General features: G+C 49.2%; 9 protein-coding genes and 2 non-coding genes across 27 annotated transcripts in view; 9 read left to right on the top strand and 2 right to left on the bottom strand.

Moving 5' to 3' along the window:
• The window catches only part of ERBB3 (erb-b2 receptor tyrosine kinase 3), a 17,910-nt gene extending 1,323 nt beyond the window's left edge, over positions 1-16,587 (top strand). Inside the window, exons 2-28 of the mRNA XM_025882956.2 lie at positions 2,402-2,553; positions 3,083-3,269; positions 3,948-4,073; positions 4,719-4,784; positions 4,958-5,076; positions 5,182-5,323; positions 5,677-5,790; positions 5,866-5,986; positions 8,040-8,113; positions 8,286-8,376; positions 8,643-8,848; positions 9,057-9,189; positions 9,589-9,679; positions 9,899-10,053; positions 10,451-10,504; positions 10,861-11,002; positions 11,615-11,734; positions 11,864-11,962; positions 12,152-12,337; positions 12,490-12,645; positions 12,894-12,969; positions 13,155-13,301; positions 13,676-13,773; positions 13,865-14,053; positions 14,216-14,287; positions 14,489-14,783; positions 14,965-16,587. Of these exons, the coding sequence (XP_025738741.1) occupies positions 2,402-2,553; positions 3,083-3,269; positions 3,948-4,073; positions 4,719-4,784; positions 4,958-5,076; positions 5,182-5,323; positions 5,677-5,790; positions 5,866-5,986; positions 8,040-8,113; positions 8,286-8,376; positions 8,643-8,848; positions 9,057-9,189; positions 9,589-9,679; positions 9,899-10,053; positions 10,451-10,504; positions 10,861-11,002; positions 11,615-11,734; positions 11,864-11,962; positions 12,152-12,337; positions 12,490-12,645; positions 12,894-12,969; positions 13,155-13,301; positions 13,676-13,773; positions 13,865-14,053; positions 14,216-14,287; positions 14,489-14,783; positions 14,965-15,491 (3,938 nt within the window). The 3' untranslated portion in view covers positions 15,492-16,587. The remainder of the gene's footprint in view (positions 1-2,401; positions 2,554-3,082; positions 3,270-3,947; positions 4,074-4,718; positions 4,785-4,957; positions 5,077-5,181; positions 5,324-5,676; positions 5,791-5,865; positions 5,987-8,039; positions 8,114-8,285; positions 8,377-8,642; positions 8,849-9,056; positions 9,190-9,588; positions 9,680-9,898; positions 10,054-10,450; positions 10,505-10,860; positions 11,003-11,614; positions 11,735-11,863; positions 11,963-12,151; positions 12,338-12,489; positions 12,646-12,893; positions 12,970-13,154; positions 13,302-13,675; positions 13,774-13,864; positions 14,054-14,215; positions 14,288-14,488; positions 14,784-14,964) is intronic.
• Positions 16,588-17,584: 997 nt separating this feature from the next.
• PA2G4 (proliferation-associated 2G4) lies at positions 17,585-25,592 on the top strand. The gene is made up of 13 exons (XM_025882957.2): positions 17,585-17,864; positions 19,779-19,907; positions 20,201-20,306; positions 20,398-20,467; positions 20,696-20,788; positions 22,557-22,620; positions 22,847-22,925; positions 23,075-23,153; positions 23,249-23,382; positions 23,689-23,783; positions 23,902-24,029; positions 24,178-24,231; positions 24,451-25,592. Exons 1-13 carry the CDS (start codon positions 17,777-17,779, stop codon positions 24,514-24,516), a joined length of 1,185 nt encoding a protein of 394 aa, XP_025738742.1. The 5' UTR covers positions 17,585-17,776; the 3' UTR covers positions 24,517-25,592.
• A 1,838-nt stretch (positions 25,593-27,430) lies between these two features.
• Positions 27,431-33,696, top strand: ZC3H10 (zinc finger CCCH-type containing 10). Of its 6 annotated transcripts, none has more exons than XM_025882955.2 (5): positions 27,596-27,806; positions 28,192-28,214; positions 28,489-29,381; positions 30,168-30,231; positions 31,696-33,696. In XM_025882955.2, the coding sequence occupies exon 5, from the start codon at positions 31,751-31,753 to the stop codon at positions 33,056-33,058; it is 1,308 nt and encodes a 435-aa protein (XP_025738740.1). In that variant the 5' UTR covers positions 27,596-27,806; positions 28,192-28,214; positions 28,489-29,381; positions 30,168-30,231; positions 31,696-31,750; the 3' UTR covers positions 33,059-33,696. The 6 variants fall into 6 exon arrangements, 4 of the variants coding, with proteins under 4 accessions (XP_073756946.1, XP_025738740.1, XP_073756948.1 ...); XM_073900847.1 differs by lacking the exon at positions 27,596-27,806 and having other exon boundaries at positions 27,813-28,214; positions 31,696-31,825; positions 32,000-33,696; XM_073900845.1 differs by lacking the exon at positions 28,192-28,214 and having other exon boundaries at positions 27,431-27,806.
• A 4,862-nt stretch (positions 33,697-38,558) lies between these two features.
• ESYT1 (extended synaptotagmin 1) lies at positions 38,559-52,042 on the top strand. 2 transcript variants are annotated; one of them, XM_025882954.2, is made up of 31 exons: positions 38,560-39,038; positions 40,662-40,703; positions 40,871-41,005; positions 41,121-41,194; positions 41,319-41,391; positions 41,548-41,637; positions 41,810-41,865; positions 42,292-42,415; positions 42,503-42,679; positions 42,804-42,886; positions 43,202-43,250; positions 43,381-43,467; positions 43,554-43,646; positions 43,875-43,946; positions 44,141-44,227; positions 45,596-45,745; positions 46,071-46,226; positions 46,353-46,529; positions 46,696-46,778; positions 46,905-46,953; positions 47,061-47,150; positions 47,233-47,328; positions 47,607-47,678; positions 47,771-47,857; positions 49,691-49,831; positions 49,944-50,086; positions 50,198-50,296; positions 50,390-50,521; positions 50,613-50,718; positions 50,937-50,986; positions 51,182-52,042. In XM_025882954.2, the coding sequence occupies exons 1-31, from the start codon at positions 38,649-38,651 to the stop codon at positions 51,219-51,221; spliced, it is 3,303 nt and encodes a 1,100-aa protein (XP_025738739.1). In that variant the 5' UTR covers positions 38,560-38,648; the 3' UTR covers positions 51,222-52,042. The 2 variants fall into 2 exon arrangements, with proteins under 2 accessions (XP_025738738.1, XP_025738739.1); XM_025882953.2 differs by lacking the exons at positions 50,937-50,986; positions 51,182-52,042 and having other exon boundaries at positions 38,559-39,038; positions 50,613-50,930.
• Positions 52,043-59,334: 7,292 nt separating this feature from the next.
• Positions 59,335-59,407, top strand: TRNAR-CCU (transfer RNA arginine (anticodon CCU)). The gene has a single exon. It is a non-coding gene; the product is annotated as a tRNA-Arg (tRNA).
• A 4,114-nt stretch (positions 59,408-63,521) lies between these two features.
• Positions 63,522-68,060, top strand: MYL6B (myosin light chain 6B). Its single transcript, XM_025883053.2, has 8 exons — positions 63,522-63,812; positions 65,256-65,478; positions 66,201-66,228; positions 66,465-66,608; positions 66,839-67,012; positions 67,548-67,625; positions 67,778-67,815; positions 67,954-68,060. Exons 2-7 carry the CDS (start codon positions 65,302-65,304, stop codon positions 67,804-67,806), a joined length of 630 nt encoding a protein of 209 aa, XP_025738838.1. The 5' UTR covers positions 63,522-63,812; positions 65,256-65,301; the 3' UTR covers positions 67,807-67,815; positions 67,954-68,060.
• Positions 68,061-68,350: 290 nt separating this feature from the next.
• Positions 68,351-71,521, top strand: MYL6 (myosin light chain 6). 3 transcript variants are annotated; one of them, XM_025883056.2, is made up of 6 exons: positions 68,351-68,435; positions 68,685-68,712; positions 69,576-69,719; positions 69,944-70,117; positions 70,213-70,290; positions 71,331-71,521. In XM_025883056.2, exons 1-6 carry the CDS (start codon positions 68,433-68,435, stop codon positions 71,357-71,359), a joined length of 456 nt encoding a protein of 151 aa, XP_025738841.1. In that variant the 5' UTR covers positions 68,351-68,432; the 3' UTR covers positions 71,360-71,521. The 3 variants fall into 3 exon arrangements, with proteins under 3 accessions (XP_025738841.1, XP_073756945.1, XP_073756944.1); XM_073900844.1 differs by lacking the exon at positions 68,351-68,435 and adding an exon at positions 70,575-70,619 and having other exon boundaries at positions 68,480-68,712; XM_073900843.1 differs by lacking the exon at positions 68,351-68,435 and having other exon boundaries at positions 68,485-68,712.
• Positions 71,522-72,889: 1,368 nt separating this feature from the next.
• On the bottom strand, positions 72,890-93,024 carry SMARCC2 (SWI/SNF related BAF chromatin remodeling complex subunit C2). 6 transcript variants are annotated; one of them, XM_025883049.2, is made up of 29 exons: positions 92,835-93,024; positions 90,644-90,763; positions 89,598-89,683; positions 89,064-89,145; positions 88,870-88,962; positions 88,200-88,269; positions 87,908-87,977; positions 87,112-87,187; positions 86,697-86,828; positions 86,481-86,596; positions 85,976-86,100; positions 84,693-84,752; positions 84,534-84,571; positions 84,114-84,244; positions 83,751-83,822; positions 81,011-81,124; positions 80,406-80,559; positions 79,627-79,719; positions 79,271-79,390; positions 79,116-79,178; positions 78,513-78,771; positions 78,109-78,270; positions 77,787-77,851; positions 77,479-77,614; positions 77,231-77,397; positions 76,715-76,849; positions 74,970-75,351; positions 74,247-74,672; positions 72,890-73,700 (listed from the first exon to the last, which is right to left on the bottom strand). In XM_025883049.2, exons 1-29 carry the CDS (start codon positions 92,943-92,945, stop codon positions 73,624-73,626), a joined length of 3,735 nt encoding a protein of 1,244 aa, XP_025738834.1. In that variant the 5' UTR covers positions 92,946-93,024; the 3' UTR covers positions 72,890-73,623. The 6 variants fall into 6 exon arrangements, with proteins under 6 accessions (XP_025738834.1, XP_025738835.1, XP_073756934.1 ...); XM_025883050.2 differs by having other exon boundaries at positions 79,271-79,387; XM_073900833.1 differs by having other exon boundaries at positions 74,589-74,672; positions 92,835-93,023.
• An 855-nt stretch (positions 93,025-93,879) lies between these two features.
• Positions 93,880-93,961, top strand: TRNAS-CGA (transfer RNA serine (anticodon CGA)). The gene has a single exon. It is a non-coding gene; the product is annotated as a tRNA-Ser (tRNA).
• Positions 93,962-103,003: 9,042 nt separating this feature from the next.
• The window catches only part of RNF41 (ring finger protein 41), a 32,993-nt gene continuing 202 nt past the window's right edge, over positions 103,004-135,794 (bottom strand). The window contains exons 1-7 of one of the 3 annotated variants that reach the window (XM_073900839.1): positions 135,656-135,782; positions 133,124-133,308; positions 110,906-111,018; positions 107,076-107,347; positions 106,220-106,355; positions 105,624-105,727; positions 103,004-104,365 (exon numbers count right to left, since the gene is read on the bottom strand). In XM_073900839.1, coding sequence (XP_073756940.1) covers positions 104,014-104,365; positions 105,624-105,727; positions 106,220-106,355; positions 107,076-107,347; positions 110,906-110,995 — 954 coding nt within the window. In that variant the 5' untranslated portion in view covers positions 110,996-111,018; positions 133,124-133,308; positions 135,656-135,782 and the 3' untranslated portion in view covers positions 103,004-104,013. Of the gene's footprint in view, positions 104,366-105,623; positions 105,728-106,219; positions 106,356-107,075; positions 107,348-109,808; positions 110,004-110,905; positions 111,019-133,123; positions 133,309-135,655; positions 135,783-135,794 lie in introns of those variants that run through there. The other 2 variants (XM_025882926.2, XM_025882927.2) reach the window with 2 other exon arrangements.
• The window catches only part of NABP2 (nucleic acid binding protein 2), an 8,570-nt gene continuing 6,199 nt past the window's right edge, over positions 133,424-135,794 (top strand). For both annotated transcript variants that reach the window (XM_025882933.2, XM_073900840.1), the window contains exons 1-2: positions 133,424-133,561; positions 133,822-133,979. The gene's annotated coding sequence lies outside the window, so the exon portion shown is untranslated. The remainder of the gene's footprint in view (positions 133,562-133,821; positions 133,980-135,794) is intronic.

Raw genomic sequence — 135,794 nt, 5'->3', positions numbered from 1 at the left:
TCAGCCTGGGGTTTGGCACAGCCAGGGCCTCTTCCCCGGAGTGGGATTGGGAGAAACACCTGTGCTTCCCCCACAGTTGCTGGGCCTAAATTTAGACCTGGGATCTTGAATGTGAAACTCCCAGCTGGTGGAAGGCGGGGGGTCTGGGGACTGGAGTGGGAGGGACCAAATAGAATGCATCACGGTCCCATCCAGACCCTCAGAATCTTCCACCAGGAACCCAGGAGTCCCAGACCCTGGCCACCTTCCCTGAAGGAGACAGGAGGCAGGCATGGTTGGGTTTCTTTACCCTTTATCTGGATCCTGCAGCCTCTGGGCATCCGGCCCTGTCTCAGTCCTTCTATAGTCCCTTTGTCCTGGCTGTGATGGGGGTGGGGGATATTGGAGAGGAGGCCTCTGGTTGAGGAGGGGCTGGAGATTCCTGGTCTGACCCACCCCAGTGCTCTCTACCAAAGGAGCGCCCAGGCCCCTCCCTAGGCCCCTGGTGCCTGGGTACAGCAGGGATTTTTATTATTCCTTCCCCCCTGCCCTCCTCCCCAAGCTCCCTGTTCTCCTTAGAGATGGTTTTCACGTTCTTTTCCTGAGCAGGCCCTTTGCTCCCTGTTTGTGTAATATGGACTTTACCCTCAGGGTGGCAGAGAACGGGGGCCTCTAACGCTGTAGCCTTCCGGACATAGACCCAGAGTCTGCACAAACACATAAAGGCAGGTGGGATGGATGGGGCCACCTGAAATACTTCCTTATAAGGAAACCCAAGGACAGAACCAGTATAGATTTCTGGGCCAGTGGGGGAGCTGGGTACACGCTTGTGTGTGTGTGTGTGTGTGCGCGCGCGCACATGCGCGCGCGTGCATGTCGCACATGAATGTACACAAACACATCACATACCCCACTTCTCTGTGCAGAAATCTTGGCTCCTCTCTTATCTGGGGAGAAGGATTGGCGCCTTGACTTGGAATAGGGGGTGTCCTGCCAGGAAGGGGTTTAGGGTGGGGCTGTTCCCTAAATGACTAACCTTCCTAGTTTCTTTCCTTTCAGCCCAAGGACCCTAGAGTTCCCAGTCTCCTCTGCGAGCTCCCAGCCTCCTCTGTGAGCTCCCAGCCTGTTTACCCCTCTGCTGAGTCTAGCCTACCCCCTTCCTTCCCATTGTGGGGAGCCATAGGGAATGGGAGCCCTCAAAGGTCAAGTGGTCAGCCTAGGGGTGTATCTAGGAGGAGGGGTTGGGGCCTCACTAATCTCCCTTCCTCCATTCCCACTCCCGCCTCCTACTAAACTGCCAGTGCCTCAGGGAAGGGTGGTTGGAACAGGTGGTATCTACCCCCCACCCTCCCCATAGTCTTTTCAGTGAGCTGAGGAAAGAGACGGGGGGGTAGGGCTTCAGGGATCAAGATTTCGCATAGCCTCTATATCCTCCATACTTACAAGGTCAAGTGAACCCCCAAGACTGGCATACCTCATGAGGATTGCCATGTTGGAAAGCTTTTTAATGAATCTTTTGACAGTGAAATTGGGTGGAAGGCTTAGAATGGGGGCAATCCTCTGCTGTTTCCCTCCAGGCTATGGTGTATTGGCTGGAAAATGTGAGGCTGAGGAGCTGGGGTGTGTTGGAATAGGGGAAGGGAAAAGGGAAGCCAGAGTTTAGGAAGGGGGGTGCGGGGTAGGCAACCAGCTCCTTATCTTTCAGCTTTAAAAACAAAGCTCACATTGACCCCCTCTCCCCACCGGAGCTCCCGCTCTAGTGAGGTCACTTGCCTGAGCCTAAGGCTTGTGGGTGGAGGGGGGCGGGTGCTACTGAGGACAGGGTGTCTCGGGACAGGGTGGAGCAGCCCCCTCCTCCCAGATAGAATTGCCTCATTGTGGGCTGAACTGTGGCCCTGGGCACTGCCCCCACCCTCTGCCCCCATCCCACCCTCAGTAGACACAATAGGGGCTGTGTGCTAGCCCCAAAGAGATATTTATTCCAGGACCTAGAGAGAGGCAGGATGGGGGTAGAGAAGTAAGTACCCTGGTCAGAGAGGGGAAAGGGAAGAGGAGGGAAACGAAGTTGTGGTCCTTTTCTAACCTCTCTGGGGAAGGAAAGAAAACCCTACATCCTCTTCGATTAACTCCTTAGTACCCAAAGTCGTACCTGAAAGAGGCACAGAGGAGGCCCTGGTGGAAAAGGGAAACCTTTTCACGTGCCTGTTCAGAGAGATGGTGAGGGGATTCTGCGAGAGGCGGGATTAAGGCTCTCAATCCAACATAGGCCTTCGTGTCTCTCTCCAGGGGTGACGGTTGGAGGCGGCTGCTTCCTAATCCCGTTGAATGTTACTGTAGGAGGGCAACCCAGGGGATGGTTTTGGGGGACCAGGCTGAAAACTTGTGTCCAGCTCTCTGTCATTCTTACCTCCCCTCTGAGCAGTGTGTCCTGGGACTCTGAATGGGCTGAGTGTGACGGGCGATGCTGAGAACCAATACCAGACGTTGTACAAGCTCTACGAGAGGTGCGAGGTGGTGATGGGGAACCTTGAGATTGTGCTCACAGGACACAATGCTGACCTCTCCTTCCTGCAGGTTAGAGGGCCTCACTCCCTACCTCAACCTCTTCCCCGTTAATCCTCCCCACAGAAGCCTCCTTCCCTTCCTCAGGGCTACCCTCTGCTGGAGTTCAGCATTCCTAAAACTCTGCAGTTCCGAAGATCCCAACCTGTGTGTTTATGGGGACGGTGACTGGAATCTGGAACCTCTGGTCTGGCCGCTGTCACCAGGAATGCACAGGGGCTGGCGATGAGAAGCGGGCCGGGGTGGGATAGTGTTCTGCATCAGGGGCCAAGGGAGAGAGGCACCTAGGAAGTGGAGGAAGAGACCAAGCAAGGACCCTCCTGGCATGAGGAGCTCTGAGAAGGAAAGGGTAGGAGATTAGAATTCCTCAGTCACTTCTGCCGCCTGTCTTCCTTGGCAGAAGGGACACAGCAGTGTGACACCAGCTACTCCCTACTCCACAGTAGGAATTAGAGTTAGAGGGGTTAGGGATTCCTTAATGAGGGGATTGAGGCTTTTTGCCCTATTTTTCCTCCCACTGACACAATCTGTTCCATCACAGTGGATCCGAGAAGTGACCGGCTATGTCCTCGTGGCCATGAATGAGTTCTCTACGCTGCCACTGCCCAACCTCCGGGTGGTGCGGGGGACGCAGGTGTACGATGGGAAGTTTGCCATCTTTGTCATGTTGAACTATAACACCAACTCCAGCCATGCTCTGCGCCAGCTCCGCTTTACTCAGCTCACCGGTCAGTTCCTGACGATTCCTTCTAGACTTGCCCCTCAACCAACCTGCAGGCAGGGGCCTCCTCGATGATAACCCAGGACTGCTCGCTAAGCGCCCCCTTCACGGGGCCCGTCACCTTGACCACTGTGGTCTAAAGGTCCACTACTCCCCAGGGGGAGGGTCCTCATGTCCTGTGGGACTGGGGTTGGAGCTAGATCTGTTACCCACTCCTCTGCCTTTAAAGTACAGTGTACTTTGATGTCCCTCCTTCCCTGGGAATGGGAATCCTATCTCCTCCCCCTCACAATTCCCCACAAGCTGGGGGGAATATGGGGTTAAACACCACATGGTTACCTTTTACTTCTCCCTCTCCCAGTCAGTTGGAAAACACACAGGTAGGGTGGAGGAAGGAGGTGATTGAGTCAGGGATCTTCTCTCTTTCTTTCCTTTCCCCTCCCCCACTGGCTAAACCGGATCTGGACAGGTGTCTGAGGAGGCCGGAGTTTCTTTTGGCCTGGCTCCTCCTCTATCTTACAAGGCAAGCCTTCTCTGCAGTTTGGATTTAATTAGACATCCTTGTCTGCCCCACTTCCCCTTCTCCTGAGTCTTGGGTGGCCTTTTGGGTTGGTGCAGGTGGAGGGGGAGGGAAGAGGAGGTCTGCTGTAGCCCTTAACCCTGTCACTTCTCTTCCCTACCTCAGAGATTCTGTCAGGGGGCGTTTATATTGAGAAGAATGATAAACTTTGTCACATGGACACAATCGACTGGAGGGACATCGTGAGGGACCGAGATGCCGAGATAGTGGTGAAGGACAATGGCAGGAGCTGTGAGTGACCATGATCAAGACTGCTCCCCTACCCCCACCAAACAGAGTGACCCCTTTCACCATCATCATTATATCCCTAATCTGAACTCACCTCTCCACCGAAAAACAACACCTCAGGCCCTAGACCTGCCAAGGAGAGAGCAGGTCAGTCTCCTAGAATCCAGACTCCCAAAGCAGTATGTGAAGAAAAGGAGCAAAAGATCTCTGTGTACTAAGTGGGGAAGCCAGATCTTTGGACTCCATATCCACATCTCTTTCCATTACAACATTCTCCCTTCTCCTTGGAACCTGCCTCCCCCTGATCACAGTCTGCTGCTCCCTGTCCACTCACACACACACATATTCCTACTGGGTTCAGTTTGCCAAGGAGGAACCAAGTTCCTGGGTTGGGACTGGGGCTGAGCTTGGCAATTGCCCCAGACTCTCCCGTTCAGCTGCCCTGTGGGTGGTGCGGAGGTGTGGCTCCACCCCTTGTTGACAGGTTCACTTGAGCCCAGCCCTGCTCTGCGAGGGCAAGGAGGGACACTGCCCTGGCTCTTTGCTTCTTGGGACTGGGGTGCTTGTGTGCTGACATCATACCCTGTTGATTCAAGCAAGCCTTTCTTAGCCCTGACGGCCCTTTGTGTTGCTTTTCTTCCCAACCAGGTCCCCCGTGTCATGAGGCCTGCAAGGGGCGATGCTGGGGTCCTAGATCAGAAGACTGCCAGACATGTGAGTTTACTCCCCTCCAAAAACTTCAAGCTCATACACTTTCACATCCCTTCCCCCCCAACCTATGTCAACGCTGTGGGTAGGGACAAGCCTAGAGGGCAAGAGGGTGAGCAGTGGCCTCAGTACAGTCTTAAGAGCCCTGACTGCCATGCTTTCTCTCTCTCTTTCTATAGTGACCAAGACCATCTGTGCCCCCCAATGTAATGGTCACTGCTTTGGGCCCAACCCCAACCAGTGCTGCCATGATGAGTGCGCAGGAGGCTGCTCAGGCCCTCAGGATACAGACTGCTTTGTAAGTACCACCATTTGCCCAGATTCCGAAATGGGGATGTGGGCTTTGGGGAGGAAGTAGGGATACACACATAACGTGAGTTTTATGAATCTCCTATGTCCCTAGGCCTGTCGACTCTTCAATGACAGTGGGGCTTGTGTACGCCAGTGTCCACAGCCTCTTGTCTACAACAAGCTAACTTTCCAGCTGGAACCCAATCCCCACACCAAGTATCAGTATGGTGGAGTTTGTGTAGCCAGCTGTCCTCGTAAGTGCCCAAGAAGAGGAACAATGGTAGTGGAACCAGAATTTTAGACAAAATTTTAGGAGGTAAAAGAGATCAAGTTGGGTGGTAAATAGAGAATGTAGGTTGTGATCGTCTAACCACCTCCAGTGAATGATCCCTATGTCCTGCTCGCCCATCTGCTTCCCCATGATTTTTAGCAGTTGCTCCTAGTTCTACAACAAAGAGCAAAGGGCCTTTCTCATCCATAGGGCAGTGCTTAAGGAAACTTGGGTGGTAGATTGGGACAATCCAGCACAGAGCAGGAGGGAGCAAGGTTCAGTCGGTCATTGGCAGTGTTTCTCCCTCGTCTCTAATGGTGCCCTCCTCTCTCCTAGATAACTTTGTGGTGGATCAAACGTCTTGTGTCCGGGCCTGTCCTCCCGACAAGATGGAAGTAGATAAAAATGGACTTAAGATGTGTGAACCTTGTGGGGGGCTGTGCCCCAAAGGTGAGTAGGAGATGGTGAGGAGGTGGTGAAGAGACCAGTCAGGCCCCACCCACTGAGCCTCTTTTGTGTTTACAGCCTGCGAGGGGACAGGCTCTGGGAGCCGCTTCCAGACCGTGGACTCTAGCAACATTGATGGATTTGTGAACTGCACCAAGATCCTGGGCAACCTGGACTTTCTTATCACTGGCCTCAATGGGTTAGAGATTCTGCTTTCTCTCTCTAATCCCCTACTCCATCCGTCCCCACACAGTTCATTGCATTTGTTTTATTTTATTTTATTTTTTTTTAAAGATTTTATTTATTTGTGAGAGAGAGAATGAGAGACAGAGAGCATGAGAGGGAAGAGGGTCAGAGGGAGAAGCAGACCCCCTGCTGAGCAGGGAGCCCGATGTGGGACTCGATCCCAGGACTCCAGGATCATGACCTGAGCCGAAGGCAGTCGCTTAACCAACTGAGCCACCCAGGCGCCCACAGTTCATTGCATTTGGCTCAGCCCTTCGTATGGGCAGCTGATTAGGAATATAAATCATATAATGAGTATAAATCGAGCCCTGCGTTCTGCTCTGTGCTGGAGATTCTCTCCCACCCCCTCTGCTCCTCCCCCTGCTTTCTCTCTCTCGCTCGCTCTCTCAACATACATACATACATATATATATACATAAATAAATGAAATCTTTTTAAAAAATTAAAGAAAAAATAAAAGGAATATAAATTATAAAATTTTAGAGGTCACATAGTACCTAACCATACCTAACTCTGTTTCCCACCCAGGACTTGAATCCCCTCAGAGACATCCCTAAGCAATCTGACACCATCTAGGTGAATGGCAGGGGACAAGGACATTGTGTCCTCCTACTTCTTTTTTTAAAGATTTTACTTATTCTATTTATTTATTTTACAGAGAGAGAGAGCAGGAGGTGGGGGAGTGAGGGGGAGAGAGAGAATCCCAAGCAGGTTCCATGCCAAGTGCACAGCCTCATGCAGAGCCTGATCTCATGACCCTGGGATCATGATCTGAGCCGAAGGCTCATCTGAGTCTGATGCCTAATGGACTGAGCCACCCAGGCACCCCTTAAGATTTTATCCTTATGTAATCTCTGCACCCAACATGGGACTTGAACTCACAACCCCGAGACCAAGAGTCACATGCTCCACCAATCAATTTTTTTAAGACTTTATTTATATATATATATTTATTAGAGAGAGAGAGAGAGAGAGCACGTGGGAGTGGGGGGAGAAGCAGATGGGGAAGGAGAAGGAGGTGAGCACAGAGCTGACCTGGGGCTCGATCCCATGACCCTGAGATCATGACCCCGAGATCGTGACCCCAGCTGAAACCAAGAGTTGGACGCTTAACCGACTAAGCCACCCAGGTGTCCCTGAATCAATATTCTTTTTTAAATTTTTTTTTTAATTTTTATTTATTTGACAGAGAGGGAGACAGCGAGAGAGGGAACACAAGCAGGGGGAGTGGGAGAGGGAGAAGCAGGCTTCCCGCAGAGCAGGGAGCCTGATGCGGGGCTTGATCCCAGGACCCTGGGATCATGACCTGAGCCGAAGGCAGACGCCTAACGACTGAGCCACCCAGGCACCCCTCCCTGAATCAGTTTTTTTTTTTTTTTTTAAGATTTTATTTATTTATTTGAGACAGAGAGCACAAGAGGGAAGAGGGTCAGAGGAAGAAGCAGACTCCCTGCTGAGCAGGGAGCCCGATATGGGACTCGATCCCGGGACTCCAGGATCATGACCTGAACCGAAGGCAGTCGCTTAACCAACTGAGCCACCCAGGCACCCCTCCCTGAATCAGTTTTTTAATGAGAGTTGCCACATGATGATTTTCTAATTCCATTATTCCTTATTCCTTCTGCATTTATTTGTTGGCATTTTAGTGTTAGGAAGAGTCTTCCCTTCCCATTGATTGATTGATTGATACCTATTTCGTTCAGTCCTTTAAAATCTTTTATAGTCATTGTTTAGGTGTTCAGTTGTCTCTGATCTGGCCATTGGGGGCTTCTTCAAACCGGATCCTGTGTTCTTTGGGCTTGTACCCTTCATTCTCTGAGCACTTCCTTACTTTTTTGCATCAGCTGCTATAAACTCGTTCTGTTTCTCCTACCCTAGCCATTTCTCCAAGGAGCCCTGTTTCCTTTTAGTGGAGAATGGTATTTAGAAATTTCTGAGGCTAGGCATGCTTCTTGCTACTGGGTTCTACTTCTGTGTTGTTGACTGGTTTTTACTGTTCTCTTCAGAGACCCCTGGCACAAGATCCCTGCCCTGGACCCTGAGAAGCTCAGTGTCTTCCGGACAGTACGAGAGATCACAGGTGAGTGGGAGGAGAGGGTGCCTTTTCTAGGAGGAAGAGGTGAGCCACCGGCACAGACTGTTGTATAACTACTTACAGAATCATGTCCCAAGCGAGAGGAGAGTGACCTATAGAACCTGAGAAAGCGAAGGGAGAAGACTCCCTGCTCACATGCCTCTCTCCAACCCCTCAGGTTACCTGAATATCCAGTCCTGGCCTCCCCACATGCACAACTTCAGTGTCTTTTCCAACCTGACAACCATTGGGGGCAGAAGCCTGTACAAGTGAGTAGTAAAGAGTGTGGCGGTGGTCGCATGAACCCAGGCAATGAAACCTGTTTCTTAGGCATCCTTGAGTGAAATACAGATGTTGTCTCATACAGCACGCCCAAAGGGTCTGACGGTTTGAAGGGGAAAAAAGGCAAAAGGAAGGGGAATTGCTCTTACTGGTCTGACTGGCCCAGAGCAAATGTGTGGAATGAAAATGAATCCACCGCACGGTCATTTTTCCTGGTGTAGTCTCCCTTCTTATCCTGTCTCCTTGTTCTCAGCCGGGGTTTCTCTTTGTTGATCATGAAGAACTTGAATATAACATCTTTGGGCCTCCGATCTTTGAGAGAAATTAGTGCCGGGCGTATCTACATAAGTGCCAACAGGCAGCTCTGCTACCACCATTCTCTGAACTGGACCAGGCTGCTTCGGGGCCCTCCGGAGGAGAGACTAGACATCAAGCATAATCGGCCCCGCAGGGACTGCGGTGAGGGAGATGGCCCATGGGGGGGTGGGGAAAAACGTCCAGGGGGAGAGGGTACAGGGTAGGGACTGTTCTGGCCTGCAAGCAGGAGTAGGGATGAGGGAGGGGTAGAGCCAAGGAGAGGGGCGTGTTAGGTTGGAGGCACTTAGGAGGAAGAGTTCAGAAGAGGGCCTGTGAGGAGCCCCCTCCTGACTCACCCCTTCCTTTCCAGTGGCAGAGGGCAAAGTGTGTGATCCTCTGTGCTCCCCTGGGGGGTGCTGGGGCCCAGGTCCTGGTCAGTGCCTGTCCTGTCGAAACTACAGCCGAGGAGCTGTCTGTGTGACCCACTGCAACTTTCTGAATGGGTAACTGAGGGGCGAGAGAGTCAAGCAAGGGTGGGGGCATGGGGCCGTGGGATGGAGCTATTCAGGTGGCACCTGAAAGCCTTTAGTCAGCTTTCTTTTTTATTCTTTTAAAGGTTTATTTATTTATTTTAGAGAGGGCTGGGGGAAGGGCAGAGGGAGAGGGAGAGAGAAACCCAAGCCGACTTGAGCCTGACATGGGGCCTGATCTCACGACCCTGAGATCACAGCCTGACCTGAAACCAAGAGTTGGACGCTTAGCGGACTGCGCCATCCAGGCGCCCCTAGACAACTTGCTGCATATGCCTTGGTGGGAATGAGTAAGGGGATGCTGTGGTTGGGGGATCAGAACATAAAGGTCAGGACTTAGAAGTGACCCCCTCCCTTTGCCCCCCACTGCAGGGAGCCTCGTGAGTTTGCCCATGAGGCTGAATGCTTCTCCTGCCACCCGGAGTGCCGACCCATGGAGGGTGCTGCCACATGCAATGGCTCGGTACAGTAGCAGCACCAGGATCTCTAAGGGGGCAGAGGGCAGGGGCAACACGAGAAGGTCTTGGGGATGATATGGCCAAATCACAACGCCAACACAGGGAGGCCAGATAACACTAGGGTCTGTGGATGGAGCATCCTAAATGGCTGGGTTGGTCCTGGCTGGGAAGTATGAAATTGACCTTGGGATCCCATTCTTCCCAACCTTCCCTCTTCCACCCAGGGCTCTGATGCTTGTGCTCAATGTGCCCATTTTCGAGATGGGCCCCACTGTGTGAGCAGCTGCCCCAATGGAGTCCTCGGTGCCAAGGGCCCCATCTACAAGTACCCAGATGCTCAGAATGAATGTCGGCCCTGCCATGAGAATTGCACCCAGGGGTCAGTGATGGGATGATAAGGGGGGAGGGGGAGAAACAAAACTAGGGGAAAGAAGAGGGTAAATGGGAGCTGAAAGAAGAAAGGAACTATGGTTTAAGAATCACTCCAAGCTATATTAGGAAGGATTGGAGAAAGGGGATCTTTCAATAACAGCACAAAATTATACCACAGTTTTGAGAACCTGGAATAACCTCAGCTCAGGGGACTTTCATTCAAGAGAGGGACTCGGGGAGAGTTGGCAAGCTAGAGATGGGGGCCGTGTCTTATGATATGATTTGGGCTCTAGGATGGAATAGCGTGGTAGGGGATCTGAAACAATGTATGTTGAGGCTGTTGGAATTGAGCTTCTATGGGAGTCTCCCAAGCTCCCATTTAAGGAGGTGACTTTCTTCTCCAGGTGTAAGGGACCAGAGCTACAAGACTGTTTAGGTCAAACACTGGCACTGATCAGGTATGGTGGGCTTGGAGATTTAGTTAGCTGGGGATATTTGGGAGAGAAGCTAGGGAGGGGGCAGTTAACTTGCTGGGAAGAGAGGAGTCTCTATTCATTCTGGCCTTCTATATACACCACTATCACTAGACTTGGATACACAAGAATCCACGCTTCTGGCCTTCCCTTCCTAAAATTAACCTGTAGTATCCTCAAGAGGTCCAGATTTAGGTTAACCCTTCCAGTGCTCAGGGATATGTGTATATGTGAATGTTAATTTCTTGCACCAGATCTGTACTATACCTTTAATGTAGGCATAGATGACATTGTAAGGAAGGTGTAGACCCAGGATAATGCTGGACTTCTCTATCGCACAGCAAAACCCATCTGGCGGTGGGTTTAACAGTGGTAGTAGGATTGGCGGTAACTTTCCTGATCCTCGGAGGCACTTTTCTCTATTGGCGTGGGCGCCGGATTCAGAATAAGAGGGCTATGAGGCGCTACTTGGAACGGGGTGAGGTGAGTGTCTAGCTTACTCTTGAAAGGTACCCTATACCATCAGTCTTTAGGAGCCTCCTCCTTTCCCAGAGATTTGATTTCCTTTCTTCAAGGAGGTAGTATGGTCCGTTAGAAAGAACTCTGGCCGGAGAAATGGGAGACACGCATTCCAGTCCTGATTTTGCCATTAATTTGCCAATATGACTTTGAAGAAGTTACTTTCCTTCTCTGTGCCTCATTTTATGCATGTACACAGAGGAAATAACATTCATCCTTATAGGATGGCTATAAGAGTGAAAGGGGATGACGTATGTGAAAGTGCTTTGGAAAGCATAGAGAATTGTATTAAAGTACTTAAAAAGTGATAGCATTACCAACTTGCCCCCTTCCTCCCATCAAAGGGGAAACCCGACCCTCTTGATTCTTGATTTCATGAATACAAACAACGTCCTCAGTCCTTAGGGTCTGTTACTCCCCAATATGCCTGCAGTGCTTTTTAAGGCCAAAGACAATTCCTCTTCTTGCTCCCCACCCGTTGGGGCTTTGTCGCTCTGGGCATCCACCCAAAGGAGGGGGTTGGAGTGGAACATGGGAATGGACTTCCCTGAGTATTTTCTTCCTTCTGCTTCTCAGAGCATAGAGCCTCTGGATCCCAGTGAGAAGGCTAACAAAGTCTTGGCCAGAATCTTCAAAGAAACAGAGTTGAGGAAGCTTAAAGTGCTTGGCTCAGGCGTCTTTGGAACCGTGCACAAAGTGAGTGGCCCACAAGAGGTCTGTGGAGGAGGAAGGGAAAGGATCTAGGGTGAAGGAGAGAAAGATTTTAGGGAAAGGGCTAGCTCGGGGAGAATGACCTAAGGCTGACTCCTGCCCAAAACTTCCCAGGGAGTATGGATTCCTGAGGGTGAATCAATCAAGATTCCAGTCTGCATCAAAGTCATTGAGGACAAGAGTGGACGACAAAGTTTTCAAGATGTGACAGATGTGAGTGAGGGAAGGGTACTGTGTATGCCACGGGGAGAGAGGTCGCTATTAGAATCAATTTTGTAGAAGTATGGTCCTGTGTTAGCAGATACTGTTAGCCATCCTGATGTCCTTGAATGTTGGGGTAGCCCTGGTCTGGGTGTATGTGGACCTTTTTGGTCCCTGGATAACCCTTCCTGTGCCTTGTAGCATATGCTGGCCATTGGCAGCCTAGACCACGCCCACATCGTACGGCTGCTGGGGCTGTGCCCAGGATCATCTCTGCAGCTCGTCACTCAGTACTTGCCTCTGGGTTCCCTGTTGGATCATGTGAGACAACACCGTGGAGCACTGGGGCCCCAGCTGCTGCTCAACTGGGGAGTCCAGATTGCCAAGGTGAGGGGAATCTGGTGGAAGAGTTCTATGAACTGCCTGGCTGGTGGCTGGCAGGGAGGTTGAAGTTCTGAGAGGTGCCTTCAGGGTTTGGGATGATTCTGGATCTCAAGGATCAATTCCCCCAACCTTGAGAATACCTCCTTCCTCTGTAGGGGATGTACTACCTCGAGGAGCATGGTATGGTGCATAGGAACCTGGCAGCCCGAAATGTGCTCCTGAAGTCACCCAGTCAGGTTCAGGTGGCAGATTTTGGGGTGGCTGACCTGCTGCCCCCTGATGATAAGCAACTGCTACACAGTGAGGCCAAGGTGAGGTGACATGAAGGGCTGGGTAAGGAGGTGGGGGTGGAGTGAAGCATGGGAATAGGGAGCAGTCAGTGGTCTCCTTCAGAGGCAGTCAGATGCTGCACAGTAAGTTCAAGGAGAGGAACCTGGAGGTGCCAGAAATTAAAGTTCAGAAAGCAAGAAGGAAAAGAATGATTGAGAACTTGGGGTTTAGAAGTGCTGAGAAACCTTGTGGAAGTCAGCTGGTGACACTTTTGCCTTTAATTCCCCAGACTCCAATTAAGTGGATGGCCCTGGAGAGTATCCACTTTGGGAAATACACACACCAGAGTGACGTCTGGAGTTATGGTCAGTCCATTTGGATACCCTCCATACCATCACTGGCCCAAATTCCATTGTTGCCTTTTGAGAGACCCCTTTTTAGAATTTCTAAGCCTTCCAGATCCTTGTGTTAGATCGAGTTCTGCTTTCCCTTCATCTTCACTCCCATGTCTACTATTTTGCCATCAACTAGTCATGTCTTCCTATACCAGGAGTGACAGTTTGGGAGCTGATGACCTTTGGGGCAGAGCCCTATGCTGGGCTACGACTGGCCGAAGTACCAGACCTGCTAGAGAAGGGGGAGCGATTGGCACAGCCCCAGATCTGTACCATTGATGTCTACATGGTCATGGTCAAGTGTGAGTTACCTGCCGATCCCAGCCATTTCCTTCCTTCCTCCTTCTTTCCTTCCTTCCTTCCTTCCTTCCTTCTTTCCTTCCTCCCTCCCTCCCTCCCTCTCTCCCTCCCTTTCTTTTTAGATTTATCTATTTATTTGAGAGAGAGAGAGAGAGAGCTCATGGGGGGGCGGCAGAGGGAGAGAGAGTGAGAGTCCCAAGCAGATTCCACACTGAGCAATGAGCCTGATTCTTGACTTGATCTCATGACCTGAGCTGAAACCAAGAATTGGGGCTTAACTGACTGCACCACCCAGGTGCCCCCCCAGCCATTTTCTAACTGACTTCCCTCCCTACTCCACTCCCTTCTTATGGCTCTATCTACATCTTACCCCCAGGTTGGATGATTGATGAGAACATTCGTCCAACCTTTAAAGAACTAGCCAACGAGTTCACCAGGATGGCCCGAGACCCACCACGGTATCTGGTCATAAAGGTGAGCAGTGATTAGGAGTTGTCAAGGAGATCTAGAGGCATGGGACTTGGCTGGAACTAGGATCCACCTTAACAATCACCTGTCCCTACAGAGAGAGAGTGGGCCTGGAATTCCCCCTGGAGCAGAGCCCCCTGCTCTGACAAACAAGGAACTGGAGGAGGTGGAGCTGGAGCCAGAACTGGAGCTAGACCTGGACTTGGAGGCAGAGGAGGATGGTCTGGCGGCCACACTAGGCTCTGCCCTCAGCCTGCCAGTTGGAACACTTAATCGGCCCCGTGGGGTAAGGCATTTCCCAGCGTTTTAAGGCTTTCTGCACCCTGAGCCGTCTACCTACCTGCACCCTCATGAACCCCACTGATGCCTAGATTAACTACTCAGAGACCCCCATGGTGAGTAGATTTCTCCCTTCATCTAAACCTCTTCCTCACCTTTTTCATCCTAGAGCCAGAGCCTCTTAAGCCCATCTTCTGGATATATGCCTATGAACCAGGGTAATCTTGGGGAGACTTGCCAGGTAAGGTCTGTCTCTTCAAGGGGCTGCTGAGAGGCTGGATGGCAGTGTCTTAGGATCCATAGGGGCAGTGTGGGAGACTTTAGAAATCCTTGAGGTTTCATCAGTGCCCCACAAAAAAGAAGGCATTGAACAACCCAGTCTTCTGAACAAATATCTCTTTCCTTGTCTCTGTAAATCTCCATGTATTATTCTCCTCCTTAGGAGTCTGCAGTTTGTGGGAGTGGTGAGCGGTGCCCCCGGCCAGCCTCTTTGCACCCAATGCCACGGGGACGCCTGGCATCAGAGTCCTCAGAGGGCCACGTGACAAGTTCTGAGGCTGAGTTCCAGGAGAAGGTGTCAATGTGTAGAAGCCAGAGCCGGAGCCCACGGCCACGTGGGGACAGTGCCTACCATTCCCAGCGCCACAGCCTGCTCACTCCTGTCACCCCACTCTCCCCACCAGGGTTAGAGGAAGAGGATGTCAATGGATATGTCATGCCGGATGCACACCTCAAAGGTGCCTGACTCCTCCGAGAGCTTTCCTCAAATCCTTCTCTGACCCCGTCCCCAGGCTCCTCTTAATCCTTCCATCTTCTCTGATCTTACCCCTTCCTTTTCAGTTTTTCCTAACCTTCCCCAACCCCCCAGCGCCTGCCCCCGTGTTCTCCACATACCTATCCTCTCTTCTCAATCCCCAGGTACTCCCTCCTCCCGGGAAGGCACCCTTTCTTCGGTGGGCCTCAGTTCTGTCCTGGGTACTGAAGAAGAAGATGAAGATGATGAGTATGAATACATGAACCGGAGAAGAAGGCGCAGTCCGACTCGTGCCCCTAGGCCCAGTTCTCTCGAGGAGCTGGGTTATGAGTACATGGATGTGGGATCAGACCTCAGTGCTTCCCTGGGCAGCACACAGAGTTGCCCACTCAACCCTGTGCCCCTCATGCCTGCTGCTGGTACAACCCCAGATGAGGACTATGAATATATGAATCGGCGACATGGTGGAGGAGCTCCTGGGGGAGATTACGCAGCCATGGGGGCCTGCCCAGCAGCTGAGCAAGGGTATGAAGAGATGAGAGCTTTCCAGGGGCCTGGACACCATGCCCCCCATGTCCATTGTGCCCGCCTCAAAACTCTCCGTAGTTTAGAAGCCACTGACTCCGCTTTTGATAACCCTGATTACTGGCATAGCAGGCTCTTCCCCAAGGCTAATGCTCAGAGAACATAACCCCTGCTCCCTGAAGTACTAAGGGAGCATTTCATGGCAGCTAGTGCCTCTAGAAGGTACCCCTCTTCTCCTTAGTCCCTCCCTCACAGGTCTCAGCCCTATTTCCCCAGTCGTAGACAATTCCATTCAACCTTTGGAGGCTTTTAAACACTTTTACACAAAATTCTTGTGAGATGTAGCCAGCTGTGCACTTTCTTCTCTTTCCCAATCCTGGGAAAGGAGATTTCCCCTATTTTGTGTGCTTTCCTAATCCCATTCCTCTGCTTCCTCAGGGGGACTCCCTGGAGATATGAAGGATTACGCCCATGTCCCTTTCTCTCAGACTCTGACTTGTTGAGATTAGGCTTTAAAGTGTGCTTTTGTTTCCCACCAGACTCCTAAGGAAGAGGAAAAGCGGGGTAACCTGGCAGGGAAAAGTAAAATTTTGGCTGATGACTCAACCCCCTGGGAAGAATGGAAAGCTTCAAATCTTGAGTGAAGAGGTTGGGCATAGATACTAAGGAGTACTATTAATTGAGCATTTACTATGCCACCTAATCCAGTTAGGTGGATTATCTCACCTAATCCATACAACAACTCTGTGGGCTAGGTATTATCCCATTTCACAAGTAAGGAAACTTAAGTAAATTAAGTGGTGGGTCCAGGATTCAGAATCTTCCAATGCAGGTTTGCTCACCACTGTAATGTATCAAGGCAAACTGATACAAGTCAAAGTTCTTGTAAGGGGCATTGTCTTTTTGCACTGAATCAAGTCTAACCCCAACAACCACAGCCTCCTCCTACACCCAGGCTTATCATCTCAGGAAGTGGGGGGGAAGGGGGTGGTGGGAAGGAAAAATAACTGGACATTTTTGTGTAAACCATAACCTATATGTGCTGTAAATGATCACTTCTTACCCAAGGGACAGATTCACAATTGTCCCAAGAGCCACTTTTAGGGTCTAGTCTCATCCAGTAGTGGGAAACTTACAGTTGGGATAGAAAGAGGACCCAGCTTCAGGCCTTTGTCCCTTTGGATGGGAAACGGGGTATCTTGTATCACTGAAGATTTTTGTTTTGTTTTTATACACACCTGAATAAAAATGCCGGTTTTTCAGCTTCCTGTCTGTCAAATGAAGAAAACCTTTAGTGTGTAAGATAAATCACCCCTTTGCTCCTCAGCAGTGGATAGCCACCACCGCATGCTGCTGTCTTGTGACACTCCTGTTCTGCACCTTGCACCTTTCTCCAGCCCTACTTCTCTTTGTATTCACTGAAGACAAGCATAGCGCACAGTCCTTTTCATTGAAGGCTTTTACTAGGAATCTCTACAGGACAACCAACTGGGAATAACAAAAACAAGAAAACCCACGTCTGGGAAAATAAGAAAAAGCCCTATAGATGTGGTGCCTCAGGAGGTGGAACACTGAAACTCCCATGTTTCAGAACTCTTATTCTCTTGAAAAAGTCTCTAAGAACACTTTCCTTAGGTGCCATCAAAGCCTATTGTTGGAACAATAGTGCCATCTTCAGTGGGAGTCTGGCCTCTAGATTGGGAGGCTGTAAATGAGTAATCCCGTCGGAGTCTAGCTGCCCACTTAGCCCCGGCTCGTTGCTCCCTTGGTCTCCTTCCACATCGCTCCTGCCGCTCTCCGTTCTCCCAACATCGGAGGATGATTGGACCGGCTGAGCCGGTCCTGCCAGCCGCTCTGGGGATCCGGGGAAGGGCGCACCCAACCTCGCCGCCCTTACCGTAGTCACTCTCCCACCGCCGAGACTCCACCCTGCCCAGCTGCCTCTACTCCCGTGGCCCCGCCGTAGCTCCGCCCCTTCTCCCTTTAGCCCGCCCCCCTCTATTACGGGTTCTCGCTCAGTGCTCCTGGTGGATGTGGTTTTTCCGGGAGAGACCACGCTTCCCCTCAGGCTCGCCAACGGCTCCGCCTTCCCGCCGGAGCCTAACCCTTCCCAGCGTGCTCGGCGATTCCGGCGTGCGAGGCCCTCGGAGGGCAAGGCCCCAGGGCCTGGCTTAGGGGCGCGAAAGGCGGGCTGGGAATTGTAGTTCAAGAGTCCGCAAGGTCGGCTAGAGGCGGTCGGTAGAAAGGACTCGTTCTCCCAGCGTGCCTTGCGCCTCAGCCCGCGCGCTCGAGCTTCTCGCTCTCGCTCGCCCGCCCGCTCCCTTGCTAGCTCGCGCTTTTGCTCGCGCTCTCCTCGCGGATCGAAGGGGCTCTAGCCACAGCCTGCGGCTGGGAAGGGAGACAGAGGCGGCGGCTCAGGGGAAACGAGGCTGCAGTGGTGGTGGTGGGAAGATGTCGGGCGAGGACGAGCAGCAGGAGCAAACTATCGCCGAGGACCTGGTCGTGACCAAGTATAAGATGGGGGGCGACATCGCCAACCGTGAGTGCGGGCCTCGGGGGTCCGGAGATCGAGGCTGAGAGGGGGAGGCAAAGGAGACGGTGCTGGGCTGGCTCTGGAGGGGCTGGAGCGGAGGGGTCATGCAGAGTGAGCTACTGAGGGCCCCGCTCCGGTCCGCTGGGGCTGGCGTGGTGGGAAGACTCCGTGTTGCGCCTGGGACCTGTGCCGCCAGGCCTGGGCTGGAGTCTGGGGAGGTGCGGGCCCGCGACCGGGAAGAGCGCAGAGCGGGGGTCCCCAGCCGGCTCGGACCTTAGGCCGTTAATCAGGAGGCAGGGCGCATCCTCAGCCCATCACCCTTCGGTCCGGATCCCTGCCTCCTCTGATTCTGGCAGCGGCGAGGCCACCTCGAAAAGGAAGCGCCCAGCTGTTGGCGACGGAAGCGCCCCTCTATTTTGTTTTGGCGTCCCGGCGTCTGGGGCCCAGCCGGCACGTGTCGCCGGGTTCCCATGCGGATAGCCGGCTCCCTCTTCCTCTGCTACCGTTCCTGACACCAGCTTCCCTACCACGTGCTTTGCTAGAGTCTTTCGTTTCTTACTTCAGCTCCTTCGCTGGTGGGGGCCCCCTTCTACTCTTGGGCCAGTTCAGGGACCGTTGGAGGGCACCCCTGGAGATCCTAACAGAACTCTCCGAGATATATCTGGCTTTCCTTGAAGTTACTCATTACTACCAGCAATCTGTGCAGATAGCCTTAGTTAGCCCATCAAAGTTGATTGTTCTCTGGGGCTTGACAACTCTAGAAGTGTTTTGAGGTTCTAACTAGGCAGTCTTGTGAATAGTACTGAAAAGGGCGGAAGTGGGGGCGCTGATTTTAGGATCTCAGAAGTCATCCTTATTACCACCGTGCTCTGACTTTCTCAGCAGCTGCCTGCCAATCTAGGCAGATGTCTCACTTTCTATTTTCTCTCTTTCCAGTTCACATTTTCACTTAAATACCCAGTTAGGGGGACAAAATGCTTGGGCTTGGGCTTTTAAATGGTTTTGACAGTAAAGATAGGTATTTAGGATCCCTTTAGTCCTATGGCCGAAAACCTGAGTTTTTCACATTTCCAAAGAATCACCAAAACCTAGATCACATAAATCAAACCTGTAGTTCAGGATAGGCCATGGAGAAGACATCCGGTGAACAGAACAATGCTTTATAACATAATGGGCATTTAGAGTAGTACCCCCATTTGGGGTACTTTTTAGTATTAGTGGCTTGAATCAGAAAAAAAAGTTTTCCCTTGCAACTTGTAACTTCTGAGGCACTTGTAAAATCCCAGATACCAGTTTGAAACTATTTCGGGTCTTACACCTCTTTGAGATGTGCTGAGAGCTGTACGCCATGAGCCTGTTGAATTGAAGCCCAGGAAAATTAGATTAAGTCCCTTTCGTGTATACACTGGTTGATGAGGAAATAGGTTTACACAGATTGAGATTACTAACATCTAATTGGGGTGTCTGAGAAGGGAAGAAGGTAGCATTTAACAATGCATCAGCTTCGAGTCAGCAGTTCTGTGTCTACCTTCCTGTTGTTCCTGACGCCTATAAATTTCTTCTAGTCTGCTTTGCATGTATGTTGGTTATCTTGGTGAGAACCCCCTTGAACTTCATAACTGTTTTACCATGCCACAGGTATCTTTGGAAAGTCTCCCTTCACTAGGGAGACAGATGGTGTTTATCCAGTTGTCACATTCTATAGGGAGGGAAGGGTGTGTTGACTTTCTTATTTTAGGAAAAGGAAGGTAGAAATTTAGTGATTATAGGTAGGTATATTCCAAGAGGCAAAACTTGTGCACTCTTTCAACCTTTGGGCAATGGCACCAGGGAATATTAGAAACTCTAACTTCTAGGTATTGTTTGGATGGTAACTTAGACAACACATGCAGAGCTGACATGGTGGGATTCTGTCCCCAGGGGTACTTCGGTCTTTGGTGGAAGCATCCTGCTCAGGTGTGTCGGTACTGAGCCTGTGTGAGAAAGGTGATGCCATGATTATGGAAGAGACAGGGAAAATTTTCAAGAAAGAAAAAGAAATGAAGAAAGGTAAAAAAAAAAAAAAAATTCCCCCACTAATTCCCCAAGTTTGACTCTTATTCAGTCCTGTTTGTTTTATTGTAATGATGTAACCCTCACCTGAGCTCTGGTTGAGATATTTGGAAATTTGGAATGGCAGGTGGGATGTAAGCCATTTCCTACCCAATCCAAACTGATTAAACAGGCAAGACCCTATAAAGAAAATCCTTCCATTTTTCTGAGGGGCAACAGGGCTCCGAGAGAGAGAGAGATTGGGCGAGAGAGGCAGCAAGGCAGTAAGGCTGATGATTGTCTCTTTACAGGTATTGCCTTTCCCACCAGCATTTCAGTAAATAATTGTGTATGTCACTTCTCCCCTTTGAAGAGCGACCAGGACTATATTCTCAAGGAAGGTGACTTGGTAAAAATGTAAGCGTAAGCCATTTTAGAGCACTTGTCTTTTTCCTAAGCATTTGCGTAGTGCTAGTTGCCAATGCTGTGCTCTGCTCTTGCCTTTTAGTGACCTTGGGGTCCATGTGGATGGCTTCATCGCTAATGTGGCTCACACTTTCGTGGTTGATGTAGCTCAGGTAGGTGGCCTGCTTTGAACTTGTTCCACCTGTGGGGAGTGGGGGAAGATATGCTGCTGCTTGCTTCTTATTCCCACTCCCTACCACCAAAAACGTTTTGAGAGAGTCCCTAGAGACATAAAAGGAGAAAAGTGTTTTCTCTCCTGCTCATTGGCTGGCCTTGCATAGTGACCAGTTGAGTTAAAAGTGCTTTCCAGAAAGGCACTTATTGCATTTCCTTATCTACAGGGGACCCAAGTAACAGGGCGGAAAGCAGATGTCATTAAGGCAGCTCACCTTTGTGCTGAAGCTGCCCTACGCCTGGTCAAACCTGGAAACCAGGTAAGCTGTTTAGTCCAGCTCCAGAGATGATAGAGCCAAAGATGCAGTACTCAGCTGTAGCTCTCAGCTCTGTTGAATTGCCAGCTTCTCCTGCAGCCCCCTTATAAAACAGCTTTTTTTTTTTTAAGTAAGCTCTGCACCCAAGGTGGGGCTTGAACTCATGTCCCTGAGATAGAGTCGCGTGCTCTACTGAGTGAGCCAGCCAGGTGCCCCTAATACAGCTCTTTAAAGTTAGCTTAATCTTAGAATGGGATTTTTGAAAGAGAAGAGGCAGTTGACTCTGAGTGCCTATCATAAGTAAGTTCCATGCTGGGTGGACGGGGATATATGGTCCTTTCTTCATGGAGCCTAGAGATCCTTCCTTATTCATGTTTTGGATGTGCATCTTTTCCTAAAATAATTTGAGGTATATCGCTTACAGTAAAACACATGTAAAAAACAAAAACAAACTTTTCTAACTTACTACTTAAGTAATCTCTACACCCAACATGGGGCTCAAACTCATATCCCCAGAATCAGGAGGCGCCTTGCCCTTCCAACTGAGCCAGCCAGGTACCCCCCAAAAATGCAACTTTGAAAGCTTATAAAACGGAAATCAGTGACCTGGTGGCAGAGAGAGGCCAAAGGTTCTGTGCCTTGCAAGACAATATTAGGACGCCCAGGGATCATGAACTGTCATGAATTAATAAATTTTACATCCTAGATTATGAGTGGAGACATTTTTTCTAACATTTCAGTCTCCAGGGTTCGGTTCAATACTTAAAGCTTCCCTCCCTTTTTTTCCCCCTGTGCTCTCTTGTTTTTTATCCTTTTAATCAGTTTGTACTTCATCCCCATTGTTATTCGGTTACATCATTTTTACTTAAACCTCTGTCTTGGTTTCCTTATTATGATACCTACTTCATACAGCTGTCATGAAACACTTTGAACAGTGCCTGGCACATAGTAAACAATTGTGTTGGCTATAATTACTTTGCACATTGATTATTTTTATTCTCTATATACTAACTACTGTGTATCTCCGCTGGAAGGTAGTGTTGTATAGTGGCTCTGGTAGAGATATGACATACATCAGAATTTCTGGGCTCTTGCCCTGTTGCCACCCCTTACTGTTTAAAAATAACTTTGAATTCAGATTTCCTCACCTGCAAAATAGGAAAAATAAAATTGTCACTTATTGTCACGGGGTTGTGACAATTGAGATGATCCTTGTAAAGTACCTAACACATAGGTTAGTAATATTAGTTGTGGTTACTTACTCTCTTTTTCATTTTGTTTAATGAAACAAATGAAATAGATGGGAATCAGATCATATTTGAAAGAGGTATAAGGGGGGAAAATCAGAGCTTGTTGTTCCCTCTCAACAGATACCGTGGAATAAACACTGGATTTATCACCAGGAAACCTGGGTTTATTCCAGTTTCTTTCAGTTAACTGGCTTAACTCTGGGCAAATCTAACCTTTCTGAGCCTCAGTTTCTGCATCTTCTAAATTGGGATATGGGATATAAATCTGCCCTATTCACCTTTAAGAATTGTTGTCTAGTTAGACCATCTTTGTGAAAGCACTTTGTAAAATGATACGCAAATGTAAGGTATTTTTAGGTTATAGGGATAATAAGGGCAATGAAATGAAAAACCAATGAGAATTGTTGCTCTTGATGGAGGATATGGAGATTCTCAGTTCTTTTATGCTTTTCATTCTCACGGTAGAGAACTTGTTGGCCCCTGTTACATATCTCACCTGTTATTTGATCTTGTACTTGCAGAACACACAAGTGACAGAAGCCTGGAACAAAGTTGCCCACTCGTTTAATTGCACACCAATAGAAGGTGAGACCTCAGATAACAGGGTTGAGGGTCTGACTGCTTTAGTAGAATTAAGGATTTTGTTTCTTTGAGGATCCATCCTGGCTCTAGCACAGTCTAAGCCAAAACCCTTACTACCCTGAGTTTTCATAGCCAGGCATTTTTCCCTCATTGCCTGCCCCATCAAATGACCTAGGTGGGTGGATTTGGAAACCTTTTGGGATTCTAGATGGCTTTGTCCTGTCTACAGGTATGTTGTCACATCAATTGAAGCAGCATGTCATCGATGGAGAGAAAACCATTATCCAGAATCCCACAGACCAGCAGAAGTAGGTGCCAATTACACCCTTCACCTTCCACCATCTGAGACTAGTCATGAATGTTTTCTTCCATACGCCCAGCCTAATCGTGTCTACCTTCTACTTCAAACTCCAGGAACTACTCATTGTTTTTATTATTCCCTTTTTATTTCTTTTAGGAAGGACCATGAAAAAGCTGAATTTGAGGTACATGAAGTATATGCTGTGGATGTTCTTGTCAGCTCAGGAGAGGGCAAGGTGAGGAGAGTTTGTCGTAGCTAGCAAAGAGGGATGCCTGAGGGTGTGTCCTAAGAGCTCCAGACAAAACGTGACCTAACTTACTACTCTTCTAGGCCAAGGATGCAGGGCAGAGAACCACCATTTACAAACGAGACCCTTCTAAACAGTATGGCCTGAAAATGAAAACTTCACGTGCCTTCTTCAGTGAGGTTGAAAGGCGTTTTGATGCCATGCCATTTACTTTAAGGTACTACGACCTCACTTAGCAAGAACGGGACTTGGAACCAATCTGATTCATAGACCACACACCCAAGAACACTGTTCCTTCTCCCGGCGCACCCCCCTCCCACCCCGCCCCTGCCTAGACTTGTAGCTCCAGCCTGCATGCATGCCTTCTCTCCTCCCCATTGCCCTCTCATTGAAGATAATATGAAAGAGCAGTCCTAAGCATGATTTCTGCCTGAGGGTAGGTACTATTTAAAACCAGGAGGAAAATGGTAAGACTTGATAGAGGGTTAAGGATACCTGAATTTGTCTTCCCCCACCCACCCAGAGCATTTGAAGATGAGAAGAAGGCCCGGATGGGTGTGGTGGAGTGCGCCAAACATGAACTGCTGCAGCCATTTAATGTTCTCTATGAGAAGGAGGGTGAGTTCTAAGAGAGAGCTTCACTTTGGAGCCCCTGATTAGGGTCCCCTCCCTCTAGCTTACAGAAAAGAGTATGACAAGGGAGGATTTTACCAAAAACACTTCCTTTCTCCTGTAGGTGAATTTGTTGCCCAGTTTAAATTTACAGTCCTGCTCATGCCCAATGGCCCCATGCGGATAACCAGTGGTCCCTTTGAACCTGACCTCTACAAGTCTGAGATGGAGGTCCAGGATGCAGAGCTAAAGGTCAGTGTGTGATGGAAAGTGTGAGCATATGGCACCTGTCCTGGGAATGAGAATGAGGTAGCAACAAAGAGTTAACGATACTGAGAGTGACACTTCGTGTTTTCTACATTGCTCAAAATTTGTTTTCCTTCTTCCTCCTATTTTCCAGGCCCTCCTCCAGAGTTCTGCAAGTCGGAAAACCCAGAAAAAGAAAAAAAAGAAGGTGTGTTATGATCTTTGCTCTCTGGCAGGGTGAACCTGATCCCTCTTTAGTCTATCTTCCCGGGTTGTGGTGGGCATACATATTTCTGTATACCCTTACTTCCCCCCCCTCACCTCAGCCCTGACCTAGAGCATTAGGATATTTTTGTCCTTGGTCTCCCAGATACTATTGCAAGTAGTTGGAAATTGAGAAGTCTTCCTCTCCTTTCCATGAATATAGGCCTCCAAGACTGCAGAGAATGCCACCAGTGGGGAAACATTAGAAGAGAATGAAGCTGGGGACTGAGGTGGGTCCCATCTCCCCAGCTTGCTGCTCCTGCCTCATCCCCCTCCCACCACACCCCAGGCTCTGTGAAGTGCAGTTCGTCTTCTCCACCCAGGACCGCCAACAGAGCAGGGTCTCCCTGCCCCCATCCCTGTCCCCACCCAACCCCTTCCAACAACAACCAGCTCCAACTGACTCTGGTCTTGGGAGGCCAGGCTTCCCAGCCACCGAAGACTACTTTAAATAGAAAAGAGAAATTGAATAATAAAATCAGGAGTCAAAATTCATCGTCTTCAAGCCCCTCTTTCTAGCCTTTTTCTACTACTGTCTGCTTGGTCAAGGTTTATGGCCCTAAAACAGAACAGGGAGAAGGCTAAAGTAGCCACCACCACTAAAAACTCAGCTGAAATTTTTTTATACCACTCTAGTGTCAGCATTTTCCCATCTGTTGGGGCTTGTTCCTCTCTTTTCCCACTCTCCCCAGGTATTTTACCAGGTCTCAAAATAGAGAGGAGCTATATTCTTCAGATTGTTTTTATTCACATGTGGCAGATTCCTTTTCTGATCCAGACTGTCTGGTTAGGCCCCTCTCATTTTTAGGAGCCGGAGCCTGCATTTACCAAGGGATTCTCATCTGTCAAATGGATCCTCATTTGTAAATCTCTTTAGTCATTTTTGTTCCACAGGACTTTTTTTTTGTCTTCACAAAGCTGTAAAGGAGTAATCCATCTCAACCTTGTCTATTTCTTTGGAGTCAGTCGGGGTGCGGGGGGGGGGTGCATTCCCTTGTTCCATCTTAGAAACCTGAGCTGGAAGCTCAACTGTGGTTTTGTTCCCTGTTTGAAATATTTTGACCTCCCTCCCTGAAAGAAAGACCAGGAACCAGAGGAGCAGACTGACTGAAGAGACAACTCCTGGCTTTTTGAAGCTGTGGACTTGGATTGGATGAATTGCTAGGGGTTTGGAGAGAAAGGTGATGAATTTCAGTACCTCTGGCATGCTGTCCCAGGGAACTAGGGCTCCCGCTAACTTATGAGGTTTTTAAACATGTTGAAAATGACATGGCGTTAAAATAAATTTGGATTTGCTCATAATCATGTGCCTTTGTATGCTGCTCTTATTTGATGGAGGTGGGGGAAATGTCAGTTGAAGTGATGGTCATTTGGAACTAGTTTTCTATATTGCCATATTCTGCCTTTTTAAAATGAGAAATACTGTGGGTTGGGAAGACCTAAATCCTGGATTCTCTGAATTAAAACAGTAAATTTTTTTTGAAAGTTTTTAAATTTTTCTAGAGTAAAATCTTACCCCTTATTGGTGACAGTTTGTTCAGGACGAGGTGTACTACAAAAAAATAAAGCACTGTATACAAGTGGTTATCTTGATTTAGGAAGCCATAAAGAATGTCTTTACTATTACACAATTTTTCAGGGCCAGTCTGAGATGGATGGATAATATGTTAGACTATCTTAGATGTGAGGCATTGCTGACCTGGAGATACTATAGTAAACAAAATGGCATAGGTCCCTTCGTAAGAGCTTATGAACTACAATTGACCCCTGAACAACATGAGGGTTAGGAGCACCAAGGTGCTGGCACAGTTGAAAATTCATACATAATTTTTGGCTCCTCAAAGCTTAATAGCCTACTGTTGACCAGAAGCTGTAGGATAACACTTGATTAACACATATTACATGTTAAACGCATTATATACTCTAGTACAGTAAGCTAGAGACAGTAAGAAAATCAGAGGGAGGGGCGCCTGGGTGGCTCAGTCCTTAAGCGTCTGCCTTTGGCTCAGGTCATGATCCCAGGGTCCTGGGATTGAGCTCCCTGCTCCCTGGGAAGCCTGCTTCTCCCTCTCCCACTCCCCCTGCTTGTGTTCCCTCTCTCGCTGTGTCTCTGTCAAATAAAATCTTAAGAAAAAAAATAAGAGGGAAAGAAAATACATTTACAATATTGTGTGTATATTAAAACTCCACAGGTACGTGTACCCATGGCAGTCAAACCTGTGTTCAGGTGTCAGCTGTAGTGGGCTATCAACAGGTGAAATCCTGGTGGACTTGATAGAATGTTGCTGGGGTTTTTTTATTCTCAAAATTTTTTTCATATTCTGATGGTGACAATACTAGAACTACTTAAAAGCTTGGAACGAGGGTCCTAAGTGTGAAAAAACAAAGTTTTTTTCCCCCAGAGTTAAAAAGGTGAAGTGTTACCGTATAAATTATAAAGGGAAACCACGAAAAAAGGATGATCACCAAAAGCCTTACAGTCTCTTATTATAAAAGTTAGGTGACGTCTGTATGGTAGAGGGTTCTTTTTCATCCTTCCTAAGTCAAGTTTCCTATACCCAAACCTATGGGTATATTTTCTGAGTGCTTCTGACCTGACCATACCGTGAAACTGGAAGTTCTTTATCCTAACACCAAATATTCTCACTCTAGAGAAGACAGCTGATCTTGCTGCTTCTATTGATTTGATCTTCACCCCTCGGTAGAGGGAGAGTCACTGAAGTATTTTCTGAACAAGATGCACTGTGGCCAGGAACCCTGTGACATTCATTCAGCCTCAGGTATTGTGGGGAAGGGCCGTGGTTGACAAGAAAAAAGCGTTGATCTAAATTACAAAGGTCTCTTTTTGTAGTATGACGGATTTCTCGACTCCCCACTTTACATCTTCCCACGTTCTGTAATCTTAGGACCTTCGTAAATTCCGAGATAGAATCTCCCCACAGCAATTTAGAAAATAAACCAGTAAAAGAAATTAGGAATTTTTGGAGAGTCCGCACTTATCCATAATAAAATGGAGGGTGTCCCCCGGAAACTGCAACTCCCATGAAGCGGTGAGAGGGGAAGGCGGAAGTCACTATCATCTGCTGTCGGCACCTCTCGGTCCCACATTGGAAATATGTGCTCACGTTGTAATAATACAATGGCCTCATAAGAAAACTGGGGAAGGGGAATTTTGTAACTCAAATTTAAAATGTTTCCAAGAGAGCTGCTAATTCAATCATTTAATCTGGCACCTGAGGGGCTGAAACCAATTGTTACTCCCCTTGGGTAGTCCCGCCCCTGGAGGAAGAGTGAAATAGCGGAAGTGACGACACAACTCCCTATTAAATAGTTGGAGGCGGGTCGCGGGCGCTCTCTCGGCCTTAGCGCCATCTTCTCGGGTGAGTGTAATTGCTGACTGTGTTCGGATTCCGTGCACAATCCATTAACATCTGATCTCTGCACTTGCCATCATTACAGCAAACTAACTGTGGCCTTTTTCTCTTTACCTGTAGAAACCTCTGCGCCATGAGAGCCAAGGTAAGCAGTCCCTGGCAGTAACCTGAGGCAGTCGCTACTGGTGATGGGTGGGGGGGGATAGCCAAGCACGGGAAGTCCGCCATGGTTCCCGAGCCGCTGGGTTCTCAAGGGTGCCCAAGAGCTCGTGGGGGAGGAAGGATAATTTGGGGAGCAGAGGAGGTGGCTATGTAGTGTGGGTAGAGAGGGCGGGAGTAGAAAAGCGCACGCGGGATTCATGTTTATGTCGGCGGGTAAGGGTGGGAGTCCACAAATTATTGATAGGGGTACTGCTTGGGCAGGAACCTGCCAGGTTTTAATAATGCCCTTCACATCCCTGCCTAAACCTGTAACTAAAGCTAATAATCTCTTGTTTTATTCACTGCCTCTCGTTATGATCGGTTGCCAGTGGAGGAAGAAGCGAATGCGCAGGTATGTTGAGACTTGACCGGCCAAAACAGGAAGAGGGAAATGTAGCGTGCCTTGGACAAAACGTGGGAGGAACATTTGGTTTAGAAATCTAAAAGAACTTGTGAAAAACAGTTCTAAGTATTGACTTTACTAGTCAGGGATTGAACACAAGAAAATAGGACCAAGTGCTTGTTTGTTTTGCCACCCCAGGTATCGGATGCACATTTCTTAAGATGGGAGGGAAAGACAACTTGGGTTTGTGGGCAGGAGATGATTCTCGTGTCTGCTTTTTCAGGCTGAAGCGTAAAAGAAGAAAGATGAGGCAGAGGTCCAAGTAAACCGCTAGCTTGTGCACCCATGGAGCCACAGGAGCAGAAATAAGGAAAGCCAGAGGCCAGGGACGCTGGTACCAATTGTTGGACTGCATGCCTACTTTCTAGAGCTTGATTCAAGGGCTCTAGATCATCGTCATCTGATCGCAACGACCACCTTTGAAGAGACCTGCCTTGTTCATACCAAAACAGTCCCTTTTGGTCCTTTGCCCTGGACCTGTGACTTTCGGGACTAATTCTGTTTTCATTTGTGGCTGGATGTAACACGTGTACAATAAATCATCTCTTCTGCTGTCTTAGCTGAAGAAAAAAAATGCTCTTGTCTGATACGTGGTTTTTATGGTTCCATTGGCTGGGGGGTTCTGGATCAGTGCAGCAGGCCCTCTTGAATACCCCGTGCTGTAGAGTGTCAAGCACGTACCATGGGCTACAGTGACTCCCGTCCTTGGCTAACATCTGGTCCTCGGGTCCTCGGAGCAGCTGGATAACTGGGGGGCCCCTCCCATACTGGGTGTAGTACAAGCACGGGGACAGTTTTCAAGGTGGTTTGCGGCCAAGTTGGGGGCAAACCGCGGTCCCGCCCCTACTCTTGGCTGGGCCTACCTTAACAGTTACTAAGTTCCCGTTTGGGTGCCCTACTGTGATGTTGGGTTGGGTTGCTATGGTGATACGCAAAGCTTGCCGGGAGCTTCCTGTGGCTAGCTGCACAAGTACTTTGCACACCATAGAGTAGTTCCGGGTCTGTGGCTAGAGTGCCATTTCTTCCGCAGGAAGCGGAAGGGCGATAGGGTAGGCGGCTCTTTGTCGAAGCTAGAGGACCGGCAGGCGGCAGCAGCAACTACGGCGGCGGCGGCAGGTGAGGGAGGCGGGAGACTTAGGTAGAGGCCGCGCCCGGAGGGGAGGAGTCGGGGCCGGCCCAGCAGCTGGGCTCGGCCGGGCTACACAAGGCCCCCCAGGACCGAGCTGTTTCTTTCTCACGCCCCAGGGCCGAGCCCTTTTTCTGACTGACCCTGCTTCGCGAGCAAACGCCAGCTCCGTGACGTCACAGCCCTGCCCATCCCCGCAGCTTGATGTCACCTGGAGTCTCCCCTTCCCGCTTCACTTGTGCTCCCTTAGTGTCTTCTTCGTCTGGTCCACGGCTGAGCGCCGGTCGCACTGCACAGAACCTGGCAAGCTAGAAGACTTGCTGTGGGAAACTCCTAGGACTTTTTCCCCAAACTCTGGGGTGTTGCGAAGCGTCATAATCACCGCCTCCAAGTCTAATCAGCCATGCCACTGCACTGTCAGTCGCTGCCCTTGCACGGCTCCCCATTCAGAGTTTACTAATCTCAACCCTAGACCGGGCTCTGATCCTCACATCTTTCTTCATCTTGAGGCAAGGCACCACTCACCCTTTGTTCACCCAGGGCTGGTTTTCCAACCCGTCCTCCTAGGCTCTCCAGATTAGTTCTATCTTCTTATTCTTCTTACTGACAACTTCTCCCCTTGACAGGTGAAATTCAGCTTGAACTCGAAGGAAATCTTGGAAGTGTTCAGAGCTCTTGCCATTTTGTCAAACTTCTTTATTGAACAAACATTTTATAGTCCTTTGTTCTTACCCCTTCTCCCACCCAGTCTCTGTTTGTTTTTTATTCCTGATCAGAACCCAGCAGTGATGTGGAGGTGGAGACCCACAGGAGCCCCGGACTTCACCTGAGCTACCTCAGGTATTGAACTATCCTGGGAGAGTTGGGTGGGGAGGAATATTATACCTGATTATCTGCTTCTGGTGGGACTTGCTACATAGTTCAGGCTTAGAGAGATGGTATTTATTTTTCACCAGATCATTTCACTTTTAGTAAAAGTTTGTATCTTCCTATCTACCATTCTTTTTTCCTTGATTGTTTCTATTCTGGGACTACATCCCTTTGGAGGAAGAGGATCCCTCTTCTTTTACAGATTCTTCTGTAACTCTGGGCTCTGATCTGGTTGGTTCATTTTAGGAAGCCCTGAAGGCAAAATCAAGGCAATGGGGAGGGTGGTTGGGGGGAGATGAAGACCAAAGAAACCAGGAAAGATTCCCTTATACTCAAGAGGAAACAATATGAAGTTTTTCCTATTTGAACAGCAGGGGGAGCCTGATCACTGCCTTAGAAAGGCTTATGAGGTCAGACACGTGGTGGCAGGGACTCCCAGTCTTCTTGGGGATGTGGAGAGGGGAGGGCTAGAACCAGGGCAGTGGACTGACATTCCAGAGCTCTCTTGGGAAAGAGGAGACTTAAAAAGCTTTTATAGAGTCTATAAATAAAGAGGATCTTTATGGGGTGAGGAATGGTGTGTTTTGATGTCAGTGGGATCTTCTAATGGGGAATAGGAGGAGGGTGTAGAATGGGGAAATAAAGGTCACTTGTTCCTGTGAAATTAACTCCTTCCTCCCACCTTGATCTTACCACAAATGGCTTGGTCCTTTGGGGGGGGGGGGGCTCTGTAAGTGGAGATTCCAGCTGTAGAACTCTTACCTGAAATGGAGTGGAGGGGGCTGACCACATGAGTTGAGAGCGGTGGTGAGCTGGGAGAGAATACTAAAAAATGATAGGTTTAGGGACTGCCCTCAAGCTGGTGACACCAATCTCTTTACTTAGGATTTCCTGAGGTCTTGAGATCTGATACTTCACAGTGCCCTCACCTGAGATCCCGTAGAAGAGGAGTTAAGGGAAATTTTGTCTGCAGTGTCCCAATATCCAGAGCCCTAGTAAGCTCACCAGCCCATCTTGGCCACTTCCCAGTCTCCTCCTAACCTACTGAGACACTGAGACAGCAGTTTTAATTTCACTTCCTCGACTTTAATAAGGTCAGCTCAGAAGGGGAAATAAAACCCAACACTATTTTCTCCTTGCCCGCTCCTTGGCCTAACATCATTAGTGAGATGAGGTAGCTTCACCCCAGCTCCCCCCCCCCCCCCCATTAGTCAGGCTAGTGTGAATCATTCTGGCCCAGACCCGGTTCACAAGGGCCTGGGCGGGACTTCTGACAGGCCAGCCAGTCCAGCCAGAATTCTCATCCCTTAGATTTTCCATCTCCAAAGCCATTGCCCCTCTGGCCTGCCTCTTGCTGGACTGCCTGCTGTATAGCTGGGAAGAATGTGGACTCTCTGGAAGATTCCTCTTTGACACAGTTCTCCTCTTTCCTAGTGGTCACCAAGGGTGGCAAGAAAAAGAAGAAAGCCCTGAGTTGGGGGGGACCAGGATGCCTGACCGGGACAGCTATGCCAACGGCACTGGGAGCAGCAGTGGAGGCCCTGGAGGCGGTGGCAGTGAGGAGGCCAGTGGGGCAGGGGCGGGCAGTGGCGGGGCCAGCTCAGATGCCATCTGTAGAGACTTCCTGAGGAATGTGTGCAAGCGAGGCAAGCGTTGCCGCTATCGCCATCCAGACATGAGTGAGGTATCCAACTTGGGGGTGAGCAAAAATGAGTTCATCTTCTGCCATGACTTCCAGAACAAGGAGTGTAGCCGCCCTAACTGCCGATTCATCCATGGCTCCAAGGAGGATGAGGATGGTTATAAGAAGACAGGAGAGCTTCCCCCTCGGCTGAGGCAGAAAGTGGCAGCCGGCCTAGGCCTTTCACCAGCTGACCTGCCCAATGGCAAAGAGGAGGTCCCTATCTGCCGCGACTTTCTCAAGGGTGACTGCCAGAGAGGAGCCAAGTGCAAGTTCCGCCACCTGCAACGGGATTTTGAGTTTGATGCTCGGGGTGGAGGTGGCAGTGGTGGTGGCGGGTCAACAGGCCCGGTCCCCCCAGGACGACGTCATGACCTCTATGATATCTACGACCTCCCTGACAGGGGCTTTGAGGACCATGAGCCAGGCCCCAAGCGCCGCCGAGGTGGATGCTGTCCCCCAGATGGCCCCCATTTTGAATCCTATGAATATAGCCTGGCTCCACCCCGAGGGGTGGAGTGCAGACTGCTGGAGGAGGAGAATGCCATGCTCAGGAAGCGGGTGGAGGAGCTAAAGAAGCAGGTCAGCAACCTGCTGGCCACCAATGAGGTACTGCTGGAACAAAATGCCCAGTTCCGCAATCAGGCCAAGGTCATGACCCTGAGCTCTACTGCACCAGCGACGGAGCAGACTCTGGCCCCCACCGTGGGCACTGTCGCCACTTTTAACCATGGCATTGCCCAGACTCACACTACTCTCAGCAGCCAGGCTCTACAGCCTCGCCCCGTATCCCAGCAAGAACTGGTGGCCCCCACTGGAGCTCCGGCTGCTCCCCCAACTAATGCTGCACCTCCTGCTGCTCCACCACCCCCACCCCCACACTTGAACCCAGAGATCACGCCATTGTCAGCGGCTCTGGCTCAAACAATTGCCCAGGGAATGGCACCCCCACCTGTCTCCATGGCTCCCGTGGCTGTATCTGTGGCTCCTGTGGCCCCTGTGGCTGTATCGATGGCCCAGCCCTTGGCAGGAATCACAATGAGCCACACCACCACTCCCATGGTGACTTACCCCATCGCTTCCCAGAGCATGCGTATCACAGCCATGCCACACTGAGGGGGCTAACGGACACTCCCCTGGTATAGCCTCCCAGGGCTGGGGTCAAGGGGCCCTTACCCGCTCGCCTAGCCCTCCCAGGCCCTGTCTAAAGGGCTCACTCAAGAACTAGGACGAGAGACTCCAAGGAGTTTGCTTCTGAGAAGGGGTTGGGCTGGTCTGTTTTCTCTCACCTCCCTTTTATGAGGGTCCTCTTGTCCATCTTCCTTCAAGCCTCACAGAGGGGGCTTGCATAGGAGTGCAGACTGAAGCCAGCAGAAAGGAAGGACTGACCGAGGGGCTGTATGTCCCCTGATGGGAAGACGGGGACATCCTGGTCTTGTCCTCTCTCCTTTATGGCACAGGTTCCAGCACTGGCTTTGTAAGAAAAAAAAAAATAGCCTGCCTAGAGGGAAAGCCAGGAAAAATTGGGAAGCAGGTGGCCAGGAGAGAAGGCCTGATAGGAGCCTTCAGACAATTGGGGGCCCTAGTGGAGTTGGACAATATAGGAACTGTTCCTGGGCCCATGGGAAGGTGGGGACCATAGTACTCCAGCCCAAAGACGAGGGGAGCGTTCATTACCTTGGCTTGGCCTGGAAATCCATAGGGCAGGGCCCACCACTTTCCAAAGAAATAAAAAAAGAATTATTTTTAACAAATGGAGGCAGTGAAAACTTGCTTAGATATTCTGTGTGGAAGATGGGAACAGTAAATAGATCTCATGCCAAAATGGGGTAAAGACCCACCCTCACATAGCTTGGATAAGGCTGGGCTGAGGTCAGGTGAAGGGTAGGGACCCAGAACAAGACCAAATGGGGCTTTGTGGGGTAAAAGCATTGGAGCCACCTAATCTAGTTTAAAAATAGTCCCATCTGTTTCTGGTTTCTATCTGCATGTACTATTCCCAGGATACCTTAGTAACCAGGGCTCCTGGGGTCATTTAGGGGGGCAGGTACTAAGGAGGGGTGGCTGTGCTGGGAAATGGGAATGGGATATGTATTGACAGATCCTTCCCTTATTCAAACAGTAGGGCAGGTGGCAGTTGCTCTCTGAGTTGTTGATGGCAGTTAATATCCCTGTTACCCCATCCCTTCCCCAGTTACTATGCTTTAAGCCTTCAAGGCTTGGGAGGTGCTGGGAAAAGAAAAGTTCTTCTGGGGACACGAGCCACAGTGTTCATCTCTTCCCTCTGCCTCCAAATAGAACCACAGAGGTTTTAAATCCATTTAAGAGTCAGTAAGGCCAGGGGCCCCCCTAGCCAAACCTCAGTTCCTCCTCAGCTCATGGTTGATGTAGGGGAAACAACTCAGGTGTATGGCGGGACAGTGGATTTGGGGTAGAGAAAGTGATCCTGAGTTGTGCTTCCCCCATCATACCTCCTGCTACCTCTTGCTTGCTTGTCTGGTTGATCACTCAGGTTACACCTGGAATTGGAGATGGTGGGCTAAGTCAAGGCTGGTCATAAAGAAAAAGAAATGGCCTATAGACTAAAAGTGGGCAAATACTGAAATACTGTTTGTGGACTTTAGAAACCACACATTGATAAGCTTAATGTTGACTTTTCTGGCACAATTCTGGATTATTAAAAGAGATGGTTTATAAGCATTTAGAGACAAATGTGATCATAGATACCAACATGAGTTCATCCCAGCCAAATCCTGTTTTCTTTTTGCTGAGTATCCCTAAAGGGGTAGATTTGGGAAACTGCAGACATTGTATGTTCCTTATTAACATACGCCAGCTAAAGGCCGCCAGGAATACACTCGTAGTCGAACAAGCTGGTTTTAATGGCTCACTGCAGTGGAGAAAACCCGACGCGTGGGATCCATGGTGTGCCCTAGCAAGGGGCCGTTAGAAAGGATGTCAGGACGTGGACTTTGGTTAAGTGGTTTGGGGGAAGGTTCAAGGAAGTGGGACTTGACTCTGGATTGGGTGCTGTCAGGGAAGCAGGGACACTTCTGTGACTGGGTGTCTTTTATCTAGGAAAAAGGCAGACTAGAGTGAAGCTGGAATTGGTGACAAAGCAGCAGTCATTCATTAGCTGGGAGAGGGGGATGGTTGCTATTTCATGATTTGCACACCGACCATATTTCGCGTTTAACAAAATTGTGAAGTGTGATCTTGTTTCCTGCCTCACTTCATCATAGTCACTGATGCCCTTGTGTGATGTTGTTTTGTGAGATCGTGTCCAGTAGGAGAATACCATTTCCCAGCCATGAGCCCAGCTCAGACCCTAGCAGACCCGAAGCCCCGCCGTGCCAGGCCAGTTCCCAGATGGCAGGGCTGCTGTCCTGCTTCTCACCTGCTCAGTCATTGCGGATAAGACAGTAATCACAGCTCAGTTAATAGTCGAGTTTGGTGGGTCAAAACTCAACGTCTGTGCCTAGTAAATGTTGATTAGTGCATTTTGTTAGAGAAACCTCTAGTCTCTAGTGATATACCCAAGGGCTACGTTCTGTTTAAAAAAAAAAAGAAAAACTTGCATAAAAATATGAAAAGCGCTATTGTCAACAGTAACACAAGGAAATACCAAGTAATGCTGAAGGTGCTGTAATATGGATTCACTGAATTAATCCAAGAGGATAGTTTGGATCAATTTGGATTGACCCTCTCCCTAAAAAATTGCTTGAGCCTGCCTGAGGAAGAAATGCAGAGATCTATATTAGCAGTAATTCACATGAAAACAACACAGCACTTCCAGTTGGTAGCAAAAACAAAATCTCAGGCCTCCTAGTAGGTCGATTCATAAATATTAAGAGCCTGCTATGTTTTAGGCACCTTCTGAGGAGCTCCATAAGGGTAACAGAACCGTAGTAATGCATTGTAAATAGAGTGGGTCTACCGTGTCTGAGTGGAACCACTCCTAACGTATTGTGTGTCCTAAATGTAATTTTTAAAGAGGCCCATCGATAAACCAGTGAGGTAGCAGGGAAAAAAAAAAAAGGACAAGACTAGAGGGAGACCTAATAGATATCTTCAGATACTTGAAGGGCTCCCCAAAAGTTCCTGTCTTGCTACATAGGAGATGAACAGTTCTAGAAGAATAGCTAAGCACTTAATAATATAAGCCAAGGCACTGTAACATGCACCATCTCACTGACACAATGGGTACTATTATCGAACCTGTTTTGTAGAGGAGAGAGCAGGTCTAACGAGAGTCAGCTGCCCAGGGTTCTGCAACTAGTAAGGAATGGAGCCAGGAGTTCATGCAGGCAGAAAGTTCTAATAAAACTACTTTGCAGTAACTTTTGAGGAATAATAGAGGAAATTTCCTCAAATCCCGTTGTCCCTTCCATCTTGAAGAGAGGGCAAGGACTAGATTACCACGTGTAACCCTCTGCCTCCCCTAGGACTTAAATGAAGTTTACATATAGATGCAGATGGCAAATCCAGGAAGTCTTGGTATTCTTCTCACTTCCTCTAACAAACGGCCATGCTTTCCCCCGTTACTGATTTACTGCTCATCACCACCAGGTGGCACTTGGGTAGCAGAATTGTCTCTGGGCAGGGACCCACCCTGTTGACTTGTTCTGGTGCCTGCATTGCAGCTGCTGATCCTGTGGCTCCTGGGCCCCAGCTGGGAAGAGACCTTCCGGAGGATGGGCTTTTGTCTTCCAGAGACCGTCTTTAGTAGAAGGGTCTGATGATCCAGATGGGGTGAGAAAGTGGAGAAGCTTGGAGAGGAAACCCCGTTGGTCGTGCTCTCCACCCCCTTGCCTAAGTGACCTGCTCCTCCTACTCCAGTGCTTGGCAAATTTCAGTTTACAGAGAGGTTTCCCTCTGAGGAGGCTCATCCATTTTCCTGCTTTAGTTCTGCTCTCTCAGTTGGTGAGCAGGTCACCCTTACTTCTTCCAAACTCCAGGAGCTCCTTCCTACCTGCTTAGCTCTGAGAACATGGAAGATGCACACAGGAGATAGAAAGCTGTTCCCTGTGCAGTTCTGCACACTGAAGGAAGCACTCTGGATACTGTTAGCCTCAGGGAAGTAGAGAAGGGGAAGTGGGAAAATTTAAGGGGGTAAGGCTGAGCAGGGATAAGTTTTATTTTTAAGATTTTATTTATTCATTCGAGACAGAGAGCATGAGCAGGGGGAGAGGGAGAAGCAGGCTCCCCGCTGAGCCAGGAGCCCGATGTGGGGCTCGATCCCAGGACCCTGGGATCATGACCTGAGCCAAAGGCATGAGCTTAACCATCTGAGCCACCCAGGCGCCCCCAGGGATAGGTTTTAAACAGCGAAACACGGTCTGATGAAATCTGTGCCCTGCAGAGGCAGATATTTATCAGCTGCAGATCTAGGCTCTCCCCACCAATCAACCCTACTTCCCCTGCTGCACTAAACAATAACACAACAAGCCCTACACATACTGCATTAAAAGATAATCATTTTATAACCAACTCTTCCCTCCTGGGCTTCCAGTTTAGTTTCTAAGTCCCTGGACAACACTCCTAAGTGCAGTTAAGTAGTAACAGTGGTCATCAACATACCCTGCACTTCTCCCTTCCTAAACTTACCCAGTACAACATGGAATTGCATTAGTTCTACATCTGACTGTATTCCGAACTTTCCTTCCAATTCAGGCAAATAAGAAACAGAATTGTCTCATTACTCTTGATTTCTCATTTTAGTGTCCTAGCAGTTCCACAGGCTCAGGAAATTCTTGGAAAATGTAATCAAATCCGCTGCAGCTGAGGCGTCTCCCCTCCCCCCCATCTTTTGGGAGCCAATTCACCTCGTCCTCTATGATAGAAATAACTAAGTTTTGGAGATTTCTAAAAAAAAAAAAAAATAAAGCCTCATTTCCTAGTCACGCCGTTCTCTCCCTCTCTCTCCCTCTCGTCCCTGAAGTCTGGATAATCTCAACTCTGTAATTCTCGTATTTTCCAGTTTCTAGCGGCTATCGTTGCACTGCACAAAGTACAGGAGGGGACAGGATAGACAGGGTCGGTCATCGAACATTTTCATTCCAGATGGGGTGTTTTCCTTTTCTTTTTAAGGACAGCCAGGGAAACATTGAAGGATAAGTAATGTACTTAGAGTATGAAGACTAGGGAAAACTGACAAACGAACATGTAGGAATCCCAGACAAATCCTCCCAAGCCGTCCGATTGGAGTGGAAGTAAATTATGATCCTCTACAACCCCTCAACTTGGCAACCCCAAGTGCCTGTAAAACAGAGTAATTGGCGGTGCGGCTCCGCCTGACGTCATACCGCAGCACTCCGATCCCACGTGGGGGAGCGCCTGGTCCGCCTCTCTTTAAATGGTACGCCGCGCCTCCTTCTCTTTCTGACCAATCAAGTGCCGCTCTGTAGCCTCTTTCCTCCTTTTCCCGCCGTCCCAGACCGCCCATCTTGGCACGCCGGTCTAATCAAGGAGGTCCTGCCTCTGCCGAACCCTACCGGCTCCCGGCGGAAGAGGGGCAGGGTTTCTATCTTTTGACTCCACCTTGGTCTGTGCAGCGCCGGCCAACCCGAGCCGTCAGATCGAGGGGGCGTGGCTTAGGTCCCCTCCCGCAGTGTGCGGTTTACTGTTTGCAGGGGGCTGCTGGGCGCTAGACTAAGCAACCTCCAGCTGGTCTGTGGGTCGGGCGGGTCCTCCTAGAGGTGGCACCATGGAGCGCTCTCCCGGAGACGGCTCCAGTCCCAGCCTCATGGACCAGCCCTCTGCTCCCTCCGACCCCCCTGACCAGCCTCCCGCTGCTCACACAAAGCCGGACCTCAGTTCTGGAAACCAACCTGCCGGCCCAGGGGCGGCGGGCGAGGCACTGGCGCTGCTGACTTCGTTCGGGCGGCGACTGCTGGTGCTGGTGCCGGTGTACCTGGCCGGCGCAGTAGGACTCAGCGTGGGTTTCGTGCTCTTCGGCCTCGCCCTCTACCTGGGCTGGCGCCGGGTCCGCGATGAGAAAGAACGGAGCCTTAGAGCAGCGCGGCAGCTGCTGGACGACGAGGAGCGGCTCACGGCGAAAACACTTTATATGAGCCATCGAGAGCTACCTGCCTGGGTGAGCGAGCACCCTCAGTGCTGCATAGCCCCCCTTCTTAGTTCCCCGGTTCTAGGGGTCTCCCTCCTGTCCCTAAAGGCAGCTCCCCACCCTGGGACCACGGGAGGGAGACTCCCCTCTCGCCCCGCTGGCCGCCTGCCTGCTGGGACGCGCCTCTTGGGACCGAGGAGCCACTCTTCCCCCTCCCCCCTCCTTTCCGCGCGCCCAGATCCCGATCCTTCTACAGAATCAGGATTTCTTCCTCTGCTCCTGGGCAAGCAGTAAGAACATCTGGGGAACCGGTCTCAGCCGTGGCCCGCCCTCCTAGCCATGCTGCTTGAGCGCTCCTCACTTCTGGTGCCGCTCGCGCCTTGCTGCTCCCGGACATCCCCGTTGCGGCTCAGAGGGTTTCCTCGTCTGTCCAGTCTTCCTTGAGACTTTTTTTTTTTTTTGCCTATATAAGGCCATAAGGTTCTCCCTTTTCCCGCTCTTATCCCCGGGGACCCGCCGGGACCCAGCCCCAGGAGCACTGCCCAGGAGAGCCGCCGCCCCCGATCGACCGCCTCGCCCTCGCCTTCCAGCCCCAGGCAGTTGGGCCGCAGCGCCTCACAGGCGGCTGCGGGACGCAGGGCGGGGGTGCGGGGGGGAGTGTAGTGCGGCTGCTGCAGTGCCCGCTGCCCACACTCCACCGGCCCTGGTCGGCCCCACCCTTTTCCGGACTGTGCGCTGCGCCTGCTGGGTCCGGGCACCCGGGCCCTAGGTCTGCGCCCCCTCGCCTCCTGCCTTCTCTCCGGCCCTGCTAGGGCAGCGCCCGTTACCCGGCCCCTCCCCGCCTCCGCTTTCCTGCCCTTCCCCCAGAGGCGCCAGTCTGGGGGGAGAATGGCCGAGGAGAGGAACGAAAGTTGACAATAGGCAGATAGGGCCATGCTGCGCAGGCCCCGGACTGGAGAGGGGGAAAGGGGGAGACCTCGTCCCAGGGGACGTGCAGCCCAGGCAGCAACTGTCTTCGTCCCTCCTGCTCCGCATCATGGAAAGCGGTCTCCTTCCTGAAGCGGCTATCCCTCTTCCTCCCCACCACAAAGCACAGGTGTCCTTCTTTTCCATAAAAGGAGTCACACTGATAAAGAAGAAGAAGAAAAACAACACGGCTAGGGCCTAAATAGCTCTTCTGGCCCCTCCCTAACTCTAGGAGCTGCTTCCCTCTTCACCTTCTCGGTGTGGAAGCAGCTCCAGTCCAAGGTGAGGTGGGAAGGCTGCAAAAAGGGACCAAGACTTCTCCAATCCCAGCATTTCCTCCTTAAACTCTGATTTGTCAGGACCTCCCCCTCCAGAAAGAATGTGCCCTTCTCCTCCCTCCCCCGCTGCTCCAGCAGCTGTCATCATTTCACATCCCCCAGCTGTCCACAAAGCAACTTTGCGTGGTCCACAGCCTGTCAGGGCCCCCCATCAGACTGCAGTACCCCCAAACCCTGAGGAGTGAATGCTCTGGACATCCCAGCACCCCCCCCCCACCATCGAACCCTGGGTGTGAGGAGGTCCTGTCACAGCTTCTCCTTTCCTCTGTGGGCATGCCACCCAGCATCTTAGTAGGAAACCCCAGGTGGAGGGTGTGCTTATCTCTCTCTCCCCCTTCCTCACCTCCAGGTCAGCTTTCCAGATGTGGAAAAGGCTGAGTGGCTAAATAAGGTGAGTGTTGGTTGTTTTTCATGAACAGGGAATGGGGTTCCTTTCTCTAGCCAGACCCTGCCATGCATCAGGTCTAGCCCTAGTGCCCTCTGTAGGCAGGACTCTGAAGGAACTTGTCTTTAGGGGGATGATTAGGCTCTCCTATGACAGGTTCCCTCTCCTTCCAGATTGTGGCCCAGGTGTGGCCCTTTCTGGGGCAGTACATGGAGAAGCTTCTGGCTGAAACTGTGGCCCCAGCTGTTCGAGGCTCTAACACCCATCTGCAGACTTTTACATTTACACGAGTGGAACTGGGCGAAAAGGTATGTGCGTAGGAAGGAAAGTAATGGGAGGAAGGAGACAGGTGGGTGGCCCAGAAGGGGCTGAGATACTCCTCCCTTTCCCTCTTCTCTCTCTCAAGAATTTATCTCTCCGCAGCCATTGCGTATCGTAGGCGTCAAGGTTCACCCTGGTCGGAGCAAAGAACAGATCCTGTTGGATTTGAACATCAGGTAATACCGCTCATTCTTCCAGCCTCCCGTTCAACAGGATCCTGGTCACTCTGACCACTTCACCCCCTCTCCCCCTAGTTCAGCCCAGTACCAACTCTTTGTTCTCTTCCTTATCAACCGCCAGTTATGTAGGTGATGTGCAAATTGATGTGGAAGTGAAGAAATATTTCTGCAAAGCAGGAATCAAAGGCATGCAGGTGGGGCAGATGTCAGGGGCCCCCGTGATAGGGAGCCTTTTCCCTAAATTTCATCAGATGTGGGGAAGTGGGAGGTTGGAAAGACCAAGGCTGGGGAAGTTTGGGGCAGAAAGAAGGCCTTTTGTGGAGAAATGCTCTGTTCTTCTCTTGCTCCAGCTACATGGTGTCTTACGGGTGATTCTCGAGCCACTCATGGGGGACCTTCCCATCGTGGGAGCTGTGTCAATGTTCTTCATCCGGCGCCCGGTAAGGGAAAACACTGAGGGGGGTGGGGGAGCAGGGAAAACAGGGTTGGGAGGGAGAGGGTGGCCAGCTCCGGGGCTTGGGGGAGGAAGGGCTGAGGGCTCTGACAACTGTTGGATGGGTGTGACCATGCCACCATGTCGTCTGTCCTGAGCCCACTGCTCTTTCCTTCCAGACCCTAGATATCAACTGGACGGGGGTGACCAACCTGCTGGATATCCCAGGACTCAGGTGTCAAGGATTTATTGAGCACCTAAATGGTCCAGCTCTGGGCTGCAGGTTTTTGGGATACAAAACAGTAAACGATGCAGCCAGTACTCTCCAGGAGCCTTGATCATCCTGGCTGGAGAGATGACAAGTACCCCTGAGAAGTTCCATACTGTGATTTCCCTCCTGCGGGGGAGCATGCGTTTGGGTAGAGAGTGAAGAGGGCTGCAGGCTGCTCTGTGGGGTAAACAGAAAACGAAGAGCTGGGATGGCAGTGAAGGTTCAGAGCAGTAGGTGGGGAATCGAGGTAGAAAAGTAGCAAAAAAGGATTCTCAAGAAAGGATGTCCCTCTAGCTTTGGGTCTCTCTTGGTTGTGGGAAGCAGAGCTGGGGTTGGGGGGATATTGGAAGTTGGGGCCACACTCACCTCCTTTTCTACTCCCCCGTTCAGCTCCCTCTCTGACACCATGATCATGGACTCCATTGCCACCTTCCTTGTGTTGCCCAACCGATTATTGGTGCCCCTTGTGCCTGACCTTCATGATGTGGCCCAGTTGCGTTCCCCTCTTCCCAGGGTATGGCCTCTCTCCCATCCAATAAATCCTCCTCTCAGGAACCTCTGCTGGGTCCTTAGTTTCTCATGATCTGATTCCTCTGCACAGGGCATTATTCGGATTCACCTGCTGGCTGCCCGAAGCCTGGGCTCCAAGGACAAATATGTGAAGGGCCTGATTGAGGGCAAGTCAGACCCCTATGCACTCGTGCGAGTGGGCACCCAGGCATTCTGCAGTCAAGTCATTGATGACGACCTCAACCCCCAGTGGGGAGAGACTTATGAGGTGGGAGAGCTGAGGAGTGGGACTGTCAAATGGGGGAGGCCCTGGGGACCAGCCGTGAGAGAAAATGCTGATTGGATGATCCTCATAAAGTAGCCCATGAGACCCGTCCCTGTGTGTCCTTCAGGTGATGGTGCACGAGGTCCCAGGGCAGGAGATTGAGGTGGAGGTGTTTGACAAGGATCCAGACAAAGATGACTTTCTGGGCAGGTGAGACTCTGCCTGTGTTAGGATTCTAAAGCCTCAGTGCTACCAGGGTCGCAGAGGTAATTACAATCCTTTTCCAGACCTGAGAATTGTGTATCATTTTCCTTCCCGACCTCCCCACCCCTCGCCTCCACCATGCATGCGTGTGCGTGTGCACGCGCGCACACACACACACACACACACACACCTGCTGAGTATAAGAAGGGAGTCTGAGATTCGCCACTTATTTCTAGGTGGGTGAGTGCAGAGGCAATGACATGCTCCTAATTACAGCTCTCTCCTTTTTCTGTCCTCATTGCCACCCCCCACCCCTTCCAGGATGAAGCTGGACGTGGGGAAGGTATTGCAGGCTGCAGTACTGGATGATGTAAGTTGAGAGAAGAGGAAGAGGAAGCGAGGTCTCACCCACTGGGCTGACAGTCTTGCTACATTGGTGGGGAGGAGGTGGTGTGAATATCTGATTTCTGTTATACCTCACTTTCTTCCTCTCCCGCCAGTGGTTTCCTCTGCAAGGTGGGCAAGGCCAAGTTCACTTAAAGCTAGAATGGCTGTCACTTTTACCAAATGCAGAAAAACTGGAGCAGGTAACCAACGTGGGAAATAGGAAGCTGGAAATATCGGGGACTAGAGGGCAAGGGTCTGACTACTCCCACCGCCCCCTTCCCTCCAGGTGCTGCAGTGGAACCGAGGAATCGCCTCCCGCCCAGAGCCCCCATCAGCCGCCATCTTAGTTATCTATCTGGATCGGGCCCAGGATCTTCCTGTGAGTGTGGCTTCTGAGGGCGGCTGAACAGGAAGCTCTGGATGCAGCATTCCCATACCCGCACTTGCCCCTCCCCCACTCGGCTTCAGAAGCAGCGGCATGTAACACAAGGGTTCCAAGGAGGGGATCAGAGCCACGTCAGGGAAAAGATTCTGAGAGCCCACGTTCCTTCACTGAGACAAAACCAAAAACACCCAAGATGGTGACTTCTGAATTCTACCCCTACAGCTGAAGAAGGGGAACAAGGAACCCAACCCCATGGTACAACTATCAATTCAGGATATGACCCAGGAGAGCAAGGTGAGGGCTAGGGCAGCATTGTGGGAGATTGCGTGTGTGTGCGTGTGCGCACACACGCACATGCACATCTGGGTGGGAGGACTGTTCTTGGGATGAAGTCTCCCCTTTGGGCTGCCTGTAAAGGCAAAGGTTTTCTGGAGAAACAGGAATGGTACTGCAGTACATACCCTTAATCCCATCCTGTGCACCTCCAGGCTGTCTACTGCACCAACAGCCCGGTGTGGGAAGAGGCTTTCCGGTTCTTCCTACAAGATCCTCGAAGCCAGGAGCTCGATGTGCAGGTGAGATAATCACCTATTGAGCCCCTCCTGAATGCCCTCTTCTGCCTTCCCAGGTCTGCATCACGTCCCTCTTTCTTCCCTTTGATCATACTCCAGTCCATCTACTTAGACTCTTCATCTCCTTCATGCTCCCCACTCTTCCCCCACGGTCTCTCTAGAATCATTATTTTTTTATTTTGGAGAACGCATGTGCATGTACGAATGGGGTGGAGGACAGAGGGAGAGAGAATCTCAAGCAGACTGCCCAGTGAGTGCAGAGCCTGATGCAGGGCTCGATCCCAGGACCCTGAGATCATGATATGAGCCAAAACCAAGAGTCAGTCAACCAGCTGAGCCACCCAGGCACCCCTTTAGAATCATTCTTTATAGGGGCACCTGGCTGGCTCCGTTGGAAGAGCATGCAACTCTTGATCTTGGGGATATGAGTTCAAGCCCTATGTTGGGTAGAGAGATTACTTAATAAACTTCTTTTTTAAATATTTACTTGAGAGCGAGTGCATGAGTGGAGGGGAGGGGCAGAGGGAGAGGGAGAAGCAGACTCCCCACTGAGCAGAGAGCCTGACGTGGGACTCGATCCCAGGACCTGGAGAGCATGACCTGAGCCAAAGGCAGATGCTCAACTGACTGAGTCACCCAGGTACCCCTAAACTTTTAGAATCATTTTTTAAAATTAATTTATTTATTTTTGAGAGAAAGTGCACGTGCACAAGCAGAGGAGATGGGCAGAGGGAGAAGCAGACTCCCTGCTGAGCGGGGGGCCTGATGCGGGGCTCCATCCCAGGACTCTGGGGTCATGACCTGAGCCGAAGGCAGATGCTTAACTGACTGGCGCCCCAGAGTAATTTTTTTTTTTTTTAAGATTTTATTTATTTGTCAGAGGAGAGACCGCACAAGCAGGGGGCAATGGCAGGCAGAGGGAGAAGCAGGCTCCCCATTGAGCAAGGAGCCCGATGTGGGACTCAATCCCAGGACCCTGGGATCATGACCTGAGCCAAAGGCAGATACTTAATCGACTGAGCCACCCAGGCATCCCTAGAATCATTCTTCATAACTGAGAGTTGTATACTTAAAATGAGTGATTTTGGGCACCTGGGTGGCTCAGTCGTTAAGTGTCTGCCTTCGGCTCAGGTCATGATCCCAGGGTCCTGGGATCGAGCCCCGCACTGGGCTCCCTGCTCAGCGAGAAGCCTGCTTTTCCCTCTCCCACTCCCCCTGCTTGTGTTCCCTCTCTCGCTGTGTCTCTCTCTGTCAAATAAAATCTTTAAAAATAAATAAATAAAATGAGTGATTTTATGGTCAATGATGCTTCGTTTAAATGATTATGTCTGTTTTCCTACTTCACTACGTCTCCTCTTCCTGTGCCTCTAGGTGAAGGATGACTCCAGGGCTCTGACGTTAGGGGCACTAACCTTGCCTCTGGCTCGCCTGCTGACTGCCCCTGAACTCACCTTGGACCAGTGGTTCCAGCTCAGCAGCTCTGGCCCAAACTCCAGGCTCTACATGAAACTGGTTATGAGGGTATGGAGACAGAGGAAGCGCTGAGGGTGGTGAGGGGCCTTGTAGATTCTTTGGTATTAAGAGTAAAGAAGAGGAATCCTCTAAGATCTAACGAGCTAGTGTATGTGGAAGCACCTAGCAGGCACACAAAAAAATGTTTGTTGACCAAATTGGGGAAGAAATGGTGTATGAGTAGGATGAGTGTGGACGGAACCCTCTAGAGATGAGCCCAGCCAAGGCAGGGACCTGTTCTCTGAGCCTCTGCTCTGCCCCCAACCCCCACATCCCTTGCCTGCCGGTGGCTCGCTGCACTTCTTTGATTGGACAATTACACCACCCTCCCCAGATCCTGTACTTGGATTCATCAGAAGTGCACTTTCCCACTGTGCCTGGAACTCCTGGGGCTTGGGACCTGGACAACGAGAGCCCCCAGACAGGCAGCAGCGTGGATGTCCCACCTCGACCTTCTCATACTACTCCTGAGAGTCACTTCGGGACAGAGGTGAGTCTAGATCTGGAAAGGACTAGCTGGGCTCTGTTGCCTAAGTGTGCAAAGCCTGGTTCAGGGCTGGTTTTGACAGGTTTCTCTCTGACTGCCATCTGGTGCCTCTCTCTGTCCCTTTTGCAGAATGTGCTTCGGATCCATGTATTAGAGGCCCAGGACCTGATTGCCAAAGACCGTTTCTTGGGGGGACTGGTGAAAGGCAAGTCAGACCCCTATGTCAAACTAAAGCTGGCAGGACGAAGCTTCCGGAGCCGTGTTGTTCGGGAAGATCTCAATCCCCGCTGGAATGAGGTTTTTGAGGTCAGAACTGAGCAGCCAGGACTTCTCCGAGTCCCTTCTCCTTCTTCCCTCTAGCTCTGAGAGTGGTCCGAAAGCCCTCTGGGGTTCGGGTGGTTGAGGGCAAGGTGCCCAGTCATTTGAAGAAGAAAAAGACAGAACCCGTCTTTGCCCTGTTTTCTCCCACTAGGTGATTGTCACATCAATTCCAGGCCAAGAGCTAGACATTGAGGTTTTTGACAAGGACCTGGACAAGGATGACTTTCTGGGCAGGTGAGAGGGTGAGGGTCCAGAGGGGACGGCAGGCGAGGCCTCCGCAGGCCACGGGCGTCTGGCTCTGGGGAGACGGAGACTTGGCTCTGACCGCTGGCCCCTTGTTCTCGTTGTTCTCCTCTACAGGTGCAGAGTGAGTCTCAGCGCCGTCCTCAACACTGGCTTCTTCGATGAGGTGAGCAAGGCCTTAGTCAGTAACCCCTCCTGACCTCGACCCACGTCTCGGTCTCCTAGCCCCTCTGTCGCCACCCCCTGAAGTCTTAAGCCCGCCTGCATCCGCAGTGGCTGACCCTGGAGGACGTGCCATCTGGCCGCCTGCACTTGCGTCTGGAGCGTCTGACACCCCGGCCCACGGCTGCCGAGTTAGAGGAGGTAGGGAAGGGGCTCCGGCTGGGTCACGGCGGGCGCCGGCGTGTCCGGCTCGGCTCCCCAAGCCCGCTGTGTCCTCCCGCAGGTGCTGCAGGTGAACAGTCTGATCCAGACGCAGAAGAGCGCCGAGCTGGCGGCGGCCCTGCTGTCGGTGTATCTGGAGCGGGCGGACGAGCTGCCGGTGAGAGCCGCTCCCCGCGCCCCATAGCCCCGGCCCTTCCTCCGCCTCCCTCAGGTTTGGATGCTCCTGGGCCATTTGGAGTAGTGAATTCCAAATTCCTCTCTCCCAGCGTGGTGGTGCTCGGGTGGGAAGAATGGTCTCTTCAAGGCCAGGAGGGTGGTGGGTGTCAAGTGACCCCGGGGACCTGCTCGCTGGCCGGGGATGTGATCTGTGTGGGGAGCGGAAAATCGGCCTCACCGTAAGACCGTATTTAATATTCAACGCGATACTCTGTCTAGCTCCGAAAAGGGACCAAGCCTCCCAGCCCTTACGCTACTCTCACTGTTGGAGATACTTCTCATAAGACGAAGGTATCAGGAAATGGCGCAGGGCTGTCTGGGAGGGATGAGAGCCGCAGAGGAGAGCGTTCCAAGCACTGACCATAACCCCTCATCTCCACCAGACAATTGCCCAAACTTCGGCCCCTGTCTGGGACGAGAGTGCCTCCTTTCTCATCAGGAAACCGAACACCGAGAGCCTGGAGCTGCAGGTACCATCAGTTCATTCTGGGAACATTTTGCCACCACAGGCTAGGCACTGAACCACACACCGGGCGTTCAGAGAGAAAAGATTTAGTCCTTACCTTGACAAGTGCCAAGGTGAAAGGCACTGTGGGGAAACGGCAGAGACAGTAGGAGTGCAGCCCCAGACGACCCCCGAGCTTAAGGGTAAACAGGCTCCGACCAAGAAGAGAAGGAAAAGTCTCAGGCTGAGAAGGGAATGAGGAGAAAGAAGGCAAACTAGACCCGAGAGGCAGACAGGAGCAGGATCAAAAGGGCTCCTGACTCTTATGGTACGAATGTGGATTTATCCTAAAGGCATAGGGAAACATTTGAAGGAGTGAGGGGCGACATACCCAGATTTGCCCTTTACAAAGATCCTGCTGACAGCAGGGCAAGGGGCGGACTGAAGGAAGATCAGGCTGTGAAGCAAGACATGGCGAAGGCCGATCGTATGTATTTTATTTATTTATTTACTTATTTATTTTTAGAGATTTTATTTATCTGACAGAGAGAGCACGCGCAAGAGCAGGAACACAAGCAGGGGGAGTGGGAGAGGGAGAAGCAGGCTTCCCGCCGAGCAGGGAGCCCGATGTGGGGCTCGATCCCAGGACCCCGGGATCATGACCTGAGCCAAAGGCAGACGCTTAACGACTGAGCCACCCAGGCGCCTGGCCGATGGTATTTCGTGGTGGTTATTTTGACGTGGGGGGAGAAAGAAGGAACAGCCTAGAAGTGGACTCCTGGGTTTTGAGCCTGGGGTAGCGGGACAGAGAAGGGTGCCATTGCCAACACAGGGAATGGCCAAAGCAGGAGTTTTTCAATTTGAGATCTCTGAGACCATCCAAGGGGAAACAGCCATCCAGAAGGTATGGTGTTCTTGCCTCTCCCTCTTGTTTGAGCATCATGAGCAAGCCCAAGTAGCACCTGTAGTCCCGGGTGTGAACGAGCGCCCTGAGGGCCTAGAGAGTGAGAAGACCAAGGAGGGACGGTTGAACAGTGACGCAGTGACGGAGCAGACGGAGGAAGAGGAGCCCTTCAAAGGGCCTGAGGTGTAGCCAGGGCAGGGGGGCGTTTGTCTGAAAAGATAGGAAGTGGCCAAATGTTTCGGAGAAACAAAATGAGATGACTGAGAATGACTGACTTGGAAACTGAGGTAGCCGATACTTGGAGCAACTTCAGTGGCACGAATGGAGTAGAAACTGGATTTCAGGGGGCTAAAGGGTGAACAAAAGTAAAGATGTATGGGAGCCGGGAGAGGGTGGTGGAGGTAATACAGGGATGCTTTTCCTCTTCTGGAGTGTGAGGAGTCAAAGACCTTCTGAAATTGGTAAAATAATAAGTAGAGAATTACGTCAACAGAAACCAAGAGACCTTAAAATAACATAACCGTTAACAGCACTAGTAGAGAAGAGATGTCAGTGTGGTCCGTTCCTGACCTTGCACAGCAGGGCACCAGGAGATACTCGAGCTGGCAGATCATGAGAGGTACAGGCGTATTAGCTAGAATTATGCTAGAACTCAGAAGACGGGAAGGGTCTGCAGGTCGTTCCATCCGGACTGTGGAAATGAGGGTTGGATGGGCAGGAACCACGTGATTCCATTTGTGCTCTTTCTCTCCAGCCTGTGCAGCTATTACAGCCCTCGGGTGTAATTTGTGAAAGCTTAGGAAGTAGAGCACAGTCCGGTCTGGTTAGGAAAGGAAGCGGGGCCAGCAACATGGCTGCCCTGTGGCCGTCACAAAGGGGAGTCTCTCTCCAAAACCACCCAAGTGTTTGGACCCAGAACACCAGGGTTAAATCATTTGCCTCTTGATCCCACAGGTTCGGGGTGAGGGGATGGGCACATTGGGCTCATTCTCCCTGCCCCTCTCGGAGCTCCTCGCGGCTGACCAGCTCTGCCTGGACCGCTGGTTTACACTTAACAACGGTCAAGGGCAGGTGCTACTGAGGGCGCAGCTTGGGGTGAGTGCCAGGACATGGCGGGCCGAGGGGGGACGGAGACCAGGGGCCGTGTTCTCAGAGCCAGGTTGCTGAGCAAGACCCGGGCCAGCTCACAGCTCTCTTGCCTGCCTAGATCCTGGTGTCCCAGCACTCGGGAGTGGAAGCACATAGCCACAGCTCCTCCTCTCTGGGTGAAGACCCGGAGCTCTGGGGGGGACCCCCTCACAGCGCCTCCTCAGCGCCAGAGCTGCGGCAGCGCCTGGCACACGGTGACAGGTGAGGGGCCAGGACGGCGAGACGGCGCGCAGCCAGGAAGACGAAGGATGAGCTGCGGGCTCCCTGGGCACTGCCCGCTCCCACACCTGTCTCCGTCTCCGTCTCCCGCAGTGCCCTGGACGCTCCAGCTGGGCCCCTGGGCCAGGTGAGACTGACCGTCTGGTACTACAGCGAAGAACGAAAGCTGGTCAGCATTGTTCACAGTTGCCGGTAAGACCCCGGCCGTGCCCCCATCCCGGTTCCCAGCCGCCCCGCGCCCCCCCCCCCCCCGGGCTGCCTTCTCACCTTCATCTTCCTGGGCAGGGCCCTTCGACAGAACGGACGGGACCCCCCTGACCCCTATGTGTCACTGTCGCTACTGCCAGACAAGAACCGGGGCACCAAGAGGAAGACCTCACAGAAGAAAAGGACCCTAAACCCTGACTTCAATGAGCGGTCAGCCAGTAGGCATTCAGGTGGAGATGGGCGGCTCGGGAAGGAACCCCTGCCTCTAATACCCAGTGCCCCCCGCACCCCCCTCCCCCAGATTTGAGTGGGAGCTGCTCCTGGATGAGGCCCTGAAGCGAAAGCTGGATGTCTCTGTGAAGTCTAATTCCTCCTTCATGTCAAGAGAGCGTGAGCTGCTGGGGAAGGTAAGGGGCGAGGATGAACAAGGCGAAGGTAAGGCTTGGGAGCCGCTGGGGGCAAGGCCATCATCCCTCAGGGACTCAGGGAGGAAGCACCGCAGGTGACACCCCTATACATGCGACCCAACCCCCTCGGCACCGGTCCGGAGCAGGGGTGTGTGACGATGGGACGTGGTCTTTGGAGATCTCAAAGTAACATCCGGGCCCCCCCCCCTCCAATGCAGGTGCAGCTGGACCTTGCTGAGATAGACCTCTCCCAGGGAGCGGCCCGATGGTGAGTATCCGATGGGCTGGGGGTGGACCTGGAGAGTGCAGCAGGAAAAATCCCAATCATGGCAAGGGAGAAAAGAATGCATTCTGAGGGGAGAACCAGTGACCGTCTGCAGTACAAGAGCCCTTGGGTCATGCTTCATTTCTAAGAGGACACAAGTCCCCTTTCTACCTGAGCCTTCTCTGCTTCTTCCCACAGGTATGACCTCGTGGATGACAAGGACAAGGGCAGCTCCTAGGAGCCAAAGATTCCCAGCCTGACCACCATCTCCTTGCCTTGCCCCTCGCTGCATCACCACCTCAATGTGATGAGCCTAAAGCTAGGGCCCGAGGGCAGAGCCTGTGCCCCTCAGCCCTCTCACCTCCCAGGCCCGCGCTGGGGCCTTTGCCTGACCAAAGAGGAGGACCACATGTCGCCCTTTACTGCATGGCCTTTATCCTTCTGGGCTCCTGGGGCAGAGACCCAAGCTGGCTGTTTCCCGCTCTGCCTGCACAGTCTGCTCCTTCCATCCCAAGTCCTCAGGGCCTTCTGTGCCTGTGCCAGCCACTGGCAGCACCAGCAGTGGCCTTCGCTCATGCCAAATACAGCTTCTGGAAAGACCTCTTCTCCTTAATCAGATGGCCACCTTCTTCCCTACCATGCACAGTCAGGGAGGGCAAACCCATGGGTGGGAAGGTGGACAGGCTAACCACTCAAGCCAAGAGCCTCTGGGACTACTGCGTGTCGTCAGTGTATGGTAACCCAGGCCCCTGTGTCCAGTTCTGCCCCCACTTCTCAAGTCTGTCCTGAAAATTACACCTGCTCTGATAACTAGGGCCAGTCTCTTGATTCACTCTGGGAACTAGAACGCTCAGCCACTACTTGAAGACTTAGAACCTCTGTCAGTCTTGGGGCCTCTGGCTGGTGCCTTGCGGCGGGCCTTGGGGGACTGGAGCCAGCAGGGCCAGTATCTGGTTCAGGTGTTTGGGCTGTTAACTCACTGACTAGAACTGAATCTCTTGGTTTTGCACCAACTCTGCCAAGCCACTGTATCTTATATTAAACATTATACTCAAACCAGCTGTGGCTGTTTTCCTTAGGACAGGAAATCCAGCCTACTGTCACTATTTGCAGAGGACATATTACATAGAGGAAATCCTCATGACTCCACCAAAAAACTGTTAGAACTAAAAATTCAGTGAAGTTGGATACAAAATCAACATACAAAAATCTGTCGCATTTCTATACACCAATAGCTATGAGGTAAAACAATCCCACTTACAGTTGCTTCAAAGAGAATAAAATACCTAGAAATAAATTTAACCAAGGAGGTGAAAGACCCATACACTGAAACCTTTGCGGCCTTAAGGAAAGGAATTGAAGACACAAATAAATGAAATGACATTCCATGCTCAGGGATACAAGTATTGTTAAAATGTCCATACTATCCAAAACAAGCTAGAGAGTCAATGCGATCCCTATCAAAAGTCCAATGACATCTTTCACAGAAATAATCCTAAAATTTGTATGGAACCACAAAAGTCCCCAAACAGCCATAGCAATCTTGAGAAAGAAGAACAAAGCTAGCGGCATCACACTATATTATAAAGCTATAGTAATCAAAACGGTATGGTGTTGGCATAAAAACACACATCAACAGAACAGAGCCCAGAAACAAACCCACACCATACAGGTTTCCCCTGCTATCTGAAAGTACAGCGTTCCTGTGAAACCTTTCGTAAGCCAAAATAATTGATAGAAAGTGAAAAATCAATTACCGTTAATTTAGATAGAGAAATTTTTGAGAATTCTCAGACCCCACAAATAATCTCTTTTAGGTGTCTCGGACACATCTTGCTAACAGATGCATAAAATAAATTCAAATAAGGCACAGATGCTCATAGTCCAAAGCTCTGGCATTCGGATGCTGCATGTATGCCCAGGAAGAAGCTTGGGGGGCCACTCTCCCAGTGTGGGGTGCTCACTGCCTCCATGATGGCTCACTGCAAAACAAAAACTGAATGACATTTTTGCTTTTTACCCTTCTTCGTAAAAGCAAAAATCCCCTTTGGATTTCTTTTGGTTAGTGAAAATGTCTTTTTTTTTTTTTAAGATTTTATTTGAGAGAGAGAGCACAAGAGGGGGGAGGGTCAGAGGGAGAAGTAGACTCCCTGCTGAGCAGGGAGCCCGATGCGGGACTCCAGGATCATGACCTGAGCTGAAGGCAGTCGCTTAACCAACTGAGCCACCCAGGCGCCCAGTGAAAACAAGTCTTAATGTAGGTCTTTCTTAAAAGCAAAGTGGCCTAACATGAACTTTCACAAAGCAGGGGTTATCTGCGTATGGCTAAGTACTTTATGACAAAGGAGCCAAGTATTCTAGAGAATGGGGAAAGGACAGTCTCTTTAATGAATGGCACTGGGAAAACTAGACAGCCACATGCTGTCAATGAGAGTGGACCACTATCTTACACCCTACACAAAAATTAGCTAAAAATGGGTTAAACACTTGAATGTAAGACCAGAAACCACAAAACTGGAAAAAATATGCAATAAGCTCTTTGACACAGGTCTTGGAAATGACATTTTTTTAATGTGATACCCAAAAGCAAAGGCAACAAAAGCAAAAATAATCATCTGCATCAAACTAAAAAGTTCCCGCACCGCATCTGAAACCAACAAAATGAAAAGGCAAACTACCGAATGGGAGAAAATATTTGCAAATCTGATAGGGCGTTAATATTTGAAATATATAAAGAACTCACACAACATGATAGCAAAAAAAAAAATCCAATTAAAAAATGGGCAGATCTGAATACATTTTTCCAAAGACGTACAGATGGCCAACAAGTACCTGAAAAGATATTCACCATCACAAATCAGCAGGGAAATGCAAATTTAAACCACAATCAGACATCACCTCATACCTGTTAGAATGGCTATCATCACAAAGACAAGAAATAACAAGTGTTGGTGAGAAAAGGAACTCTTTTTTTTTTTTAAAGATTTTATTTATTTATTTGAGAGAGAGAGAGAGAATGAGAGACAGCACGAGAGGGAAGAGGGTCAGAGGGAGAAGCAGACTCCCCGCTGAGCAGGGAGCCCGATGCGGGACTCGATCCCGGGACCCCAGGATCATGACCTGAGCCGAAGGCAGTCGCTTAACCAACTGAGCCACCCGGGCGCCCAGAAAAGGAACTCTTGTACACTGTTGGTGGAATATAAACTGGTGCAAGCACTAGGGAAAACAGCATGGAGGGCCCTAAAAAAATTAAAAATAGAACTGCCATGTGATCCAACAATTCCACTTCTGGTATACATTTAAAGGAAATCACTACCTCAAAAAGATACCTGCACCCCCATATTCGCTGCAGCATTATTTACAATATGCAAGACAGGGAAACAACCTAAGTGACCACTGAAGAATGAATGGATAAAGAAATGTGGGGGGCGCCTGGGTGGCTCAGTCATTAGGCGTCTGCCTTCGGCTCAGGTCATGATCCCGGGGTCCTGGGATCGAGTCCCGCATCGGGCTCCCTGCTCGGCGGGAAGCCTGCTTCTCCCTCTCCCACTCCCCCTGCTTGTGTTCCTGCTCTCGCTGTGTCTCTGTCAAATAAATAAATAAAATCTTGAAAAAAAAAAGAAATATGGGGTGTGCATGTGTGTACACACATGCACACACACTCATACACACACATCGGAATATTATTCAGTCATAAAAAGGAAATCTCACCACTTGCGACAACATGGATGGACCTCAAGAGCATTACGCTAAGTGAAACAAGTCAAATACTGTGTGATCTCACATGTGGAATCTAATAATAATACTAAAAAAAAAAGCTCATAGATACAGAGAACATACTGGTGATTCCAGAGGTGGAGGTTGGGGGATGGGAGAAATGGGTGAAGCTATAAAATAAGACCTGGGATGCAATGTACAGCATGGTGACTATGGCTAATAATACCATACTGTATATGTGAAAGTTGCTAAGGCAAGAGATCTGAAAAGTTCTCATCACAAGGAAAAAAATTTGTAACTATGTAAGGTGATAGATGTTAACTATAACTAGACTTACTGTTTATTATTTTGAGATGTATACAAATACTGAAATAATATGTTGTACACCTGAAACTAATGTTCTATGTCAACATTAATTTTTTTAAATAAAAAAAGGAAAAAATGCAAGCTAAAATTTTAAAAAAAGGCTTTCAATTTATGAATCATGTCAATTTAATTAGTGGTCACAACCTACTGTGGATGCAGCCACTGAAAATGTTGGTTCCATTGGGGATGGTCAAGGGACCTGTGTGAAGTAGCTCCTTTTGAGTTTCTCAGTAAGACTCATTCCCAGTCACAGTGACGAATGAAGGCAGTTGCCCATCTGCTGTCCACTGTCCATTATGATCTCGTGGGCTGTGCAGGGAAAGGACTCCTAAGCCATGAACCTGGAGGCTCTGAGCCCCAGCATGGGCCCACGGTGTGTCTTAGTGGCAAGTGTCACCATATCCACAAAGGCTTCAGGCCTACATGATGGGCTGCAAAATGAGAAATATTTTCTAACCATTCAGATATGCTCACTTTGAGCTCTGCTCCCTTTGGACCCTTCCTGGACTGGCAGCTAGAGAAGCCGCACTCCGTCGAACTACCACATTGAAAGAGAGTGGTGGGGGGGAGGAAGAGCAGATTACTGAAAACAGGCTCAGTGGACCAGGTGACTTCAGAACGGCTTTTGGCGGGGGGCTTGGAAGGAGAATGCTTTATCATCTTCTCTGGAAGAATATAAACCTTAGGATGCTGTACACTGGGAGGAGAGGAAAGGTTCAGGGGAAAAAAACTAAACTCAGTTCCACAAGGGGAAAAAAACTAAACTCAGTGTCACAATTCACCTTATTAGCAAAAGCTGAATTTAAACTTCATGCCACCCATAAACGAAGCTCCTATTTTTTTCAGTAACTCTTGTGTACTCACTGTTGGTCTTCTGCTGTCTCCGTTTCCTTCCCATCAACTTAAGAGGATTCTCAAGCCTTGACCATGAGCAAGAGGACACAGCTGCCCTCCCCCCAACCCAGAAAATTATTTAAGGAAGGAAAACCCAAAAAACACAGGGTAGAGGAACTTACATTTCTCACATGTCTTTTTTTTTAAGATTTTATTTATTTATTAGAGAGAGAGAGAATGAGAGATAGAGAGCACGAGAGGGAAGAGGGTCAGAGGGAGAAGCAGGCTCCCCGCTGAGCAGGGAGCCCGACGCAGGACACGATCCAGGGACTCCAGGATCATGACCTGAGCTGAAGGCAGTTGCCTAACCAACTGAGCCACCCAGGCGCCCCATTTCTCAAGTGTCTTATCGAGTTGTTCAATACTGGGCATGTGGCCCAACGCCTGCTGGTCTAGCTGGCTTCAGATAATACAAACAGGGGGATATCTGGGTGGCTCAGTCGTTAAGCGTCTGCCTTCGGCCCAGGCCCAGGTCATGATCCCAGTCGAGCCCCGCATCGGGCTCCCTGCTCAGCGGGAAGCCTGCTTCTCCCTCTCCCACTCCCCCTGCTTGTGTTCCCTCTCTCGCTGTGTCTCTCTGTCAAATAAATAAATAAAATCTTTAAAAAAAAAAGATAATACAGACAGGGATCTTGCAATGTGTGATTTTAAGAAGCACTCTTGATCTAGTTCATCACTTCAAGTAATTACATTTCCAGAAAACTAGAGGACATGGCACAAATTCTCCCATCCAGAAGGTCCCTACTCTTTCCCAACCTTTGCCAGTTCAGGATATATAAGGGAGGAGGTACTGATCTACATATTAAATGCAAGACGAGACATAATTCAGTACATTGTTGTACCTGTAGAGACAAAGATGGAACAAATTAAGGGTCATTAATCACAAGAATTAAACAAATGTATGTCTGTTACTTCTCAAACAGCTGGCCTCGGACACTAACACATACAAGAGGCTTGCCTCTTCCGGAGAAAGGCAGATACCACTGCATACGGGTACACTGTCACCGACGTCTGCAAATACGACCCTTTTTTTTTAAAGTTTCATTTATTTAAGTAATCTCTACTCCCCATGTGGGGCTCGAACTCACAAGCCAAGATCAAGAGTCATAGGTTCTGAGCTCCCCAGGTGCCCCACAAATACTACTCTCTTGAAATGCGGCTTTACTGGCCCAGCGTGCTGTGGTCCACTGGCTGCAGCAGTACAGTCGTCTGCCCGACAGCCATCTCCCCTCTTGCCGACATACAGAATCCCAGAGCATTCCTGGTGGCAGTGTGCTGGCCCCAGGGCGCTCATCACGATCCTCTCTGCTGGATACTCTTTCCCAGCCTCCCCTGTAACTTGGGGTGGCTCTGTGTAGCCCCAGCTTTAGTCAGTAAGATGTAAGAAGAAGTCAGTTGGGGACTGGAGTGTCAACAGAAGAAAGCCCTCACTGCCTCCTTCCTTTCTGGTTGGGTCACTGTAGGAAGGATGTGATGGCTGGAGCTGAAGCAGCCTTCTTTAAGGCCATGAGGTGACTAACATAAGGAGGAAAAGCTAACGTGATTAAGGAATACATATTTTAAAACTTAGGATCATGTGGCATATACATACAATGAAATATTATTTAGCCATTAAAAAAAAAAAGGAAAACTTGCCATTTGCAACAATATGGATGGACCTCTAGGGCATTATGCTAAATGAAGTAAGTCAGAGAAAGGCAAATAATGGGGAGCCTGGGTGGCTCAGTCGTTAAGTGTCTGACTTCATCTCGGGTCATGATCCCAGGGTCCTGGGATCGAGCCCCGCATCGGGCTCCCTGCTCCATGGGAAGCCTGCTTCTCCCTCTCCCACTCCCCCTGCTTGTGTTTCCTCTCTCGCTGTGTCTCTCTCTGTCAAATAAATAAAATCTTAAAAAAAAAAAAAGGCAAATACCGTACGACCTCACTTAACTGTAAAAACAAAACACTTTGGGCGCCTGGGTGGCTCAGTTGGTTAAGCGTCTGCCTTTGGCTCGGGTCATGATCCTGGAGTCCCGGGATCGAGTCCCGCATCGGGCTCCCTGCTCGGCGGGGAGTCTGCTTCTCCCTCTGATCCCCTTCCCTCTCATGCTATCTCTCATTCTCTCTCTCTCAAATAAATAAAATCTTTAAAAAAAATAAAAACAAAAAATAAAAACAAAACACTGAGCTCACAGATTCAGAAAACAGAATGGTTGTGGGGGGAGGGGAGGGACAGCTCCGACTGTAGGACAAATAGGCAAAGAGGGTCAAAAGGAACCAACTTCCAGGGGTAAAATGAGTAAGTCCTGGAGCTGCGACATACCTGTGCATGGGGACGATCGTTGATAATACTGTAGTGCATATCTGAAAGTTGCTAAGATTAGAGATAAGTTTTCATCTAAGAAAAAATTTTTTTCTAACTATGTGGGGTGATGGACGTTAATTAAACTCATTGTGGTGATTACCTCACAATGTATAAAAATACAGAACCATGTTACACACCTAAAACTAATGTTACATGCCCATTATACTGCAATAGAAAGAAGAAAAAGGATTAAAAATCTAGGATCAGGCAAATAGAGTGATTATATACACAAAACCGAACATAAGAAAGGTACAAAGAATAAAGGGGAGCTAAGAGAGCATCTGAGGGGCCTTATATCACCTCTGCAAACCTATGTCTACCTAACACTTCCAACCCACTCTACCCCTTAAAATGCTTCACCTTTATTTACACAAAGCTCACTCCGGCCTCCTCCGAAATCTGGCTCACCTCCCAAGAGACCTCACTCACCTGGAGCACCCTCAAGGGGAGCCTGCTCCTTTCCGTGAACCCCATATTCTTATACTGGGAGGTGGGGTCCACATTCTCCTTGCACCCCAATGCTGCTTCCCCACTGTTATTCTCAGAGCTGTAAAAATCTCAGCTCCTTTGGAGTTGATGCCAATCTGATACACTGTCTCTACCTTCTCTCATCTCGGTCATTCACTAAATACACGGGCACTCAATAGTTACTGAAGGGTATGGCACCCTGAATACTGCTGCCGTCCTGGCGTCTTCAGTGTATAATGTAGGTTATTCCATAATTGACATCATAGTTCCTCACTGTGGTGGACAATGTAGGTTCCCTCCCCATTGTCCTTTCTACTCCTCCCCATTTGGACTGACTCTAATAAACCTCCAATGGCCGACAAACCCTGACTGGCCTGTCAGAGTAACACCATCCTCCTTGTCACAGGGGCGGGCAAAACCCCATGCCTAAGCCAAACAGGGCACGTTATTTCCCTAGTCATGGTGATTAATTCAAGGGTTGATGGGCATTTTTCTAAGTCAGTCTAGTCAGAGTGAAGTTCAGGAACTGATTCCAATGGTGAAGAAAAGCTCACTCTGCTGTGCCTGGCTGGCTCAGTCAGTAGAGCATGAGACTCCTAATCTCAGGGTCATGAGTTCAAGCCCCATGTTGGACGTAAAGCCTATTTAAAAATACTAATAATAAATATTTCCAAATTAAAAAAGAAAAGCTCCCTCTCTTCCTCTTGTGGTATAAGGATGTGATACCTGTGCAGCTAAGCCAGATATGGGGAATCCAAGTAAGAAGCTAACAAACGGAGGACAGTGACAAGAAAATTAGAAAATCCCTTTGCGATGTCATGAAATTTCTGGATCAAAATGAACTTGAATCCCACCCTACCTCTTGACTTTTCAATTACATAAGCCAATAAATCCTCTTTATTGGTTAGCGAGTTTTAGTCAGATTTTTGCTATTTGCCATTGAAAAAGCCCTAAGGAACATTCTCCTCAGATCCAATAACCTTCACCTCCTTACCCTTTCAATCACTCACTCTCACGGCCACTCAGCCTAGTTCCTATATCCTTTGAAATTTTAATCTCAAATGCACTATTTTCTCCAACTATCTTACTTCTTCAACCTCGAGACCCAAGCCTGTTGGTGACTTTCTATAGTCTCTCAATCTAATAGGCCACTTTTTTTTTTTTTTTGAGGTAAGCTCTACGCCCAATGTAGGGCTTGAACTCACAACCTGAGATCAAGGGTCGCACGCTCTGTGCGTGGCAACAACCTGAGAAAAGGGAACATGACCTGAGCCAGCCAGATGCCCCAATAGGCCACTTTTATACTCATTTCTCTATGTGGCCCAGACCACAAACCCTCTTGGATTCAGACTCTCAATCACTTCCATGGTCATCCATCATCCCTACTCCACAACACTGCTCTAGCTCAGTCATCCAAGCAGCTGAGTACTGCTGGAGGGAGGAAATCACTCCCTCGTGGGTTGGTACCATTACAAGCTCGATCTCCCACAGCAACCACCCTCCATGCTGCTCAGCAAGTTCATGCAGGGAGCACAGAGCAGGCACTCGGGAAATGTCAAATGAATATCTGTAACGGGGTCCCCAGTAAGCCGTCTCCTGCTTTTCGTAACACCTGTTTCAAACCTTCACGACTTTCTCAAGCCACCTCCTCCTCTTTCTTCTTTTAGCAAATCAATCACCTCATGTTCTACTACAGGGTAAAAATACCTGGGAACTCTCTTGATCTCCTGAATCCCGAATCTATCTCCTCATAAGTAACTTACTAGTGTCAGTGTCCAACCTTGGCCCTTCCCTTTTATCCAGATAGCCATTCATTCTCCAGATATTTGACTGCCCAGTACATGCCAGGCACTGAACTCTGCTCGGCCCTAGAAAGAGTGTGTGTTGGCAGGGAGAGGGGGCAGAGACAGAAAAGACATGGCAACAACCTGAGAAAAGGGAACATGAAGATCTGAAAGCCAGCAGATGTGGCTAGTATAGAGGTGTGGCTGGGACAAGCAGTCAGTGTTTGAAGCTGCTGGGGTTTGTGGGCCAACTAAAGATTTAGTCTTTATCAAAACACATGGAAGGATTTTAGGTAGGGAGATGACATGATCAAATGCACATTTGGAAAGGATCACTCCTCTTATTAAAGCTGCAGTTACCTATGTTAGTTTCTCTGTCCTTTCTGTAGCTAAAAATATTTCAAATAGATTCCCAGGCCCTAACACAGACCTAGAGGCAGAATCTTTGAGGGCAGAGTCTGGAAGTTTGTCTGTTTACAAAGCTCCCAGGAGATTCTGAAGAACAGCTAAGTCTGAGAACCACTGTTTTAGAGCATTAAAAAAATGAAGCTAGCGTACTTACCATAAAATTTATTTTTCTGCTTGTATCTTGCGTCTAGTGTGAGCTTATAAAAATGTGACTTGGGGCACTTGGGTGGCTCAGTCAGTTAAGCGTCTGTCTTCTGCTCAGGCCAGGATCCCAGGGTTCTGGGATCAAGTCCCACATCCAGTTACCTGCTCAGCGGGGAGTCTGCTTCTCCCTCTGCCCCTCCCCGCCCCGCTTTTGCTCTCTTTCAAATAAATAAAATCTTTTTAAAAAATGGGACTTGGAAAAGACTTTATAAACTACCCATGTATCATAAAACATCCTTATTATCCTCCTTCTTTCTATTACGGGTTACCATGAATACCACTTCCTGGTCAAAATGCCAAAGGACTGAAGACATTTTTCCTAACAAATTCTCTACTTACTTAGGAAATAGTGTTCTCTCTTCCTAAACTATTATGCACCTTAACACATTAGCTAGTGTTTAAAGAGCTAGTTAAGCTCTATAGGGTGAACCCACAGTTATAGTTAAGCTCTATTGGGTGAACCCACAATTATTTAAGTAACCACAGATCTATAGTGCCGTGAAATTCCTAAAGTTGTTCTACTAGTTTTTTTGTTTGTTTTGTTTTATAAGAGAAAGAAAGTGCATGCACAGGCATGCAGGGGGGAGGGGCAGAGGGAGAGAGAGAACGTTAAGCAGGCCCCGAGCCCAGAGTGGAGCCCACATGAGATCATGACCTGAGTCAAAATCAAGAGTCAGATGCTCAACGGATGCTCAACCGACTGAGTTACCCAGGCGTCCCTGTTCCTAGGTTTTTTAATGTGTATTTTTCTTTTACTTTTAAAGACATGCCCTTTCTAATTATTTTATGTTGAGACTAATATTAGAATATGCAATCCCTAAAAACATACAACTCACATGCTATGCGGGGAGAGAAGAGAGAGGCATTTGTCACAGAAAATCCACATACATGTTGTAGAAATCACCTATGCCCGGTTAAGATCATGTTCAGTACAGTTTGCATTATTTACGATTAAAAGACAAGAACAGTACAAAAAATGAAGGCCATTCCTCCAATCTGTTTGCCAAGAGCCTTCATATTTTCTCTTTGCACTACTTCCTTATAAAGCAGACAAAAATGCTAGAAAGTCAGATGATGCCATAACCGCTTCTACTTGACAAAGTGCCAAAAGAGGGCTACAGCTAGACCAAGGGGAAGAGGAAAAAAAATTAGATAAACCACATTTTCCAAATCAACTACTGCTGACATGATGAAAGACGCAAAAAGGCATTTGTGATACAGCTCTTTCCCAGCCTTGTAACCAAACGCTTAGGAGAAACGTATTTCTTCTTGCTGCATTTCTTCAGGTCCAGTGATCCTTTATGGGTATAAAATGGGGAAATACCAACTACTTCATATATTGGGAAGAGTGAAGGAAATTTATTTCACAAACACTTACATACTACTTAACTCTGTGCCAGGCCCATTCTATTTTACAAATACTAACACATCTCTTTCTCCCAACAGCCTTATGAGCTAGGTACTATTATCCTTATTTTACAGATGCGGGAACTAAGGCACACAGAGGTAACTACATTTGCCAGAGGTTACCAGCAGATACCTGGTAGAACCTGGGTTCCAATCTAAACTGAGTGGTGTGAGCCCATTCTCTTAAGTTCCCTTTGCTGCCTGAGATAATTTAGCCCCTCAAGCGGTAAGGGCTCGGTGGAGGCCTCCGGGGATAGCTGCTAACATTTTTACTCTTCCGAGCAGCTTGCCCCAACCAGCAAACATCACTTACTGCCCATAAAGTTTATTTATACCTCACCCTCCCGACCTTGCGTGGGCTTTCTACTCTGAACCTCTCTGCCTCCACGCCCAGGTAGCCCCAGCCTCCAGCCCCAGGGGCATGGCCAGGGCGCTTACTGAACCAGGGCCTTCCCTCCCAGCACAGGGGGGGACCTCTGATAATGGTTTGGGGAATGAGGTGTCCAATGCTGGCAGAGATGTCACAGACTGAAAGGGCTGGACGGTCAAGCCTCCATTCCAGGCGGACCCGCGAGGTCCCGGCCGCAGTATGGAGAAACTTCAACTTGGGAGAAACTGGGGCAGGTGACCATGCTTAATTCCAAATCTTAACATTTACTTCAACTACCAGCTCATTGAAAAAAAGAAGATAAGAAAAAGAAAAACCTTGGAGTTACTGTTCCAAGTCACACAGCAACTCAGTGGCCTCTGCCCTTACTACCAAACCGCGAGGCTAAGCTAAGCCGACCGCACCGGGGCAGTGAGCGCTTGCCACGGCGCCTTCCATTCGGCCGGCGGCAGCTTTGCCCTTCCCCCTGGTTCGGCGTTCTCCCACCAGCCGATCCCGGAACATACCCCAGCCCACGCTAAACGGGGAACGCACGGCTGGGCAAGGGAGACATCCGGGGGGGACCCCCCGCACGGTTTTAGGGTCAGGGGAGGGGACTGTAAATTGCTCATTGCCTTTTAGTTCCGGGACAAGAGAAGCGCCAAAACAGCCTGAGTCACCAACTACCGCCACCTGCCGGAAGCCACTGCTTGGGCGTCCTCTTCCAGCTAGAGAGCCGCGTTTCCCGTGAGCCCGCGGGCGCTCGAGGACTACGACTCCCGGCATGCCTCGAGGCCGCTGGAGTTAACCCTTCGGGGCCCGCAGCCTCCTCCCAGTGCCCCGCCTCCGCCTTTACCTGGACCCCGCAGGGTAAGTTTTTGGGAGCTGGGGAGGGACTCTTTCCTTTATTTAAGCTTGATTTAAGGTGTGCGTGCGTGCGTGCGTGTGCGCGCGCGCGTGTGTGTGTGATGTATTCTGGGAGGGTGGAATGATTCTGATTTTTCTAAAATGGGACAATGTTCAGTGATGAGATTCAGACGCATTTTTTGCAAGTGGGAGACAGATTCAGCTCTCTGAACTCCAGGGTCTAAGTGTAATCACTATTCTCTTCCTCAGAACGCTGCCTAAATCCTTTTCCTTCCTTATCCCTAGAACAAAATAGCCAGCAACCTCTATCCTCTCCCAACCCACCTCTGACTTAGACCCTACCCTGGTGTCCCCATCAAGGTTTGGGACCTGGCACCAGTGTCAGGGTTTTTATTATTCTCTGGTTAGGGGTTAAGTACCCGGAGAGCCCATAGGACCTCGCACATCCTTTTTATTAGAGACTTTAGAATTTAGGCCCTTTGCCTCTCAGGGCCTGCCCTTCCCCTCAGGTGCCACCACAGAGTGAGTCCCTGCAAGTTCAGCAGGCACCCTGCCTTTGTCGGACTTGAATGACCGTGGGCTTGTGGAAAAGGGTTCCTTCCTTGGGAGTATGGGTGGTGGGTGTTAAACTTGATCCTTGCCCCCACCCTCACCCTTAATACAATACTGGGAACAGGAGACAATGGGGGGTGTCACACTCCTCTTTCTGTTACTATTCTTTATCTGTATTGTGCACAATTCCAGCTCTGGGCTGGGAGGGAGGGAGGGCAACAGGGACTGTAAGATTTGGGGATTATTAGCCTGTGGGTCAACCACCCCTGCTTCTCAACCGTGGTCAGAGCGGAGTGGAGGACCTGCTTGTTTTTTTCACCTTTCACTGCTTCCAGACCCCACTGTTTTTTTAAGATTTTATTTTTGAGTAGTCTGCACACCCAATGTGGGGCCCGAACCCACAACCCGGAGAGATCAGGAGTTGCATGTTCTCCTGACTGAGCCAGCCAGGTGCCCCTCCCAGACCCCACTTTAACAATCCTACCTCACAAGGCCCCCCTCCCTGCCTCAGCCTTTAAGAATCTAAAGCTGCTAGGAAAGGGGCAACTCTGTGTCGGGGGTTGAGGCCTGAAGCACCTGGGTCCTCTTCTTTGCTTCACCCCCCTGTGTCAGTGTCTGTCACCAGCAAGCATCCTATCCTTACCCCGGACATTAACTCCCTCATTCTGGGCAGCCTCTGGCTTCCTTCCCCTGCCCCCAAAGGGGCCATTGTTCTGGCCAGCATTTGGGGCCGAGTGAACAGAAGAGAGAAGACCTTGGGGCAGGAGTCCTGAACCATAAGAGTCCAGGGCAGGCCAGCATATCTCTCCTCTACCTCACCCTCCCCACCGCCAACTGGCTCCCTGCCCCTGCCCCCGCCCCTTGACATCCCAGACTCCCTGGCTATTTAAACAGAGATGGGTGCCCCCATCGGCACACTGTCCTTTGGCCACCGGACATCATGCCTCCCAAGAAGGATGTTCCCATGAAGAAACCAGCAGGACCCTCTGTTGCCAAGCCTGCTGCCAAACCAGCAGCAGGGGCCCCTCCAGCCAAGACCAAGGCTGAGCCAGCTCCAGCTGCCCCCCCCCCCCCTCAGAAAACCCAGGAGCCCCCCATCGATCTCTCCAAAGTGGTGGTGAGTCCCGGGAGAGTGAGGAAAGAATTTGGAAGGGATGATACAGGGTGGGAAACAGCCTAGGGGGTTTGGGGGCATCTAGAAGACAGGGAATCAGGGAGCACTGGACAGATTTTAGAGATTTCTCTTAGTCCCCCCCTTTGGAAGCATCCAGGCTTATGACTCTGCTGTTCTTTTTTGTTCTCGCCCTCTGACCTATAACATGTGTGTGGGTACGTACACACATTCTCACTGACCCCCTGCTGGAGGCAGGGACCCGTGAGATGGGGAACATCTGGGTTCTGAGGACAGTTTCAAGGTGAAGAGAGGGCACTGGTGCCTGTTCCTGGCTGACAGTTCAATTCTAAAAGCCACAGCCCTGAACCCCAGGAGGGAAGGCTGAAGAGGACAGACTTGTTAGACAATCACAGCTGGGGGCCAGGGGTAAATTTAGCCTTTGTTCAGTCCCCAGTTATGTGAGGGATGCAGAGCTCAGGGCACTGGAGGGAGGGAAACAGGTGGCATGGGATTAACCCTGTTCCCAGGAAGCCCTCCCCCCCATAATTCCTCCTCTTGGGATTCTCCCAAGGTCCAGAGCTGGGAATGGGACTGAGGTAGCTGGGCTCCCCGCCTGGTCTTGTTGGGCCCCTCCCCAGAAGTGGCTGCCAGTTGGTTGGGAGGAGTGCTGGAGAGAGATTGAATGAGCCCTGTCATCCCTCCTCACCTGCTCTTTTCTTCCACAGATCGAGTTTAACAAGGACCAGCTGGAGGGTGAGGAGAAGCTGGTCCCTTAAGCTCCACCGTCTAGTCCCAAGCCCCTGGTCAGATCCTCTTTCTATTCCCCTGACCCCAGTCCCAACCTTGAAAACTTCCATGCTAGTGGTCTTTGTGTCCCCTATTCTGCCCAGCTCTAGCACATAGTTTCTGAACCTCCTTTCTGTCAGGGGTGGGGGAGGGGTGGTGATGGGAACCCCGAGTCCCAACCCTGACCTCTTCTTATACTTCAGAGTTCAAGGAGGCCTTTGAGCTGTTTGATCGAGTAGGGGATGGCAAGATCCTGTACGGTCAGTGTGGGGATGTGATGAGGGCCCTGGGCCAGAACCCCACCAACGCCGAGGTGCTCAGGGTCCTGGGGAACCCCAAGAGTGATGGTGAGGGGGACGCCTGGAACAGTGCGGGTTTTCGGGGTGGTGGTGGAACCGAGGAATGCTGGCAAGGTGACAAAGGATGCTGGGGTGGGTCTCAGGACTTCAAAAACTGTCAGACTCCGGGTAGAAAAACGAACTGAATGTTGAACAGGATGAAAGCCTTTGTGGTAGGGATGGGAGCTGGGAGCAAGGTGACTCTACAGTGACCTCTCCCTCTCCTTTCTAACCTCTAGAGCTGAAGTCCCGGCGTGTGGACTTTGAGACTTTCCTGCCCATGCTCCAGGCCGTAGCCAAAAACCGGGACCAAGGCACATATGAGGACTACCTGGAGGGGCTTCGGGTGTTTGACAAAGAGGGGAACGGCAAAGTCATGGGAGCAGAGCTCAGACATGTCCTCACCACCCTGGGTGAGGCAGGGACCAGACCTCCTGTGGGTTGGAGAGGAGGGAGTGGACCAAGAAGGTTAGCCAAGTAGGCAGAGCCAGGGAAGGATTATCGGCCCATAGGTCATGGGCAGGAGACTGAGAAAGTCAGAGCCATGGGGGGAGAATCTGAAGGGCTTCTTCCTGCAGGAGGTGAAGTGAGGGTACATGCAGATACCTCCCGAAGGACAGAGGAAAGGGGATGAGGTGGAAAACCTGATGTTCTGTGGTGGAAGAGATGCTTGTGCTCCGTGATCTGGTAGCCCCTTAACCCTCTGGAATTCACTTTCCCTCTGTCAAAGCTTTCACCAGGTGCTAATGCAGATGAAACGGGAAGCAAGATGCAGGGACACATTCGAACTGTTACCATTACAAGGAGAGGATCCCTTTGGGGTTCTGTTGCTATGAGCAAGTTTCCAAGGGTGGGAGAAGAGAAGGTACCACCCAGAAGAGAAAGGCCTGGTTGGGGAGGGAGGGAGGGAGGGAGGGCAGGGACTAAAATGCTATGTCTGGGGCTCAGGAGAGAAGATGACTGAAGAGGAGGTGGAGACTGTTCTGGCAGGACACGAGGACAGCAATGGCTGCATCAACTATGAAGGTGAGGGGCCGAGCGAGCAGAAGGGACAGGGGAGGAGGGGAGGCAGAAGGCTCGCGGTGTGTGGGTGGGGACACCCCGGGGCCTGGATTGTCTAAAATCAGATGGATTATCGAAGGGCCTGCTTCTGAACCTCTCTTGCCTCCTCTCTGCAGCCTTCCTGAAGCACATCCTAAGCGTCTGAGCTCTCCAGGTAGGGCTCCCCACACCCCACTTGGAGGGGCAAGTTTCCTTTCCTTCCCGCAGCCAGGGCAGAAAAGCAGGGAAGTGCGTTTTCGTGTCCTGCTGCGCGCGAGCGACAGGCCTTGGCAGCTTTCGTCTTTTTCCACAGATGCGGCGGGGTCGGACACTGCCCCCCTTCCCCGGCAGGCGGAAGCACGTTCCTGCCACTAGGAGGCCAACTATTGTTTTAAAATAAAGAGACGGTTCCTCCCTAGGCGTCCGACTGTTGCTTTCTTCTTCAGTCGTGGGACCGGGGGCGGCGGGAGGGCGGGCAGGGTGGGCTCTCCCCTCTCCCCAGTCCGATATCCTCTGATCTTCCCGCTGCACGGAGGAGCAGCTTCCCCGCGCCCCGCTCGACCCGCTTCTACAGTTTCCTACCCCCAAGGTAGGGCTATGCGGGAGGAAGCAGCAGCGGGCCCCGCCCACCTCATTACTAATGTAGCAATATTATCTGCATAAAGCCAGGCCTGGACTCCTATTGGCTGGATCAGCTGAGGGTGACGTCCTTGGGACGTACTAAGGCTAGGGTTGGGCCGGGAACCGGAGCCATTACTGCAGGAAAAGGTCCCGCGGAGCGGAGCCGTCAAGATGGTGGGGCCCGGGACCTGGAACGATGAGCGGGATTTGGGGCGAGAGGCGGGAAATCGGGGGTAGGGGTTTGCAAAGGGAACCTGAGGGCCTGGAAGGTCGGGGGTGGGGTTGGAAAGTTTAGGAGTCCTGTCCTGTCGGGAAACGAGTCCCCAGCACGGAACAGGAGTTTGTGGTTCAGTTTGTGGGACTGGGATAGAAGCTTGGGGCATTGGGGTTCAGATGCTGACTGCTCCCCTCTTCTCTGAGCAGTGTGACTTCACCGAGGACCAGACTGCAGGTAAGTAATCTCTGACCCCTACTGAGGTCATGTTTAGGGAGAGGGACCCCGCCTCTAGCACCCACCTCCTAACCCCAACCTGTCATCTCTTCAGCACCCCCAGGGAAGTACTTCCTGGATTCCCTTCTCCCTCTTTCTGGATCCTCCATTTTCTTTTCTCACTCTTTCTTCCTCCCTCCCCTTCCACTCTAGATCCGAGCCCCAAGCCCCGCGTGAGTTTTAGGTGGTGTGGGTATGTGAAACAACTTGGTCACCTAATGCCTGCTGTGTGTGTGGTGTGGGGAGGGTGTATTAAGTTGCCTGTGCTCCTGTCCTTTAATCAGCTTCTGCCTCTTTTCTCCTCCTGCGATAACAGCCCCCGCCCCAGCTTGGAATTGTTAAGATTGTAAAAAGCAGTGACCTGGAATTTTGAGGAAATGGGGACAGGGGGATTTGCTGAGGATACTTCATAGCTGTACCCTCTGAAGGTCTCTTTCTGTACAGGAGGGGTGGGAAGTGGCAGGCTGGGATGACCCCAGTCCCAGGCTGCTGCTCCCACTTCCTTATAAGGACAGGACCCAGACAGGGCGGTGGCAAATTCCTGCCCTGAGCCGAGTAGTGAGGAGGCTGGGCAGGCTTGCTGTAGGCAGAGGGGCCTGTGAATGGATGTGACCGTTCTGCCCAGGGGGGAGGAAGGCTGTGTCATTATGTGGGACACCTGTGTTGGGAGACAGGGACACTAGGCCCCTCTTAGTGGACTTGGGTGTACAGCAGTACAAATACCTGGTTGCCTCAGCATGATCAAAGTTGGGCAGAAGGGGTTGTGAGGGCGGGTATGGGTTAACCCCCAAATGCTCAGTACTGATGTGTATCTGAATCTTCAGAGTTCAAGGAGGCCTTTCAGCTGTTTGACCGGACAGGGGATGGCAAGATCCTGTACAGCCAGTGTGGGGACGTGATGAGGGCCCTGGGCCAGAACCCCACCAACGCCGAGGTGCTCAAGGTCCTGGGGAATCCCAAGAGCGATGGTGAGGGTCCTCACGAACAATTTCTCAGTGTGGTAATGGGCCTACAGTTGTTCAGCTGAGAGCTTCCCTTTGTCTTCATAGACCAGAACTCAAGCAGGTTTGTCTCAACTAGCAAATCCCACAGATCTCTCCTGCTTTGAGTGGGAGCCACCTGCTCACCTGTGGTCCCTGTAATCTCAGTCCTGAGAACCTGTGTGACTTTCCTTCCACCTCCTTTATGGCAGAGATGAATGTGAAGGTGCTGGACTTTGAACACTTCCTGCCCATGCTGCAGACTGTGGCCAAGAACAAGGACCAGGGCACCTACGAGGACTACGTCGAAGGCCTTCGGGTGTTTGACAAGGAAGGGAATGGCACGGTCATGGGTGCTGAAATCCGGCATGTTCTTGTCACCCTGGGTAAGGCTCTGCCCTTGCTCCTTGAGTGGAGGTGTCACCTGATACACACCTTCCACCCAGTTCCCAAAATGCTTTTTTTTTCTTTCCCTCTGTAGGTGAGAAGATGACGGAGGAAGAAGTAGAGATGCTGGTGGCAGGGCACGAGGACAGCAATGGTTGTATCAACTATGAAGGTGAGGGATGAACTGGGGCTCTCCTGAAGCAAGTTGTGCAGGCAGGTCATGCCCGGCATTTAGGCCTCTCCCTGTCCCTGGCTCCAAAAAGAGCCAGAAGGCAAGGAGCAGGGCCCAGCCCAGCCCAGGAGTGGGAGGCCATGGGAATAGGAAAGGAAGGGGTACTGTGTGTGGTGGGGGGGGGGGGGGAGTCAAATCAGGGAATGTCTGTTCCCCCACTACCTGACACCTTCACCCCATGTCTGTGTCTGGTCTTCACCATGAATGTCTCTTCCTTCCTGCAGCATTTGTGAGGCATATCCTGTCGGGGTGACGGGCCCATGGGGCGGGTACGGCTCCTCCCAGCCTCCCCTTCTCTGGTTGCCCCCTCCCCAGTGTTTTTCTGCCCAAGCTCTGCCCTCTAGCCCTTGCCCTTCCCCTACTACCATCTGACTTCCTCCTGGCATGTTTCTGCATGGAGCTGACTGGGGAGGGCAGGGGAGGGGTTCCTCAAAGAGGAAGACAGCCTGGGGGTGTGGTACCTCCTTTTCTCCTAGAATGGGCTCTGAGGTTTTGCTTATAGGGCCTGGGGTGCTAGCGTCTGGGAACTCGCACCGGCCTGTCCCCGTCTTGCTTCAGGGTGCTCCTTTGGCCCTGGGGATAGGTGGTTGGCATAGGGGGGTTGGTTGCCTGCCCCATCGTGCTGCTATAGCTGATTAGTCCTTTCTTCTTCCTTCTGCTGGGCAGCTTGGAGGTACCCTAACCCAAACCTCTGTCTTCTCCTGCCAATGGCTGACAGTAGCTGTAGGTGTAGTTGAGAACTTCTCTGCCTCCTGCTGTGTTCTTGCTGCTCAGGGTGGGGTGGAGGAGCTAACAGCAGGTGGGAGGGGAGCTGGGGGCCGAGAGAACTGGGCAGACTCAAGGTGGCTCCTCTGCAAAGCCAAGGTTGGTTTCTGCGGGCACGCTCCTGTGCTACCCTTGTGGTCCTATGGTCTCCTGGCCCCTGGTGGACCCCTCCCTGCAGCCCTACTCCCTGGCTCACCCCTCTCTCTCATCCACAGAGCTCGTCCGTATGGTGCTGAATGGCTGAGGACGTTCCTGGTGTGCCCGAGCCCTGTGCCTTCCCCTGTGTGAGACTGCATGTAGCCCTGAAGGCGTCCTAGGTCCTCTTGTCACAGCACCTTTGCCAGCTCGTCTCTCTTGGATGATATTGCTGTCAGCATTCACCAAATAAACTTGCTCTGTGCCCTAAGCATGGTTCTGCTTTCCTTCGTGAGCAGGGTGAAGGGGGGGAGGAGAGACCATCTAGGGTCAATAGACCAGGGGCTGGGAAAGCTGGGGGAAGGGCTTGTAGGATCCATCTTTGTGTCATTTAAGAAATGCTGGCCCCATTCATTGATGCTACTACAAAGGCTACCTCTTGGGGGATTAAGGAAGCCATACATCCCTGTAGGATCAGGGCTGACCGTCCTCGTTCTGTCTCTTACCCAGGAGGTCCTCCTAGCGCTCCGACTGGTTAAACCCAGCCCTCACCCTCCCAAGCACTGACACGGCCTTTGGTGGGGAAAGCCCAGGGAGTGTCTGATGGAGCGAAAGCCAGGCTGTATCAGCACTGCCCGAGCTTGTCAGTCACTTCGGCAGGGCTAGGGGCCAATAATAACACAAGTACATGAGATGCCTGCCTTCTTCCCGCCTAATAAGGGAAGGAATGAAGCCCTTACTTCTGCAAGGATAAATACACAAAATCTCCAGGTTGTGAGGATGTCCTTCCAAGTCTCAAACGGCTATTTCTGGAGCAGGTGAGAGCCTGTACCCGACTCTGTACCCGTGCACAGCCCGACATCTGTGCTGCTTGCAGCCCGTTGCGGAGAGAGGCCCAGTGTCTGCGTGCCCATGGCAGCGAATGCCCCTGGGAAGGACTCTGGGAAGGCTGCCCCCAGCCCGAATCCCCCTGCCTGACAGCCACGGATCAGAGAACACAGAAGGCATTCACAAGATGGAACTGAAAGCAAATTAATTTATAAAAAAAAAAAAAAAAAAGAAAAAGAAAGAAAGAAAGAAAGAAAAAAGGAAAAGAAAAGAAAAAAGAAAATTTACAGAAAACTTTTGAACGGAAGAAAGGTGCCAAGACGCAGAGGAAGAGAAACACGGGATGTGAGGAACAAAGGCCTGGTGGGAGGGGCCGGGAAGAACCGGTGGAGAGCCTGGAGTCCGGGCTGCCTTCACGTCAAGGACGAAGAAGGGAAAGGTGGTAGGGGAGGCAGTGGAATCCAGGAGCAGAGCCGAGCTGCAAGCTGGGGGTAGGCACTACCCTGGGTCTGGCACCCCTCCTCCACTGTCCCCAAATCCCAGGGAACCCCCAGCTACCAGTCAAGGTTCTGATGGTCTTAGTAGAAGAGGTTAGAGGGGTGACCCACCAAGTCATAAGAAGGAGGTGCTTAAGTGCTTTTTGAAAAATTCAGGTTTTTACAACTCCCCCTCCTCTCTAGCTCCCCTCTCCGTGTCTTCTAGGAGCCCAGGGACAGGGCCCAGGGAGGAGGGACAGGGCCCTTTTTTCCTCTATTACCTACCACAGGAATCCCCAAAATACGTTTCCCCACCAAATACACATACGCTGACATCAACTACGCAGGTGACTTTTAAAAACACAAAACTGACATTCAGGGGGAAAGGGGTCATTGGCTGAGCTGGGGTGGCCTAAAACAGCAACACTGAGGAGGCAGCAGGAGAGATTAGTAGGAATAAACTGGGGTTGGGGTGGCTGAGGGGGTTTGGGAGTTGATTCGGTCACTAACGAGGGACTGGAGGAGACAGATTTTGCACCCTATTCTATCCCCAGAGCTCTCCCAGAACCTTAATTCCCCTTTCCTGTCACCTCCCTCCTCCAAAAAATGTAAAAGTTGGATTTTTTTTTTTTTTTTTTTTTTTTTTTAGTGGGTGGAGGGAGCTCCAATGTGGCCTTCTTATATCTCTCTGCTTCCTTTAAAGGGCTTCGTTGTTTTTTTTTCCGTCCATAAAAAATGCAGTAGTTTTGAGGGGGTGCACCTTTAAAAGTGGTTAATTAGAACCTTGTATAAACACCTTTCCCCAGCCCTTTCTTTGAGGGCAGCATCCCCATCCTATCCTCTCTCCCAGACATTAGAAACATCTTTTAAACGGAAGTCCTTGAATAATCCGATATAAAAATGCATGCCTCTGACAGGCATGGTGGGGGCTTTGGAGGGGCAGGAGGAGCTTTCCTTACGTAGTGATGAACTCTCCAGGCTGGGGAAGGGTCCCAGTGGTGGGGAGAGGGCTGTTCCTGGAACCTTGATCTCCATAGGGGGTGAGGGAGAGAGATGTCTGGCTGGCTCCTCACTGTGGAGGTGGCACAGGGGTGACTGTGCCTGGGCTCGGGGCCGTGGGGTCTGGAGGCAGGGGGGTACCTGGGTCTGTGGAGAAAAGGAAGAGGAATCAGCCAGGGTGAGCAGGAGAGGGATCCAGACGCAGGCCACCTCAGACAAACAGAACTGGGCATGGCATGCAATGGGTGGGTAGGTGACCGAGGTAGCCTTTCCCCAACGCCCTCTCCCACCTCACACTGGGAAAACCGAAATACCCCAAATCTTCCTGCCCCCAAGGGAACTCTAAACGGGGCATTGGAACGTGATGGGAACAAGCAAAGGGGGTGCCGATCATCATGCAAACGGGTAGCTGTTTTTCAAGTTTACAACTGAGATGCTGTGCCTTAGGACTCCTCCGTGACCCACCAGTGAAAGGCCCCAACGTCATCCCAGAGCTGGCAGCTGCCGGGTGGGGAATGGCGGAGGACAGCCAGAGAGGCCCTTCCCCCTGTGTTCTCATTTACCAGAGCGTTCAAAAAGGGTTGTGCAAGTTCTATTAGCTAAGCCCTTCCCCTACCTGCCCCCGCCCCCCCGCCCGTCCCTCCGTGTGGACCCCTCTCCCTCCCCCTTCCTCCCCTCCAGGATGCTGCTCACCTGGCAGTGGGCTGGCACTGGGCAGGAGGTTGCCCTGAACAGCTGCCACAATGGCAGGGCTCTGGGCTGCGGCGGATCCGAGCCCCGGCCCGAGAGGCAAGGAAGATGGCATGGTGGTGGTCGCCGGCAGGTTAGGATGTAGAGGGTTCGCCATGGACACAGGCAGGTTAGGTGGGGGGAGAGTGCCCGGGGCAAACGGGAGATGGTGCTGATGCCCATGCAGGTTAGGAGGAGGGGGCAGGTTAATACTGATGGAGTCGGCTAGACTACCAAATGGGATGATGGATGGAGCGGGAGGAGGAGGAGGCGGCATGCCAAAAGGCAAACCCAAAGGAGCATTACCCGCCACGCCTGGGTGCCCGCTGCCTGGCACTGCCCCTGGCATCATTGCGGGAGGAGTTGGTTGGTTGGGGAACGGCGAGGGGCCTGGGAACAAAGAGCAGAGACCAAGAAGGTTAGAGGCAGAAAATCTCCCTGGCATAGTGAGGATGATGTGGCCACGCCTCAGCACCGCTTTTCCCGACCCGGGACTAAGTGGTACATCCTTGGAACAACACCTCAAAGATGTGGATGTGGGGAGGGAGCCCTGCTGACTCAGGGATGTCACAGAGGTGAGCCCATCTGTAGAAATCTCCAGTCCCGTCCTACATCCCTTTCGAGGGCAAATCGGAACGCTCACCCGGAGCCCCCTGGCCAGCAAGTGTTCCGGAAGCTATCACTTACCATGGGGTCCAGGGGGGGGTACCCCTGGTGGGACTGCCCCAGGCTGGGGGGCTCCAGCTGGTTGCTGCTGCTGTGGCCCCGCGGCTGACCCTGCCTGCCCAATCTGTTCAGAGGGGCCCAAGCTTCCGGGGGGAGCCCCACCGCCAGCGGGGGCAGGGGCGACGGAGGCTGGAGCCATAGCCAGGCTGTGAAGCGCGGGCGGCCCGGCAGTGCCCGCCGGTGGGACGGGCTGGGAGCCCGGCGGCAGGGCTGGCGGGGGCTGCTGCTGCTGCTGGTGCATCTGCTGGAAGTGCTGCTGCCGGGCCCTCATCTCCGCGTACTTCAGCTGCTCCATGTGGAAGGCTTGTCTGTCGGCCAGGAGCTGCTGCCTCTGATACTCCAGCTGCCGGAGCCAAGTGAGCATCGGTGCCCGTCAGCTGCAAGCACGGGCCGCGCCCTGCTCCGCCCTCTGACCCACCCCACCTCTCGGTAGGGCAGCTCCCCACACCAAATGCCAATCTTGGGCTTGGGCGTCCCGGGCTCTGCCCTGTTCTTCCTCTACTATTCCCACCACTGTGTCTTCTGGTGCCCGCATGGCTTCTCACTGCGATGGGACTCATCCTAGTGGGAGCCCTTATTCGTTTCAGCTCCAAAGCTCTGACTCTGGCATTCTTTTCTTTCTTTCTTTTTAAGATTTTATTTGAGAGAGAGAGAGAGAGAGCACAAGCAGGGGGAGCGGCAGGCAGAGGGAGAAGCAGCCCCCCCCACCCCCCAGCAGGGAGCCCGATGCGGGGCTCCATCCCAGGACCCTGGGACCACGACCTGAGCCGAAGGCAGATGCTCAACCCACTGAGCCACCCAGGTGCCCCTCTGTTATTATTTTCTTTTTTTTTTTTTTTAAAAAGACTTAATTTATTCATTTGTCAGAAAGAGAAAGAGAACAAGCAGGGGGAGCGGCATGCCAGCAGAGGGAGAGGGAGAAGCAGGCTCCCCACTGAGCAGGGAGCCCGATGTGGGTCTCCATCCCAGGACCCTGGGACCATGACCTGAGCCAAAGGCAGACGCTTAACCAGCTGAGCCACCCAGGCGCCCCTATCATTATTTTCATTTGGAAAATGCTTCCAGTTCCTCTCGTCAACTCGTGTTCTTTTCTTCCCTCAAAATTGACTGAACATTCACCATTCTTAGGAAGCCATCCCAGATCAACTCTTTAGCCTCTGAGCTTTGCCGTTATTTTGTTATCTCTCAGGACTTATAATCTGAATTTGTCAGATACTTTAAGCATTCACTGTTTTTGATGCCTCCGTATGAATATTGGACGTCTCCAATTAAACCGTAGGTTCTGTTAGGATCCCTGTCTTATATATACCTTGCCCATCCCATCCCCTTTCCAAGTTCACCTCCTGGATCTGAAGCCCCTTCCCTCTCATCCCTTAAACCTACTCGATGGCTCAACAGATACTTATTTACTGAGAGTCTACAATGTGTCAAACACTGTTCAAGGACCTGGACATGAGGCAATGAAAAAACCGACCAGACTCTCTGCCCCAGGATGCCAACATTCTGTGGGACCTCAGGCTCCAGGCTTCGCCTGTGGGCCACTGTGTCCCCAACCGCCCGGGGCAAGCTCCTACTGCCCCTCTATGCTGAAGCCGGGTCACTCTCAGGCTTCCTCCGCTGCTGCTGACCCCCATCCTAAACCCAGGCCTGGCTCGGTGTCAAAGTGTGGCCCCTGGCTCCACTGGCCCCCAGGGGGTGCTACTCACTGCCTCTCGCTCCCGGTCCATGATGGTCTCCAACTCTTCAAAGTGCCGGAGTTTGATCTCCAACTTTTTCATCTGGGTCTCCACCAGCAGGGCCACCAGCGATTTGATCTTCCTCTCCTCCACGGCGGCCAGGTGCTAGGGAAGGCGGGGAGGGCGGCACGTGAGCGGGAGGGCCCACCGGAGGCGGGCCAGGGACAGAGCACTAGAGAAGAGGCCAGCGGATTTCAAGAAAGAATTTGCTGTGGTCACAACCCACAGAGTAGCAAAGGCTTCATATTCTTAAAAGAACATGAAAAAAAAAAAAAGAGTGGCAAAAGGTAAGACAAGGTCAAATAATTAGTGGATAAAAACAGGCCTAATGGTAAAAAGCTTTGAAGAGCTTAGAGATGACCAACTCTCCCTCTCAGATCAAACTGAGAAGGAAACAGGCCAGCATCATGGACGTGAGCGTGGGAAGTGAGATCAGAGCAGGGGGCAGCGCCTTCCCTGGGGGTCTTCTGGGCCCTTGGCCCTCACCTTGGCCTTCACAGCGGCGGCGGCCAGGGCGGCAGCGGCGGCGGTGGACAGATTGCCCTCACCGATGTCCCGCTCCACCTTCGTCTTCCTCTCCCCCTCCGACTCCACCACGTCCTTCAGCACTTCCTCCTGCCCTTCCTTTGGCTCCTTCTCCTTGTCCGGGTCAACTGGGCCAGGAAGAAGGTGGGGTCAGGCCTGCCGACCACTTCTCTCCCCTAGACACCCAACCACCATGCTGGGAGGCTCACCTATGGGGTCCCCGTCGCTCTTCTCTGACTCCTTCTCGCTGTCACCTTGTTTCCCTCTCTCTTCGTCCTTCTTGGGGACCTCGCTGGTCTTCTCCTTTGTTTCTTCTTCGGCAGCCCCAACTCCTTCTCGGGGTTCCTGAGGTGCCCATGAAAGAAAAGTGGATAACATCAGGGCGGCTGGTCCTCACACAGAAGGCCAGGATGGGAGGTGAACCTCCACCTCCTCCGTCGGAGGTACTCTGACTCCCCTCCCCACGCTGCCACACCTGGCACCTCCACCCTCCCAGGCCAGCTCGGGCCCGCTATACCTTGGGCTCCTTCTTCTCCTCTGTGGCCTGGCCCTCTGTCCGTGCCTCATCCGTCCCGCTCTCCTCTGGGCCCGGGGGGTGGGGGGGGGTGGAGAAAATGGGAAATGTTTGATACAGAGTCTGTCTCTGTAAGGCTTTTTTCCAAAAGCCCGCTCTCCTAGCCAAAATCCTAGTGAGAGGGCTGGGAGGGGGCCTCGGTAGCAAAGGTAGAGTCCTGGGGACGATGAAAGCCCCACCCGTCCTCCCCGTGGGTCTCGTGCTGTGAAGACGAGGCGAGGCAGGGACTCCAAAGGGGAGGCCTCGGGGCAGCTGGCAGCCTCACCGATCCGCTCAGGCTCATCAGAGGTGGTTCCTGCGATACCGCTGCTCTCCAGACCGAAGGCCGGGTCTGCCTTGCCCGTCACTTTGGCTGCCTCCTCCACTTTCCGGACGTGGGCCTCCACCAAGGCCGTGGGCACTTCCTCCTTCATCTTGGAGAACTCCTCTGCAAGATCCAGAGAGGACAAGGCTGGGGGCAGGGGCGGGCAGGCCGTTGCGGCTGTCCCTGCGAAAGCTGCTTTGGAAGCCCATCTCTTCATCTAGACCCGCGTGGAGCTCGACAGGTGCCTAAGCCCTGAGCTGGCACCAGCAGCAGACAGGGCCAGCAGGGCGGCCAAACGTGAGGGCCTTGCTAGGTCTGAGCAATCAGCCTTTCAAACCAAAGAGGCCAGGACCCCTCCACATTACCTAGGGCCGACTTCGCAGCAGCAGAGGCGACTCGAGGATCGACGACAGAGGCCAGGAAGGCAACAGTGCTCATAACAGGGTTGCCTGACTGACTGAAGGGGATAGGCTGGTAGGCCAGGGGGCCCAGGGAGGCCTCTGAGTCCTCCAGGTACGGGTCTTCAATGGGAAGACGAAGAAAATGCAAGATGCACTCATCCTGCGTGCGGCTTCCCACGTGCTCTGACACTTTGTTCCAGTCATCTTTGTACATTTCCAGTGCCTGGTGGTAGTGGTGGAGACACAACTTCCTTACTTAGCCACTTTCCTTGAAGGTCAACTCCCCCCATCCTACTAAGGGCAGCGGGCTTCAAAGCTCTCTGTGTTGTGGTATTTGTGGATTCTGCTGGGTCCCAGGGGGATCTCCAAGTAGCACTACGAGAGGATACGGAGTTAATGAAATGGCCCAAATGCCTGGCCTGGAGCTGTTCCCTGGGGCAGGTGCGGTGGGCATCAGGGAAGAGAGAGACTGGGGACAAGATCACGCTCTGCCCACTCACGAGTGTGGCCGGCACCCTGGCCACTTCTGTTTTCATAGAAAATTCTCCTTTTCCTTGCCCCAATTACCTCCAGGAGGAGCAGCGTCTCCTGTTCCGTCCACTCTCGAGTGGCACTGGCCGCAGCTTTACTCTGCAGGAGAAACAGGCGGGTCAGAGAGAGGAGCCCGTGATTTCTGAAGGGTGAAGGCGCTCCCCACCTGCAGTCAGCCCACACCTCCATACCTTGGCGGGGACGTTCTTCTTTGTGTACATGTCTGTGCGCAGGCCAAAGTTCTGCATGTCTGTCGGCTTCTCTTTGCCTTTGTCAGGGAAGTTGAGCATTTGCTGGGAAGCAGAGGTCTGCTATTTGTGGAGGGGAAAGAAGAGGTGAGGACGAGTGACCACAGGAGCCAGGGGCAGACAGAGAGAGAAAACAGACAGAAGGAGCTTCCTTCCCGAAGCCAGGGACACCCCTGGGGGTGGGGGGGACTTCCTCCCTCACTGCTGTAGCTCCTTGCTCTCACGTCTCTTCTCCCCGCGCAGGGGCCCCCCAATAAAGGGGCAAATAAGAAGCCCAGCGGGGTCTACACCCCACCTACCAGCTCTGGCTTGCCCTTAGCCGTCTCTGGCACCAGGTCATCCAGCTCTTTGCCCTTTCGCCCAGCCTTGGTATCAGCATCAACCTGGCGGCCCTGGGGGACAGAGCTTGGCGTCATGGAGGCTGGGCAGAAAATGACCAGGCCAAGGCCCTGGAGGCCTCAAGACCAAGTGCTGGGCGGCCCACAAGCTCTGGAGGCACTCATGCCACTGTTCCGTGTTCCCTTAATGATTAATTAGATCTGTAGTTGGCATGATCCCCATTTGTATTCACATCGAACTTTATAGGTTCCCTCAGGAGCTGGACAATTGGGTTCTAATCCTAGATTTGGTACTCTGTGACCCTGGGCAAGCCACATAATCTGTCTCCACTTAATTTTAGTAATGTATGGAATGAAAGAGGGGAAAAAATGGAAGTGACAATAATTATGAGGCAAAAATGAAAAAAATGTTGGAAACATGACAAAGTTCAAAAATTTCATGCAACTTAATTTTCCGCCATTTTTCTCTATCTGCTCCACACCCTACACTGGCCTGTCTGCTCCTCGAGGACAAGGAGCATCTCTTCTCCCTCAGCAAGTCCTCACAGTCTTAGGTGCAGAGGCTGAGAGAGGGTGCTAAACACACGGGGCTGCCTCCTGTAGCCCTTTGCATCCCATGGAAAAGGAAGAAGCCTCAAAACACTCCTGAACCATTACCCTAAAAAACCAGGAAAAGAAAAGTCCAAAGAAGCCCAGTTTTTCCCAGTGCACCCCCCCACCCCCACAGCCCCTCACCCTACCTGCGGGGTCTTGGGCTGCAGAGGCACCAGCCCTGATGGCGTGTCTGCCAAGACATGGAAGTGAGAGGTGGGCGGAGGCCCCATCGGGGTTGGTCGACTCTCTGCATCCACCTGGTAGTTAATAAGACCCCACTGTTCTAGGAAGGCATGGACCCTGGCAGGAGAGAGGTGGACACAGGGTCACATGGGGCTGCCAGAAAGGGGCAGAGGTGGGGGTGTAAAACTCCCTTCCCCCAGCCCTCTTCCCTGCCCATTCTACTCCCTGGCAAATCCCTAAATCCCAGTGACACCCAGGCCTCCGTCTCCAGTCAGGACCTCTCTCCATATCCGCCCACCTAGTAATCATCTCTTCTGGGAGAGCCAGGAAAAGTGAACCAGGATCCTTCAACTACACGCGCACTCCTTTCTTCCACATGCCAGAGAACATCACTGCCATTCCCTCAAGTCTCACACATGCCCTGAACGTGAACTGTGCCTTTCTCTGGAAGTGTTTTTTTTTTTCCTGCTTGTTCCTCTATGCTCTTTGCTGGCAGCTCTCCTTCTGCCAAGAGACTTCTGTGGGCAGACATCCTTATGGACCGCCCTCCCCTCAGCTGCAAACCCACCTCATGATGGCACAGACATCACCAGCCAGGTTCCTGCGGCAGGCGGTGGAGGTGAGATACTCTTGGGGGTTCAGCCGGTACGTGTCAATCATGAAGTTTCGATAAGCCAGGTAGCTTAGGGGAGAGATGAATGAGAGGAAGAAAAATAAGTCCACTAAGGACTGAGGGGTAGGAAAGGTGATAAAAGAGGTGATGGTTCCTCCTGTGTGACAAAGAACAAAGTGGACTGTCTGCCTCGGTAAACACTGCAGGTCTACTACGTGCTAGATGCAACGGGTTCAACCGTTGCCACGTTTTCCTCGATGGCAGTTGTTCAGTTAAATGAATCATCTCAGGATGACTGGGTGGCTCAGTCGTTAAGCGTCTGCCTTTGGCTCAGGTCATGATCCCAGGGTCCTGGGATCGAGCCCCGCATCGGGCTCCCTGCTCCGCGGGAAGCCTGCTTCTCCCTCTCCCACTTCCCCTGCTTGTGTTCCCTCTCTCGCTGTGTCTCTCTCTGTCAAATAAATAAATAAAATCCTACAAATAACATAAAAAATAAAATAAAATAAAATAAAATAATCATCTCCTTGGCTGTACTTGGGGAAGTTTCATCAAACTTTTGAACAAGCAATCAAAAAGCAAGAAAAAGTGCCCTTACTTCCAAAGGCAGGTGTTAAGGGGAAGTCTATCCATGCATCCAACTAGTCAGCATGACGTGCTATATAAAGAATGTATGTTTTTGTTTTTTAAGTAAGCCCCACACTGGGTGTGGAGCTCACTGAAAAAAAATATACACACACACACACACACACATATATTTATATTTATATTTTTTATTAAAGAGAGCGTGCACAGGGAAGGGACAGAGAGAGAGAGAATATTATTTTTTTTAAAGATTTATTTGAGAGAGTGCGTGTGTGTGGGAGGAGGGGCAGAGGGAGAGAATCTCAAGCAGACTCCCCACTAAGCCCAGTGCAGGGCTTGATTCCAAGACCCATGAAGTCATGACCTGAGCCAAAATCACTAGTTGGATGCCTAACTGACTGAGCCACCTAGGTGCCCCAAGGGAGAGAGAGAATCTTAGGCAGCTCCATGCCCAGTGCAGAGCCTGATGCTGGGCTTGATCTCATGACCCGAAGATCATGACCTGAGCCAAAATCAAAAGTCGGACACTTAATTGACGGAGGCAACCAAGCGCCCCTAGAATATATATTTTGAAGGTGGAAAGCTCTAAGTTCAAATCCCAATTCTTCCATGATGGCCTCGGGCAAGTTACTTAAAGTTTTGGAACCACAGTCTCCTAATCTGTAAAGTGGGAGTGTCTGCGGAGGAATAGAAAGACCTGTAAAGATCTAGTACAGTGCCAGGTACATTTCAGCAGCTCAGCAAATGGTAGCTATTGGGTGGTATAGCATAAAGTTTGAGAACATGAGCCAGTCTAAAGGATTCAGATCCCGGTTTTTCTACTCACTGGCTGTGTGACCTTAATCAAGTGACTTAACCTCTCTGTATCTCAGTTTCCTAATCAGTAAACTGGAGAGGATAATAGGACCTACCTCTAAAGCCGATATGAAGATTAGTCCATACCTGTAAGACACTCAGGATAGTGCCTGGGAGATAGGAAGCTTTCAGTAAACACAGGCAAATTATCACTATTTACTATCTCACACCAAGAGAACAAAGTGTAGAACAATTCTAGATCCAGCCCTGCCTACAGACCAGGTTGAACTCCTGTCACCAGGTCATCACTCCCTTTTCCTCTGGAGACAGCAAGCTTCTTCATACATACAGCTTTCCCCAGGAAGAAGAGGAGAGAACCATCGCAGGCTACAGGGAAAGAAACATGGTGGGAAGGCAAGACAGCCCCCAGAGAGGGGAAGCTGAGGAACAGCTGGGAAGCAAGCCCATTCGGTTCTCAGGGAGGTCAACACTTTCTCACCCTTCTCATTATGACATTTATCCTGGAGCATCCCTAACCATAGAAGACTGCCAAGACTCATTCAAAGCCAAATAGGTTTGGCTTGAGGCAACACCTTGACGAAGATGAAGACTTCCAAGCCCCAAGCCTGCACTTTACACAATTCTCTCCAGAGGCTTCTCCATCCCTTAATTCAGAGTCTTGGATCTTCATAGTTCCTTCTATTGTCTTTTTTTTTTTTTAAGATTTTATTTATTTATTTGACAGAGAGAGACACAGCGAGAGAGGGAACACAAGCAGGGGGAGCGAGAGAGGGAGAAGCAGGCTTCCCGCCAAGCAGGGAGCCCGATGTGGGGCTCGATCCCAGGACCTGGGATCAGGACCTGAGCGGAAGGCAGACGCTTAATGACTGAGCCACCCAGGCGCCCCCCTCCTCTTGTTTTTCTATTAAAACCTACTCTCAGGGACCAGCATGGTCATATACATTTTAGTCAAAGCTATTATGTATGCTGGGGATATCTGCGTTTTAGATATCTTAGTAATGATGGATTGGAAGGCTCTGGACTCTGTTGAAAGAAATGGAGGCATCAGAGAGGGACCCGTTTTGTACAGAAGACCATGCTTAATCCTGCCCCCCAGGCAATCCTAGAGAGCAGCTACTGTGGCCATGGTGCTGGGCTGGGGCTGCCCGTGGGCAGAAATCATGTCTTCTAAGAGTAGAACAGTGCCTGGCTCTTGGAAGGAACTCAAGAAATATTTGCTAAACAGAATATTGCTGGGTCAGGAACGGGGATCAGGGACAGGAGGGAGAAAGAGAGTCGTGTGCTGAGGTTTCCTTACATTTCTGGAGTCTTGGACTTGTTCTTGCCGTTAAAGAACTCGGGGAGAGCCCTCCGCTCAATGGCATGAACACTGCAAGAAAAGACAGAATAGGTTCAGAAGGCACTGGTGGAAAGATGGGAGCCTCAGAAGGAAAAGCCTAGAAGGGAGGGAGGGAGAACAAAGCAGTTTTCCCTTCCTTGGGGAGAACTTCCCCCAGGGCACTAAGACTCAAAGAGACCAGGAACTCCCCTAAAACCGAAGTGTTCCCCAGTATACCCGGCTGATGAAGAAATAACTTATGTGGAGACAGGAAGAGGAACAGCTCGTTGGCCCCTGGAGGCAGGGAAATAGAGAAACAGTGAGAAGCTGGAGCAACAATACCTATTATAGTCAAACCAGGCGGCGTAGCTGGGAATGATGATGTGGTGGGTCTGTTCAGTCACGTTGTCCTCATGTAGGTCTGGATTCTTCGTCTGCTCCCCCTTGTTCCCCGTACTGTTTTCATCTTCATCCTACAAGTATGGAGGCTGCTGGACACTCAGCACTCCCATTTTGCCCCTGGCAACCCTCTGCTTCTCCCACACCCCAGGAAAGTGGGAGCACTAAAAATGGGTATGGGAATGAACAGTTATAGGCCCTGGAACTTGGAAAGGGTCAGAGTTTTGAGTTTTGAACAACAGCTAGAACTAGTCTAAGGTGGGAAAACTCCAGGCAGTGGAAAGCTCTGGGTAGAAGGAACTTAATAAGCACAACTCAGAATCCCATAGAGAGGCAGAGAGGGCCTCTCTAAACTGGCTCCACCTTGCCCGTGGTCTCCATGCTTTCATCTTCCTGTTCATCTGAAAGAGAGAGACAGCAAAAGAGAAGGTTGGAGCCTCCTGAGGGGCAGCAGGACCCTACTCTCTGAAAAGTCCCGGCAGGCTAGGGAAGGCTGGCAGCGGAGCCTCCCCTCCTCCTTACCCAGGTCAGTCATGGTGCCTCCTTTGACTGGCGCGGACTCTGAATCCTTCTTAGTGTTGACTGCCAGGAGAGAGAGTCATTTTATCAGACAGGTTCTGCCCAAACCAAGCCCTTACCTCTCCACCGTTAACAATTCTAGAGATCTCATCTAGAGATCCATCGGATCACAAAAGGTGGTAACTCCCTCCAGGCACAGTCATTCTAGGCCTTGAAACTCACTTGCCACGCTCCCTTCTTCCACCGCCAAAAATTCATTTAACTTTTTTCCTATAAAGAAGCATCTTCTACTCTATGGACACTCATAAAGCATTCCTGTCTCTGACAGGCCCCTCTTATCTCCACCTATGTGTCTGTGAGCTCTTAATGGACGGAGACAGAGTCTGACCAAATCGCTCTGTAGAGGAGTGGTTGGATCTTCAACTTTATTTTATTTTATTTTTAAGATTTTATTTATTTATTCACGAGAGACAGAGAGAGAGAGAGGCAGAGGGAGAAGCAGGCTCCCAAGGAGCAGGGAGCCCGATGCGGGACTCGATCCCAGGACCCCGGGATCACGACCTGAGCCGAAGGCAGACGCTTAACCATCTGAGCCACCCAGGCGCCCTTCAACTTTTTTTTTTTAAAGCAGAGGGCTTCCCTTAACTGAATCCGTACCCACCAGCTCAGGAGAAAACAGAAGAGAGCCGCTGTGCTCTCTGCTGTGGTTGCCAAGGGGCTGGAAGCTGGCCCTCCTCTCTCTCCGTGGCCCCCTCCCCGCCCCTGAAATACACTCTTGGATATTTGGAGCTCGTCTACGGAATACAGGCCACAGTCCACCTTTGCAGCTGCACCATTCTCTAACATTGCACAGCAATGGTCTCCAAAGTGGGGTTCTCACATGGGATACAAGAGATGGTCCACTGGAATTTAGGCAGAGAATTGCAGAACTTCTCTTTATATTGGTTTTTTTAATCTTATCCTTTACATCTCCCCCCTTTTAGGTAGTGTTTGCATGTGTTTTATAATGTTCCTAAAGTAACCGTATAGTAGCACATATACAGAACTCGTGCTTAAATACTTTACTGACACGGTACCTGATCAAAAGCTGTCCAGGGACAGCTACTGTCAGGCGCAAAGCCCAGGCCACGACTCTGATACGGATAAAGTCAGAAGACTGTCCGTGGTGATGAAAATAATTTTAATAACCAGCTAAATTGAAGGGAAAGATCCTCCAGACCTGAAGCGGGGTGAGGGAACTCAGCCCTGACAGACGGTAGGTCCCAGGAGCTTGGTGTGGCCCATACCTGTTTTAGGCAACGTCACCTCCTCTACATTGGGGACTGGTGAAGGCTCATCCATGTCCTTTGTCAGGTCCTCTTGCTCCTCCTCTCTGTGGCCACGCTTCGACTTGGTGTAAGGTGTCGAGGGACTGGGAAGGAAAGGGAGTGAAAGATAACCCAGTCATCCTCGGACAAGGAGTCCCTGGAAGTTGAGATTTCAAGGGGAGCAAGCAAGAGAGAATCCCAAAGGTGGAGCGGAGTACACACAGAAACCAGTCACTACAGAGTATTGGGAAAGGCAAAGGCTTTCACTTGAAGATTTAGCTCCCTCTGAGTTCACTGGGGGCTGCAGCTAGAACTAACAACCGAGCAACTAGATTCGACCCTCATCCTCCCTCTCAGGACACCTGCAGGGACCTGGCCTACCCTGCTCAGGGCCAGGTGGCTATGGGGAGGCGTTTGTCCTTCCTGCCTTCACCATGGGGTGGAGAGAATGGCGAAGGTGGGGGCAGGGCAGGGGCTGGTATACCCTTTCTTAGCGTTTTTCTTCTTGGCTTCCGGGGTTGGTGAAGGAGAGGGGGAGCGTTTCCTCTTCTTATAGTTCCCCCCTTTCTTGTCCCGTCGATCTGAATCTGGGCTGTTCACCTGCAGGTTGGAGAGTTGGAACAAATGTCAGCCAACAAGCCCCACTGAAGACCTATCCCGAGACTTAGGCTAAGGGATCAGGGAAGAAAGGACTTTTCACCTCATCCGTCAGCGTCTTTGCTGAAATCTTCTTTCGGCGGGAGACGGGGCTTTTGTCATCATTTACCTCATAGTCTTCCTCGTTCATCCATTCATTGAAAGTGTCTGTGTCCAGAATCCACTTTGCGTGAACCTGAAGTACAAAGGCAGGCTGTGCTGGAGAGAAGCCTGAAAGCCACAGTTGTCTGGGTGCCCTTGACCGAAAAGCCCAAGGACACGAGAGCCCGTGTTTCACCTCCAAAGAGTGGTCTGGTCCCGGTACTTGTCTTTTTCAAAAAAATTTTCTAAGGAATATCTACACATAATGTGGGGCTCAAACTTACAACCCCAAGATCAAGAGTCGCACGCTCTACCAACTGAGCCCCCCAGGCGCCCCCTGGCATACTTTCTGGGGTCAGGGGACAAGAAATGCTCACCTTCCTAGGTTTCTCAGGAGTTGGAGCATCTTCCACAGATGCTTCAATTTCACTGGCTGGGATCCACGTGTCGTAACTGCCACGGGAAATTGAGTGTGAAGTAGGACCAACAGGATGGAGTCACAGAAAAGTAAAGTGCATATCTGTCACCTTTTCCACTTATAAAAAGTATAGGGTTGTTGGGTTATTTTTTGGTACGACTATTTTTCCAATTAATATTGGGATTCCTTCCATTATAAAGTAATAAGAGCAACTCCAAAAAAAAAAAAAAGGAAAGAGAGAAAAGAATAACCCCAACACAACTACTTGGTATATGTATTTTTCCCAGTAAATTTTTCCTGTATGATTTTGATTTTACATAATGGCAATGTCACTAGCTGTTATCTTATAATCATACTTTTTGCATTTAATATTTTTCTACAAATTATCCATGTGATTTCTTTTTTTCCCCCATGTTATTTCTATCAGTTCAATGGCTGCCTAATAGTCCACTGAGTAGATATACAAATTGCTGAAACATTTTCCCACTGTTAGACATTTAGACTGTTTCTAACATTTATCACAGATTATACCAGAATAACCATTTCACACATAAAGCCCCAATCTTTTTAGCCTAACCCTCAACGAGTAAGTCCAAACCTCTCCCAAGACAGAAAATTCTCATAATAGAGAAGGGGAGAACAAATGAACAGACCTAAAAATAACCCCAAAAGAGTGTCTGCTTGCTTTGCTAGATGTCCTAAGGCTTCTCAGTCTGGCTCCTATACTTAAACCTGCCCCAGGACCCTGTCCTCACCTGTCAGGATAGTAGCCCCAGTGCAGAAGAACCTGCTTATCCCGCTTCATGACTGGTCGTACCCATTCCTCTGGGGACAGAGACAGAACAAGGAGAGATATAAGCTAAAGGGATACACGGAAAGTAACTGTACGCAACTCGTGTTGCAGCCAAGGACCTGAAAATAGGAACCTAAGGCAGGAGGAGGGCTCAGGGCAGAGAGGACGAGCCCAGGCACTACGCGGGGGCTGAACAGTCCCCCACCCCTAGTCTAAGCCATCCACTGCAGAGGCCAGGGAAAGCCAGGTCTCACCTTCTTCCAGGTTCCCTGGGACAGGGTACACAACATGGGAGGCATTGTTCTTATCTTCAGTGACTGTCCCCTGGATGGCATGAGGAAAAGCAGGTGAACAGTCCCCTCTGAAGTACTCACGGGTGTAAATAAGCCAAAGGAAGATTTAACCACAGATCCGCCTTCCTAATCATATTTTGCTCAGAATGGTATTAAAGTTAGTTTGCATTCTTTAAACACACACCAGCTGAGACGTAGAGGCAAAGCGCTGGGAGAGTGCTAAGATGAAGAAAAACTAAAGAACTAAAAGTTGCTACAGATAATCCTCTGAAGAGATAATCTGCACATGGGAAATGTGAAGTTGACTGTATGTCCCTAGCAAGGGCATCTGCTGGTTATTACAGAGCTCCAGGGTAAAGGTTTTATTTCTCTGAAATCAGGCAATCTCTGGCTTTCCTAATTCTCAGGACAATGCAGTCTCTAGGAACAGTGATTCAAACCTGTCAAGACTGGGAAATGGGAGGAGCGAACTGAGAAAGAGACGCTCAAGGCTTTAACTCTAGTCTTTTTCCAAGTAGGGAGAGCACCTTTGCAATAGAAAACACGTCACCCAAAGGCATGCTTATTGTACTGAAAACATCAGGAAAAGAGTCATGGAGTGTCCAAACCTTCTTCTGACCCACCCACTCACCTGGTGTCTCTTGATAATGTCCTTTAATTTCCCTAGCAGTTTGGGTTCAATTTCTGGGCACAGAAAAATGTTAGGTCGAGACAGGCAGTTATTCTGTGGGGAGAAGAAATAGATGGGATGAGATCATGGGGAAGGCGTGTTTTAGATTTTCACTGAGGGAAAGGAGATGGGCGGGGAAGGTTCTTGACTATTACCTGCACCAAGGACTTCTCAATGGTCATGAACATTTCCACATTGCGGTCCATGCGTGATGGATTCTGGAAATCGTAACGCCGCCTTGAGAAGAGGCAACAATCTAGTGAGTGGTTTAGATCAGGTCTGAAGATGAGGTTAGGGTATATGACTTTTTAGCATGGGAAATCAGGAAGCAATGTTGCTCACAACTGTTGCCAAAATGGCCTGGGATCTGGGGTTCACTAATCTCAACTCCATGAATCACTTTGTACTTCATCCGAAAGGACAAATAAAAGTTGAGAGGCCAACCAAAGAATCCCCTTTCCCCTATAATACACATCAATGCACACATACATGCTCATTCACTCTTGGAGACTATTTTGGCTCTGACTCTCAGCCACTTTTCTGACCCAGCAAGTCAGGTCTACCGACCTAGCAAAGTAAGAGACTAACAAGAATGTCTACCTATGCTCTCCCACCCCCAGAAAGACCCAGGAAATCATAAAGGGGGAGTCCCCCTAAATGTAAGAAGCATAGAGAAGAAGGCATCTCACCATCCCTGGTCACTCTTGAATTTGTAGGCAGCTGCAAGTATGTGGCACAGGGAGCCTCCTGCTTTGAAATCTAAGAAACATTTGATCTACAAAATTGAGACAGGAAAGAAGTTATGTGAGAGTTACATCCTAAATTCTCTTATTAACAATCCTTTCACAAAACCCCATACTGAACTAATCTCTCTCTCAAAGCTGGAATTCTTTTTTTTTTTTTTTTTTAAGATTTATCTATCTATTTGAGAGAGGGTGAGAGTGTGCAGGGGGAGAGGCAGAGGGAGACAGAGTCTTAAGCAGACTCCTCACTGAGCATGCAGCCTGACGCAGGGCTCAATCCCAGGACCCTGAGATCACAACCTGAGCCAAAATCAAGAGTTGGAGGCCCAATAGATTGAGCCCCCAAAGCTGGAATTCTTTAACCTCTATGCCACAGTATCACGTGGCCTGGAAGAAGCAGGGGAGAAAGAAACCAGTATTCACAAAGCCCCAATTTGTGCCACGTACTTACTGGGTTACCTCACTGACCATTACAGAAACCCTCTAAGGTAGAGATATTAATCCCATCTGGAGATGAAGGAACAGATACTCAAAAGGTTTAAATGGCTTGCCTAAGATCACAGAGATACCAAGTGGCAGGGCTAGGATTTGAACACAAGCCTACGTAAATTCAAATCTCGTACCCTTTTAACCGTGCCATGAGAATTTCGTATAGGAGCTTAGACACTCTCAGATAACCTGTTGAATGAAGTTTTTTTTTTTTTTTAAGATTTTAAGCAACCTCTCCACCCAACGTGGGGCTCGAATTTGCAACCCCCAGATCAAGAGTTGCATGCTCCACGGACTCGGTCAGCCAGGCGCCCCTTGTTGCACAAAGTATTACAAGACATAGAAAGGGAGTGGTAAATTGGGGACTAGGGCAAGCCAGTAATGCCCTGACCCGGGATGGGGATAATAGGCAATTACCCAAATCTCAAAAAGGATGAAATTTACAAAAACCCCACAACTCCCTCTCCAGTTTGGAGAATTCATCCCTTTGCTTTTGCACTCACCGGCAGTTTGGTGAGCGGTGCATTGCTGACATGTTTGCCAAAAACTTCTTCCTGAAACTGTAGCAACTGTACAACCAGGCTAGACAAGGACTTGTTGGTAGGTGGTTCAGCTTGGATATACTGGGGAAACAGAGGCAAAGGGAAGAAGAGTAGACCCCAGATAAATTGTCCACTATCTCCCTTACTTCTTCCGAGGGGACTCTGGAAGCATCTGGGGGAGAAAAAATACTGTCTTTTTCTCCCACATGTCTAGTTTCTATCAAGAAAGTGGCAGAAGGGAAGCCCTCTAAGCCCCTCACAGGCAGTTGAAATTCTGCTGACCCCCAACTGAGCCTGCCAGCATTGGGTGCTGGAGGCAAGTGGGGCTTCCTAGTCCTTCTCAGCTACACTCTGAAATCCGAGTTATAGGACCCCGATTTCTAGCCAACAGCACTGAGGGCAGTAAAATTCTGAAGGTTCATTAAGTTTAGGCAATGGAAGCAGTATCTTTGAGGCTCTAAGCAAGACAACAGTGTATTTCTTGGGGGTAACTTTGTGAAAGGTCAAGACTCTCCCTATAACGTAGCCTAATAAGAAAGGTGCAGGGAAGTGAGGTAAGGCAAAAAGACCGAGAGAGCAAGCCTGTGCACTCTGCTTCTGCTAGGGACTGGGCACAGTGTCTTTGTAGGCTCTCCTGGATGGCGAGGACCGGCTACTACCCAACCCGGTGAGAGACTAAGAAAACACCTCTCCTTTCTGAGGAAACTATCTGAGACAAGCAACCCTGGGCCTTCTTACACATTTCCACCTTATGCTACCTAGTATCCTAGGCTCCTGTTCTAATTTAAATCTGAGCCAGGAGGCTAACTTTCTCTTTACCTTTTGACCCCTGTTTCCTCAACCCTAATCACAGAGAAAAGTGCTCCTCTCAGTAGGAGATGTAAAGAGAGCCTTGAAGGAAAAGGTAAATGACAAAGAGCTAAGAACTTGAAAGCTGAATTTGAAAGCTCACAGGCTGTCAATCCCCCAGGGCCAGAGACTAAGCCCCTAGACTGATCTCGCTTCCAAAAGGTCAAAGGTGGAGGCCTGGGAACCAGAGCCTCACGCTGGGGTACAGGCAAACCACAGACCCAGCAGCTGTTTGTCAGGATTCTGACACTCAGAGAGACCTCCGAGATAGGGCCAGAACCAGGATCAGAGGGGTGCACTCCTAAACCACCCATCACACTTCTGACAGGCTGCAAAGCTGGGCAGGAAGAATTGGGGAGCTAAAGGAGAGCCAGAAAGAGAACCTCTAACTGGAGGTAGTGAAAAGGAAGAGGCACACCATCTCCATAGAAAACCCCCCATGTATAGATGTTCCTTTCAACCAGGCCTAAAGACAAAGACAACACCAGGAAGAGGTTTGATAGAAAAGTCAGGTAAGGCTTTTTGAACCCTTTGTTCACTACCTTATTATAGCTCCAGTTACGGGCTGGGGGGCTGGAGATATAAAGCGTGTCTTAGCCTCTGAACCCCAAACCAAAGGCAATGCAAGGCCAGGTGGCCGGGTGACTTCATTGTGAAGCTGAGGAATGGTTTAAAAGGTCGCTGCCCAGGAACTGCTACAACCTGACTCCTAAGGGGTTTGTTGCCCCTTGGATGGAGGTGGGGGACGAGCGGTAGAGACAGGTGCGGGGGGGCTTCTTCAGGCTGATGAGCAGCCAAGGGCCTGCTCTGTGGCTGTTTACCCTCCTGCTTTCATCATCTCTCTGAACATACACAAAGCACTAGGGAGGCCTCAGCCCTGCCGGTACCTGGCTCCGTGGGGAGCTCTGGCGGGCACCGTGGCGGGCACGCTGGGGAAGGGGGGGGCATCGGGCACCCCGTCCACCCTCAGCCGCCTCTCCCGGAAAAGCCCGGAAGGCTCTGGCCCAGGGGAGGGTGGGCGGCTGGCACCGGGACCCGCCGGGCAGTGGAGAAAAACAAGGGGCAGAGGGCGCAGGAGGGAGGGCGGGGGCTGGAATCCCAGGCTGCGGGGGGCGGGGGGGGGGCGGTAAAAGAGGCTGGGGGAGGGGCGCGGGGCCGCCGGCGGGCGCACAGGGGCTGCTCCCGAGGCCGCGGGGGAGGGGCCGCGGGCCGCCCGAGGGTGGGCAGGATCCGGGGGGGGGGGGCTGCGGGGCCGCGGTCCCTTTGTCCCGCCCCCGGCCCCCGCGCGGCCCTACCCGCTTACCTTCTTGTAGTTCTTGCCGAGCCAGAGCCTCACGTTGTCGAACTGGGTCACGGTGTCCGCGGCCTCGTAGTACTTCACGTTGGGGCCGCCGTCCTTCTTCCGCACCGCCATCTTCTCGGGCTCGGGCCCCGCCGCCGCCGCCCGCCCCGCTCAGCTCAGCTCCCGCCTCCTCCGCCTCCTCCTCCGCCCGCCTCCCGCCGCCTCCCGCCGCCGCGGCCGCCGCCTCCCGCCGCCTAGGCCGGCCCCGGCCCGCGCAGCGCCCCCTGCCGACCGGTCGGGCGCGGCGGCGGCCAAGCTCCCGGCGCGGGACCCACCCTGGCGGCCTCCCCGGCGGCGGCGGCGGCGGCGGCGGCGGCGGCGGCGGGAGCGTTGGGAAGGTGGCTGCTTCCTGGAGGGGGCGCCCACTCCCCTGAGATCGTTCTCTTCCAGACGCGAAGCCTTTCCTCCCTCTTTGCCTCTCAGCCCAGGGAGTGGGGTACCTCTCTAGCTTACCCCAAGCGGACGTCGGTATCTGGAAGAACCCCCAGCGCATAGCTCCGAGTGGTCCTTACCTTGCACATTCCCAACCCCACGGAGCCCTTAATCTCAAGGAACCCCAGACCCCTTTCCCCAGGAAGTTGCTTTCTTTCATCCATCCCCAGGGCTTCCCCGTTTCAATTCTTCCTGAGTCTCCCTCACTCCTAACACCTTGCGTCAGCACCCCCTCTCACTCCTTAACCCGAGGAGTCCTCAGCCGCCACCCTGGGGCCCAGCCCCTTCCCTCCAACTGATTGCTCTGCAGGCCCCGCCATCGCCTTCTAAATAGCTTTGCGCTCTTTGAGACCCCAATCGTGTCTGGGCGGGAGGACACTCCCTGCTCCCTCCCTGGGTCACCCGGCCCACCCGCCTGTTCCTTTGAGTGGCGTAGAGGCGAGGTAAGGGGCGGAGGGCGGGGGTCACAGGGTGTGTGTGTATGGGGTCGGGGCCGGCTTCCCATCGCTACACTCCCTCTGTGGTCGCAATGCGGACCCCTTCTGTAAGCGCGTGGCGAAACGTGGTTTTGGAAGTCACGGTGGCCGAGTGGTTAAGGCGTTGGACTCGAAATCCAATGGGGTTTCCCCGCACAGGTTCGAATCCTGTTCGTGACGGCTGCTTTTTTCCCCCCTCCTTCAGGGTACGTAAAGGCGACCCCCCGCGCACGTGTCTTTCGTGCACTTCCCTTTCTCAGAAATAGAAGCCGAGAGGTCTCACCTCTGGATTGGGAGGGATGGAGATGATCATGGGAAGCTTAATCGTGCACAGCTGTATTGGCTGCTAGGGTACAAGGCACTTTCCGAATTCTGTAACTTAGGTTTCTTAGAGCTTTGGCACACGTTTCATTCTTGGGGAAGGGAATGAATGGCAAAGGATTTGAAGAAGAGTTAGGTTTTGGGAAATTTGAATGCCTTTTGTGCCATAATAGTCAAAATTAGAGTTTCCAGGAAAAGAGGGCACCTCTGGATTTCATGACTGGAAGTGTGATTATAATTGAGACCCAGGAAAAGGCATTTCTCTCATCTGGATTTCTTTGAGGAGGCGCATCTAGGATATCACTGGGCTAGGAGGAAGTCGCCTGTTGAAACGTAAACACTACAGATCTAGCTGGAGCTTGAGTGTGGGGAGATAATACTTTTTACTGAATGCTCCTTATGTGCCAAGTACTGTTCTAAATTCTCCGTGTATTAATCAAGCTCGGGAATTAATTCTGTAACCTCTAACCCTCCTGTACTCACCTTATCTGGTTCTTCCTATCCCCCAATTTCTGATCATGGGGAATATGTAGGATACTTGTTGAAGGTGTTCTTTTTGTATTTCATTTCTTGCACAGCATCATCTTCTCCAAGAAGGATCTCCTTCCTGGAGGCAGGGAGTTCAAGACTAATTCACAGAGCTTTCTACACAATTCTATTTTGCAGTTTCCTGCCTTCGTACCCTTTCTCGTGCTCTTCTGAGATCATCCTCAAGAGTGTCTCCTTCCCACCCCGGCACCCCCATCATTTATAACTCCCATCCTGCACATCCTTTTATCCTTCCTCTTGGAGGCTCTTGATTACTCCAGGTGGAACCCGTCATTTTACCACCACCATCGACTTGGTTGCATGCAAGACATCTCCTTTGACACCCCTCTGCAAGAATGAATTAAAATAAAAGTTATATTTATTCTGCTTCCTAAATAGATCTTAAATCTGTTCACGTTTCTCGGGGTGAGTGCAGGCTAGGCCGGCCACGTGCTGGAGTGATAGGAAAGTAGGCTGGGAGGACCACATGAGTTAATATATGTGAAGCTGCACTAAAGCATCCTGTTGTAGCTGGAGAACTTAAGCCCTCCCATGGCTGCTTTCCGTGTTTCATGACCTGGTCCCTTTTCACTCACCGTTCTTTCCTATTCACTACTTTCCAATCACTGGCATTCTTTGGTATAGTATTTGTCTGTGTTCATGCTATTCCCATCCTCACCTTCTATTCAGCCTCCACATCAGTGTCGGTTCTCCTGGGAAGTCATCTCTAACCCCTTGCCACCCACCATACCCTAATCATGTTTTGTGAAGTCTTTCTTCCCCAGTAGAACATCAACTCTTAACACATATAAGCCACTCAATTAAAAAAAAAAAATCTTTGTTGAGTACATGGATTTTTTTTTACGGTAGTTTTGTATATGTTTTAATCTTCACTCACTCTGGACTACTGGCTTATTAAGAGTTAGGACTGCGTATTTTGTTTTTGTATGTATTTCCTTTACTAGGCCTTTAAACACAGATGTGATCAAGTATGTACTGAATGAACAGACTCTAACAAGGCTCAATACTCAGCTTCCTGCCAAGTGCCATTTTGCGCATGCTCTCAGATATGTGACTGGCGAGGCAAGACCAAAATTGACCAGCAGAGGGCAACCAACAACTGTTGCGAAGGGAAGAAGGCACCGTAGCTTACAAAATGGAGGACCTGGACGGAAAAGCTAGCAAGAGGTTGTTCGGGACTCGGAGGTCCTACCTTTGGCTCTCAGAATGCTTCCCTTGTAACTGTCATAGATGAGAGGCCAAGGCTTCAAACTTTAATGTACAATAGATAATTTCGAATTTCTACCATCCCCACAGCCCACCTGAACTCCCCAATTCCTTCACCTTTCCTCTTCCATCTCAACAAATCCTCTATCCTTATACATTTCCTTGGGTTATATGATCAGGTACCCCCAGGCATTCCTTAGTTTCTGGTTCGGTATTTGACTTTGCTCATCTGCCCTAAAGCTACCTTCTCCACCTAGGCTTGTGATTCCACTCATTTCAACCTCCTAAGGAAACTTCCATTCACATCCTTAAATAACATGTTCAAATTCTATCCCACTGGATCAATCCGTTAAATCAGAACTAAACTACACCCCCACTTGACAATTCCAAATGATCACATTGTTTTCTACTTCCATTTTTTTTTTTTTAAGATTTTATTTGACAGAGAGAGACACAGCGAGAGAGGGAACACAAGTGGGGGAGAGGGATAAGCAGGCTTCCCGCGGAGCAGGGAGCCCGACTCGGGCTCTGTCCCAGGACTCTGGGATCATAACCCCAGCCAAAGTCAGACGCTCAACGACTGAGCTCCCCAGGCGCCCCTACTTCCATTTTTTTTCTTTAGATTTTATTAAGTAATCTCTACACTCAACTTGGGACTCGAATTTACAACCCCAAGATCAAGAGTCCCACGCTCCACTGACCGAGCTAGCCAGGAGCCCATACTTCTCTTTTTCGAATAAAATGTATACTCTCTGCCTCCAGCTTCACACTATCTTAATACCCTGTTGTAAAACCTTTGCTATGCTTGGAACCATTGATTTCTTACTGGACTTGAGAGACACTGTACTTGCGTTTTTCTCTTAGAATATTGTTTCTTCATCTCGTTTGTTTTCTCTCTCCTGTAGAATTCTGCCAAAAGCTTCATTCTTTTCCCTCCTTGCAAGCCAAACTGTGGTCCTATACCTCCAGCTATCTATACATCACCTAAAATGCAAACAAAACTTCTCTGTTCCCAGAATGACATTCTTGACTTTTCCCATTTCTGTTAATACCATTCTTGCAATTCCATTGTTTCCAACCTTAAGAATTAATCTGGCATTTTTCTTTCTCCCATGCCTGACATTCATCAATCATTGCTTCTTCCACCACATCATCTTATTTGTTACAATGGCCTTCCAGGTGCCCCAGTTTCACCATACTTAGAGCTCTGCAACACTGCTTTCATCATATTCCCCTGCCCAGGGACTTCAACACCCCATCTGATCACACACATGCTCCTCTGGTCAACATACTCTGCCTAAATCACCCATTTTTAAAAATCCTTAATTCTTTCCAGCAAGATACCCCCAATCTATTCAGGCTGAGTATGTCCATGTGACAGCTTAATTCCTTCTCTCATGCAGCTCCTTCACCTTATAACCGAATAGCTAATGCCACCCTATACTGATCTTTTCAGCGACAAATTCTTAGATCTTAACCAAAATTGCTTTTATGTGACTAAAAAGCTAATGTGGGGACATCTGACACACAAGAACTTATTGTCCCCTTCCAAGTTGCTGACTTGTTCCAAATTAAGAGGTCTGGATCTCCATGGTTTATCCAGTAATCATTAGAGGACTTCAGCTGAAATTATCTCAACCTACACTTATCTCAGGAATGTGGTCATTGCGCAAAAACATTTCTGGGAACTCCTTCACGGCTAGTTTATGAGCCACATTTAAATGATTCATTACTTGTCAACTGTAAACTCAAAACACACACCATAATCCTACTATCATACAAAAAAAAAAAATCTTTCCTTCAAAATTACTTTAAAAAAAGCTGAGGCATTCGCCAACTTTATCATTCATCTATTTTTCAGATTTTGTTCCCCATTACTTCTGGAATTCCCCAAAGTCCCATTCTTAGCCTTCCTCCTATCCTTTTAGTGTTTGCATTCATTCTAGAATTTCTTGATCACCTTTGGGCAGATAACTCCCAAAGCCACATCTTTAACCCTAACTTCTTGCTCTTAAGCTCCATATTCACGTTTCCACTTGCTGGCTAACTACCTTTATGTGGAAGCATTTTAACCCCAAAGTTCCCCCACATGAGCTCATTACTTCACCCCTGAAACCTGCTCACCCTCTCCTCCTCCCTCTTCAGGTTAGTAATGACCCTATCTTTCATTCTCACAGACAAGAAATCTTAATCTGTGATTCATCTTTGGTTATGTGCCTCTTGTTGGGTGCAGTGGTTAGGAACTCAGGCTCTGAAATGACTTTCTGGGTTCAAATCCCAGTTCTAATCATTACCCATGTTAATTTTGTTGTCTATTTCCCCACATAGAAAATGGAGATGGCAATAGCGCCTTTTAATAAAGTTGTTGGGGGCGCCTGGGTGGCTCAGATGGTTAAGCGTCTGCCTTCGGCTCAGGTCATGATCCCAGGGTCCTGGGATCGAGTCCCGCATCGGGCTCCCTGCTCCTTGGGAGCCTGCTTCTCCCTCTGCCTCTCTCTCGCTCTCTCTCTCTGTGTCTCTCATGAATAAATAAATAAAATCTTAAAAAAAAATAAAGTTGTTGGGAAGTCGAAATGTTTGATACTTACAATAATGCCTGACTCAACAGTAAATACTCAACCCCTTTCCTCACTGCCAGTATCTGGACCTGTTCAGAACTCAGTTCAGTGATTCTTCTGAGAAGCATCTCACCATTGGTAGTAGGTAACTGACCTCTTTCCTCCGCATTGTCCCATTGTACTGAATCTTTATTAGCAATGTATTATTCTCTATTTCCCATTCCTTACTTAAGTGCATGTCACCTACTAAAAAACAAATTCCTTTAAGGACTTGTTTCTTAAGTATTTGTGTATGCTAAATGCCTAACACCACATGTGACACAGGACAGGTAAGCTATAAATGTTGGCTGAGTGAATCTAGTCAGTTACTAAGGCTGGTCAGTTTTCTTCCCTGATGTCTCTTGTTCTCTTTCCTACTCTTTCAAGCTCTAAACCTCTTGCATGAATTACAGCAAAGCTTATTTAATACTGCCACCAGAATCATGCTGGAAGTTACTCCTCTTGTCAAAAACTTACCTGTAAAATTAAAGTCAAAATACCCTGCCATGTAGTCAAAGCCTCCCAGAATTGGCCCCCAAATGATTTTCTAGTCTTATCTTTCATTATTTCCTTCGACAAACTCAAATGCTCCAGATGACACTAGTCTCTTCTTTCTTCCACATATCCTTCACCTCCACTTGTTTTTATTCATGCTATGATCTAAACCTAAAGCAGAGGTTGCAAACTGATGAACCCTAGATTTTTGGGGGGCCACAAGTGTTTTTTTCTAATTGAGCCAACACCTAAAATTTGTGATACTTGGCATAAACACTAGGATGGCCGATGGTTCTTGGAAAGTAAGATTTGGCAATGTGGGGCCCCCGTTCTTGTGTGACAGCAACCGAGCTGAGCTACACTGCCGGCTGTCCCCTTCTCCCAGGACACGCAGCCAGCTTTTAAAAACCCTCTCAGGCGCCTGGGTGGCTCAGTTGGTTAAGCGACTGCCTTCGGCTCGGGTCATGATCCCGGAGTCCCGGGATCGAGTCCCGCATTGGGCTCCCTGCTCAGCAGGGAGTCTGCTTCTTCCTCTGACCCTCTTCCCTCTCGTGCTTTCTATCTCTCATTCTCTCTCTCTCAAATAAAATCTTAAAAAAATAAAAAATAAAAATAAAAACCCTCTCAACAATCCCAAGCATAAATGAAGAAACCAGGCTAATGGTGGGACAACTGGACCTATCTCCTGATGTTACACAACATAAAGAACATCTCTCCTGTGATGTCTTCTATCCCCAGAACTGCTTAACGTGAATCTCTCAGACTCTAGATCTAATTGTTTAGTAAAAATAGGGGTAAAGGAAGTTAAGGGGCACTGTGAAGAAGCAATCAATCAAATCCAAAAGACCACTCTCCAGGACAACTGGCCCAATCTCTTCAACAGATCGCCGTTACAAAAAAAGTTGTTCCAGAAATCTAGATTAAGAGTATAAATGGGGCGCCTGGGTGGCTCAGTCAGTTAAGCATCGGAATATTGATTTCGGCTCAGGTCATGATCTCAGGGTCCTGAGATGGAGCCCCACATCAGGCTCCACGCTCAGCGCAGAGTCTGCTTGGGATTCTCCTCCCTCTGCCCCTCCCCCCCAACTTGCGCATACTCTCTCTCAATAAATAAAATCTTTTTTAAAAAATATAAAAGTAGGGCACCTGGGTGACTCAATTGGTTAAGTGTCTGCCTTTGGCTCAGGTCATGATCCCAGGGTCCTGGGATCGAGTCCCATATCAGGCTCTCTGCTCGATGGGGAGCCTGCTTCTCCCTCTCCTCCCCACTTGTGTGCTCTCTTGCTCTCTCTCTCTCAAATAAAATCTTTTTTAAAAAAGTATAAAAGATAGTTAAGACACATAACCTAGTGTAATGCATGCTTCCTGGACTGGATCCAGGACTGGACAAAAATTAACTCTAAAAGTACTTTTCTTGGGCACCTGGGTGGCTCAGTTGGTTCAGGGTCTGCCTTTGGCTCAGGTCATGATCTCAGGGTCCTGGGATCGAGCCCCATGTCGGGCTCCCTACTCAGCAGAGAGCCTGCTTCTCCTTCTCTCTCTGCCCCTCCCCCTGCTTGTGTGCTCTCTCTCTCAAATAAAGAAATTACTTTTCTTGAGACTACTGGACAAATGTGAATATAGATTAATTTTAAGCATTTGTTATGGTAGCAATGTAAAAAAATGTTCTGATTCTTCAAATTAGAATACTGAAGTAAAGAATCGAAACCAACCTTCATGCTTCCCCCACCCATTCTCCTGACCTTAAAAGTCTAGAATGGGTTGGCAAACTTTCAACAGAGCCAAGTAGCAAATATTTTAGGCTTTGTGGGTCATAGTTCTGTGGAACTACTCCACTCTGCTGCTGTAATCTAAAAGTAGCTACAGACAATACATAAGCAAACAGGCATGGCTGTGTTCCAGTAAAGCATTTTCACAAAAGCAGGCGGCAGGATGCCAACTCTAATCCAGAACAAATACCATGTCTCCGAAACAAGTCTTTCCTGGTACCCATCAGAGTCAGTGCCTTTATCTTCCCTCTGCTCAAGTATTGCTTGTAGATCTACTTACCATATTGATTACGTCTTATTCTAGTATATATTTATCTCCCTTACGGAGTAAGTTCTTTCAAAGTACGTGCTGCCGTGCTGCACGACACCCATCCCCACCTGAGTTCCTTGCAGAATACAGCCAATGAATATTGTTCCCCAAAACCAAATCTACCCCAAAAGAAAGATTTGGCACCCTTTGTGACATTCAAAAGAACAAGCAGCAGGTTCTGAGAGTAATTTTGAAGGAGCTTCAGGGAAAAAAAGAGCACTCCTGGTATCCCTAGATACTAGATACTAGATACTATACCTGTTACCTCTGCCGCTCTGCAGTGTCATGTGTTCACCAGTATCTTAGAATCAGAGCTTGTGTGCACACAAGGGTAACAGACTCAGTGGGCCCAGGGATGTCCTTATGCCCTTTTGCTTTTTAGCCCCACTAGAGTATCTAGAGTGCTAATGGGTTTACACTAAGTGCATCATAAACACTCAACAAATTTTAAAAAGACACTACTGGGGGAAAAGATTTCCTTTTTCTCATGACCGAAGAGCAGGTGGCAGCAAATGCCTAGGTAAGGCTTTATCGAGATTTGACAACCAGAGCAGTAAAGTCATCCCACGCTCCCTTCCCCGTGTTTACTTTCTTGGTTAGGACACACTGGGCGATGGAATCCCAGATTCCAAAATGAAGGTGCTTGTGGGACAAGGGAGAAGGGTGCATGCATACCTTCTGTAGAAACGGCCCTAAAACTCCAGGAGCACTTAGGGAAGACATGGAATTTGGGGCAAAGGCAAACTCTGGAAAGAACACAGTTCAGATCACTGACGAGAACATGTTGGCTGCTACAGACCAGGAGACAGGAGGGAAGGTGGTAGAAGGGCACAAAGGGCAAAAAAGTGAGGTGTACACTCCCAGACAGACATCTTGCTAAAACAGAGGTTAGTTCTAAGACAAGGGTAGGTTATAAAGCAAAATAAGGGGAATCAGGGTGAGAGAAAGGCCAAAGCAGAGGAGAAAGCTTCACAAGTAAGGGAGTGATGTTGGATTAAGAACTGAGAGTTGAGTAAAAGGTTTATTATTAGTGCAGTCAACACCATGGAACAGCACATATAACACAACCAGCAACCCGCAGAGACACTAGTGCAAAGGGGAGGGAAGACTTAACTGAGCCTCCTGGCTCCGTCTGAGGGTGACGACAGGAGGGTATAGGCCTTGGTAAGGCAGGCAGGGGCAGAGGGGAGTGGAAGAAATGTAGTAACCAGACTAAGTATAGCAGCGTTTTCAAATTCCTGAGCACAATGTCCTGGAGCTGGAACATAGGACTGTTCCCTACTCCCTTCAAGTTGTATCCTTCCACCCCATTCCCAGTGGAGCCATGACCCAACTCCCCAGACCCACAGCAAGCTGGCCTGGAATAAAACTCCAAAGAGAGAAGTAGCTGTTATATGGCCATATCTCTTCAACCCCATTCACACCTGCCTATTGAAATAATCACACCCTCTATCCCTCCCCTTCTCTTATTCTACCAGCCACCCTAAAGATCAAGGAATGCCCGGGTAGCCGAAAATGGAGCTGAAGTCCTTAGAGGGCATGCGTGAGACCAGAACACAGCCTGTACTCAGAGACACAGAGACATCATGTCTCTCCCATCTTGCCTGGTGAAGCTTAGAATCCAAGTCTGGCTCTCCAAGGAAACCGGGGGCTGGGGGGTGGAAATGTCTTCAAAATTAATACTCTACAAATACAGAGTTTTACAAGAAGACCGGTGGAAGGGCTGGGAGCAAAGTTCTCCAGAGGGCACAGGCATGGATATTGGACTGTCGCATCCATCATTGGAATAGAGGAAGCGCCTCATCTCAGATGGGGTGATGGAGGGTTGGGGCAGACATAGGTTCAGTCGAGGACTCCCTTGGCCCTTCCTATATTAAAGCCAACAGTTGTGCTGCAAAGGAAAAATATAAAACAGATCCCCCATCCCTGTCCCACCCTACCCAGAATCCCCACAATAGGAACATCAAAAAGAAAGTTTTGAGCTTTGTTAATTTTTTTTTCTTTTTCCTTTCTTAAAAAAAAAAAAGTAAATAAATTAGATTGCCAACAATGTGGCTGGGCTGGAAAAGTGGGGTAGCCATAACCAGGCAATTCTAAAAAAAAAAAAAAAAGTGGGGGGGAAGGAAATACAAACAATGGCCAAAGGAAGTTATCAAAATAACTAGTTACAATCACAGGGTTGGAGAGGGGTCTATGGAACTATTACGGCCCATGCCAGAGGCAGTGCCTACCTGATTATCAGCAAAAGCCAGAGAGCTGCTTCTTGCTGAGCACATCCACCCCAACAGACTAATCCCCTACCCCCAACCCTGTCATTCCCTAACTATGAGAAAATGTCGGAAAGCAGAACTCATCTGGAAAATTCCGGCATCCCAGCCTGCACACCTGCAGCAGCAGCAGGAACCTGCACCCGGGAGGTGGGCTGGACAGGGTATTGCTTGGCACAGAGGTCCTGTCTTCCCCTAAGGGCCATCAGTTCCTGGCCTCATTGCTTATTTCTAGGGTTTTGATCCCACCCTTACCATTTCTTCAGGATGTCTGCTCCCCAGAGCTGCCCTCGCATGTTGTTTAGTGTCAAAAGGCCTGCCTGCTCTGATTCCCTGGTTTTGGAGGAGGGGAACGATCAGATAGTCCTCACTCCGCCCTGATCCTCTAGAGAAAATGAGTTCTTTGTGCTTTCTAAAAATATTTAGAACCAGGGACCCTAGGCAGGAGAACAGATATAGAGGTGGGGGACTTTTCCCAAACTGACTGAAAATTTACAGACATCTTAGGGGAAGAAATTAGGCAAAAGGAAGGAATCTGGGTTTCCCACCTGAAAGGCTGAGCAAAGTGCCCTGGGCCCTTCAGTGCCAGAAGTGTAGGGAAACGTGCGGCCCACGTGTAGGGCACGGTTCTGTGGATAGTAGGGAGGACTCGGGAGCCAGCTGCTGGAGTGATGGGTTTTCTGGTCGCCATCTCTTCCTGCTAGCCCATCGAGAGCTCCTATATCTCTTCCACGCCATGCGCAAAGATCATGACAAGCCCTGGCTCCTGCACCATGTCATCGCCCATGTGCTGGTTCTCACAGGCCATCACGACCACAGCCTGCTTGCCAGGGATGCGCTTGGCCACGTAGTTCTCATAGTAGCGTCGGTTCATCTGTCTTGTCTCTAGGGTGGCCAGACCCTGGGGCCAGCTCCGCTCGTGGGCATTTTCAATCAGCTCGTTGACAATAGAGGCAGGACAGCCACTCTCCACCAGGGAGCGCTTGATTACAGCCTGGAGTACAGCATCTGGGGTTGAGATCATCCCTCCCCAGCGGGTCACTCTTGCGGGCTGCAGGGAGTTCACCCACCTGTGTGGAGGGGGTGGGAGACGGTCATTCCGGCTCATCCCCCTTCTCTGCACTGGCTTTTTCTCCTAATAGGAATGACCACCTGCTCTGTGCTCGGCTCAACCCTGATCTTCCATCTTCCTTTTTCCATCACTGGTTCAGAAACTCCAAATCTTCCCCTAGTTGGTCCCCTGAGTCACTACATGTTACTCACTCACCAGATTAAACTCTACAAGTGAAGAGTTTCTGTCATTTTTCTTAAAAATCCCAATACTTAGGGGCACCTGGGTGGCTCAGTCATTAAGTGTCTGCCTTCGGCTCAGGTCATGATCCCAGGGTCCTGGGATCGAGCCCCATATTGGGCTCCCTGCTCCGTGGGAAGCCTGTTTCTCTCTCTTCCACTCCCCCTGCTTGTGTTCCCTCTCTCGCTGTGTCTCTGTCAAAAAAAAAAAAAAAAAAAAATCCCAATACTTAGCACATACAGTGCCTGGCACGTACTAAGTGCTCAACAAATGTGTATTGGGGGCACCTGGGTGGCTCAGTCGTTAAGTGTCTGACTTCGGCTCAGGTCATGATCCCAGGGTCCTGGGATTAAGTCCCGCATTGGGCTCCCTGCTCGCCAGGAAGCCTGCTTCTCCCTCTCCCACTCCCCCTGCTTGTGTTCCCTCACTCGCTGTCTCTCTGTCAAATAAATAAATAAATAAAATCTTAAAAAAAAAAGAAAACAAACAAACAAATGCGTATTGAATGGAGCAATGGTCCTCTACACTGTGTCCCACACAGCACTGTTTGCACGACATATATTGATTCACACTTAGAATTTGGTCTGTGAATTGTACAGGACTCCAGCACTGAAAGGGATTTTCAACTTTGCTTGTTTATGCTTGTTTATGCTGCACTTTAGATCACTCTCCTGGATTTGCATTCTCTTCTGGATTGTAAACTACCTGACGACAGGGGCAATATCTCTTTCTTCGTGGCCCTCCTAGCACTCCACAGCCTTTAACACAGGGCTCTGTCTGTGTGGGCACCACTTAAGTCTGGATGAACTGCGTCCTTGTGTAAGCTTTCCCCTCCATCCACCCCAAAGAATAAGAGATCCTATAGTGGGGCTGAAAATTATTCTCTTCTCTGTCCCTGTCCATCCCAACGTCTGGAAATGGTGGCCCCAGCCCAGCCCTCTTATTACCCTCCTTCTGCCACTCCCCTGCTCCTCCTCCTCTAAGGGCTCGGTGCCAGGACGTGGCGCAAGTGACTCCACGTCCCGAGTGACACTCACTCTAGGATCTCGTTGTATTCAATTGTCTCCTCCAGGTTCTGAAGGTTGGGGTTGACACTGCGGATTGCACGCATGTAGGCCTTTAGCAGCTGGATATCTCGCTTCTGTGGGCCCAAAGAAGAGTCACGGATGATGGTTAGGGCAGACAACAAAGACAAAAGTTTGTCTAAGAATGAGGGCAACTGAGGCATCTGAGGAACACCCAGACCTGTAAGCTTCACAAAGACGGGGTGTGACGGTCTCATCCGCAGCTGTACCCCTAGTGCTTAGCAGAGTACCCCCTTAGAGGAGGCAGTTAATAAATGTTAGGTGAGCGAATGACACTGATGCAATGAAGGAAAGGGAGAAGAGCTCCAATCTGATTCCCCACCAAAGCCACAGGCAGAGTATCTACTCACCCAGGTGTGCGCGTGTGCACGCACATGCGCGCACACACACACACACCTGCATGCTCACACTGGGGCTCCTTGCCCTCAGTTATCCGCGTACATACACAGCATATACAAACACACACACGTGTAGTCACACGCACTTACATATCTGTTCTACATCTGCACATTAGGGACAGGTTCTCTCCCACGTTCTCCGGGGCCTACCTGCTCTGCCAGCTGGTGTTTGTGCTCAGCGGAGGTCTTCTCCAGCTCTGCAATGCGGGTCTGCTGCTGCTGCACCACGGAGCGCAGGTGCTTAATGCAGTTGTGGTTTGGCAGCTCATCTTTGGGCATCTCCAGGCTGCCACCCAGGGTGGGAAAAAAGCAGAACAGGAGCATTCAATGGGACATGGGGGCAAAGGCAGAAAAATCGCTGAGAGGGCTTTCTCCTAGCCCAGATTTCAAATATTCGGGCCGCCCTCTTATTTATTCCCTTCATTTCCTTCCCCCTAGCTCTCCACTTCCCCCTGTACTCCTTTGCTCTCTCCTTTCTCTGGGCCTCCTTCCCTAAGACAGTGTTTTATCTACCACACGAGTCTCCTTTCCTCCTACAGATTCTGCCTGTGCATTCATTCCTTCTGAGAAGCCCCAGATTCACAGCCCTAGCGAGCAGTATTTAATCAAATACTTCACACCCCAAATAAAGAAAAAAAAAAAAAAAACAGGGCAAGAGGAAATATGAGAAGCTTAGAAATCAGAGCAGTCAATCTGACAAAGACAAAGGAGTACTGGGCTGACAGGGAAGAATAAAGGAAACCAGTCTGTAGTATTAGCACACAGACTGGGAATTGTTGCCTCCTCTCTTTTATTAAAGCAAGAGCAAAAAGCATCATGGAAGTGCAGTCTCGGGGCGGGGAGCCAGGGAGGCCAAGGACACTCCTGCGTACACTCCCTCCTGAGCTGGTGAGCAGGGGACCCGGAGACGCGGGAGTGGGGATGGGGAGTGTGGGCAGCATGTGGGGCGGGTCATAAACTGGAAGGCCCTCATCTGTACAGGGCAGAGGAAGGGAAGCAATCTCACCCGCAGCCCTGCTCACAGGTCACAGGCCGTTTGGGGTTGTGCTCGCAGTCGCTGAGGTGAGACATGAGGTTGTCAAGCCGGACAACAGCACTACAGCCAAACACAGCGTTGTCGCAGGCGATCTGCAGCTTTGACAACATGTTCCGCATGATCCGAGGTACTGGGCGCAGGTGAGCGACCGTCACAACGCTACGGTCCACCGGACACGTCTGCTGCTGAGAGAACCACTGGGTGATGCAGGCGTTGCAGAAAGCATGCTCACAATGAGGTGCCTAGAAGGAAAAGCAGGGCAAAGGGGTCACAAGAGAATTAGCAGGAGCTAAGAGCCTGAATACGATAACTCCGCAAAGCCACTCAAGCCTCTGAGCAGCTTCCAGGACCAGAGGTCCCTGGGGTCACAGCTAAGTACAGATGCGCCATGGGCGAGGCATGGTGCAGGGACAGGCTTCAGATGGATTTCCTGTGCTCAGGATTCCAAATGGATTGTGACATAAGACAAACAAGTAAAAAGTTACATAATAGTAAGAGGTATAAATAATATTCCAGGACAATAGGAGAGATGACATAAGACAGCTGATTAATTGCCAACTGGATTGCATACACAATAAATGCCAAAGTCCAGAGGAGGACGAGATCCTTCTAGGCTAGGTCAGTCAGGGCACGTATTTATGGAGAGGACAGAATTTGATACGGGTCTTGAAGGATGAGTAGAGAGGACACAGGGAAGAGATTTACTGGCAAAAATGCAATGTAGGAAAGCAAAGCAAAACAAAACAAAAGCCTGGAACTCCTGGTGAGAGGTTGAGAGTCCTCTCTGTAGGGGCCCAAGTTCCTATCTTATGAGGGTTGACCTGAGGCATTGCCTGCATCCTAATGGCAAGGTCTATCCTCCAAAACAGAGCCAATTCCTCATAGAATCACATTCTTTTCAGTTTCATAAAGATCCTATTTCAGCTTCCTTCCCTGATAACTCAGATAATCTCTGAAGTGAATCCCTCAAAGTGAGAGGAGTCCTGGGCTTCGGTGGAGACACCATCTGGCTTCTGGCATGGGACAAACAGTATGCACTTAGTAGTTGATGAATAAATGGCGTGCCATGTCCCAAACACTCTGCTAGGTGTTTAAGATACAAAAACAGGTTCTGCCTTCGAGATGCTCACAGATACCAAAGACTGGAAACACAGAAAGGCCTCATAAAGGAAGAAGTCATTTTCAGGGCACTTGGGTGGCTCAGTTGGTTAAATGTCTGCCTTCAGCTCAGGTCATGATCCCAGGGTCCAGGCATCGAGCCCCATGTAGGGCTCTCCGCTCAGCGGGGAGCCTGCTTCTCCCTCTCCCTCTGCCTGCCGCCCTTCCTTGTGCACTCTCTCTCTCCCTCTGTCAAATAAATAAATAAAATCTTTAAAAGAAAAAAAAAGTCATTCTCAATGTCACTAATCCAACTGTCAGTAGATTTTTTATTTTTCACTCAAAGACATATTTGAGTCTTTTCAAAATCTTTACAGATCTCAAAAAAAAAAAAAACAACCCCTAAATTTGTCCACTTTTCCCCATCTGTCCTGCCACGAACCCAGTTCAAGCTATCATCTCTCACCTACATTATTAAGTACATCTTCCAGGTGGCCTCCCTACTTCTACCCCACCCCTTTAAAATTCAGTCTACCTTCATCAGCCAGAGTGATCATTTCAAAATGAAAACTAAATCTTATCACTCCCCTGCCTCAAACTTTACAATGGCTTCCCACCGTACTTAAAATAAATCCAAACTCCTACTCAGGACCTATAAAATTCTGCTGGATCTGGCCCTGTGCCTCCGACCTCTTCTCACCTCACACCACGCTCCCAGCACTGTGTTCAGGCTAGTCTGGCCTCCTTTCTGTTCTTTGTTTACATCCAGCTCACTCCCGCCTCAGGAGCTTTACTTTTGAGGCTTCTCTTTGACTGAAACGCTCTTCCACTCAATTTCAGCAGAACATCCCCATATTACTCAGATCTCGTTCCAACTGTCACCTCTCTCATGACCACCCCATCCAATCCTGCCACCCCTGCAAAAATATGCAGAATGTGGGCGCCTGGGTGGCTCAGTTGGTTAAGCGACTGCCTTCGGCTCAGGTCATGATCCTGGAGTGCCGGGATCGAGTCCCACATCGGACTCCCTGCTCGGCGGGGAGTCTGCTTCTCCCTCTGACCCTCTTCCCTCTCATGCTCTCTATCTCTCATTCTCTCTCTCTCTCAAATAAATAAATAAAATCTTTAAAAAAAAATATGCAGAATGTGCTACGTTCTGTGTAAGAAAAGTTGGACAAATAAACTACTACAAAGAGTTAACTTGGGGGGGGGTGGGTTACATGGGCTGGGACAAGGATGGAGTAAGAGTTCTCACTGTATGCCTTTTTATACTGTTTTGATTTCTGAACCACATGAATTTATTGCCTATTCAAAACTTAAATAAATATGTAGGGGGGCGCCTGGCTGGCTCAGTTGGAGGAGTGTGCAACTCTATCTCAGGGTCGTGAGTTTGAGCCCCATATCGGGGGTAGAGATTACTTAAAAAAAAAAAAAAAGATGTAGGGAAATCAGCATTCCTAACAGGTGCCTTCTACCCTTGGGTATGTGTCTGGTAACCTGGCATCCTGAGGTCTGCCTGACCTGTTCTTCAGAAGGCAGAGGTGGGGGGTGGCTCCTGACTTGGACTGTCACGAACCCACATTGACTTCTCCACACGTGACTCACCTCAAATGACAGTGCCAGGGGAGGGAAGGAACTGACACAGCCCATGACCTCTTGACACCACCAGGAGAGCTTGCTCCACACCCAGCCCATCTGCTTCTAATGGCAGGTGGCTGCAAAGGCCTGGATAGGGGTTAGGTCCAGGGCTAGCTGCTGCTGGAATGCAGTCTGATTCAGTCAGCTCAGGCATCTGCGCTCCTTTGGATGGGTGAAAACTGGAGTAAGAATAAACTCAAAGGATCAAGAGGAGCCCCTGGGAGTTGTATAAGCAGTGAGTAGGGGAAGGGCCATGAGACCTTACTGACTAGTGTCCTGGTTTGGAAAATGGGATTAGGTCTAGCTAGCCAGGAGTGGCAGAGGATTAACTGGTATTTACAGAAGGCAAGCAGTAAGAACCACACAGGATGATGTCCATGAATACTGTTGCTAAGAATTCATCTCACTCCTTACACTTCCCTGTTAATCACGAGTTTCTCCTCATACTCGCCCCAGGAAGATACAACTGACTGGTCTGGCAAGGCTTGTAGGGAAATGACCTATTGAAGGTGGCAGCTTTCATGTCAAAATGCAGAGTACAAGGCTGCATCAAAAACTGGTTTTTCTAATAAATCCCAGGAAGAAAAGGGGACAATACACAGAGTCCCTACTCCTTGTTTGTTAGTTGGTAAGCAGGCTGAAAAGGCCTGCAGGCAGACCGGCTGATTAAGTGAAACATTACATCATCACAGAGAGAGAACTTATCAGGAAAGTCTAAAAGTTCAATCGTAGCTAGGAATATGGAACCTAGTCAGAGCCCCTGCAGAGGAAAGGAAGTTCCTGAACTACTGTCCAAAGACAGAAAAAAGGTGACCATTTTACAGCAGAAAAATCTCAGCGCAACATCAGAAGAAAAACTGAAGCACAGGACTTCTGTGGCATCCACCTCTAGACAGACTCTGGAAGGCCCTATTCCTTTTGCAGCCACCACTGCTTCTCTGCACCAAACCTCTCATCTGTGTACATGTGTGGGGGAAGGGGAGCCAGAACACAGTGCCTTATATTTTCTATTAGCTCCACTGTCGTCTATGGCTCCCACCAAAACTGCCATCAGACCAACTCACCTGGACTGGCTCCTCCAAGACTCCACTGCAAATAGGACAGATAAGGTCTTCGTCAACATCCCCCTGGAAACGGGTTACATCATACCCCATGTCTCATCACTGAAACCCAGGTCCTGGAAGGAGCAAGAGGAAAAAAAAACCCAGTTCAAAAGAAGCCACAAATACGTGCCAATCTGAACTCACTGCCAAGATCCACTCATTTGTTCAAAAAGTATTTATTTAGCGCCTACTACGTGCCAGTCATTTGGGGGGGGGATCTGACTCAAGAAACTTAATTCTAACAGGAGAAGATACTACATAAGCATACATCTAAAATATGAAATGGGGGGGGCGCCTGGGTGGCTCAGTCATTAAGCGTCCTGCCTTCAGCTCAGGTCATGATCCCGGGGTCCTGGGATCGAGCCCTGCATCGGGCTCCCTGCTCAGCGGGAAGACTGCTTCTCCCTCGGCCTCTGCTGCTCCCCCTGCTTGTGTTCCCTCTCTCTGTCAAATAAATAAATAAATAAAATCCTTAAAAAATAAAAAAATAAAAATAAAATAAAGTATGAAATGGGGGTGCCTGGGTGGCTCAGTCAGTTAAGCACCTGCCTTCAGCTCAGGTCATGATATCAGGGTCCTGTGATCGAGCCCCATGTCGGACTCCCTGCTCAGTGGAGAGCCTGCTTCTCCCTCTTCCTCTGCTACTCCCCCTGCTTGTGCTCTCTCACTCGCTCTCGCTCTATCTCAAATAAATAAATAAGATCTTTAAAAAATAAAATAAAATATGAAATGATAAATGCCTTGACAGGGCATTAGGAGGGCAAAAGATGTGGATACCTAACCCAGGCTGAGAGGAGAGGGTGATTTTGACAAGTTTTACAGGAGTAGGTGCCATCAACAGGACAAGCAAGAGTAGCTGGGTGCTGGGGGTGGGGGGCAGGGTGGGGCATTATCTTTAGGGCTTTAGGCACCTGAAACCACACATTCAAAAGCCCAGAAGTAAGAGAACATATGATAGGTTCAGGGAACTCTGAGTGGTTCAGAAAAAGGCTGATCTGAAGGATCCAAAGGAGGGAGTGTCTAGATACAAGGCTAGAGAGGCAAGCAAGGGTCAGGCCATGAGAAATCTTATGTAAGGAGTTTGGGCTTTACCCTGAAGGCTATGGGAAACCACTGAAAGACTTCAAAGGAACGATGCAATAAAAGTATTCTTCACTCTGTCAACAGGGGTGAGACTGGAGACAGGAAGAACGTGTAGGCAGGAGAGAGATAGTGATAGTCTGAACTTGGGTGGTAGTGATGGGGATAAAGAAGGGAGGTTCAGAGGAGCAAGGACTCAAAGAGCAGTGAGGCTGCCATGCCTCCTCTTCGGACTTTCTAAGGGTCAAACCCAAAGAAGTCGCTGAACAGTGACTGAAACCCTCCTGTGGATGTCCAACTGGTGGGCTAACTGGATCGAGGATGGGCACCTAATATGAGGGAGGCCACGCAAGAGACCAGCCATCAACTGTGATGTCCTAGAAAAGATGAGCTAAGTCAGATAGTTCTCAGGAATTTAGAATCACGGTGTCCGACTTAAAAGGGCAGAAAGAATGGAATGCAGAAAGACCTTGCTAGGTCAGTGCAAGCTAAAGTACAGCACTGGATTGAGTCAAAACCGATTGGATTCATCAGCTACTCTTCACTAGTTATGTGACCTTGGGCAGGCTACATAAACTTCCTAAGCCTGTTTATTTTTATTTAAATAGATAAAATGGGTATAAATAAAAATAGAAGTGACTTTCAGAGTTATCCACAAAGAGATTATGTATATAAAACATTTAGGGGTGCCTGGGGGGCTCAGTCAGTTGAGGGTCCAACTCGATTTCAGCTCAGGTCGTGGTCTTGGGGTCATGAGATCAAGCACTGTGTTGGGCTCCAAGCTCAGCAGGAAGTCTCCTTCCCTCTCTCCCTTTGCCCCCACCCCCAGTACGTGTTCTCTCTAAAATATATAAATAAATCTTTTTTTTTAAAGATTATTTATTTGAGAGAGAGAGAACGAGAGAGATAGAGAGCACAAGAGGGCAGAGGGTCAGAGGGAGAAGCAGACTCCCTGCCGAGCAGGGAGCCTGATGTGGGACTCGATCCCGGGACTCCAGGATCATGACCTGAGCCGAAGGCAGTCGCTTAACCAACTGAGCCACCCAGGCGCCCAATATATAAATAAATCTTAAAAAAACAAAACAAAACACATTTAACAAAGTGCCTACTGTCCCATAGTAGGCACTCAACACATGATAGTAATCATTATTTATATATATGTTTAATTTCTATTACTTGATTAAAAATTCCTTAAGAGCAGGGGCGCCTGGCTGGCTCAGTCAGTAGAGCATGCCACTTTTGATCTCAGGGTCATGAGTCTGAGCCCCACGTTGGGTGTAGAGATAACTTAAAATGAATAAATAAATTAAAACTTAAAAACAAACAAATAAAAATAAAAATTCCTTAAGACCAGAAACTTAGGGGCGCCTGGGTGGCTCAGATGGTTAAGCGTCTGCCTTCGGCTCAGGTCATGATCCCAGAGTCCTGGGATCGAGTCCCGCATCAGGCTCCCTGCTCCTTGGGAGCCTGCTTCTCCCTCTGCCTCTCTCTCACTCTCTCTCTCTCTGGGTCTCTCATGAATAAATAAATAAAATCTTAAAAAAAAAAAAAAAAAAGACCAGAAACTTAGTTCTGCATCCAATGTAGCACCAAGCACAGTTCCTTAAAAATCAATAACACGTTTGGTGTGTTCAAATGCTGCTTTCAGTAGAAGCTTCCAGCAGTGAGGGCATAGTGGACATCTCCTACTTCACCTATCTAATATCCCATTTTCTGTAAATAGCACCAGTTTTCCTTTAGGAATCATAGCCTGCTTCCTGTGGACATGTGACCCAACCCAGGACAGTGAGAGTGATGCCTGGCACTTCTATGGAGCTCCCAAGAGTGGCTCTTTCCCCTGGGGTTGCACAGCTGGTAGGATGAGGTATTGAGATCATTTCTGCCATCAATGAGGAGAGCCTGCTTATAGAATGAAGGAAATAATGAAGAAAGCAGAGCTGAGAGACAATTCAGATGAGATCATCTGAGGTCCTGGATTCAGCCATGCCTAAAGCCACAATCACCTTTTGAACATCAGTTACAGGAGCCAACAAATTCTCTATTACGTGTAGGCTAGTTTGAGCTGGGTTTTTGTCTCTTTCAACTGAGAAAAATCCTGGAGTGCCCGGCTGGCTCAGTCGGTAGAGCATGCGACTGTTGATTTTGGGGTTGTGAGCTCGAGCCCCACAATGAGTGTGGAGATTACTTAAAGCTTATAAACAATCCCTCTGAAATTGTCACTGTAAACCACCTTGGCCAGACTGTCGCCTATAAAATGGGGTGGGGGCGTTACCTACCACATATGTGTCTCCCCTCAGACATCTGATCTGTTCCAAGACCAACATAATAGGAAAAAAAAATGGAAGCAAAGGATGTAATTCTCTTGAATCCATAAACAGTGATGGATTAGGGTGAGTACATGAACGGTGATATTGAAGACATAACACAATACAATGTAAAACCCAGAACTGAGGTTCCTGTGATTCTCCTTGTTACACCTCACTGAACTGAACGAGGATGGTGGTCAGAGAACAAGAGCAGCCCACAGTGTCTTCGTTCTGTGTACCGCAATTATTATTTTTTAAAAAGATTTTTATTTATTCATTTGTGAGAGAGAGACAGAGCACAAGCAGGGGGAGAGGCAGAGGGAGAGGGAGAGGGAGAAGCAGATGCCCCACTGAGCTGGGAGCCCAACATGGGGCTTGATCCCAGACCTGAGCTGAAGGCAGACCCTTAGCCATCTGAGCCACCCAGGCGCCCCGTGTATACCTCAATTAGAGAGAGCTGCAGCCCACCCCATGACACTAGTCACCCAGCAGCCACACTACAGGGTTCATGCTCCTTTCTCTCTCATCCACATGGCTCCAGTGGGAGTTGCCTCGCTTGTACTTAGACCTCACTGTAAGCTACAACTGATTGGGCAAAGGGTTATCCTACCCAAGTGGGGCCAATGGATCCTATCCCTAAGAATTTATTTGAGCTGAACACCAAGAAAGTTAACTTGGTATTTCTCTGGCTGTCATGTGGACTGAGGAAGACAAAAATCTACAGATGGAAAGAAAAGCTTGGAACAGACACAGTGAGAAAGGCTTAGATAAGAGCTGGAAAGAGTCCTGAGGCTTCAAGCGCCTGGTTTGTTCCCAAAGCCTTCCTGTCTGTAGTTTCTGTGAAACACCTTAGTATCCTCTTTTAGCTTACCCTACTTTGAGCTGGGTTTCTCTACTTTACAACCAAAAGAATCCTGGCTTCTACAATAGTAAAGAAATAGCATATTAATATCAGAAGTCGGGCAGGGAAGGATAAATTAAGAGCAATGTTTTCCTTTAATCCTAAAACCTCGTTTTTAAAAGTTTAGCCAAAAAACCATACTGTAAAACAATCTACATAGTATTCATTTACTAGACATTTACTGAGTACTAGCTACACATCAATAAGCCTAATAAGGGTGCCTGGGTGGCTCAGTTGGTTAGGCGACTGCCTTCGGCTCAGGTCATGGTCCCGGAGTCCTGGGATCGAGTCCCACGTTGGTCTCCCGGCTTGGCGGGGAGCCTGCTTCTCCCTCTGACCTTCTCCCCTCTCATGCTGTTTCTCTCTCTCTCTCTCTCTCAAATAAATAAATAAAATCTTAAAAAAAAAATAAGCCTAATAAAACCTAGTCCCTATGAGATTAAGTGATGAGGAGAAAAGCACAAGGTAATAGAGGAACACAGAAGAGGGAGTTCTACCATCAAAAAGAATGAAATTTTGCCATTTGCAATGATGTGGATGGAAGCAGAGTGTATTATGCTAAGCAAAATAAGTCAATCAGAGAAAGACAATTATCATATGATTTCACTCACATGTGGACTTTAAGAAACCAAACAGATGAACATAGGGGAAGGGAAGGAAAAAGAAAGTAAGATAAAAACAGAGGCGGAGGCAAACTAAGTAACTCTTAACTATAGAAAACAAACTGAAGGTTGCTGGAGGGAAGGCAGGTAGGAGGATGGGCTAACTGGGTGATGGGTATTAAGGAGGGCACTTGATGTGATGAGCACTGGGTGTTATATGTAAGTGATGAATCACTAAATTCTACTCCTGAAACCAATACTACACTATATGTTAACTAACTTGAATTTGAATTTAAAAAAGGAGCCGGCAGGGGGGCAGGGAGGTGCCTGGGTGGCTCAGTTGGTTAGGCGATTGGCTCAGGTCATGATCCTGGAGTCCCAGGATCAACTCCTGCACTGGGCTCCCTGCTCGGCAGGGTGCCTGCTTCTCCCTCTGACCCGCCCCCCTCTTGTGCTGTCTCTCTCTCTCTCTCTCAAAATAAATAAATAAAATCTTAAAACAAAAAAGAGAGAGATCTAAATCAGACTGGGGATGATGGTCAGAAAGACTTCTCAGAAATGGCTCTCACAGTATGTTTAAAACAAGGGTTCACAGCTACAGCACTATAGTCATTTGGGCTAGAAAGTTCCTTGTTGTAGTGGGCCGGCCTGTGCACTGAAGAATGTTTAGCAGCATCCCTGGCCTCCCCCCAACCAGAAGTTGGTAGTAGTCCTCCAGTTTTGACACCCAAAATGTCTCCAGACATTGGCATATATCCTCTGGGGGACAAAAATCACCCCTGGTTGAGAACCACTATTTTAAAAAATGAGGAGTTAGCATAATGGAGCAGGGCATGGGTCTTCTAGGGTAGATAAAATAGCATGAAGCAAGAAGCAAGAAGTCAGCTAAGGGTTTGTGCAGAGATATGCTGGAAGATGCACAGAGAGGCAGGCAGGAGCAAAGCACTGAAGGCCCTGGGACACTTCACTAGACTTGGAATTAACCTGAAAGCTAGGGGAGGACCTGAAGGATTTCCTTTGTTGACATACATTTATACCTTTTAATCTTTTCTTTTGGGCACCTGTGTGGCTCAGTTGTTAAGCGTCTGCCTTCGGCTCAGGTCATAATCCCAGGGTGCTGGAATTGAGCCCCGCATCGGGCTCCCTGCTCAGTGGGGAGTCGGCTTCTCCCTCTCCCTCTGCCCCTCCCTGCTGCTTGTGCTCTCTCACTCTCTCAAATAAATAAACAAAATCTTAAAAAAAAAAATCTTTTATTTTGACAATTTCAGACTTTCAGAAAAGTTCCACAAATAGTAAAAAGATCCCATATGCCCTTCATCTAGATTCCCTAAATGTTAACATTTTACCACATTTTTTTATAATCCCTCTCTATATACATGAATAGATAAAAATTTTCTGAACTGCTTAAGAATAAATTATATACTGGATGCCTTTATCCCTAAATAACTTTATTGCGTACTTCCTAAAAAGAGTATTATCTGGGGTGCCTGGGTAGCTCAGTTAAGCATCTGCCTTCGGCTCTGGTGATCCCAGAGTCCTGGGATCAAGCCCACATCGGGCTCCTTGCTTAGTGGGGAGCCTGCTTCTCCCTCTGCTGCTCCCCCTGCTTGTGCTCGCTCTCTCCCCCCACCCTCTCTGTCAAATAAATAAAATCTTAAAAAAAAACTTCTTATATCATGATAGTAAAATTATAGAAATCAGGATATTAACATTGACATAATACTATTATTTACAAACCCTCTTCCAATTTTGCCACTTGTCCCAATAATCTCCTTTAACAAAAGAACATTCAAGACTACGTGCTGCGTTGAATTGCCAAGCTTCTTTAAACTTTTATTTTTGGGCGCCTGGGTGGCTCAGTTGGTTAAGCGACTGCCTTCGGCTCAGGTCATGATCCTGGAGTCCCGGGATCGAGTCCTGCATCGGGCTCCCTGCTCACCAGGGAGTCTGCTTCTCCCTCTGACCCTCCCCCCATCTCATGTGCTTTCTCTCTCATTCTCTCTGTCTCTCAAATAAATAAATAAAATTTAAAAAAATAAAAATAAACTTTTATTTTTTTTTAAAGATTTTTTTTTTTATTTGAGAGAGCGTGCGCGTGCAAGCAGGGGAGAGGGACAGAGGGAGAGAATCTCAAACAGACTCCCTGCTGAGCATGGAATCCCATGCAGGGCTCAATCTCATGACCCTGACCCTGGGATCATGACCTGAGCCGAAATCAAGAATCGGACACTCAACCGACTGAGCCACCCAGGTGCCCCTTTAAACTCTTTTAATCTGAAAAAATTACTAATGCTTTTGGGACTTTCATGACCTTGATTTTTCTTTTTTCTTTATTATGTTTTAAAGATTTATCTATTTGACAGAAAGAGAGAGAGAGCACAAGCAGAGGGAGAAGCAGGCTCCCCACTGAGCCCAACACAGGGCTGGATCCCAGGACCCTGGGATCATAACCTTAGCCAAAAGCAGAGGCTCAACCGAGTAAGCCACCCAGGCGCCCCACCTTGGTATTTTTTAAGAATACAGGCTAGTATAATGAGAAGGTCTCTCAGTGTGGGTTTGCCTGATGTTTCCTCCTGATTAAATTCAGGTTGCAGGGTACCTGGGTAGCTCAGTTGGTTAAGCAACTGCCTTCGGCTCAGGTCATGATCCTGGGGTCCCAGGATCAAGTCCCACATTGGGCTCCCTGCTGAGCAGGGAGTCTGCTTCTCCCTCTGACCCTCCCCCTTCATGTGCTCTCTCTCAAATAAATAAATAAAATCTTTAAAAATAAATAAATAAATAAATAAATTCAGGTTTCAACATGGGCAAAAATGCCATGGAAGTAATACAGTATTCTTAATATATCACATTAGGAGCACATGTTGATTTGCACCTTTCCTGGTGACACTGACTCTGATCCTTTGGTTAAGTGCTGCTGGCGAGCTTTCTCTACTATAGAGTTACTATTTTATTCCTTTGTAATTAATAAGAATCTTGTGAGGAGATTCTTTGAATCCTAAAGGATTAAGAAATTGACATGATAAAGAAATTGACATGATCAGTTTTCTGTTTTAGTCAGATAATTCTGGCAGCTGTCTAGAAAAAGTAGGGGATAGGGAAGATAAGAGAAAGTGAGACCTTTTCAGGACGTTATTGTAAAAATTGAGATCAAAAAAGTATAAAGGGGGCGCCTGGGTGGCTCAGTTGGTTAAGCGACTGCCTTCAGCTCAGGTCATGATCCTGGAGTCCCTGGATCGAGTCCCGCATCGGGCTCCCTGCTCGGCAGGGAGTCTGCTTCTCCCTCTGACCCTCCCCCCCATGTGCTTTCTCTCTCTCTCATTCTCTCTCTCAAAAATAAATAAATAAAAAATCTTAAAAAAAAAAAAAAGTATAAAGGCATTTCAAATCAAGGCATTTAGGAGAAACAATCTAGGGGCGCCTGGGTGGCTCAGTCGTTAAGTGTCTGTCTTCAGCTCAGGTCATGGTCCCAGGGTCCTGGGATCGAGCCCTGCATCGGGCTCCCTGCTCAGCAGGAAGCCTGCTTCTCCCTCTCCCACTCCCCCTGCTTGTGTTCCCTCTCTCGCTGTCTCTGTCAAATAAATAAAAATCTTTAAAAAAAAAAAAAAAGAATAAGGGTGCCTGGGTGGCTCAGTTGGTTAGGCAACTGCCTTCGGCTCAGGTCATGATCCTGGAGTCCTGGGATCGAGTCCCGCATCGGGCTCCCTGCTCAGTGGGGAGTCTGCTTCTCCCTCTGACCCTCCCCCCCTCATGCTGTCTCTCATTCTCTCTCGCAAATAAATAAAATCTTAAAAAGAAAAAAGAATAGAAAGAGAAAATGAGTGGGGGTGGGGGGCGCCTGGGTGGCTCAGTGGGTTGAGTGCCTGCCTTTGGCTCAGGTCATGATCCCAGGGTCCTGAGATCGAGTCCAACATCGGGCTCCCTGCTCAGCAGGCAGTCTGCTTCTCCCTCTCCCTCTCTCCTACTTGTGTTCTCTCTCTCTCTCAAATAAGTAAGTAAAATCTTTAAAAAGAAAAAATGAGGGTGGGTCTGAAGAATACAGAACCCTGGACAGCACTGGTTCTTTGCTTTATTTCTTTTTTGTTTTTATTTTTTTTAAAGATTTTATTTATTTATTTGAGAAAGAGAGAGCACAAGCAGGGGGGAGAGGCAGAGGGAAAGGAAGAAGCAGGCTGCCCACTGAGCAAGGATCCCGAAGTAGGGCTCGATCTCAGGACCCTGGGATCATGACCCGAGCTGAAGGCAGATGCTTAACCAGCTGAGCCTTTAAAGCCTTTGCTTTATTTCCTAGCCTTCCTTTTTTCACAAGTAATATATGACTATATTCTCATTTTAAAAGACTCAGAGAATGTGATTATTAGCCTTTCTTCCCACTTTCCTCTCCCCCATCCATTGCTTGGTATACACTCATTCTTCCAATTCACCTTCTTTGCTGTACATAGATTCATGTATGGACAAGACAGACAAGGTCCCTGCTCTCGTGTAGTCTACATTCTAGTGATAAAAATTTCCAGGGGCACCTGGCTAGCTCAGTCGGTGGAGCATGTGACTCTTGATCTCAGGGTTTTGAGTTTAAGCTCTATGTTGGATATAGAGATTACTTAAAAATGTCTTTAAAAAAAAAATTTCCAGGGGCACCTGGGTGGCTTAGTCATTAAGCGTCTGTCTTTGGCTCAGGTCATGATCCCAGGGTCCTAGGATCGAGCCCCGCATCGGGCTCCCTGTTCAGCGGGGAGTCTGCTTCTCCCTCTCCCACTCCCCCTGCTTGTGTTCCCTCTCTCGCTGTCAAAAAATAAAAATCTTTAAAAAAAATTTTTTTTCCAGGGGCACCTGGGTGGCACAGTCGGTTAAGTGTCCGACTCTTAGTTTGGGCTCAGGTCCTGATCTCAGGGTCTTGGGATGGAGACCCATGTCAGGCTCTGCACTCAACAAAGTCTGCTTGAGATTCTCTCTCCCTCTCCCTCTGCCCCTCTCACTCATGCTCTCTCTCTCTAAAAATAAATAAATCAATCTTAAAAAATATTTTCCAATCTACCAGTCTAAACCTTGATTACAGTGTATTTGTCATTCGCCTCAGGACTTTAGTTTGCCTGGTTGCCATTGTCCCCCCTGAAACAAACCATGTTGCAATTAACATCCTGGTAACATGATTTTTTTTGGAACACAAAATCCAATCTCTCTCCTAGGACAGATACCTAGAGGAGGAACTGCTGGGTTTAATGGTGTGCCTACTATTTATTTTTCTAGATAATATACTTCTATACTATCCTCTGGAAAGGCATTTTCAATTTAGACACCACCAAGAGTGCATGAGAATACTTTAACAATGACATTTAAAAGGAAAGAAAAAAAAAAAAAAGAGCCTGTCAAAAAAACAAAAAAGACTGAGAGGGGCCAGGGTTGCTCAGCAGATTAAGCACCTGACTTTGGCTCCGGTCGTGATCTCCTGGTCCTGGGATCAAACTGGCTTCAGCTCTCTACTCAGCAGGGGGTCTGCTTGTCCCTCCACTTCCCTCCCACCCCTGCTCACCTGTGCGTGCTCTCTTTCTCATAGAAATAAACGGGTAGTGGGCGCCTGGGTGGCTCAGTTGGTTAAGCGACTGCCTTCGGCTCAGGTCATGATCCTGGAGTCCCGGGATCGAGTCCCACATCGGGCTTCCTGCTCAGCAGGGAGTCTGCTTCTCCCTCTGACCCTCTTCCCTCTCGTGCTTTCTAACTCTCATTCTCTCTCTCTCTCAAATAAATAAAATCAAAAAAAAAAAAAAGAAATAAACGGGTAGTTTCTTAAAAAAAAAAAGACTGAGAAAGATTGATGAGATGAGAGAAAATCCTGGACAGAAGAGGCTCATAAAAGTCAAGGGAGTTGGAGGAAGGGGACTTTTTGTTTAATGGGTACAGAGTTTCAGTTTTGTAAGATAAAAAAGTTCTGGAGATGTTTCACAACCATGTGAACATACTTAACATTCTGAACTGTACATTCAAAAATGGTTAAGATGGCAAATGTTATGTTACGTGTTTTTACCACAATAAAAGAGTCAAGGAAGTGGAGTGCTTGGAGGAGGGGAGGGAAGTGTCAAAAGCTGCAGTCAAGTCTGATAAAAAAAACAAAAAAATGGCCAGGATGTGGGACCGGATACCAGGGCAGAGCGTGGCTGCCTGCAGCTGGGAGGCGCCCTGAAGAGCGGCTGTAGTGGAGCATGGAAGTGGACTCAGACCACACTGGTCCTAAGTGAAAGAGAACTACCCTGAGGAGGACAGGAGGCTGAGGAAGTGGGTTGTGTGGGGGTAGTTTCCTTCAATAAGAAAGGCCTCAGGATGTTGATGTACAGAGACGAAAGGGCTAGTGAAGGGGGAGAGGTAAAGACAGGAGAGCATCTGGTCACTGAGGCAGTGCTAGGCAGGAGATCTGGAATGATGTTAAACAGGAAGAGGGACACCTCTGAAGCAGGGAGGTAGAATGGTGCTAAAAGCAGTCCAGACAGGTTTTCAAAAATCATGTCAGTAAACCTTAAAAGAAAAAAAAAATCAGATGATTCCTTACTCATTTACATGACCAGGAAAAGTATATAGTTGAGTGATTATGATAATGTAAGTACATTTGATGGAATAATGTATCTATTTTAAGTGATGCTTATGAGGAATACGCAGTAGAATAACAAAAGGTGAAAACAGAAGGACACAAAATTGAACACTGAGCTGTTTAAGAACATCATATATTCATAAATAATCCATACATAAAGAGACCAGAAAGAATGAACAAAATGTTACAAGTGGTTTTATTTGGGTGTAGGATAGGATGGTTTTTTTCTACTTTTAGTTACCAAAAACTTTAGTAGGTACACATTTTTTTAGAAGTCATAATTTAACTTTATTTTTTTTAATTTTATTTATTTATTTGAGAGAATGAGAGAGAGAGAGAGAGAGAGAGTTGGGTCAGAGGGAGAAGCAGACTCCCTGCCGAGCAGGGAGCCCGATGCAGGACTCAATCCCGGGACTCCAGGATTAATGACCTGAGCTGAAGGCAGTCGCTTAACCAACTGAGCCACCCAGGCGCCCCATAATTCAACTTTAAACAGTCTTCCACATTATGAAAAAAATATATACTTTTTAAATTTAGAAATTACGCTAGAATAAAAAATACAGGAATGCTTTTACTTTTGAGGTACAGTAATAAAAGATGACAGAATTTGATCATACCTCAAAGTGTCTCCCATGGACCTGGTTTCTTACCCTTATGTTTTATGTTTGCCTTTAGAGTAAGAATGGACTATAAGAGACCGTGTGGTTTAACACCCAGGGCAGGAAAGGATTCTCCACAGCACCCGACAGTCGGTCACCCTGTGCTGAGACACTCCTGGGAAAGGTCAAGGGTGCAGCAAGAGCACAGATGAGAAATACCAACCTAGTCCAGACTCATTTCTCTCACAGCATTCTAGAATGGCCTTGTCCCTCTAAAACAGGGTACCCACAGCTCCACATGCAGACTGACCAATATGGACACAGTGAAACTATGACCACCTTTCCTCTCTACTTCAAGTAATGCAACCTAAGACTGGTTCGTCTGTTCTGGATGATAGCTACTGCCACTCTGGATGATAGACCAGACCCACACATAGGGTTGGGAGAAAGAGGTGGGGAAGAGAAAAAGCCAAGAAGAGGAGCTATCTGAGGTGGCTTCTATAGGATAGCAAAAATATCCCCAAATATCCATAATTCATTTGTTCAACTGCTGACTTTATAATTTCTACCTCAGTTAAATAAACAAATTATAATTTGATATCTCTACAATAGCTATAACATTCATCAGAAGGGGAAAAAAAAAAAGCACTGCTGCCTTTAACTCACCAGGTATGAGAAGACTGCCAAGATACACTGTTAAGAGAAAAAAACTAAGGTACACACAGTATATGTAAAGTATGCCACCATGAGTGAAAAAACCAACATGTATGTATTATATGCTTATGTATGCATGGAACTCCCCAGAAGGATACATAAGAAATTGCCAACAGTGCTTGCTGTTGAGAAGGGGTAACTAAGGAACAGGAATAGGAGGATCTATTTTAATTTCCTGAATTATCCCTTTGAACCTTTGTAAAAGATTTTCTTGGGGGGCCTGGCTGGCTCAGTTGGAAGAGCGGGAAACTCTTGATCTCGGGGTCATGAGTTCAAGCCCCATGCTGAATGTAGAGATTACTTAAATAAATAAACTTAAAAAAAATTTCTTGTGTGTGTGTGTGTGTGTGTGTATATCTAATACTCAAATAAAGAAATGTCTACAACTATCCTAAATCATGAAAGTAAAGTATTAAGGTTAAAACATGTCCAAAACATTCACTAAATGAATCATACACTATACATGCCTTATGTCATACATGACATACACACATAACCTGTCATATTCTTTTTTTTTTTAAGATTTTATTTATTTATTTGACAGGGAGGGGCAGAGGGAGAAAGAGAAGCTGACTCCCCACTGAGCAAGGAGCCCAATGCAGGGCTCCATCCCAGGACCCTGGGATCATGACCTGAGCCGAAGGCAGATGCTTAACCAACTGAGCCACCCAGATGCCCCATAAGAAAAAAGGTGCTCTTGCAAGAAAAAGCTGATCAAACTGAACCACAACAAAAGAAACAGTAAATGGCGGGGGTGGGGGGGGCACTGAGGATGGGTAAAATAGGCAAAGGGGATTAAAAGGTACAAACTTCTGGTTACAAAGTAAGCCACAGACTTCCAGTTATAAAGTAAATAAGTTATGGGGATATAAGTACAGATTAGGGAATATTGTCAACAGTACTGTAATAATGTTGCATGGTGTACCGTGGTGAGCACTGAGTAAAGAACCTATAGAATTGTCAAATCACTATGTTATACATATGAAAACATAACCAACTATACTTCACTAATAGAAAAATGTCTTACAAAGAATAACAATGGGGCACCTGGGTGGCTCAGTCAGTTAAGTGTCTGCTTTCGGCTCATGTCATGATCCCAAGGTCCTGAGATCCAGCCCCATGTCAGGCTCCGTGCTCAGCAGGAAGTCGGCTTCTCCTTCTCCCTCTGCCCCTCCCCCTACTTGTGCTCTCTTGCTCTCTCTCTCAAATAAATAAATCTTTTTAAAAAAAGAACAACAATAAGAAAAACAAAACTAAACAGTAAATCCCCCCAAAATATATACCCTTTATCTAGAAATCCTACTTCCAGGAATTTAGCCTAAGGAAATAACTACACGAGAGTGTAAAAACAATATACTAAGTTGTTTATCTAAGTGTTGTTCATAATAGCAAAAAAACTAGAAACACCACAAATATCCAGAATTCCTTTCATCCAAAAATGCAGTAACAGGAGACATTAATATGACTTAGATATATTTGACATTTATACATATTATATACACTATACTGCTATTTTTGTTAAAAAAGTGTATTTTATGGGATGCCTGGGTGGCTCAGCCAGTTAAACGTCCGCCTTCAGCTCAGGTCATGATCCCGGGGTCCCTGGGATCAAGTCACCCATCAGGCTCCTTGCTGGGCGGGAAGCCTGCTTCTCCCTCTGCCTGCCGCTCCCCCTGCTTGTGCGCTTTCTCTCTGACAAATAAATAAAATCTTTAAAAAAATAAAGCATTTGTGTATACATTTATATTAAAGAGCTTCTAGAAGGATATAGAAAAGCTGTTTCTAAGTATTATTTCTAGTACTTTTTTTAAAGTTTTTTCTTTTTTTGGGGGGATTTTTTTTATTTATTTGACAGAGAGAGACACAACAAGAGAGGGAACACAAGTAGGGGGAGTAGGAGAGGGAGAAGCAGGCTTCCCACCGAGCAGGGAGCCCGATGCGGGGCTTGATCCCAGGACCCTGGGATCATGACCTGAGCCGAAGGCAGATGCCTAACGACTAAGCCACCCAAGTGCCCCTAAGCTTTTATTTTTAAGTAATCTCTACACCCAATGTGGGACTGGAACTCACAAACCCAAGATCAACAGTCACATGCTCCACCAACTGAGCCAGCCAGGCGCTCCTCCTTCTAGTACTTTTAACTTCACTCACAGTTTTGCTTTATTGTTTTTTTCCTACTTTTTCTATAATGATGTTTTAGTTATACAATTAAATAATAATGAGGACACCTGGGTGGCTCAGTTGGTTAAGCGACTCAGGCCATGAATCCTGGAGTCCCAGGATCGAGTCCCCCATGGGGCTCCCTGCTCAGCAAGGAGTCTGCTTCTCCCTCTGACCCTCCCCCTTCTTGTGCTCTCTCTCTCTCATTCTCTCTCTCTCAACTAAATAAAATCTTAAAAAAAATAAATAATAATGAAGTAAAAACTAATAATAATGAAGTCAACACTTACAGAGCATTTCTATATGCTAGGCAATATTCAAAGCATTTCTTGTATATTAACTCATCTAATTCTTACAAGTCTTTAAGTTACTCTATGAGGTCAGTACTGTCATTATCCACATTTTACAGATGAGTAACAGATGCACAAAGGTTAAAAAGCTTGTCTAAAATCATACAGCTCACAAGTGGTGGAGCCAGATTCAAACCCAGGCAGACTGGCTGCAGAGCCCAAGCTTTTAACCACCATGCTAAACTGCCTCTCAATTTGAAAAAATGCAAGTTGCAAAATGCATTTTGTATGAATAGTATGGTTCCATTTTAATAAGAACAATTTTTTTTAAAGATTTATTTATTTTAGACAGCGGGAGAGAACGTGCACATGAGTGGGGGGGGGCGGGGGGAGAGGGAGAGGGAGGAACAGACTCCCAGGTGAGCAGGGAGCCCAACATGGGGCTCGATCCCAGGACCCTGGGATCATGACCTGAGCTGAAGGCAGATGCTTAACCAACTGAACCACCCAGACACCCAAGAACAATGTAAAAACTAAAAATTAGGGGTGCCTGGGGGCACCCGGGTGGCTCAGTTGGTTAGGCATCCGACTCTTGATTTTGGCTCAGGTCATGATCTCTGGGTCATGGGATCGAGCCCTCATCAGGCTCTGCACTCAGTGCAGAATCTGCTTGTCCCCTACCCTCTGCTCCTTCCCCCCTGCCCCACCCAGACTGAATCTCTCTTTCTCAAATAAATAAAATCTTTTTTTTTAAAGATTTTATTTATTTATTTGAGAGAGAGAGAGCAAGCATGAGTGAGGGGCAGAGGGAGAGGGAGAAGCAGACTCCCCACTGAGCAAGGAGCCTGACATGGGGCTCAAGCCCAGGACCCTGAGATCATGACCTGAGCCAAAGGCAGATACTTAACTATCTGAGCCACTCAAGTGCCCCTAAATAAATAAAATCTTAAAAAAAAAATTAGGGGTGCTTGGTTCAGAGATTACTTAAAAATAAAATCTTTATTTTATTTATTTATTTTTAAGATTTTTATTTATTTATTTGACAGAGGCAGACACAGCGAGAGAGGGAACACAAGCAGGGGGAGTGGGAGAAGGAAAAGCAGGCTTCCCGCGGAGCAGAGAGCCCGACGTGGGGCTCGATCCCAGGACCCTGAGATCACAACCCAAGTCGAAGGCAGATGCTCAACGACTGAGCCACCCAGGTGCCCCAAAAATAAAATCTTTAAAAGAAATAAATAAAAATTACTATGTGTATCGTATACATTTTAAAAAATCTAGACACTGGTGCACCTGGGTGGCTCAATCAGTTAAGCGGCTGCCTTTGGCTTAGGTCGTGATCCCAGGGTACTGGGATCGAGGCCTGAGTCTGGCTTCCTGTTCAGCGGTAAGCCTGCTTCTCCCGCTCCCTCTGCCCTACCCCCTGCTCGTGCTCTCTGCCTCTCTCCCTCGTTCTATCTCAAATAAATTTTTTAAAAAGTCTAGACACTAAAATTTTATTTTTGTTTTTTTTCTTTAAAAAATTTTTTTTTTATTTTAAATAGGCTCCACACCCAACATGGGGCTTGGAACTCATAACCCTGAGTTTAAGAGTTGCATGCTCTACCAGCTGAGCCAGCCAGGTGCCCCATTAAGATTTTACTTTTGATCAGGTTATGTATTTCTGCAAGATTTAATTTTTTTTAAAGATTTTATTTATTTATTTGACAGAGAAAGACACAGCAAGAGAGGGAACACAAGCTGGGGGAGTGGGAGAGGGAGAAGCACACTTCCCGCTGAGCAGGGAGCCCGATGTGGGGCTCGATCCCAGGACCCTGGGATCATGACCTGAGCCGAAGGCAGACGCTTAACGACTGAGCCACCCAGGCGTCCCAAGATTTAATTTTTAAAAAAGATCCGTTATCCTTAGAGCAAAGGCAAAAACTGAAATAACATTTTCCTTTTATGGGGCAATATAGAAAGCAAGCCGAGAATCTATACTGTGCTTCACTGTACTTTCATTTTATTTTATTTTACTTTATTTTTTGTCAGAGAGAGAGCACAAGCAGGGGGAGCAGCGAGCAGAGGGAGAGCAGGCTCCCCCACTGAGCAAGGAGCCCAATGTGGGGCTCGATCCCAGGACCCTCGGATCATGAGCTAAGCCAAAGGCAGACGCCTAACCGACTGAGCCACCCAGGCATCCCTATATTTTATTTTTTTAAGTAATTTCTATACTCAACATGGGGCTCAAACTCATGATCAAGAGTCCCTACTCTACAGACTGAGCCAGCCAGGTGCCCCTGTACTTTCTTTTTTTAAAACTTAATTTTATTGGGGTGCCTGGGTGGCTCAGTTGGTTAGGCGTCTGCCTTCGGCTCAGGTCATGATCCCAGGGTCCTGGGATCGAGTCCCGCATCGGGCTTCCTGCTCAGCGGGGAGCCTGCTTCTTCCTCCTGCACTCCCCCTGCTTGTGATCATGCTCTCGCTGTGTCTCTCTCTGTCAAATAAATAAATAAAATCTTTAAAAAAATTTTTATTTTATTATTTATTTATTTGCACTTTCATTTCATTTTATTTTAAAGTAGATTCCACGTTGGGGTGCCTGGGTGGCTCAGTCGTTAAGCATCTGCCTTCGGCTCAGGTCATGATCCCAGGGTCCTGGGATCGAGCCCTGCATCGGGCTCCCTGCTCAGCAGGAAGCCTGCTTCTCCCTCTCCCACTCCCCCTGCTTGTGTTCCCTCTCTCACTGTCTCTCTGTCAAATAAATAAAATCTTAAAAAAAAAAAAAAAGGAGGAATACAAATTCTGAAACTTATCTTAATGGGGTCTCAGATCTCATTTCCCAAAATAAATAGCAGAGAACTTGTCTCTGTTGGCAAAGGGATGGCCAAAGGGGGTGGGAAGCCACTAGTCAGGGTTAAGAGCTGTAAGGTTCCCACCATAAAGTCAGCATTTACAAAACTACAGAGATGCTGAGCACTGTTCTTTCTAGTTTTTTTTATTAATTAATTAATTATTTATTTATTTATTTATAGTAATCTGTACACCCAGTGGGGGCCTCAAACTCACAACCCAGAGATTAAGAGTCACACGCTCCGGGGCGCCTGGGTGGCTCAGTTGGTTGGGCGACTGCCTTCGGCTCAGGTCATGATCCTGGAGAACCGGGATCGAGTCCTGCGTCAGGCTCCCTGCTCGGCGGGGAGTCTGCTTCTCCCTCTGACCCTCCCCCCTCTCATGTGCTCTCTCTCTCTCTCATTCTCGCTCTCTCAAATAAATAAATAAATAAAATCTTTAAAAAATAAAAAAAAAAAGAGTCACACGCTCCAACCAAGCCAGCCAGGCACCCTGGCATTGTTCTTTCTTAATCAAAACCCTTTTTACCAGATTAGAGATTCTCCTGTTTTATCCCCTCTTACACAACTGCATTCTTTCAGGGGTGCGGCCTCAAGAATTAAGGGGAAATTTAGATTTATATTCTGATGAGGGTATTCCCTATCTGTCATCTATGGGAAACAAATGTCATATACAACCTTGGAAGCCAGCTCTCTGGTTGGCCTTGTCCTACCCCGAGGCAGACTGTCAACCTGATGGGCTAGGCTCTTTGATTATTCCTTCGGCTCTCTGGGACTCTCAACACTGCCATGGGGCTGTCACAGGAGCAGGTTATCATTCCAAGGGCAATGCCTCACAAGAACTCAACTGCTCACTGCCCTGGGGGCAGAAGGTTTAATAAAACTGAAACCACAGGGACCTCAAGAGTCACAGTCAGTGACCATAACCAACAGAAGCACAGTTTCCTGGATATTCTCCTTGAGTTGTAGAATAGAAAAAAAAAGGCCTTCGAAGGTTTCACTCAAATTGGGGAGCTGAACTAAAGTAGCACTGAGGTGTCCCTTCGGGCTGTTCTGCCAACCTCCCTGATTTGAACATCCCAAACCCAACCTGAAGCTTGCATTTCCAGCCTTCTTTTCTGCAGGCCAGAACTCAACAGGTAATTATGTTATTTTCTTTACTGTTACACTGGGGTCTCTCTATATAGTTCTCGTCACTATTATCATAAAATGCAAGAGCTTTCTCAGATCCCTTTCTATACCCTTTTAACTTGTCGTTGAAGTTGCTTTCTCTGGTTGACCCCTAGACAGAGCCAGGATTTCAAACAGATTGTAAAGGAACCTGAACATTTATCCTCCTTTATTCAGGGTTTCTTGAACCCATGTACAGATGTGCAAACCATGCACCTTGTCTCTCTTTTTAAATTTTTAAATTTTAAAGATTTTATTTATTTGAGAGAGACAGTGAGAAAGAGAGAGTATTGGGGTGCCTGGGTGGCTCAGTCGTTAAGCGTCTGCCTTCAGCTTAGGTCACGATCCCAGGGTCCTGGGATCGAGCCCCACGTGGGGCTCCCTACTCAGAGGAAAGCCTGCTTCGCTTCTCCCTCTCCCCCTCCCCCTGCTTGTGTTCCCTCTCTCGCTGTGTCTCTGTCAAATAAATAAATAAAATCTTAAAAAGAAAAAAAGAGAGAGTATGAGCGGGGGAAGGGGCAGAGGCAGAGGGAGAAGCAGACTTCCCACCGGGCAGGGAGCCTGATGCAGGGCTCAGTCCTATAACCTGCTCCAATGTAAGGAAACAGGTGACTTCTAGGAATTTCAACATAGTGAAGAAATTAACTGGTGAAGGGTCTCACATTTCATTACAAATCTCCCAATGAAGGAATAGGTATGGAAAAAAAGAAAACATAGTTGGGAATCCAGAAACTTGAGACCCAGTTCTAGCTCTATTACCAACCAAATGTGTGACCTTGGGCAAGTAACCTAACTGCTCTGGGCCTCAGTTCCCTTACCACACAAGAAAAGAAGTATCTTGGACTATATACGTTCTGAGGTACTCTCCAAGTTGCAGGATTCTGAAATTCAGCATATAAAACAAAAATAGTTAAATTAGGGGGTAATTATGTTATAGAAGGTGCCCTGGCTTTGCCACTAACTGACCTTGCTCTCTTTAGGCAACTCTCTTGACTTTTTAAGTGAAAGGAAGTGGTCTTGGGGCACCTGGGTGGGTGGCTCAGTTGGTTAAGCGTCTGCCTTTGGCTCAGGTCTGGGCCTGGGATCAAGCCCTGCATTGGGCTTCCAGCTCAGCAGCGAGCTTTCTCTCCCTCTCCCTCTGCCACCCCCACCCCGGTTGTGCTTGCTCTCTCTCTCTCTGTTAAAGAAATAAAATCTTTAAGAAAAATAAAGAAAAGAAGTGGTCTTTTTATTTAAGCAGTAGAGTCCTCAGACTGAAGTCACTCCTTCTCTTAGAAAAATAACTTCTGGGCGCCTGGGTGGCTCAGTTGGTTAAGCGACTGCCTTCAGCTCAGGTCATGATCCTGGAGTCCCAGGATCGAGTCCCACATTGGGCTTCCTGCTCAGCAGGGAGTCTGCTTCTCCCTCTGACCCTCCCCCCCTCATGCTCTCTCTCTCTCAAATAAATAAATAAAATCTTAAAAAAAAAAAAAACTTCTGAGGAATTCAGTTTCTTTACACGAGATGAGGGGGTGGGATAGAATGCCACAAAGACTGTTTAATTCTAGAATGCTAGGATCCATGCTGGATTTACCACAGGGGATGGATGGATGGATGGATGGATGGATTTATTTATTTATCTATTTATTTATTTATTTAGTAAGTAAGCAAGCAAGCAAGCAAGCAAGCTCTACACCCAGTATGGGGCTTGAACTCATGACCCTGAGATCAAGAGCCTCCTGAAATCAAGAGTCATATGGTCTACTGACTGAGCCAGCCATGTGCCCCACCACAGGGGATTTTATTTATTTATTTTTTAAAGATTTTATTTATTTATTTAACAGAGAGACGCAGCGAGAGAGGGAACACAAGCAGGGGGAGAGGGAGAAGCAGGCTCCCCGCAGAGCAGGGAGCCTGATGTGGGGCTCGATCCCAGGACTCTGGGATCATGACCTGAGCCGAAGGCAGACGCTTAACGACTGAGCCACCCAGGCGCCCCACCACAGGGGATTTTAAAATTAAAATTCTTGGGCGCCTGGGTGGCTCAGTTGGTTAAGCAACTGCCTTCGGTTCAGGTCATGATCCTGGAGTCCTGGGATCGAGTCCCACATCAGGCTCCCCGCTCAGCGGGGAGTCTGCTTCTCCCTCTGACCCTCTTCCCTCTCATACTCTCTATCTCTCATTCTCTCTCTCTCAAATAAATAAATAAAATCTTTAAAAAAAAAATTAAAATTCTTTAGGGGGCATCTGGGTGGCTCATTGGTTAAGTGTCTGACTCTTGGTTTCAACTCAGGTCATGATCTCATGGTCGTGGGATTAAGCCCCACATCATCTGGCTCTGTACTGAGCTTTGCATGGAGCCTGCTTAGGATTCTCTCTCTCTCCCTCTGCCCCTCCCCGCTGGCTCATGCTCTCTCTCATAAAAATAAATAAATAAAATTTTTAACGTTAAATTAAATTCTTTAGTACATTTTAATTGGTTCAATTTACAAAAGAATCCAAAGGGCACACAATTCCTCAAGAACTCATTTAACACTTGAAGTGAGGCCTATCAGGCCTAAAGGCCAGCAAGGACCTCCCACTTAGTCACCAACTGCAAGCACTATTTGTGTGGATGCCCCAAACCTCAACTTCATCGTCTACGCACAGCCCCTTTGCCAGTAGAGATGTGTAAAAGATATAGAAAACACAATCCTTGTCCTCAAACTAAGGTGTACGCTTGAGCCCAATGAGTATACAAGACATAAAACACATAAAAAGACATAAAATTGACTGAGCAATTTACCAACAAGTAAAAGTTAATAGTTACTGTCAGACATAAATATGCACAGAAGAACAGACTGATGTGGGTTAATCACAGAAAGCTTTATGCAGAAGAATCTTAAGAATCAGGTTTTCAAAAGCAGAGGGAATCCAGATAGGCTGAGAAGAGACCTGAAGCCTGGAATGGGATTCTGAATCAAGGCTCTTTACCTTCCAAGTGTTGGGGGGTAGGTTCCCTGTTCACAAGGCTCCAACCCCCTGAGGCCTCCACTCAGTGCCACTCAGGAGACGCTCCCAGTAACCCATCTTGTTGGCTATTGTCCGACTGAGTCTTCCTTCCTAGTGACAAGCTCCATCGCCAAGGGGATGGATGTGATGTCACAATCAGGAGCACTCTATTAATAGGAACAAGGAAGAAAAGGGTGAGTCAGGGGAACTACCTCCACCTGGCAGGGAGACTAGACAGACTTGGATCTGGCGGCTGGTTGGGGAGGATGAGGTGATTCCATTAAGGGCAACAGGTTTCAGGGCTAGGGCCACAGGACTGCCTTCTAAAGATCGAGATCACTGGCTAAGGAATCACATACACACACAGTCCAGGAGATTCAAACACAGCTGAGAGAGGCAGAGAAAGGAACAAGGAAAAAGGTAAAGAAGAACACCCATTTGAGGCAGAAAAAGATTCTCTTATTCAGTGCACACAACCACAAGCAATGTCAATGAGTCCAGATCTGTGGCTACACGATGCACAGATCAGTGCTAGCTTACATGCACAGTACGATGCTTTGATGTTTCCCAAAGGCTTTCACATAAATTACTGAAGTCATGTAAAAAGAATTCTAATCCTACCCTCCAACTGGAAAATATCTTCATAAGGAGAAGATACTCAAGAATTCTTGTACGAACAGGTGTGATTCTACTTCCCAAGTCAGAAAATATTCCTGAGGGGATCAGCCTTTAAAAAAAGGAGAAGAAAAAGAAGAAGAAGAAGAAGAGAAGGAGGAGGCGGCGGCGTGGGCAGTGAAATGGGAAATCACTCCCGAGTGGGCGACTGGGAAGACTAGAGGTATGATTAGGCTGACTAGACTATCATTACTAAAAGAATGGGACCAAGTAAAGGGGGACAAGGCTTCAGATGAAGGGTGCTGTGGGATCTACTGAGTACTACACAGGAGACTATTAACTATTCAAACTCGTTTCCTCCCTATCACATGGCTATCAACAGATTAAGGGCTGTGTTACAAAGCAATATGATGAGGATAATTTTTACACATAAAACTGAGACCATTTCATCTTCTGAGTCCGGTACACACGCTCATTAGTTTCCTATGCTCACCAGCCACAACACATTTAGTGTAATATTATTAAACTAACCAGAGAGATAAAGGTGCAATGTCAGACACACTTTCTCTTTGGAGGGTAGCGAGGAAGTTGTTTCTCCCTCATCCATAACACAGAGGAGAGTATAATGCTGTTTCCATTTTGACAACACCCTATTTCCCAACAGCCTGGCATATGCACCTGTATTTCATGAAATGCTTCCAGGAACCACTGTTGCTGGTTATGCTCAGTCTTCTAGTGACAAGCTCCAGACTCAGAATCTTGCCCATGCTGGGATGTTCCCTTAGCCAGAAGAAAACAGGATTTTTCAACTGAGAGGAGGACCAGGCGTCAGGAGACTTGGGTTCTGGTCCCAGCTCTGCCAACTGTAGGACTTTAAACAAGCCATGTATCTCTTCTGCAGTTTTCAATGTCTTCACCTGACAAGTAGGGAAGATACCTGCCTTTATCTATCTTATATGTTGCCCTGGAAAGTAAAAAACATAATAAATGTGCAAACATACTGAATACAGCTATGTTTCAGGTAAGATATTTGAAGTAATAAAATGCAAAATAAATTAAGAGTACTGAAGGCTAGTGAGGAAATGCTTGAAAGGAGCTTGCTCCTTTTCGATTACTAGGAACCAGGCCCAGACACAGTCAGGTGGACACAGAGAGTAGTAACATTATCACATCACTCAGATTCCCTACCACTAGTCTACCCCATTCCCATCTGGGGGAAAACTACCAACCAGCAACCCTATCAGCTTCTTGCCCTACTGTCAGACTCTAAAACCACCTGTTTAGGAAGTGGTTAAACTATCACTATCACAGCCCAGTCCCCATGAACAGTGGCTCCTTCAACAGCCACAGACGCTATTACAGAGAATGAAGTCAGTTTCTGAAGGGGGAAGATGTCTGTCAGTCCCCCGGGCAAAACACTCTCACCTCTCCCAGCTTTCTGCTCCTTCTCCAGCCCCCTCCCTCCCCATTCCCCAATTTCGCAGAGTTCTGGGTCGGGGAAGGCTTTCCGGTGTGTGAAGCCTGCGAAAAGGGCCCGGCTGCAACGCCAAGGAAGGGATGTAAGGAATGTGAGATTCCTTCAAGGAGGGGTGAGAGGGGGAGGGGGGAAAGGAATGGAGGAGGAAGACAAGGCTGCCAAAGACAAGGCACGGGAGAGGAGCCAAGCTACGGCGCTTCGAGGGCGGGGGTTCGGATTCCGCCGCCCCTGCCCAGGCTAGCCCCCAGAACGTTCCCTCCCTCCCCTCCCAGCCCGTCGTCACTGCCCATTTAAACACCACGTTGTAGCCCCAGGTCCCCTCCTCCCTGTCCTCCAGTCAGCCCAGACCCCCTCCCGCACTTAAGGCTCCCCTACTCCAACGCACCTCCCCAACAACCCACCTTCTAGCGCCCCTTTCTCACCTCCGGACCCCTCCCTATTCCTGCTCCCTTCCTCCATTTTTCATCTTTACTCCTATCTCTTCTCCTGACCTCCAATATCTTGAACCCCCGCCCCAATCCCCATGGGACATCGGCCCTCCCGTCCCACACCCTTTTTTAG

Source organism: Callorhinus ursinus, unplaced genomic scaffold (assembly GCF_003265705.2).
Source record: "Callorhinus ursinus isolate GAN/ISIS: 27379988/994484 unplaced genomic scaffold, GSC_fseal_2.0 scaffold14, whole genome shotgun sequence".
Taxonomy (NCBI): Eukaryota; Metazoa; Chordata; class Mammalia; order Carnivora; family Otariidae; genus Callorhinus; species Callorhinus ursinus.
Note: the sequence above shows the minus strand (reverse complement) of the source record. Positions and strands in the feature narration are given on the sequence as shown.

Coding starts and splice junctions, on each gene's coding strand:
- PA2G4 (XM_025882957.2), top strand. CDS start 17,777: ATGTCGGGCGAGGACGAGCAGCAGGAGCAAACTATCGCCGAGGACCTG. Junction 22,621..22,846: donor TAATTGCACACCAATAGAAG/GTGAGACCTCAG, acceptor TCCTGTCTACAG/GTATGTTGTCACATCAATTG. Junction 23,383..23,688: donor GCCATGCCATTTACTTTAAG/GTACTACGACCT, acceptor CCACCCACCCAG/AGCATTTGAAGATGAGAAGA.
- ZC3H10 (XM_073900845.1), top strand. CDS start 31,751: ATGCCTGACCGGGACAGCTATGCCAACGGCACTGGGAGCAGCAGTGGA.
- ESYT1 (XM_025882953.2), top strand. CDS start 38,649: ATGGAGCGCTCTCCCGGAGACGGCTCCAGTCCCAGCCTCATGGACCAG. Junction 47,679..47,770: donor ATACTTCTCATAAGACGAAG/GTATCAGGAAAT, acceptor CATCTCCACCAG/ACAATTGCCCAAACTTCGGC. Junction 50,297..50,389: donor AGCATTGTTCACAGTTGCCG/GTAAGACCCCGG, acceptor CTTCCTGGGCAG/GGCCCTTCGACAGAACGGAC.
- MYL6B (XM_025883053.2), top strand. CDS start 65,302: ATGCCTCCCAAGAAGGATGTTCCCATGAAGAAACCAGCAGGACCCTCT. Junction 65,479..66,200: donor TCGATCTCTCCAAAGTGGTG/GTGAGTCCCGGG, acceptor TTTCTTCCACAG/ATCGAGTTTAACAAGGACCA. Junction 66,609..66,838: donor GGGGAACCCCAAGAGTGATG/GTGAGGGGGACG, acceptor TCTAACCTCTAG/AGCTGAAGTCCCGGCGTGTG.
- MYL6 (XM_073900844.1), top strand. CDS start 68,655: ATGCTGACTGCTCCCCTCTTCTCTGAGCAGTGTGACTTCACCGAGGAC. Junction 69,720..69,943: donor GGGGAATCCCAAGAGCGATG/GTGAGGGTCCTC, acceptor CCTTTATGGCAG/AGATGAATGTGAAGGTGCTG. Junction 70,118..70,212: donor GCATGTTCTTGTCACCCTGG/GTAAGGCTCTGC, acceptor TTCCCTCTGTAG/GTGAGAAGATGACGGAGGAA.
- SMARCC2 (XM_025883049.2), bottom strand. CDS start 92,945: ATGGCGGTGCGGAAGAAGGACGGCGGCCCCAACGTGAAGTACTACGAG. Junction 81,125..83,750: donor AAGTCCAAGACTCCAGAAAT/GTAAGGAAACCT, acceptor CTCTCCCCTAAG/CTACCTGGCTTATCGAAACT. Junction 78,271..78,512: donor TGCTGCGAAGTCGGCCCTAG/GTAATGTGGAGG, acceptor TGGATCTTGCAG/AGGAGTTCTCCAAGATGAAG.